Source organism: Neopsephotus bourkii, unplaced genomic scaffold, assembly GCF_033783945.1.
Source record: "Neopsephotus bourkii isolate Nb327-2 ecotype Australia unplaced genomic scaffold, CSIRO-AGI_Nbou_v1 NB_359, whole genome shotgun sequence".
NCBI classification, from domain to species: Eukaryota; Metazoa; Chordata; class Aves; order Psittaciformes; family Psittacidae; genus Neopsephotus; species Neopsephotus bourkii.
In genome coordinates this window covers 6,842-149,676 of record NW_026900865.1, presented here as the reverse complement: position 1 = coordinate 149,676, position 142,835 = coordinate 6,842, and the positions used below count along the sequence as shown (strand labels likewise).

The following is a 142,835-nucleotide window of genomic DNA, read 5'->3' as shown; positions in this document are numbered from 1 at the left end:
CAAATCAGGAGTGTTTAAACCCAAGCAGCTTGTCTCTACAACTCTCCAAAGCACACCCTAAGCAAAATACAGCCTACATCCTTAAAACAGTAAAGAAATACAAACTGACCATTCAATTTCTGGATAAACACTATAGGATAAACCTTAAATAAAACTTTCCTCTGTGTTTATAAATTTTAAAGCAGCACTAATCTAAATGCTAACATATTTGATACCAAAATCTAGACCCATCTATTTAATAAAAAATTGAGACTGGAATCTGGTTTTTAGCAGGTTATTATCAACTTAATGGAAATATCTTTAAAATACAAAGTTATTAATCGTATATAATTTGGTAAACTTTGACCTATGCATCTTACCAAGTGTCATTAACTGTCAACACATACGAGAAAACAGAAGATGCATTGGCATTTCCTCCAACAAACTGTAGTTCTTTACCTGAGGAACAGAATACTTTTCTCCTAACGAAAATAATACTAAAAACCTCACTTTATTTTTCCCCGAAAAACTAGATTTTCTATTCAGGATGAGTTGTTCTTGGTGGATTTTAGCATAGTATAAGCTAATGTGATTACTTTAAAAGCAATATATCCCATTTCATGTGCCCAAGTTACCACAACAGGCACGTATCACAGTTTGTGGTCCATTACAGAGCAGGGATTCCCCCTTGGGTGAAGCTGGACACAGGTTATGCTCTGCACTGACGAATGGTACTTCAACAGGCAACATCCTGCAGGACTGGTACTGTAATTGTTTCCATCCTTGAAATGAGAGGCATTTAAAAAACACAAGCTTTCAGGGCAACTAATTCTTGCATCTGTCATCACATGTTATTGCTGAGTAATATGCAACCAACTGTAGCTAATCACATATAAATGGCATGTGTTACGCCACCATGCAGTATTTCACCCTGTGCCCACGTTGTAAAACATGACAGACAAGTACCATTTTAGGAGGAAAGAAAGGCTACTGAAAATGCATCTGGAAAAGAAAATTCTCATTTATTTTACTAAAACCTGGAAAAGATCTTAAATAAAAACTATTTTATTTCCAATCTGTGCATTTGCATTCCCTCGCATTAATGTTTTTACTTTCAGTTATTTAGTTCCTACAATATTTCAGTTGCAGACAGCAGCAAAATACTTCTTTGTCCCAACAACCTTCTCTTTGCGAGCTGAAGTCAGTAAAAAGACAAAGTGTCAGCTAACAGAAGTTTCACAAACCCTTGGAGTTGGTTTCAGTGCATAATCTCTTTCAAATTACATGTCAAAAGCCCATTTTCATTAAACACCAGATGTTAAAAGCAACACAACTGCACAACAAAAGTGATTTTACAGAAGAATTTAAAGGATATGGCGACTTTACACAATCCTTTGGTTGAATTTGCTAAAAGATAAGTTACATTGACAAAGACCACAGTATAAAAAACATGTACAGCTTTATTATTTTTAGGGTTTCCTTTAGCATTTTCAACACTTACAATATAAAAGATGAAGACCCTTCCCCCTCAACAAAACAGATCACAACAGACAGGCTATTCAAAGGCACTCAGCTTGATTTGTTAGACACCACCAGCAGTTGATACTGCTGCCATCACTTTCTGGCCCAACAGTCTCTTAAAACACTCATGCAACACAATGTATTATATCTGGTGGCCAAGCACAAAAATATAATGTATTTTGGGGGAAAATTATTTTGCAAGTAAAATATCCATGATCTTACAAAACTCCAATTTTACCAGACTAGGCCTTTGGCCAATTTTGACTTTTTTTTCCCCTTAATACGCTGTGCCTTCAGCTTCTTTCTCTGCCTGGAATTCATCCATATTGGGTACTGTCCATGCTGGTCTAGAAGAGTTTTTTTGTTCCGTTTATTATCTACGTCCATTTTGCAGTCACCTGAAAAAAAATAAAAGTTATTTGAGTGAAATGAGTAAAATACATGAATCAGCTTGCTATTTTGTTACCAGATTTCCCAAAACAATGAAAACATATCTCCACACAACAGTATCTGTATGGAAAAAGCTGAAAGCTTTACACTCTGAAAGCAGTTTCCAAACCAGTACAACTGCAACCCAGGAACTTCAACAGCTGATAGGAAATATGCAGGATGTTCCCTCAAGGCCCATGTCTGGAAAAAGCACCTTGTACTTTCAGTCTGCCATCTGCTCCAGTACCATGTATAAAAACACTGTGTGTGGTCTCCATCAAAAGCTGCAACCAAACCGGAAGCTATAGGCTTACTGAAACATATGCACAGTTAAATACTTTTTATGATGTAATGTTAAATTAATTTGAGTGCAAGACAAAGAGACAGGTAACGATAAAATGAAAGGAAAAGCTAAAATACAGTGATGGTATAAAGCACAAGGGAGACAGTGATGCTGTGTTTGCCTCGAGAAGTCAGCACAAGGTCAAGTCTAAGATATTTAGAGACAGAAATAAAGGATTAACTCAACATGCCCCAGCAGTGTGTGCTCACAGACCAGAAAGCCAACCATATCCTGGGCTGCATCAAAAGGAGCGTGACCAGCAGGTCCAAGGAGGTGATCCTGTCCCTTTACTCTGCTCTTGTGAGACCTCACCTGAGAGTATTATGTGCTGCTCTGGGGCCCCCAACATAAGATGACATGGACCTCAAGTGAGTCCAGAGGGCACAAAGATCATCAGAAGGCTGGAGCACCTCTCCTATGAAGACAAGCTGAGAGCTGGGGTTATTCAGCCTGGAGAAGAGAAGGCTCCAGGGAGATCTTAAAGCAGCATTCCAGTTCCTAAAAGGGGCCCACAAGAAACCTGAAGAGGGACTTTTTACATGGGCATCTAGTGATAAGACAAGAAAGAGTGCCTCTAAACTGAAAGAGGGTAGTTAGATTAGATATCAGGAAGAAATTCTTCACCTTGAGGGTGGCGAGACACTGGAACAGGGTTGTCTATAGAGAAGCTGTGGCTGTCCCCATCCCTGGAAGCGTTCAAGGCCAGGCTGGATGGGGCTTTGAGCAACCTGGTCTGGTGGAATGTGTCTCTTCCCATAATAGGGAGGCTGGATCTAGGCGATCTTTAAGGTCCCTTCCAACACAAACCATGCTATGATTAATCTCTAGGACCAGAAGACTGCTGGTGACATGGTCATGCTCAAGAACAGTGCCCCCAGTTAGGTGACACCACATGAATGCCATGTATCATTCCATGTACAACTCTAAAGGCTTTATCACGAGTTTTATAAACAGGACAAAAAAGACTTTATCTTGTGCCTGTCTGAAGTTGGTTAACAAAAAGTCCATGTGCAGCTTCACTAGTTGAAGCATGCCGACAGTCTACCTGATGGGCAGCACAAGTCTGTGCTTAGGGAACCCTGAAGCTGAGATACAAATGCAGTCAGCAAAGAATCAGCACATGGGCCTACTGGTGCAACCGAAGGCTGATCCAGCATGGGACAGGCAGCACAAAAAGCCCTAGCTCCAGAAACCTCCTGAGACATCAGAGAAACACATGAGAGTTTCTTAACAGCAACCATTTCCAAATGTCATAGGAGAGATGGCCTCCAACAACAAAATACAAGAAACCTACCACCCCAATAAAACCAGCTCTACGTAACTAATCTTCTTCGCTGATTCTTGTCCTGTCATAGGACCGAGGCTCAACTGTTAACACAAATCCTGACTGCAAAGAAGCACACCCACAGTAAGTGTCAGCTCCAACACAGACTACATGAAGAAATACCTCTGGACAAAAAGTACCTGCTGCTCACGCAGCACAATGTTTTCATCATACTTTGCAATCTCAAGGATGCTACGGGATTGGCAATAGGAAGAAACCTATTGAACAGAAGTGGTGCAAGAACACGAAGAAAACCTGCCAAAAGGCTTAAAGACAAAGAAAATGGCCAAGAAAAAACCCAAAAGTTGTAGGTTATCCAAGCACACTCAATAGATATCATTATAATGACAAAAATCTGTGCCTGCCCACAAAGTTTGAAAAACCATTTCTGACCAAAGGCCATCCAGATCTTTTTTTTTTTTCTAACAACAAAAAATGGAATTATTTCACAAGACAAGAAAATGTCCCTAATGTACACCTATATATTTTCTTGGGCTGGAAAATTATCTACCTGTCTACGGAAAGTGCATATTCTGAATGACCAGCAGGTTGAAGGAGGTGATCCTGCCCCTTTATTCTGCTCTCATGAGACCTCACTTGGAGTATTGTGTGCAGTTCTGCTGTCCTCAACATAAAAAGGACATGGAACTGTTGGAACAAGTCCAGAGGAGGCCACGAGGATGATCAGGGGCTGGAGCACCTCCTGTATGAAGACAGGCTGGGAAAGTTGGGGCTGTTCATCCTGGAGAAGAGAAGGCTGCGTGGAGACCTCATAGCAGCCTTCCAGTATCTGAAGGGGGCCTATAGGGATGCTGGGGAGGGACTCTTCATTAGGGACTGTAGTGATAGGACAAGGGGTAATGGGTTAAAACTTAAACAGGGGAAGTTTAGATTGGATATAAGGAGGAAATTCTTTCCTGTTAGGGTGGTGAGGCACTGGAATGGGTTGCCCAGGGAGGTTGTGAATGCTCCATCCCTGGCAGTGTTCAAGGCCAGGTTGGACGAGGCCTCGGGTGAGATGGTTTAGAGCGAGGTGTCCCTGCCCATGGCAGGGGGGTTGGAACTGCATGATCTTAAGGTCCTTTCCAACCCTAACTATTCTATGATTCTATGAAGCTATCATCTACTTCAGTCCTTACAACTATGTAAACTCCCCTGCACAGACAGCTGGTGCTGAAAAGTCCTCTCAAAGAAGACACTAATTTTCACAAAACTTGTCGATGCTTTGTGAAATACATGTATTCTTAGGTATGTCTGAGGCTCCTATCTCTCTGCAAAGGGCAAGTGAAATTGGCCACTTGTAGAAAAGTTGCCAGCAGAGTTGGAAGGGGGTGCAGGAATGACAGCCAGCCAGGCATTTGCTTCAGAAGCTACGTTTAAGACAACACTGTTTCCTACAGCTCCAGCATCAGAAGGCTGACGATGTTTCAAAACATTCTGGGAAGTCAATTCTAATAATCCCATAAAGAACAACGTTTACATCTGGCACACAAATCAGAACCATGGATAAAACTACAAATCATACTCCAAGCCACCCTTCACTGGAAGAGTATCTTTATATAGCATTCTATTTCCATTTTCAATGTAGTTCAGAGGGTCTGCTATTCAACCTCACACCACCTGGTTTTCCTAATTCCAGAAGCACTGACAAAACTGGCTGTGTGACTGACAGTGATTACTAGCATTATTCTATATCCCCACTGTGATCTCCCAAGAGCCTTCTGCATGCCACATAAAAAGCTCGTATCTGCAATATCCTAACAGCTTAAGTGGCAAAAACTGGAGAAGCAAAATGTACTATGATTTAGTCTGGATTGTAGTTTTGGAAAGAGAATGTGTCCTTCTGACTCCTGACCAGTACATACCCACTTAAAACCTTTGTTTCCACTTCCTGGGTCACTTCCTTCACAGATTAAATCCTACCCACAGACCATAGAGGAAGGTGGCAGCACCTATAGACAGCTAACAATACTGGTTCCTGCACCATGTACAGTGCAGCATTCATGAGCATACAAAATCAAGGTCCTTGCTACACCTACCTTGAAACAGTACATTTAAAAAAGGGGGAGGAAGGAAATCACCCTATTAATGATAAAATATCCACAAAATTACATTATATTTAGGTCCAACTTTTACAGAATCATAGAATAGTTAGGGTTGGAAAGGAACTTAAGATCACCAAGTTCCAACCCCCCTGCCATGGGCAGGGACACCTTGTTCTAAACCATATAACCCAAGGCCTCATCCAGCCTGGCCTTGAACACTGCCAGGGATGGAGCAGTCACAACTTCCTTGGGCAACCCATTCCAGTGCCTCACCACCCTAACAGGAAAGAATTTCTTCTCTATATCCAATCTCTTATATGTTTAATGTCCTCCTTAAACTAGGAGGGAATTAATACCCTATCTCCACTTTAACAGCAAATACAATGCTGTAATTAGAACAGCTTCTAAGCTGTCTCCACAAAGAAACGACTCTTGATAAGAAACTACATACTTTAAATCACATTAATAAGCTTGTTCCATAAGCGACTGGATGCACACAGAAGCCAGTACCGCAAAGTGACCAGATTCAATGATTTAAACAGCATCTTATGGCCGTAAAAGATAACGATTTGGTCTTCCAACTCAGCAATCTCAACCTGCGCTAACCGCACGCACTATCACGACAGTGACAGTCACAGGAGCAAGGACAAGCAGTAACGCAGGACGCCGCGACACGTGGATGACCGCAACACGAAACACCCCGTGGGACACCGAAAACCACGCGAGAAACGGTGCGGGAAGAGGCGGGGCCGGCCTGGTTCAGCCCCGGGCCCGCTCAGCTCCCGCCGCGGCCTGTTCCGGTTGGCACCGGGGCCCTCCCCGCGGCTGAGAGCCCAACTCACCGCCCGGCGGCTCGAGGGCCTTCTGGGGCGGCACCACAGTCGCCACCTCCTTGACCTCCTCCATGAGGACATCAGCGTTGGTTCCCAGGATCTTTTTCAGCCTCTCCAGCTCCTTGGGCGCGTTCTTCTTCCTCTTCTCCGCCCGCATCTTCCTCCTCCATTTGCTCCTCAGGCTCTTTGCCATGGCCTGAGGGGGGGGAAGAGGGACACGGTGAGGGAGGGCGGTCAGAAGCCGTTAAGGCGGCGCATGCGCCACTCGCTCTGCTCACCGGGCACACGACCCCCGCTCACCCCGGCGCCGCACTAGGCCTGCCCTCCGCGCCCCCGGTACGTTACGCCCCGTGCCCGCGCATGCGCGTTCTCGCCGCATAAGCCCCGCCCACTCAGCGCGGTCCTGCAGGCTCTACCGTAATGCTCCGAGCAAGCGCGCAGCCGCCGCTCCGGCCCCGCTGGGCAGCACTGCGGGGATGGGTGTTAAACACACACGTGCTGCTAAGGGGAATGGTGCGGTTTTGTTCGTAGCTGTTGCCACGCGTTTCTTAATGAAACCCCGGCAGAGGGGAGAAGCCCTCATGCTTGCCCAAAGCAATCTGCAGCTGTGCTTCAGGGGAGCACCTCCCGTATGAAGACAGGCTGAGAAAGTTGGGGCTGTTCAGCCTGGAGAAGAGAAGGCTGCGTGGAGACCTCATAGCAGCCTTCCAGTATCTGAAGGGGGCCTATAGGGATGCTGGGGATGGACTCTTCATTAGGGACTGTAGTGATAGGACAAGGGGTAATGGGTTAAAACTGAAACAGGGGAAGTTTAGATTGGATATAAGGAGGAAATTCTTTCCTGTTAGGGTGGTGAGGCACTGGAATGGGTTGCCCAGGGAGGTTGTGAATGCTCCATCCCTGGCAGTGTTCAAGGCCAGGTTGGATGAGGCCTTGGGTGAGATGGTTTAGAGTGAGGTGTCCCTGCCCATGGCAGGGGGTTGGAACTGGATGATCTTAAGGTCCTTTCCAACCCTAACTGTTCAATGATTCAGAGGAGCCAGAAAAGGGCAACACATTATGGAGAACAGGCCTCATGAGGAACGGCTGAGGGAGCTGGGGTTTATCGTTGGAGGAGGCTCCGTGGGGACCTCATCGCTCTCTACAGCTACCTGAAAGGAGGCCTTAGGGAGGTGGAGGTATGTCTCTCACTTAACAAGTGACAGGACAAGAGGAACCGGCCTCAAGCTGTGCCAGGGGACGTTTAGGCTGGGTATTAGGAAAAATCTCTTCACCGAAGGTGTGCTCAGCTATGGGAACAGGCTGCCCACGGCAGGGGTGGAATCGCCATCCCTGGAAGTGTTCAAAAAACATGTAGATGTGGCCCTTAGTGACATGGTTTAGTGGTGGACTTGGCAGCCCTGAGGTAACGGTTGATGGTCTGAAAAGGTCTTTTCCAACCTGGTTGATTCTCCGATTCCATAATTCAATAGTCAAGTTCCATCATGGAAAGCATCCATAGTCGCTTCCAGTGGCAGGCCACGTGACGTTTACCAAGCCCTGCATTGTCTTCTTGTTAACCTGACAGGACAGGCAAGCAGGAACAAGACCTGGACTTCAATACTGTGAAGCAAGAAAGCCTTTCTAAACTGTTTGTACCCTGCCTGCCATTCCAGGAGCTCAACAGGTTGGAAAGCAGCCACTGTCAGAGCACGATTGCCCTGCCAGCACACACTTGCCTGTCCAGTAGAGAGCCATTGTGCTCTGTCCTTTTCAGCACTCTGAAGTTCTCCAGCCTCAACTGCAAGAACAGACTGAAGTTGTTCCAATTTTTATTGACAGGCCATTAACCTTCATCTACATAAACTGGTAAATGCCAGAATCCATCTCCAAATGATTTTCCAGAACACTAAAATCAGGCAATAAATAACACTTCAACGAAGAACATTCCCTTTAAAACCCTCTGAGCTTCCAGAATGACCTGACAGCCCAGAGCAAGAACAGAGTATCTCTGTTACAGACAGCATTCCATTTTACCAAACAAAAACTAGGGAAAAACAAATTAGCTTAGTAAAACAGTCCAAGATGATAAGCTTGGGCTACTCTTACATGGTACTCATACTTGTAATACCATAGGAAACACTTCTAGCAGCTACAGAATAGCAACCAAGGCCTCCTTCTGGAGCAAACAGAAGCTGGCAAATTCTCAATCGTGAATTCTGTCAAGTGCAAATGAAGTGATTCAAAAAGTGACTGAAACGATGACAGCATGGTAACTCCATAAAATATATAATCTAAAGAAGAACCGTAGCTACATTAAAAAGCCTCTTCTTCTTTTCCTAAGGAGAGAGAAATATTCATGGAATGAAAAAGTAGCAAAGGCTCAGTCTCCAGAAGCCAGAATGACACAGTCTGCAGATCATCCAAACGTGTAACTTTTCATTCACTATAGTCAAACCACATTGCTTTTGACTACTTTTTATTAAATGCCTCCAGTAAGCGTAGTAGGTGCAGGAACAGATTGATGATGTCCAAGTAGAGGTTGATTGCAGCCAGTATGTATTCTTCAGGGGATAATTTGTGCATCAGCAAATGGGTGTCATAAATAATAAATCCACAGAATAGAAGAGCTCCAGCAGCAGCAAACACCAACTCTATTGTCTCGCTGTAGAAAAACAGCTGGAGGCAAATGAAACGTGAACAAAAATTGTAAATGCGATTTTCTTTTTAATATTAAAATCCCTGCGTATTGATATGTCACACTTCAAACAAGGATGCACCCTTTCTTTTTACTGTTATGAACACATAAATATCATATTGTGATGACAACATATTGTGGCATAGGTTGCCCAAGGAGGTTGTGAATGCTCCATCCCTGGCAGTGTTCAAAGCCAGGCTGGACGAGGCCTTGGGTAATATGGTTTAGGGCAAGGTGTCCCTGCCCATGGCAGGGGGGTTGGAACTTGATGATCTTAAGGTCCTTTCCAACCCTAACTATTCTATGATTCTATGATTCTATTCTATTCTATGACATTTCAGTGTTCTTATTTCATATAGTCCTCAGTCCCACAATCCCTTTAACTGAGTAAAAATGTCTCCACTCAAAAGAGAGGAAGCTCTGGTCTCCAGAGTATTAAGAGCAAAAAAATTAGAAGAACAAAACACAAGTAACCCCCCAATGTCCTTTCCATTGTCTCAAGTAGTGGATCTCAACAGATAAATTTTGTCAATTGATGCAAATACCACTTTTTCATTAAGAACAGCATCCCAAAAAAATCTGAACTAGAAATGAATAGTTAAAAGATCACCAGCATGATCTATAATGGATCTGGTTAGGGATTTTCATTCATTAAGCTATATTGCACTGTCTAAAACCTTTTTGTTATACTAGAATAAGAGTTTTATGTTAAAGAATGTTTTTTAACCTTGAAAAAGCATCTTACCCTCAAGAAACCCAACAAGATTAAAATCCACAAGCAAGTGAAGAGGCTGAAAAAAAAAACACATCCAACTGTGAACAAGAATACATTTCCTTTTAAATTTTACTTACAATCTTTCCCCCTTCTTCTAAAACCTCTTCACATTATATTTGGTAAGTAACTGCCCATAATTCTTAGATGCCAGGTTTTCATTGGTATGAGCAGTAAAACTCAGTTTTATAAAGCTGTCAAAAGCTACGTTCTAAATACTTTTTTAAAAACTATGTGGAGCAGCTGCCTTCTGTCTCAGTGAAAAACCCAGATAAACTAGTTTTCTAGTCTAATTATTATAAAGATTCATAATCACAGAAAATAATTTCTTACCAAGAAAGCAGAACCACATAAAATTAATAATTTACTGAGTTAACACCCTCACCCCCTTGAAGCAGGTTCTATTGACCTGCATTTCTTACTATACCTGCAAAGCTTGCTTTGAAAAAGGACAAATCATCTCAAGAAAACAAGAAAAGAACTCATCAATATGACAACATACCCTGCTCCAAATCTGCTGAAGTCTCGCTTTGACTGCAAGGTATACGCAGTCAGTCCAAGAAATACAGCAGTAGTAAGAATAAAGGCTTGCAAGACAATGGAGACATCATAGAAACTCACTATGAACAGAAAAAGTAAAGTGTCATTTAAAGAACACTACACCACGTATTTGTGAAGTTATCTTTTGAGGAAACAGAAGTTTAAACTTTCAGAGACAGGACAAAAGTTCTTAACTGTGAACAAGAAAAGCAAATTACGCCTGCATTTGTCTTTGCACTTCAAAATCATGATCACAGAACTCATGCACCTTGCACTAGCTCAGTTTGACAGTCACCTTATAGCTATAGATTCTTAAATGGAAATAACAGATCTTCCCTAATCACAATTAAAAAAAAAAAGAAAAAAAAGTATTTTAAGCATAGATGTGAGAGATCTTAAGGGAAAAGCTATCCGAATTTTTCATTATAATGAAACAAGGGGAAAAAAAAATCAGTCCTATGCAAAGGCTCATAAAGTTTTGTTTAGATGGGAAAGATAACACAAACGAGTGGAGCCTTTTCTTCCCTCCTTCCTCCTTAATTCTTCCTTCTTTCCTTTCCCCAAACAATTATTTTTTTTCCTCAGGAGATCACAAGCCACAACAAGGAGGCTTCATCTTACGCCAGAAGCTATAGTGGAAGGTGATGACTTGTCTGCACGCTGCTGCACCTCAACCCTAACAAAGTACAGAACTCTCCAAACTCTGGAGGAAACTGAGGGAGAAAATAAGGATATTTCACTTGCCAATCAGCTCTGGTCAGAGCTGCTTTACAGGAAAGAACAGATGACTGGCTCTACAGAAAGAACAGATGACACAGCTCGTTCCTGACTTCAGGTTTGTACAGTTTCAGCTCTGGATCAGAATCCAGCTTCCTCCCTTGAGTCCCTGTTTTTTGCTAAACTCGTACCACTGTCATTAAGATTTTCAAACAAATATTATCATTTTAGTCACAATTAGGAAATCTCAGATGGCAATCAGTACAACATACTGGATTCCTTTTCCAGTTTCTTTATGGAATCAGACAATAGGATGGCTTCCATTTACCTGTAACAGCAACTGTCAGTGCTTCCAGCAGGGTCTACAAAAAGTAAAAAACAAAAAATTACAAGGATAAAAAAACCCAACAAAACAGACCACAAAACACTTACATGGAGACTTCACGCACAATGAGTCCATTCTGCTACATAATCCCAGCATGCATTACCTTAGCTAAATCTTTGTATATGAAAACACGTTTAGTTTTCAACCAGAAAATGGCAATCATAGTGTCCAACTGTGCCAGAACTTGTTGTGTTACATAAAAAGAACACAACATAAACTGAAAATGAATTGAGAGACAGCCCCTATACAAAAATGCTATTTAGATTTTCCACTCAAAGCACACAGCATTCTTATCACACTTCTTACACACTATTCAAGGGGCTATAAAATTAATACACTCAATGTCTTGTTAGCTAAGTGTCTGCATCAGCTTCCTTTTCCCACTTGGCCTTGTTTTGAAACAGCTAACTTTAAAACCATACATACCAATGTCTGGGCTGAAGGCTAGTATGGGCCCTGAGTTTTTCTAAAAACTAATTTCAAATTAAGTTTCATTACAATAAAATGTGACAAAAGTCTCTGTGTTGTGAACCAAGAGCCCAGAAGTAACAGAATATTTAATCTATATTCTGTTTAGATTGATTTATCACGGGTTTGACTCCTACTATTCCTACACAATGTATCACAGTATCACAGTATGTTAGAGATTGGAAGGGACCTCAAAAGATCATCTAGTCCAATCCCCCTGCCGGAGCAGGAACACCTAGATAAGGTTACACAGGAACGTGTCCAGGCGGGTTTTGAATGTCTCCAGAGAAGGAGACTCCACAACCTCCCTGGGCAGCCTGTTCCAGTGTTCCGTCACCCTCACTGACAGGAAGTTTCTTCTCAAGTTTAAGTGGAACCTCTTGTGTTCCCGTTTGCACCCATTGCCCCTTGTCCTATCATTGTTTGCCACTGAGAAGAGCCTGGCTCCATCCTCGTGACACTCCCCCTTTATATATTTATATACACTAATAAGGTCACCCCTCAATCTCCTCTTCTCCAAACTATAGAGCCCCAGCTCCCTCAGTCTTTCCTCATAAGGGAGATGCTCCACTCCCTTAATCATCTTAGTTGCCCTGCGCTGGACTCTCTCCAGCAGGTCCCTGTCCTTCTTAAACTGAGGGGCAATACTTACACTGTCATGCCACACACTCCCACATCACATTTGGCCAAACTATTACATCACTCCTTGCCACAGCTGAACTTGTTGAAAGTTTTTAAACATCTGATTCTCCTGCAAGGGTTCAAAACTCAGGAAGCATACATCTGTGTTACCATTAAAAAGGTCTTATTTACTTACACAGCAAACCCCATCGGATCACAAATGTAATTCAGGCAACTCCTAAAGCATCTAATTCTAATTGTGTTACTGTGACTTCTTTCCAGAAGACTGATTTGCTACATAAGCCAAAATATCCAAGATCAACATTTAGCCCGTATCTAGAAATCTGCAACATCAGGCAGGAGACTGGAATTTGAGGACAGCTCTGCCTGTGTTCAAAACATGCCCAGAATTCAGCATCAAAAAGCCAACTATTAAAGACGTGTGGCTGGTTGTATTTGGATCTTTGCTGGAGGCTGGCCAATAAACGAATAAGGTAACAGAAATGCCTCCTCCTTTCCTACTGAGCAATATAACTTAACAGAACAGTGAGAGCAGATGGACAGATACAATTAAACACACAAAGGGTAGGCAAGGGGAAGCTTGCTCAATCTGATTCCATGTTCTAACACTCTTCCTAAAAAGATACTGGAAGAAAACTGACATAGAGGCTCTCCAGAAACAAGGTGTGAACAGGATCTCCAAGAAGTAACTAAGGCTTTTGGAAGTTTATAAGGCATCTTTTGAGGAATACAAGAAAAACCAACTACCCACCACTAGTTTGCTTCAAGGAGTTCATCACAATGAAAGATATTCTAGGGACTATTAAAACTGAATTTATATAAATACTTACAAATCCAAAAAGCAGGTATAAATTAACAGGATGCTGGTGTCTGTAGAGGGTCAGTGCCACTATTACAGCCAAAGATCCCAAACCAGATATCAAAAGCAAGGCAGGCCTGTAAAGTTCCATACAAAAAGTCATCAAAATTTGAAAGAAGAACTGGAAGACTAAAAGCCAGTTTATATCAAAGTAATCTTTAAGTGATCACCTAGATAAGGTACTGCTCCATATAGCTAAAGGAAATGTAAAGCAAGTTTTACAATAAAACTGATTGAAAACATGCTACTATAATCAGTTAAAAACAGTGCAATCACAAGACATTTTTTCATACAGAAACTGAAGATTGCGCAGGAGTTCATCACCTGGAAATGAACCCGTACGAAGAAGAAAATCCATCTGTACTAAACTAACAGTATTAAAGAACATGTAATATTTTAACCTATTAAGAATGCCACATTCAGGGAACTGGCTTTAGTTAGTTAAACTAACTGCACCAAAAGAATTTAGTACTGAACAGTAAGTATCCCTAGAATTAGGGATCCAAGCATCCAAGCAGCCCTCCAAACAAGAACTGCACCATAATCAATCACAAAACTGCAACACTTCTAAGTGAGCAGGATGATCTGAAATAATCAGATTTCAGTAGAAAATTGTAGTTTTACAACCTCTGTTGCATACAGTACAGATTACACGGAAACATTTATACAGCATTTGATACTCCTTTTCCATCTGGGCTTTGAAATGAAAGCAAAAGCAAAGTCTGAAAATCAGAAACCGTATTCAGTGCTCTCCACCAAGTTGTTCTTTACCCTTGCCCATTCACCACAGTTTGCGTTTTGAGACTTGGTTTTGTCCCAAGAAAATCTGAGAGGCAGAAAGAAGTAAGCCCATGGGAATTTTAGCAGACCAGTTTTCCAGAAATCAAAAGCCAACAACAACCAAAAACCAAGAGAAGATGGGGCAAGGGGAGAAAAAAAGACACGGTTCAGCTTTTTGGAACAGGCACCTAAACAACAGCATTCCAAACAGATGAAAAGTAAGGGTAGATACTTAGAACATAAACCAAAAAATGTCAATAATTGAGATGTTCTCCAATTCATATACAGGTTTTCATAGCATAATTATTATACCAAGGACTATTAATGAAATATTGGTTAAAATAAACTTTAATAATAAAAATAAATTCTAATAATAAACCAAGGGGGAAAATGTCAGAGAAGAAGTTACTTCCTAACCAGGTTACAAAATTTCTATCACGAATCAAAACACAGGGTATAAAATTGATTAGTAATATTGAAGTGTTCCAGAGCAACAAACTACATAAACTACACTTAACACAGGATAACCAGCTCCATTTCATTTTAGTATTTACCTTTCATGAACAAATGCCTGCACTCCAGTATAGTACAGAAAAACTGCTGATGTTACTGTGGTCAGAAGAACTTGAATGGAAAGAATGCTGTAGACCTTTCGCAGAAAAGCTAGAATAAGGAAAATAAAAATGAAATCATTTTTGATTTACACTTACAAAGTTCAAGAGTAAATCAGATAGAAATTTTCTATTTGGTAAGGAATCATTAGAAACTATTCAGTGAAAACACACAGAGCTAAATGGCAAGCTCTTTCTCCTTCAAAAAATTGCAAATTCCAGGAAAATTACATTTATTCCTGGACAACAGTATTTAAACAATAACAATGGTAACAAAACAAATGCAAAACACATTTGCAAGGAACTTCAGACTCTTTTAAAAACTACATATACCTAACCTCACTAAGAAACTGATAACAGTGTAAAATCTCCATCACATGAGTGGTAGCTAATGGATATAAATGAAGAAAGATTAACTAGCAAGTTCCCTGGAAGCCAAAAACTGCCATAAAAGTGAGAAGAACACGTATGGTAGTATCTATCTGATTGACCTTTCACCATGTTAAATGTAATTTATCATAATTTGTAACTTGCATCATACTGAATGGGTACTCACAGATACAGACTTAGAAGAAAAGAATTAAAAATCCCAGAATTAAGCTAACAGGTTTCATAGTTCTGGAATTCTGAAGAGTGCTTCGGCACATACAAATATATCATACAGATATTCCCCATATGGAAGGAGACCAAACCCATTAGGTAAAACGCTCTGAAGAGTAAGCTTATGGAGATAATGGATTCAATCCTTAGTAGCACAGCCTAAACAAGTTTAAAAGCACATACTGTGAGAAGCTGAATGACCCGTGTGCAGCAGGTAAAGTTAAACATGCTTGTATCCAAGAGGGAATGGGGCCTATTTTGTTATAATAAGCTGAACAAACCTGGAAGTAGCCTGCTAGCTATCACAGCCTTCTCCCCACATTACTAAATGCATCAGCAATTCTGCTAAAAGCAAGAGCTCTTTTATGTTGTTTATTTTCCAAACAAGATAAAACTTTATCTTCATAGGACAAGGCCTCCAGTTTATCAGAAATATCTAATGAAAACTTCACAGCACACAGCTGTTTTTATTCCAAGATACACCCAATAACCCTCTAACTATTCCAGCAAGAACCGCTGATTAAACACCTTATACAAGAGCATTTGAGACCTGCGTATTAACAGCAAAGCAATACCTCATGACCACTAGTATGAAAAGGACATGGAACTGTTGGAACAAGTACAGAGGAGGCCACGAGGAGGATCAGGGGGCTGGAGCACCTCCTGATGCGCGGATAGACTTCACAACTTGTTAAAGTTGTAAAGGAGGTATGCTTTATTCAGCACTGAGGTGCATGGGGGGTCACTCCTCCAAAAGCATGTGCACCACAGTGTTGTTTCCCCTTTACATTTATCCTCTAAAGTTATACATATGCATGAGGTTGCGCAACACACCTATACATATTCATGTCCTATCCCTGCTTCGTAGTATAATGAGCTAAGAAGTCCTTTGCGCCTGCGCAGTGCCTCCTGGTGGTTGTGAGCGAGGGTCGCAAGATGAAGTAAATGAGTCTTCCTCAAGCCCAGAGCCAATTTCAGCCGGCCTAGGCGTCCAAGGGACTGGAATCATGTCACGGTCCATACTTAACAATAGCTATGTCCTTATATCTAGTTCTAGCATAAACAGAGGCGTCCAAAGGATGGGAATCAGGACATGGTCCCGACTTCTTGACAATAGCTATGTCCTTATATCTTGTCCTAGCATAATCACGAGTGAGCAATGACATTGTTAAGCAAGCATCCTGATCCTGATGTACAATGTACCCTTGTACATTGCGAGTATGATAAGCATGAGTAACATTGTTAAGTAAGCGGTTTGACCTATCCCCTTGTACACTGCAAATAAATACCATGTACATAAGCATGAGCAAGCAGTAACATTGTTAAGCAAGTGGCTCAACTCTAACCCCCCTGTACATCTGTTAACCCTTTGCATCACTCCTGTATGAAGATCGGATGAGAAAGTTGGGGCTGTTCAGCCTGGAGAAGAGAAGGCTGCATGGAGACCCCATAGCAGCCTTCCAGTATCTGAAGGGGGCCTATAGGGATGCTGGGGAGGGACTCTTCATTAGGGACTGTAGTGATAGGACAAGGGGTAATGGGTTAAAACTTAAACAGGGGAAGTTTAGATTGGATATAAGGAGGAAGTTCTTTACTGTAAGGATTGTGAGGCACTGGAATGGGTTGCCCAGGGAAGTTGTGAATGCTCCATCCCTGGTGGTGTTCAAGGCCAGGTTGGACGAGGCCTTGGGTGATATGGTTTAGAGCGAGGTGTCCCTGCCCATGGCAGTGGGGTTGGAACTGGATGATCTTAAGGTCCTTTCCAACCCTAACTGTTCTATGATTCTATGACCTTATAGCACACAAACACTTCAGTGGAAGCAACAGCATTTCAACCCCTCACAGATAAAAGTCAGCTCTGTCAGTATCCTGCTTAAACTGCTCTACTAGGCACCAATTTTGGCAGGTATGCCCCTCATGTATGATGTTTGGGCTTCAAAACGCATCACTGCGGGGGAAATAAAGTTTATTATATATTGGTTTAATCCCTCTGATAATAAAGACGTGCCCCCTTTACGCTTAACGACAGAATCTATAGCCGGAAACTGATTTTCCTTGCTTTCCCTCCACCTCCATCACTGATCGTTAACCTGGGCTAAGCAAGGCCCTGGCTCCCCCCTCACAGCAGGTTAAAACAGCGCAGAACCCGAGCCCAGCTAACGGCCACGGGCGGCGGGGCCAACAGACAGCGCCTGCGGGAGCGCCGGGCCACGGGCCAGCAAGGCCTCGGCCCAGCCGGGCCTCTCCGCAGGGGCTGGGGGGGGTAGAGGGGGGTACGGTGTATCGGTCTTATCCCCGGTCCCTACCCATGCGGATGTGAACGCTGGCCGAGGCCACGTTGCTGCCGTAATTGAAGTCATCTTCGATGGAGCTCCGCGGGTACAGCTGCTCCGACACCGCCATCTCCGCCGCCTCCCGCACCAACCACCACAACCGCCGCCCCGCTTCCGGGGAGGGCCGGCGCGCACCGCGCAGCCCAGCAGGGCCCTGTGTCGAGCGGCCGAGCTGCTCGATGGCGGCGGCGGTGCCTGCGGGGAGGCGCGGGGTAGCGGGTGCCAACGGGCAGAGCCGGACCCCCCCCCCCCAGAGTCGGGGCTCCCCGCTCTGGGTGCTGCAGCGGGAGGGAGGGTGAGGAGGGCGATGGGTGCGGCGGTGACACCGGCAGGGAAGAGCCACCAGCGCTGTTTGGCCTTTGTGTGCGGTATCCGCGTGGGTAGAGGGGGGTTTCCTGTGGAGAGCTCTGCTGTCTGCTGACATTTGTCTGCGCGACCTGCCCTGCACATGGAATCATAGAATAGTTAGGGTTGGAAAGGACCTGAAGATCATCCAGTTCCAACCCCCCTGCCATGGGCAGGGACACCTCGCTCTAAACCATATCACCCAAGGCTCTGTCCAACCTGGCCTTGAACACTGCCAGGGATGGAGCATTCACAGCCCCCCTGGGCAACCCATTCCAGTGCCTCACCACCCTAACAGGAAAGAATTTCCTCCTTATATCCAATCTAAACTTCCCCTGGTTAAGTTTTAACCCATTACCCCTTGTCCTATCACTACAGTCCCTAATGAAGAGTCCCTCCCCAGCATCCCTATAGGCCCCCTTCAGATACTGGAAGGCTGCTATGAGGTCTCCACGCAGCCTTCTCTTCTCCAGGCTGAACAGCCCCAACTTTCTCAGCTGATCTTCATATGGGAGGTGCTCCAGTCCCCTGATCATCCTCGTGGCCTCCTCTGGACTTGTTCCAACAGATCCATGTCCTTTTTATGTTGAGGACACCAGAACTGCACACAATACTCCAGGTGAGGTCTCACAAGAGCAGAGTAGAGGGGCAGGATCACCTCCTTCGACCTGCTGGGCACATGGTGCACCATGGCTTGAGGAAGCGTGGTTGTGTTTAGCTTGAGACGAGGAGGCAGAAAAGCACACAATGTAATCAGTTCTAAGTAACGTTAAGTTTGATGGCTTTGTAATGGAAAGTAACTGCGATGCTTGAAGGTAGTTGACATCGTTTTAGGTCCTTAGGACCTCAGTACAAAAAGTGTATGAAAAGCAGACTAGAAAAACTGGACCTGGGGATGGGGAGTATTTGGGACTAGCAGATGTCCAGGATGGGAGCAGTTAAACTAACTGATAAGTAGAAGGACAGGATGATTGCTATGTCTGTAATGTTCATTAAGCTGGTTATGAAGATTGCTGGGAGAAGTAAACGACCCTCAAAGATCACCATCACATTTTTGTATGCATGCGGGAAACTCTCTGGAAAATGACGTAATCCATATGTAGCCTCATCACTATGTATGTGTGCCCAGGGGCTATATAAGGATGGCTTGTGTAGCAATATGGGGACACACGTTAGGAGGAGTTATCCCCTGTGTCTCCCGGCGCTGCAATAAAGAATACCTGCTTGTCAGCTTGAAACTCTGTTGGCCAGTTTCTGCCTGGAGATTTCTCTGAATCAACCTCGAGCACCGCTTCCTGTGTCTGTTGTGGGTAGGACAGGTCTGGAAAGGAGGTTCCAGTGATTTCTTACCTTGTGAAAAGTAAGCAGGCAAAGTTCACTTGTGTTCACCTGGGATTCACATCTAGCTACCGTGCAGAACGAGTTCTCCAGCAAGCTGGGGCTGTCCGCAGCTGCAAACACGCAGCTGCAGTCAGGAATATCCACTAAAAGAAGCTTTGGGTGTTAATGCTCTCTCTCCCTCAGTGGATATCCCACTGGAGATGTGTTTCACTTCCATAAACTTACTACTTCTCATTTTGTGCCCTGTCCTTCAAAGTCAACTCAGTTTCATTCAGTAGAACACAAAGATGCTCAATGTTTCTCAGATTACCACGTAGCCCTTTGCACAGTCAGATTTTGTACTCATGGAATTGCTCCCTTTTCCCCTCCCTCCTCCCAGTTGCCCAATATGGTAGCTCGCATTTAGGAATCCATAAAACCTAAGATTTTGGGATGTGGAGTGCAATATGTTATTCTTTAGCTTGTGAATATCACCTAATGACTGCCTGGAAACAGAAGTGATAGAAACTTTAGAAATGTATGCAATGGATTAGACTAAATGTGCTTTTAAAAATTGGAAAAAAAGGTCGAAGGAGGTGATCCTGCCCCTCTACTCTGCTCTTGTGAGACCTCACTTGGAGTATTGTGTGCAGTTCTGGTGTCCTCAACATAAAAAGGACGTGGATCTGTTGGAACAAGTCCAGAGGAGGACCACGAGGATGTTCAGGGGACTGGAGCACCTCCTCTATGAAGATAGGCTGAGAAGTTGGGACTGTTCAGCCTGGAGAAGAGAAGGCTGCAGGGACAAATGCCAGAAAACTCATTATATACTAGATGGGAATAGGTTTTGCATATGTATTAGGCGTGAAGTAATCTCATGTTTAGGTAATCATTATATGTAATATAAACAGAGTGGCAAAGGGAGGGTGCGCATGCTTTTGGAGGAGCAATCCCCCATGCGCCTCATCGCTGAATAAAGCACTTTACATCTTTAATGAGTTGTGGAGTCTATCTGTGTATCAGAGGTATTTATGGTTTTCCTAATGTTTTGCATTTTTAGTTGCTGCAGACCTATATCTTTCAGCTTTAATCCTGAATTTGGAGATTTATGCTTTGCTTTCATTACTGAATAATAACTTTTGAAATAATGATGCTTCCTGCTTCCTTGTGTGTGGCTCTGCAGGAGAACAGCACTGATGTTTTCCCAGAAGAAGCATTCAGAGCTCCGGACAAGCATCCGGGGTTGCCTTCTCCCAAAACATGCAGTGCAGGTTTCTTTAAAATGCCTGGTAGAGGTAGCCTCATTTCTGTGTGAGGAACAGAAAACTTCAGGGCATTGCTGCGGGGTTGACTCCTGCAAATAGCTTGAGCCTGGAGGTGGTTGGAGGAGAGATGTTAATAGGCATCTTCTAATACTTTATAAAAGGCTGTTTCAGTTCTCCTGCTGTGGAGAAAGTAGGACCAGAGAACCACAGAATCCCAAGGGTTGGAAGGGACCTCAAGAGATCATCTGGTCCAACCCCCCTGCAAGAGCAGGGTAACCTAGAGTACATCACACAGGACCTTGTCCAGGCGGGCCTTGAGTATCTCCAATGTGGGAGACTCCACAACCCCCCTGGGCAACCTGTTCCAGTGCTCTGTCACTCTCACAGTAAAGAAGTTCTTCCTGATGTTCACATGGAACCTCCTATGCTCCAGTTTGCACCCATTGCCCCTTGTCCTATCACTGGACATCACTGAAAAAAGCCTAGCTCCATCATCCTGACACTCACCCTTCACATATTTGTAACCATGTAAGAGGTAATGCGGCTTAAACTGCAGTAAGGAAGATTCAGGGTGAAAAAGTGAGAACTTTTTGAGGGTAATGAGGGCAAAGCTATGGAATAGCTAGCTTGGGCTTTAGGCACAGGCTAGGAGATAAGAGATTGCAGGAAACAGGCACGTGCGCCTTTGCTCTTTCACACACCCACCTCCTGCGTGGAAGATGATGTGATGTAAGCCAGTGGGCTTATTTCAGAAAGGCAGGAGACAGAGCAGCAAATGCTTCAGTGACGTTACTCACGAGCACAGTCTGCCAGGGTGGGAATGGAAAACTTATTTGCATCTGCAACACTGATAAAGCCTGCAATTTTCATGCCAAAAGAGAGCATCGTTCTTGTGTTAAGCTATTTTTCTTGTTACTGCAGGCTCACACAGAATGCACTGTGCAGTGAGCAGCTCTATGGAGTCACTGAACTGAACGAAGGTTTAATAACACCGAGCCTGGCTGAGTATTTTTCAATGGCTTTGCAATTTTCCATTCCTCACTTGGGAAAGTATACCTTATAAAATGCTAAATACGCCTTAAAAAAAGCAGAGTATGTTTTACATTGCTTTTCTTTTCTCTATTTGATGTTTCCATAAACATACCTCCATTACACTGTTTTTATTTGAAACCACTGCAGTCCCACAGTGACTTGCTTGGGACTGGCTAGACGCTTCCACTCTGCGTGCGTGCATGCAGGGATGAAAGAGCTTTCTGTTCTCCACGTTCTGGTTTGGACGCCGGTATGGGGAAAGGAAGCTCGCTCTGACTAGAGCCCTGGTTAAGGACCGCAAACTCCTCTATGCCTTTTGTCTGCGTTACACAAAATCGGTGGCTTTGCTGGAAAAAGTCCATCTGGTGCTCGGCGGTACTTGGGAAAGGTACTGGGAGCGTTGCCAGGGTTCTGCTTCTTTCCAGAGGTTTGGTTTTACATCACTGTGCCAGAGCCTCTTTGCTTGCTGCAGCTTCGAGCAGTGCTCCTGGCGTGACCTCTCTCAGCATCCCTTTGATGCACATCTCTGTATCTTCACATCATCGTGACTGTTGTTGAGGCAGGACACAGACTGCAAAGTCCGTGACCTCTGCGTGGCTCCATACAAAATGCACGAGACACGACTGCTGCACTACTGCTGGAGTGCAGGGTGTGCAATTACAGGAGTACGTAGTCACACATGTGGCCCTGTGGCTGCCTGCCAGCCTTTCAACAAGGAGGTAACATCCAGGCAGTTTGTGTTAGGAACAGCACGGTGCACACAGTTCAGATGCAAAGTGAGATGGGAAAACAGAGAAGGTTGATTATATAGGTGCATCTGCATGATCATTAACCATTAATTTATCCCCAGGTGAACTTTGTTCTCTTAATTTTGAAACAGCTGGTTAGTTAAGCTAGAGGGATCAAGGCCAGGTTGGACAGAGCCTTGGGTGCCATGGTTTAGAGCGAGGTGTCCCTGCCCATGGCGGGGGGGTTGGAACTTGATGATCTTAAGGTCCTTTCCAACCCTAACTGTTCAACGATTCTGTGATTCTGTGATCATTTTATTGTGTGGCCCTGAGGAATCTTAATTTGAAGAAACTTTAAGTTTCTTAAATAAGAAGTTTTCCATAAGAAGTGGGGACAATCTTGTAACTGAGAAGTTCTTCCAGATTATATTTCAAAACACGCAGTACACAGCTGCAAAACTGTCATGGTGTTCTTGCAGGGCAGGAGAATAACTGCGAAACTCAGGGGCAGATCACAGAATCACAGAATCCCAAGGGTTGGAAGGGACCTCAAGAGATCATCTGGTCCAACCCCCCTGCAAGAGCAGGGTAACCTAGAGTACATCACACAGGAACTTGGCCAGGCGGGCCTTGAATATCTCCAATGTGGGAGACTCCACAACCCCCCTGGGCAACCTGTTCCAGTGCTCTGGCACTCTCACTGTAAAGTTCTTCCTGATGTTCACGTGGAACCTTCTATGCTCCAGTTTACACCCATTGCCCCTTGTCCTATCACTGGATATCACTGAAAAAAGCCTAGCTCCATCATCCTGACACTCACCCGTTCCATATTTGTAACCATTGATGAGTTCACCCCTCAGTCTCCTCTTCTCCAAGCTGAAGAGACCCAGCTCCCCCAGCCTCTCCTCATAAGGGAGATGCTCCACTCCCTTCATCATCTTTGTGGCTCTGCTCTGGACTCTTTCAAGCAGGTCCCTGTCCTTCTTGAACTGAGGGGCCCAGAACTGGATGCAATATTCCAGATGTGGCCTCCCCAAGGCAGAATAGAGGGGGAGGAGAACAAATCTTGACCTACTAACCACCTCCTTTCTAATGCACCCTAGGATGCCATTGGCCTTCTTGGCCACAAGGGCACATTGCTGGCTCATGGTCGTCGTCCTGTCCACCAGGACCCCCAGGTCCCTTTCCCCTTCGCTACTTTCCAGCAGGTCAGTCCCCAACCTGTGTTGCTCTGAAGTCCCTGTTAGTGGATTTTCAAATCCACTCACCAGGGGAAGAAAGTTTATCTTCTTTAGTGCTTGTAGTTCCGTGAGAAAGGCTCTACCCTTTCACAAGTAGCTCACCAAACCAACCTTTCATTATTCCAGAATGAAAAACATCTCTCAATGTTCTTTCAGTTTGCTGGAGCCCTCCTCTTTGCCTAACGATATGTATAATCTTTTTTCCTATTAAATCCCATCTCCCTTAGGTGTTTTTTCATTATACCTCTCCATACTGTAACTTGGTTAGCTCTGTTATTTTTTTCACTGTGTTTTGTTGATAAAACACACCAGGTTAGGTTTGGGTCTTGGAGTCACTGGAGGATACAAAAGGAATGAGTTGTGGCTAGGAATGGAGCTAGCTGGTAACCCTAGTCCATGCATGTGAGGGTATGAGCTTACCTGCCAGGGAGAACAGTGAGGAGGTTAACTGCCTGGACCTTCATTTTAAGGACTTGTAATGGATGAGGGAGTTGATTCCCTCTCGTGACCGAGTACAATAACAAAGGATGTTGTTTGCCACAGTGTATTCAGCAGGGTTTGGATGTTTGTGTTCATCACGACTGCTTGTTGGGAAGAGGCAGGAAAACAGAGGTGTGCGGGTGGTTTCATGACCTTCATACCTGGCCAACGCTCTGAGAGTGGACAACAGTGGGATCATGAGAAACTGCACTGTCCCATGAGCAACCGATTAGAGATCAGGCATAAAGCTGGGTGTTTTGCTAAGGGTAGAAAAGCAGGACCCTCCTGTGGCCATGAGAAATGCCTCACCTATGGGTGGATGCACCACATACGGATCTTCCCGATTACCTGAGACTCCTGGCATTGCCTGCAGTGGGGCTTCCCAGCTGGAAGTGTGGGCCTGGACTGTGAATCAGTGGTAATTGGTGATGTATTTCTTCTTAATCTCTATTCTCTCTGTACAGTACTGATCTAATGCATTGCTAACTTTCTTTGGTACTTATATACCTATATCTCTGATTTGCCGTATCATACTTATTCACTATATATAGAGAGAGATTTACCTAATTCACATTAGTGTGCTTGCTTTTAGTGTGCTTATTGGCTTTAATGTGCTTGTTCAATAAACTCTGCATGTTATACATCTAGTGTGTGGTCACTTTGTGGCGTGACCTATCTGTCAGCAGAACAGCACTTGGAACAGCTTTTGAACAGAGATGTTGGTGTGACTGATGCAATTTGGCGAGATGTATGTCTCCCTTTGAAAGCAGGACCTCAGGATCAATATATCTCTGCAATTAATAAGGTAGTGCTGGTTGTTGATAAATTAATACTAGCATTAAGCCTTCTTCCAAGGTGTTTGTCCATTTATGCAAGTCTCGTTTTTCAAGGATGCAATCTTATTTTGACAAGGTGAGGTATTGTATATTTTCAGGTCAGGATCCAGCTGAAAGCTGTCCGTGCTTGTAATCCCACCTTTGTTATCTTAGTAACTGCTGAAGCTTAAAGAAGATCAGTATCGTTTTATTCCATGTGTAAGAGTGAATCCTGTGGGAATAGAGTGCTACGCTGATGGCTCAGTTATAGGCAAGAAGGTTTTGTTGTTGCTGTTTTGTTTTCCATGGAGGTACTGTTACAAACTGCCTTTGTGGAAGGGGAAGCAGTCTTTGAGTTTGTTTCTCTGGATGAAACATCAAAACATACCCTGCTTTGAGTTTGCTAATCCTTGTCTTCAGTTTAGGTTTAGTAGTGAGAGCTGCTTGAATTTGGGGAATGTCACATGGAGTCTGTTTATAAAGCACTTAACTACTTTTTCTGTACAAATTCCAATGGACTTCAATTGTCTTCACTGGACAGCCTACATCACCTGCAATGGCTATTCTGTCACCTAAAACCTGGCTGTGTTCATATAAATTAGTTTATCTAAACCTTTGAGCTTATCCTGTCAGAAACACTTTAAATTCTGAACCCGTATTTTCCTGACGTTCTGAAAAGTTGAGGTCATATTTGCTTATTTCTCTTTGAATGTCTGGTAGAATGGGATCCTGATAAGAACCTCCACATGGAGCAACAGTAATAGTCTGTATGATGTTACAGGAAAATAATACTGCCTTTAAAATGCTTTTGAAGCTGTTGTTCAGTTCTGCTCAGCTCCAGATGGTGAGAACTCCACTTGATAACTCCTGATGATGATAACTGCATTTAGGTGTCTAAAATCAGGCATCTACATGTGTACACACACAGGTCAACCCCAATGTGGCTACCTGCAACTCCTGCAATTCCCTGAATAGGGTCTGGGAAAGGTATCTGAGATGTTCAGTCTTTCACTTGCCTTAAGGCAAAGATGACAAGGGCACCAAGAGGACTTCGGGCCATGAGGTGCTGTTACCCATTGAGTAGCCCTTAGCTTTCCCACACTTCTTTTCCACAGCTAATGGGCTTTCAAGGCACTTGCTCGAGCTTCATGGCATTGAAAAAGACAGAGGGAAGGACAGAAGTGGTGTGAGGGGTTAGTTCTGGTGCTGGTGGAACAGAACTGCTGGCAGCCTCATGCAGGCTCCTCAGGAAGCGGGTCAGTGGCAAATCCTTTGCTTATTCCCAAGGTTAATTGTTTAGCTGTGTGAAGCAGGCCAGCATTAAGTCTCAATATACATGTGCCAGATATGTAGTTACTACTCATCTGCATGAGGCAGAAACAAAGATCCTAACGCAGATTACTTCCATGTTGCTTCAAGGTGCCTTTCTGGAAGCCAGAAAAGAACAGCAGAGATCCCTAAATACCACACTTGGTCCAGCAAAAGTGAAAAGAGTTGAAGAGAGGTCTCTCACCTGAGTGGTAATTAATGTTTCAATACCATTTTTAAGCACATTAATGAGTCTTGTGTAATCTTGACCTTCTCAGGTACATTCACTGATGTGTGCTGCCTTCGTAGAGATGATGGGCTGGGCAGTCATCTTTGTTGAATTCAGCATTTTGCCAGCACTCTTGTCAGCATCATCCCCCCTTGCCCTCTGAAGATGTTTGGACAAACCCTGCCTCATGGGAAGAACTTCCCAGATGTTGTTTTGGAAGTGGAATTAGGGTGAGGTCTTTCCAGAGCTTTTAAGGACTGAGATGTGTTAACGCTAAGGGTTGATGCCGTGACTTGAAAAGCAGAAGCATCACTTCTGCAGCAGCAAAGCAGCTCAGCAGCCCCTGTTCATTTAAAAAGAATGTATTATGTATGTCACTCTGTGTCCTGCCTTGCAGGTTCTGCCTCCAAGGATGTGTGTCCAGTTCAGTAAAACAATGGGCTGTGCTGCCTTCTCCAGAAGGATGTCTCCACTAAGAGGTGAGCAGCCTAAAGAGTGGATTTACACTCAAGAGATCCGTGACCCCTGTGGTAGCTGTCAGCCCACTACCCCTTGGGATCAAAATGGGATCATCCCCCTTTAGAATATGTGCTAGTTGAGTGGGCTGGAGCATGTAGGTCCTGCCGTGGTCTTGCCAAAAGGGTCCTGTGCTAAGACAACAGCTGTGCTTGAGCTCTCTCGCTCTTAAAAGTGAGGCATCTCCGTTATCTAAACAGGGGAAGGAGAGATACCCTTTGTGCCTTTTGCTTTTCAGGAAAGCACAACCGTATCAAATGTATAGGTCAGTTTAGTTTAAGGGAAGATATTTTCAACAGTAGTGTTTGATTTTCAACCTGTTTCAGAAAACATTGATGCTAAGCATGCACAAAAGCAGACAGAATTATGTAGTAGTGGTAGTTACATGAAGAAGATGAGTGATCCAGGTAAATTTCTGCTGTAAATCCCTAAACTTTGCCTACTGTAATGAGTGAGATCTTACTGACCATTCTGTAAGCATGCATCATTTGGGGCACATCTGCACTGTATTGCATCCTCATCCAGGTATTCAACACTGCTTTGGGGTTTTACAAATCCTTGCCTGAGAAAAACAGATTTAAAAAGAATTTTAGATGATGGTAGTCTCTGTATCTTAATGAGTCAGCCCTTAAAGTGATTGATTCATTAAATCTAATGCTTGGTGTTAGGCATCTAATCTAATTAGAAATCTAATATCTCTGCTAAACATTAAACACATTCATTAATGCTTGCCAGCAAAATAGTCATACTTGCAAGTGAACCCTTTTAGTGGTGCTTTTGTGGCCAAAATACCTAACTGTTGTGCAGATCCTTTCCTTAAGTACTGTGTCCAAAGTTAGCAGCCATGGTTTAGATGGGACCATTTTTCCTTCAACTGAAAATCACAGCTGGGGCAGGCTTCTGCTTAATCATCTCCGTGAGGCCTCTGAAGGGAAGGACTGATGTGACTGTTAAAGTATTAACGTAACTGTAGTTATTGATGAGTCTTCTGATAACCTTAAGGTTTGGGGGACCTGGCCCTTTACATTCAAACATTAATTTCTCCTCTTCCAAGCATAACTATAACAAGGAGAGAGGGATCTCTCAGATGGCTTCTGAAGCATCACTTTCAAGGTCTGTTATAAGTAGTGGATCTCAGTCTGAAGACTCCCATGCTCTAGCATATAGCAAGACTGAAATACCTGATTTTATGTGACTGTGGTGCAAGTCATTGTAGGCGTGTTTTTAATTGGCAGTGCTGAATTTTGTAGAGGAATTAAGGCACTACACAGGAATTGTAATGGTCCGCTGATGAAAACACACAGAACTCAATGGGGGTCCTCTTTTTTTGTTTAGGAAACAATTGGTATAGTACACATCCCTCAATCTCATCATTAAGGTAGAAAATACTTAAATATGCTTTGATTGACAGTTTCTAGCAGCGCCAATGTGGGAAAAGATGCTTTTTGTCAGCCCCACTTATAATTGTAATTCTCATTGAATTTTGTTCTGTAAATAGGTTGATGCTGGGAATATAGTCTGAGAGGCTCACATGCTTTCCTAAATTTATGCTTCCCATGATGGCAATAAATCACAGAACTCATGTTAAGTGCCGTGGAGTTCTCAGGATACAAACATGGATTTTTCCTGTCGTTCTGCGTATGTGAAGTTTGTTACTTACATAGAGGGCAGAAAGCAAACCCAAAATGCTGCATTTTTGTAATTTTAAATGTTTTAATTCATCAGCAATCTAGCAATGTGTAGATACCATTTATGGTATCACTGATAGTATTTCTAAATACCGACTAACCTTAGCACAGTTTTATTTTGGCTGTGAGACTGTAGCTTCATCTGGCTACATCAGCCTAAGCATTAGATGTGTCCCGTCCCACTGATACCACTGTCCTGAAGTAACAAAGGATAAAGATTCTACTTTAATTAATAAGAATTAACACTGGGACTGAGTTGTTCTGTGATAGAAGTGTGTTTTATGTGAAAAGCTCTTATTAACAAAACGCCAAACAGGTTTCTGACAATAAGAAAGGGGGTTAGTGCATCAGAATGTGTATTGCTTTCAAGTGCATTTTTTAAATTAATATATATAAAAATATGATTTTTAAATAGCAGAAAAAAGTTCTGCTTTCCTGATTAAGTCCATTACCAACTCAGCAGCATCACTCTTGTGACACAGATGGAAAAGCGGGCTGATGTGAAACATCTCTTTGTGATATACTCTGGATACACACCCAAAGGACAACAAAATCACCCACTGTGTCTCTGGCAACATAAAACACTGAACAGCAGTAATGCTGCTTTGTTTACATGGCTTCATTTCTTTGCGTTTGGTACTTTCTAAGCACTCCAAAATGCAAAGAACACAGAAGAGGCTTAAGGTTTCCCATATGTTCCCAGCTGTGTTCCTGCCTTAAGCGCAGGTGTAGGTGGCGAGTCCCTAGTGCCCGCCAGCAGTGCTTGCTCTTGATCGCAGTGCCATTGCTGTGATCCGGGGTATCTGATAGAGGGAAAATCCCCTGTAAGGAAGTCTCACTTTTCTCTCTGTGTCCTAGTCCCAGAGAGCAGCTCCAGCATCCTTGTACCACTCTCTTTTCCATTGCCCTATTTCTAATTCTATGGACACAGCAGTGAAAACAGTATAATAGTGGTGACAAAAACCTTACAGCCCCCCCCAGTATCACCTTTAAACCATCAGAGATACAACAGAAGAATTCAGTGGGGGCTTGCTGGCTGGAGAGGCAAAGTTAAAGCTGAGGCTCAGAATCAAAACTATGCTACTATTTGGAAGCGGGTATAAGGTAGGAATAATGCTGCTGCATGAAAACAAGGTTGTTGCCTTAACAAGATCTTGCTCAGTATTTCTCTATCGTCTTAGCTGAAACAGCCTTAACTTTCTTAGATAACCTATCTTGAACATGGGTAAGTGAGGGCTTCCAAAGAATGGATTGGTGCTGAAGATACTACTCTGTTATTTCTGGCAGTGGTTTTGATCTGCATTAGCTTTAAGGCTATTCCCTGGGCAGTTTCAAAGATTTCACATGGAAATGTTGGGCTGGATCCAACGGTGGGATATGGTAGTCCAAAGTGTGTTAAAAACACAAATATAAATAACAGAAATAAAATAAGGCTGAATTTTGGTTTCATATTGACCGTCGAATGATTTAATACCGTGTGCTCCTTCTTAATGTCCAAAACATTCATTTTTTTGCACAATTCCATTCGGGAATTGTATGTTCTTTCGAGTTTTTCTTTATTTGCCAGTGCTTAGGAGCACAGTAGCCCAGGGACTGACCTTGCTCATAACTCAAAGTATGCTCAGGAGCAGCTTGAAAACATCTTGGAAAGAGTGCATGTGTCAGGCTCAACCTTCCTGGTCGTGTTGAGGTTAGACTTCAGTATGCTTTAAATGATAATAGTTTTCCTGCAAGTCTGGCTAAAAAAGAAACATCACGAGCAGCACAGCATTAAATAATACAGGGTTTGTGCAATTTGGGGTACAGATGGGGGCTGAGATAACTAAGTGGGGCTCAGTGGAGCTGTGCCCTCATAATCCACCATGTGTGTGTGTAGTCTTTGGGTGACAGTAGTGGTAGCCATCCCTTTGAGCTAGCAGGCCAGGCAGGCGGTGCTGTGTGTACTCGGAGTCTTAATTTTATCTCTGTTTATTTTGGTGTGGGTTTTTGGAGGTTCCAAGTGGATTTAATATGAGGAAAATTTTAACTAAACGACTTGAAGTTTCACTCCCTAGGATAAGTGTGTGGAACAGGGCAAAAGAAGAAGGGAAACTTGCCTTTTGCTGTCAAGAATGTTACAAACAACTCAATGGCTAGTGGCATTGGAGGTGATAGAAAATATCTGCACATGGTTTTATTCGATTGATGTACATATGGAAATACTGTAATGATTTCCTTGGGCTTTGTTATGTGGGGTTGTCTTGCAGTTTTTCAGCAATGACTCAGAATCACATAATAGAATCATAGAATAGTTAGGGTTGGAAAGGACCTTGAGATCATCAAGTTCCAACCCCCCTGCCATGGGCAGGGACACCTCACACTAAACCATGGCACCCAAGGCGCTGTCCAACCTGGCCTTGAACACTGCCAGGGATGGAGCATTCACAACCTCCCTGGGCAACCCATTCCAGTGCCTCACCACCCTTACAGTAAAGAACTTCTTCCCTATATCCAATCTAAACTTCCCCTGTTTAAGTTTTAACCCATTACACCTTGTCCTACCACTACAGTCCCTAATGAGGAGTGCCTCCCCAGCATCCCTACAGGCCCCCTTCAGATACTGGAAGGCTGCTATGAGGTCTCCACGCAGCCTTCTCTTCTCCAGGCTGAACAGCCCCAACTTTCTCAGCCTCCCTGAAGAGAATCCTATTGAAGCTTAAGAGCCACAGGCTGTTTGCATGCTGCTTCCTGGGGGGACTTGCTATCAATCTGATTTCTATTAAAGATTGCTTCATTAAAATGTAATTGCAGAAGAAACAGTACTAATCAGCATACATGTGCTCCCATGAACTGTAGTTTATTCCCATTCATTGTGGGTGAAAGTGTGACCTGGAGCTCTTACAGCCGTCCTGGAAACATTCCCAACACGAGCCCTCCTGGGACCTTGTGGCTGCCTGCAAGCAAGGGAAAAGGAAAAGTCTTTGGTATCTTCCCTGGCATATGTTCTTACCTTTTGTTCTGATGACTTTGCATTTTCCCTGTACCATAGAGGAATTGCATCCCACATTAACAAGTCCTAAAGACATCTGTGCACTGTAATTCACATACTGATTATGTATGTTTCCTGGCTAATAGATAGAGAAAACATGAAGAAACAGTGGAAACCCTTTCATTCAGAAACTGAAGCGTTGCCGTTCTGAGTTGATCTTATGTTTCAGCTTTTCCTTCTCACATTAGCTTCTTGCCAAGCTGCATCTAAACCTCCTTTGTCTACAAAATGCAACCTTTCCAAGAGTAAAGTATTCCAGGGGTTAGCTGAAACCAGCCTTAGCAGTGCTATTCTTCTGGCTTCATGCCTATGGAAGTTGTTAATGGTTGGAATTTATGTCACAGAACACATCATAATTTGCTAGAAGAAGCTGGATTCAGTCACGGCACAGGCATTTTTCTCTTCCTGTCATTATATTTTGTGAGGGCTTACTTATTTCCTGCAGTCTCAGCCCATGTGAAGAAGAGAGTGATAGAATTTCTGCGTAATTTCTCTGAGAATACACTTAGACTCCAGATGACCTTTGGAGTAAACTTGAACTATTAGATTTTCCCACATATTTATAGCCCTGGCCGTGCATCTTTGCCAGCAAATCTTACAGGCTTTACCCACCAAACATTTATTTATGGTAAAAAACCAACTTGCACGTGAAACGCTGTAGTAGAAGTTACATTATATTTGAAGTTAAGCTTTCATTTATAGTCTTGTTTTTTCTGTATTGTCATCAGCCAATGTCACATTCACATTCATAAAACATTTACCTAAGATGACTCTATACTTCGTTTAATGCTTTTCTGTGCTGGTGAGTCCATGGGTCCTGATGAAATCCATCCGCGGGTCCTGAAGGAGCTGGCAAATGAAGTTGCTAAGCCACTGGCCATCCTATTTGAAAAATCATGGCAGTCAGGTGAAGTTCCCAACAACTGGAATAAGGGAAATATAACGCCCCTTTTCAAGAATGGGAGAATGGATGACCCGGGGAGTTACAGACCAGTCAGTCTCACCTGTGTGCCTGGCAAAATCTTGGAGCAGATTCTCCTGGAAGGCATGCTAAGGCCCATGTAAAAAAGCAAGGGGCTTGGTGACAGCCAGCAGGGCTGCACTAAGGGAAAATCCTGCGTCACCAATTTGGTGGCCTTCTATGATGGGGCTACGGAACTGATGGACAGGGGTAGAGCAGTTGATGTCATCTACCTGGACTTGTGCAAAGTATTCAACACTGTCCCACACAACATCCTTGTCTCTAAATTGGAGAGACATCAATTTGATGAATGGACCACTCGGTGGATAAAGAACTGGCTGGAGGGCCGCTAGCAAAGACTTGTGGTCAATGGCTCAGTGTCCGGCTGGAGACCAGTAACGAGTGGTGTCCCTCAGGGATGGGTGTTGGGACCGGTCTTGTTCAACATCTTTGTCGCTGACATGGACAGTGGGATTGAGTGCGCCCTCAGCAAGTTTGCCGATGACACCAAGCTGTGTGGTTCAGTTGATACGCTGGAGGGAAGGAATGCCATCCAGAGGGACCTTGACACGCTTGTGAGGTGGGCTGATGCCAACCTCATGAAGTTTAACCATGCCAAGTGCAAGGTCCTACACCTGGGTCGGAGCAATCCCAGGCACAGCTACAGGCTGGGCAGAGAAGAGATTCAGAGCAGCCCAAGGAGAAGGACTTGGGGGTGCTGGTCAATGAGAAAATGAACATGAGCCAGATTCAGTGTGCACTTGCAGCCCAGAAAGCCAACCGTATCCTGGGCTGCATCAAAAGCAGCGTGACCAGCAGGTCGAAGGAGGTGATCCTGCCCCTTTATTCTGCTCTCGTGAGACCTCACCTGGAGTATTGTGTGCAGTTCTGGTGTCCTTAACATAAAAAGGACATGGATCTGTTGGAACAAGTCCAGAGGAGGCTACAAGGATGATCAGGGGACTGGAGCACCTCCTGTATGAAGACAGGCTGAGAAAGTTGGGGCTGTTCGGCCTGGAGAAGAGAAGGCTGCGTGGAGACCTCATAGCAGCCTTCCAGTATCTGAAGGGGCCTATAGGGATGCTGGGGATGGACTCTTCATTAGGGACTGCAGTGATAGGACAAGGGGTAATGGGTTAAAATGTAAACAGGGGAAGTTTAGATTGGATATAGGGAAGAAGTTCTTTGCTGTGAGGGTGGTGAGGCACTGGAATGGGTTGCCCAGGGAGGTTGTGAATGCTCCATCCCTGGCAGTGTTCAAGGCCAGGTTGGACAGAGGCTTGGGTGCCATGGTTTAGTGTGAGGTGTCCCTGCCCGTGGCAGGGGGGTTGGAACTGGATGATCTTAAGGTCCTTTCCAACCCTAACTATTCTGTGATTCTATGATTCTATAACTGTCGTCCGTGATTTTCCTGAGAGCACACTGGCCTATATAAAATACTGGTCTTTTCTACAGAGTGAGCAAGGATTCAAAAGCTTCCCTATGCATAGGTTTCTTCATCCAAGCTCACTTGAGCTAGGTGGCTATTTCTCAGAGCATGGGCTGTTCCGTTTTATATTAAGAAAAAGCAATGTAGAATTTTCAATGTACAAATAAATACTGTCCATTCCATTTTGTGTCAGACTTCCTAAACCTATTTGCTTATACATTACAAGGTATCCTGCTTCTGAAAGAGAAAATGTTTGCTGGAGAGCACTTTTCCTTTGCGAATTTGTTCTGGATTTATGGTTGGGATTTTTGGCTTCCACGTGTGGCTACACGGTGCACTGTACATCTTGCCATGCCGTTGGCATTAGGGTTATTAACGTTCCTTCCACTCTGGACGATGCCCACGTAAGCTGGTTCTTGGTAGGTATCACCAGATGATGCTCCTGAAGAGCCTTGAACATGCAGAAGGAGGAACACTCACACGTGATTGAGCAGAGGCCCCCATGGAGCAATACCTGAGTGTGAATGTACTGCATTGGGCAGTACAGCTGTGTTACAGGCGTGAGGCATGGAGTGAGTCCTGCTCTCCAAAGGCTTACATTAACTCATGGTTGCCTTGAGCAATCAATATGAAAGCCTGTTCAGGCCACAGTCCACCAGTGCCATTAAGCACTGCTTCTTTTTAAGCATACCTTTAAACCTGGTCTCAAAACAGACATTTAAGTGCTTTGCTGACCTGGGGGTTTAGTGTAACACCTGTGATACCTTACAGGCTGGGTTTATGCACCGCAGGCATTGAAGAGGGTCAGATGGGAGATCATTTATCCTAGTTACTGTGATGTAAGGGAAGTAGCAGGGGGTACACAGGCAAAACATTATTTAGTCTTGCCATGTACAGAACAAAAGCATTTTCAGCACCCTTTGGAGACGTGTGATGGCACATAATCTTCCATGTCTGTCAGTCCTTTTATAACTGTGCTAGAAATGGATTTGCCCTGCCAGCATTAGTTGATAAAGCCTTGTTGCCAATAACTGAAACCTGCCATAGCAATAGATTTTTCCTGAGATTAAATGGACTTTGAGGATGTAAAACACTCTGTTAGCACTGGTGTTCATGCTAACCCAGTCTCTTCAATGTCTGTTTCAAGGATTTCTATTTCTGTAAAGGTAAGAAGGTGTTGAGAGTCTTACTATTGCGAATACATCTGTGCTTCTTCACCAGTACTGTCATTATTTTGTCCTGAAAAAGAGCAATATGAACTTCTGCCCCCCTGAAAACGGTGTGAGCTCATTTCTTATTTCCAATGTCAAAACTCAACTGTTGTGGCACGTAATGAAGAAAACAAAACCAAACCATTCAGGTGGAGGGAACGTAGAGCAGAACGTCCATCAAAGCCCTTCAGTGAACACCCAGTCTATATTCAAAACCAGAGGGGTAGCATTTAACATGCTGGGGGGTCTTTTAAGATTGTCATCTCCTGTTGTGCTTTTTGAGGTGGGATGTTTGTATTATAGAGAGTACCTACATCCTTAGTGCCTCTGTTTTTACAGTGAAGGTCCTAGCAAACAAGTCTGAATATATCAATAGGAGTAGCAAAAGCTTCTCAGTGTTTGCATACTATTCATGTCTGCACTGTCTTAAATGTGGCAGAATCATAGAATCATAGAACAGTTTGGGTTGGAAAGAGCCTTAAGATCACCAAGTTCCAACCCCCCTGCCATGGGCAGGGACACCTCGCCCTAAACCATATTACCCAAGGCCTCGTCCAACCTGGCCTTGAACACGGCCAGGGATGGAGCATTCACAACCAAATAGAATAGCAAGGGGTGTCATAGAAATGACATTTTCCTCTATGATATAGAGTATGCATACATGGACAGAGCAGTAGAAACTAGTATGGTATGACATGTATGTAGAAAGCGACCGCTCCATAGAGTACAGTTGTTTAATCCTGTTCAGAATTGTTTGGTTTCAGATGCTTGGGTAACCATTGACTCACTGAGTGTTCCCCAGTTGTGCAGTTTTGTGAAGAGCTCTTAGCAGAAGGAAAGGCATTGAAGTGACCTGGGGCTCCAACAGGGGACCCCAGCTGAGCTCAGCCAGGGGCCATCAGTCCCTCCCCTAGGTAAGATACAGGTGATCCTGTCCCCAGCCCTATCCCTGGCTGTGGACCCTGAACATGCGGGGGTAGGACAAGGGGTAATTATTTAACCTGAAAAAGAGTAGGTTTAGATTAAATACAAGCAATAAGTTCTTCCCTGTGAGGGTGCTGAGGCGCTGGCACAGGGTGCCCAGAGAAGCTGTGGCTGCCCCATCCCTGGCAGTGTTCAAGGCCAGGTTGGACACAGGGGCTTGGAGCAAGCTGCTCCAGTGGAAGGGGTCCCTGTTCATTGCAGGGTGTTGGGACTGGATGATCCCTTCCAACCCAAACCATTCTGTGGTTCCATGACCCAGGCACTGACCTGCAGACTGACTTCCCAGCTTGGCCCCAGACCTGTTGTGTCACCACAAACACTTTTGGCAGTGGTTCTGGGGGATGCTCCTGGCTGTCCCCATCCTGCAGCCTGCCCTGCTCCCTTGCTGGGTTGATGGGATGGGCCTTGACCAGCTCATCCTGAGAGGCATCCCCTATGGGGGCCTTTGCAGTGGCTGTGGGTGCTCAGTCCTTCCCTAAACATCATGCAGGTGAGACCTTGATCCTCGTCAAATTTGTGCTGAGTTCAGGGAGCCTGTGAGAGGGAGCCATGGCACAGCTGCAGGAAATATGCTGTAAAATACGATGCTGAATATTGCAGTTTCAACCATGGGTGAAACTCCACAGCTATTCTCACTTACAGGAATGAAAAAGCTGAGCTCATGGTAACCACTTCTGTCTTCACATAATGGGACTTCAAACGGATGGGGTTTATAGGAACTAAGAGAGAAAGTTGGGGCTGTTCAGCCTGGAGAAGAGAAGGCTGCGTGGAGACCTCATAGCAGCCTTCCAGTATCTGAAGGGGGCCTATAGGGATGCTGGGGATGGACTCTTCATTAGGGACTGTAGTGATAGGACAAGGGGTAATGGGTTCAAACTGAAACAGGGGAAGTTTAGATTGGATATAAGGAGGAAATTCTTTCCTGTTAGGGTGGTGAGGCACTGGAATGGGTTGCCCAGGGAGGTTGTGAATGCTCCATCCCTGGCAGTGTTCAAGGCCAGGTTGGACGAGGCCTTGGGTGACATGGTTTAGTGTGAGGTGTCCCTGCCCATGGCAGGGGGCTTGGAACTTGATGATCTAAGGTCCTTTCCAACCCTAACTATTCTATGGTTCTATGTTTTAGAATCATTCCAGTTAATGTTAAATATTGTGCAATGATTTTACTGTTATAAAGAATTTAAGAAACAAAGGATAAAATAATTTGCTTTAAAAGCTAACTGTTAAAAGATATTTAATAGCTATGGTTGGTTATTCATGGCTTATTAATAGTTTATGATATTTGGTATTTAAGGTCAAAAGGAATTTGGGTTTGGAAGTCAGGAACAGCTGATGAGAGGACTTAGAATGGGAGCAACGATTACATCAGCAACACAATACTACTAATAGACACTGAAGAGTGCGGTTAGGCACTTACTTAAAAGCTATCTTTATGTTATACTATTTTAGGGTATAAGGGGAGTTTTGAGAGGATTTGAAGCAGAGCTAAAGAGTCCAAAACACTGTTGGTGAGTCACAGTTCGGAAAGGCATGAGATTTTCCTAATTTCCATGGGTTTAGATGCTACTAGGTTATACTTTCTCTAGCCAGAAAGATATGATGGTGAACATGATGGAGAAAAGTAGCTTTTATTCATGCCTTGCAGATGCTTGGTCTGGAATGTGCATCTTTGTACATCATGTGCAGAGGTGAGCTCCACCAAGGAAGAAGTTTGTACAAGATGGTAACTTTTATGATTAAAATGGCATTTTACAACAATAAGAGAAAGCCAAGGACAGCATCAAAAGCTAGGCACAAACAGCAGCGTGGCCTCTACCGATCAAAACCAGATACCAACAGTAGGAGATGGAAAGATGATCAAATACATATATGTTTTCAGAAACCCCATTCTTTTTCCCCAACTGCCTCTCTCTGTCACATGCTGTACCAGGACTACATGGATTTGGGCACCAGTATTGCTGCCGTGCTGCTAGACTCACATGTCTCTGTGTGGGGTGGGAAGAGCTCCCATGCCTATGCAAAAGTTGTCCAGTATTCTGGTTTTAAAGGTCACCAGCACGGTAGTGATGGGATGCCTTCACTTCACCTGGTTACTCTGCAGTCCTTAATTCATGTCAAGGCAAAACCAGCTAAAAAGAGTTTTGCGTGTAAAGCTGGGACAGGTCACACAGCTATAAAGATCAGTGAAGACACAACTGGCTTAAGGGACCATAGGATCAAAGGGTCACTCAGGTTGGCAGGGGCCGCAGGAGGTCCCTAGACCTATGTCATAGAATCATAGAATCATAGAATAGTGAGGGTTGGAAAGGACCTCAAGATCATCCAGTTCCAACCCCCCCACCATGGGCAGGGACACCTCACACTAAACCATGGCACCCAAGGCCTCATCCAACCTGGCCTTGAACACTGCCAGGGATGGAGCATTCACAACCTCCCTGGGCAACCCATTCCAGTGCCTCACCACCCTAACAGGAAAGAATTTCCTCCTTATATCCAATCTAAACTTCCCCTGTTTCAGTTTTAACCCATTACCCCTTGTCCTATCACTACAGTCCCTAATGAAGAGTCCCTCCCCAGCATCCCTACAGGCCCCCTTCAGATGCTGGAAGGCTGCTATGAGGTCTCCACGCAGCCTTCTCTTCTCCAGGCTGAACAGCCCCAACTTTCTCAGCCTATGTCCTGTTCATAGCAGCCTCAGCTGTGAGATCGGACCAGGCTGAAAGGGTTTTGTGTGGACTGGTGTTGAACACCTCCAAGGATGGCAATTGCACGATCTTCCTGTGCAGCCTTAGCCCTGTCTGACATCCTGCATGGAGAAAAAGGCTTTCCATATACGAGCAAGTGGTGATAAGACAGGAGGCAATGGCTTCAAACTGAAAGAGGGCAAGCTTAGATTACATATAAGGCAGGAGCTCTTCCCTGTGAGGGTGCTGAGGCGCTGGCACAGGGTGCCCAGAGAAGCTGTGGCTGCCCCATCCCTGGCAGTGCTCAAGGCCAGGTTGGACACAGGGGCTTGGAGCAAGCTGCTCCAGTGGAAGGGGTCCCTGCCTGTGGCAGGGGTTGGAACAGGAGGAGCTTTAAGGTCCCTTCCAACCCAAAACCATTCTACGATTTGATGAATTATATAGCCAGTCTAAGCCTCTTTCTTCAACTCATGCCACTTGTCCCTTGTTCTTTCACTGTGTCTTCGCCTGTCTCCCTGGTAAACTCCTCACACCTACTGGAAAGCTGCTATAAAGTCCCCTGAAGCTGTGTCTTTCCCAGGATGAAGAAGCCCTGACCTCCCAGCTCCTTTTCCCAGTGCAAGCTCTCCATGCCTGACGATGGTGATGGCCCTCTGCTGAATTTCCTGCAGTCCATTGATTTCTTCTTGTACGGGGGACCCAGCTCCAGGTGTGTTATTGTAGATGCACTCTTAAAACGATCTGATTTTACTTGGGCCATTTCTCTGATTTATCTCAGCCAAAGGCTGCAAAAGCACTGGTGCCAGCACAAGTCAAGGAGGAGACCCAGGCTGGTAAGGGCAGTGAGGAGAGCAGAGCTGCCCTTGCTGTGTGCTGAGAACAGCTTATACAGCTCTTGCACAGCGCTGGGAAAGGGCTCAGCTTGGGGTTGCCCATGAGGACAGTCTCTTCTTGCACTGGGGAGGCAATTCAGGCACTAAAGGGCTTTGATTACCCTTTTCCATCGACACCCCAAGCTCTGTGCAACCTGTTCCACGCAGGGGCTGTATTCCCAGAAGTGAACCTCAGGTGGCAGCAGCATCATAGCTTTTGTAGGGGATCCTGGGCTTGGAGCGGTTCTTCCTTGTGCCACCAGGCATTAGAACTTGTTAACGAGGGGTCCGCAATATTAGCGGCTCATCAGCCTATGGAGGAGTGAATCCTGGCTGATTTGGTGATGCGCAGATCCCGTTTGCAAGTCCTGAGTCCACATTTTATACATTAATGCAAACAACGCGTGTTTTTATATAGTCACGTAAGATGAAATTGAGTCCCTTTGTGTTGATAGTGTGCTTGATCTGAGTTAATTCCCTTAGAGCACGCTATGAAACATTTCCTGTCTCCTTTGAGCTAGATAGTGGTCCAGTTCCTGATTTCTTCTATGTGACCATACGTGACCAGAAAGGAAGGAGGAAGGTATTTTTAATCACTAAAAGGGCAGAAGGAAATACAGAAGGGATAAACCCGGGAGCAGAACAAGCAACAGAAAGAAGGCAACAAATTGGGAGATGCAGGGACTCAGATGGAGCACACAAAAGGGAGGAAACAGCTTGAGCTTGGTTGGAGGAAAAGTTGTTTCTCAGAGCTCCGTTTTGGGGACTCTTGAACACCTCCAGTTCCCTTGCAGTGGTTGAAGACAGAGGGTCACAGGGATCAGCCTTCCTTTTACTTGGCTGCAGCATTAGGACAAGATTCTCACAGCCTTATGGCAGTGAATGGACAGCAAATGACATTGGCTCCTTCTGCACTGGAAAATGGAGAAAATGGGGAATTTATAGAGTTTTAATGGACTCTGATGTGGTTTTGGTACCTCTGCTGCGCTTGACAGCGATGACAACAGCGGGTTTGGTGCTGCAGTGTCCATCTGTTTATGTCGCCTTGGCCTGATTTAGGTGCAGGTGAAGCTGGTATTTGAAACCAGCGGGTGTAAGGGGCTTGAAGTCTTAGAAAGGGGCAGTCCCACTCCCTGCTGCTGCGTTAAGCTATGCCTCAGTGCAGCACTAGAGGGTGGAGTAGAGAGCTACAGCTTAGCTGTATCCTCTGCCGAGGACTAGGATGAGAAACAAGGGACCGGTTTGCATCCACACGGACCATCTCTTGCTGTATGGGACTGCTGATGGGAAGGAATGGTAATACACTCCATGCTGTTTTAGACTGCTGACAGGTATGGGTAATGCCGCTGCTCAGCACAGTCTGCAGAACGCATCAGGGAAGCAGAGGATGCAGGATGGAGGGATGTTGTGCAGTGTTAATGTGACGGTGGCATCTCAAAGCTGGTGCTTTTTTGTCACCGGTGGGTGATGTCAGTAACCCTGCATCTTCTCATGCAGCAGGCAGGTAGGAGAGCAAGGCCAGGTGTCTCCGATGGTGCCCTGAAGAGGCAAGGGATGCCTATGGAGAGAAGAGCATCCAGACTGATGTCACACCTGAGCAGTCCCTGTGGACTGGATCTGCAGCACAGCCACAACACTGGGGGGGTTTCCTGGCCCAGGGCACCTGAATCTCAGTGCAGACCAGAGCAGGGGTCTGACTGCAGTGCTGTCTGCTGAACCCATCCATCCTCCTCCGGCACTGCGGCTCCTCGCTCCGGTCCTTCTTGTCCTAAACACCAGTGGTGGGTGCTGGGTACTGAGCATTTCCCCTGGGCAAGATGGTAGGTGATTTTGTGTATATATGGCTCCAGTTGCTTCAATACTGGGAAGAATGGGATGAGGGAGGGGTAAAAGAACCTCACAGGAGTATTTCCTCCCCTAGTAACCGTTTTCTAGGAACTTCAGAGTTATTTCTAAGCAACACACATACAAATAACCCTTTTTAAAAATTAACTATTCACTGGAGATTGTTTTAGGTCATTTCATAAAGGCATGGCCTAATTAAAATACAATTACCTATCCAATAGCTGAAGGGGCCTATAGGGATGCTGGGGATGGACTCTTCATTAGGGACTGTAGTGATAGGACAAGGGGTAATGGGTTAAAACTGAAACAGGGGAAGTTTAGATTGGATATAAGGAGGAAATTCTTTCCTGTTAGGGTGGTGAGGCACTGGAACGGGTTGCCCAGGGAGGTTGTGACTGCTCCATCCCTGGCAGTGTTCAAGGCCAGGCTGGACGAGGCCTTGGGTGATATGGTTTAGTGTGAGGTGACCCTGCCCATGGCAGGGGGGTTGGAACTTGATGATCTTAAGGTCCTTTCCAACCCCAACTATTCTATGATTCTATGAAATACCTGATTTGCCCGTATTTCTTGATGTTTTATTGTTAAGAAGCAGTGTTTTAAGTTGTGACTTGACTTCAGCATGGGTTTTACATTAACGCATCGTTGTTGGGTTTGCTGGTATTTGTGAGAATTGTGAGGTTTCCTTGGCCAGCCTAAGAGATCTGTTGCCCAAACTGCTTGTCTGCCCTATAAACCTTGCGTAGCTCCTTCCAGTTTGGGGAGAAATCATTTAAAAGCGTCCAGATTTGCCTGCATTATTGCATGTGAACGAACACTTGGGGTCTCTTACAAGGTGGTCTGTGCTCCCCCATGCTGTATCTTGTTCTTGGGTATTTGAAGGGGAAGTCTCTATGAAGCGTTGGTTAAGTCACTGTAAAGTATGAGGCAGTTTACACAGGCTTAGGGATCCGGGAAATGGGGAAAGGACTTAACTCCAGTAAGAAAGCTAAACTGGTAGAAGGAAATGTTTGGATGAGTCTGGGGTGTACAAGGTGACTCTAACTGGTTTCCAGCACAGTATTAGGCAAAGCATTAGGCAAGACTGTAGGAAGATGCTAGAAGGAACGTCAACCCCATCCCCAACCTATAGAAAGCAAAGACCTTCCATTGAATGCTGGGACTGGAAACAAGCAGCCTTAAGGTGTGAAACAAGATTCATTCCAGTTGAAGAATGGGACCAAGGAAGATCTGGAGGATATTTTTCCCCTTGTTTTTCTGTTATTTCTTTGGGGTTTGGGGTTGGTTTTTTTTAGTAAAGCTTTCTTGTGGCATTGAAACAAGAATTGACCCAAAGTTTGTGCCAAGGCAGCAGTGAGGTCCATGTAAGTAAGGTAGATATGGAGATCTATGGTGCTAGAGGTGCAGAGCTTGCCCATACAACAAAATCTTCTCTCCCTTTATTCCTCACTGTGCTCCCCTCATCTTTCTTGAACAAGCAACGTCTCTGTTTCAAGGTCTCATCCGATCCGGGGGGACACGGGGACACCGGCAGGGCTGGGGGCACTGGGACGTGGCCATGGGGACAATGGGGACATGGCCATGGGGCAGAGGGAAATGGCTGGGGAGTACTGGGGACATGGGCAAGGGGACACTGGGGACAATGGGGACATGGCCATGAGACAGTTACAGGGACAAGGGGTACCTGGCCATGGGGATGGGGGGGACATTGCCAGGGGGAACAGGGGATATGGACAAGGGGACAGGAGCCACTGGGACACGGTCATGGGGACGGGGGGGGACATGGCCTGGGGGCAGTGGGGACATGCAAGCTGAGGAGCTGTTTCTTCATACATGCACCGGGCTGCACCTCTGCACACACATGTGTGTGTGTGACCCCTCACGTGTGCATGTGCCCTTCACCCCCTCAGTACCCCCCCGCATTGTGTGTCCCTGTCCATCCCCCCCATGACCCATAGTGTGACCCTGCCCCATGTTCCTGTGCCCCACAGTGTGTCCCCATCCATGTCCCTGTGCCCCATAGAATGTCCCCACACGATGTCCCTGTCCCCCCCATGCCCCACTGTTGTCTCCCATCCCCTGCAGCCCCACAGAGCACAGGAGGCCGCCAGCGGTGACAGCTCGTGGGGGGGCCCAGACCCGTTTGGGGACAGGGATGGGGCAGGAGCGGGCATGGAGCAGGCAGGGAACGGGCACGGACCGGCAGGAGGGGATGGGGAGCAGGCAAGGACCAGGCAGGGATGCGCAGGGAGCGGGCAGAGTGCGCCAGGATCACGCAGGACCAGTCGGGATCACCCGGGATCATCCGGGATCAGGCAGGATCACGCAGCCCCGCGGCGGCACTGCCAGCGCTGCTGACCCAGACTCACGGGAGCCTCAACCCCCCCCCCTCCCATCAGCACCACGGTGGGGGGGAGCTTAGGGTCCCCAGTGAGGGATTTTGGGGTCCAAAGAGGGGATTTGGGGGTCTCAAGGGGGGTTTTGAGTCCACTGGGGCGCGTTGAGTTCCCCCGCGGGTGCTGATGACCCCGCAGGTGGGGTTTGGGGTCCCAAGGCGGGTATTTAGGACCTCCGGGGGTGTTTGAGGTTCCGGGGGGCGGTTGGGGTCCCGGAGGAGGGGCTTGGGCTTAGGACACCACACGGGGGTTAGGACCTCAATGGGGAGGAAATCGGGTTTCCCAGGCAGGGCTGAGGTCTCCCGGGGTGGTTCCAAGGGGCCTCCAGGGATGCTCCATGGGGGCTGTTCCGGTGGGGCCCGCTCCTAGCGCAGGTCCTCGGGGGCGAAGAGGCCGGGACCCCCTCATCCCCCCCGGTGTGTGTGTGTGAGTGTCACACCAGGAGGCTGGGCTGGCGGTGCTCGTCCAGCTCCCCGATGCCGCCCAGCAGGAGCCCGGTCACCGCGTCCGCATCGCCCAGCACCGCCATCACCTCCCCAAGCCAGGACACAGCCGCTACCAGCACTAGGACCAGGCCGGGAACCAAGGAAGGCCACGCCCCCTGCCCCTGCGGAGCCACGCCCCCATCGCGATGACCACGCTCCCTGTCGCTTACGTTCCTTGGGTACCGCCCCTCCCACACCCATGGCCCCGCCTCCCTGCCGCTCTGGCCCCGCCCCCGGGGTAGGCGCATGCGGCGCAAGCGGCCCCCTTCAAGGACGGGGGGGTTCCGCCAACCGGGGGCACCCGGCGGGGTCCCGGGGTTATCCGGAGGCCCCAGTGGGTCCTGGCACGGCCTCAGCCCCACCCCAGCGCCCCAGCGCCCCGCCCTGGAGCACCCCGCAGTAGCCGTGGACCCCGTGTCCTGCCCCATCCCACCCCCGACATCGTCATCCTGCGCCGGAGCCTCCCTTCCAAACCAGGACCCCTCTGCCCTGCTCCAGACCACCCCCCCCCCCAGGACCTCCTCTGAACCCCAGGGCTCTACCATGGACACCCCCTTCCTGTCCCAGACACCCCCTGTGCCCTTCCTGGACCCCAGCATCTTACCCTGACACCCCCCATATCCATTCAGGACCACAGCATCCTGCCCCAGACCTCTCAGGATCCCCTGGACTGTGATATCCAATGCTAGGACCCCCCCCAGTATCCTGCCCCAAACACCCCATCACCCTACTATCCCCCCTCAGCACTCCAGTACCCCATCACCAGCATCCCAGAACCCCAGCATCCTGCCCTGAAGCCCCCCATATCCATCCAGGACCACAGTATCCTGTCCCAGACCGCACAGCATCCCCCTGGACTGTGATATCCTAAGGCAGGATCCCCAACCAGGACCCTACTGTCATGCCCCAAACCCTCCATCACCCCAGTATCCCACTCAGGACCCCAGTATCTTGTCCCACATCCCACTAACCCCTTTTAGGACCCCAATATTCCACCCCAGTACCCTACCCTATGATTCCCCTATTCTGCCCTGGATACCCCCAGCACTCCAGTTTCCCCCCTCAGGACCATAATATCCTGCCCCATGCCCCTAGTACCCCCAAATCCCACCCCATTGCCCCAATGACCACAGCCCTCGACTCTCCCAGTGCTTTATTGGTGCCCCCCCAGAGCGCTGGGTGCCGGGGGTCAGGGCACGGTGACGCGGTAGGGGCTGCCGGGGACGTTGTCCTCGCCCCAGCGCAGGATCAGGATGTAGTCCCCCTTCTCCTTCACCGTGTAGGTCACGTTGTAGATGCGGTTGCCCACGTGCTTGACGTACACCTCCTCGCAGGGGGTCTTGGGGCCGTGCACCCCCACCATCAACATGTTGGTACCTGGGGGGGGGGGGGCAGAACCAGGCCCTCAGGATCACCTGGAGGAGCTGGGGACCCCCCCTCATTGGAGAAGGGAGACCCCGACCACAGCACAGTATCTGCTCCTGGGACACCCTGACCAATCACAGCCCATGCCACAGGGCCCCCAAACCCATCATATCCCATCCCAGCATCCTCCTGGTCCTCCTTGGGACCCCCAGGACCCCTTTGGGACCCTTCCTGACCCATCACATCCCCTTCCAGAACCCTCCAGGATACCCTTGGGTCCCTCCCAACCCATCACATCCTATCCCATCACCCCATGGACCCTCCTAACCCATCCCATCCCATGCCAGGATCACCACTGGATCCCTCAGAAACACCCCAAGACCTCATGGGTCCCACCAAAACCCATCCCATCCCCTTCCAGGACCCCCTGGGACCCCAAACCCATCCCATCCCCTTCCAGGACTCCCTGGGACCCCAAACCCATCCCATCCCCTGCCAGGACCCCCTGGCACCGCTCAGAACCCATCCCAACCCCTTCCAGTTCCCCCAAGGACCAATCACACTCCTCCTAAGACCCCCCCCAGGACCCATCACATCCCCCCCTCACCCATTGCATCCCCTTCCAGAAACCCCAAGAACCCCTTTGCCCCCCCTTTGCCCCATCATATCCCCTCCTAAGACCCCCCCCGGACCCATCACATCCCCCCCTCACCCATTGCATCCCCTTACAGAACCCCCAAGGACCCCTTTGCCCCCCCTTGCCCCATCACATCCCCACCTAAGACCCCCCCAGGACCCATTGCATCCCCTTCCAGAACCCCCAAGGACCCCTTTGCCCCCCTTGCCCCATCATACCCCCTCCTAAGACCCCCCCAGCACCCATCACATCCCCCCCTCACCCATTGCATCCCCTTCCAGAAACCCCAAGGACCCCTTTGCCCCCCCCTTGCCCCATCATATCCCCTCCTAAGACCCCCCCAGGACCCATCGCATCCCCTTCCAGAACCCACAAGGACCCCTTTGCCCCCCCCCCTTGCCCCATCATATCCCTTCCTGAGACCCCCCCAGCACCCATCACATCCTCCCCTCACCCATTGCATCCCCTTCCAGAACCCCCAAGGACCCCTTTGTCCCCCCTTGCCCCATCATATCCCCTCCTAAGACCCCCAGGACCCATTGCATCCCCTTCCAGAACCCCAAGGACCCCTTTGGCCCCCCCTTGCCCCATCATATCCCCTCCTAAGACCCCCCCAGGACCCATTGCATCCCCTTCCAGAACCCCCAAGGACCCCTTTGCCCCCCTTGCCCCATCCCATCCCCTCCTAAGACCCCCCCAGGACCCATCACACCCCCCCTCACCCATTGAATCCCCTTCCAGAACCCCCAAGGACCCCTTTACCCCCCCTTGCCCCATCACATCCCCTCCTAAGACTCCCCCCCTCACCCATTGCATCCCCTTCCAGAACCCCCAAGGACCCCTTTACCCCATCCCATCCCCTCCCAGTATCCCCATAGCCCCCCCATCCCCTCCCCACGCACCGGCCTTGCTGCAGTCCACAGTGAAGTGGTTCTTCTGGCCCAGGAAGGCGGTCGCCAGCCCCGGCCCCCTCGCCACCACCTTGCCCGCGTCCGATGAGAACTTGGGGAGCGCCCCGAATGTGGGGGGGCCCCGCGCTGCCCCCCCCCGCGTCACCGTCTCCACCAGCACCGTGGAGGTCTCGTGCAGGCTGTGACCCCCCGAGAGACGCGGGCCTGGGGGGGAGGGGGGGCAGCGTCATCAGACACCCCCAAACCCAATGGGAGCGCCCTCGAATTCCATAGGGACAGCCCTAACACCGTGGGGGCACACCAAACCCCATAGAGACACCCTAAACCCAATGGGGACACCCTCAAGCCTCATGGGAACAACCCCCAGCAGCATGGGGACACCCCAAACCCAATGGGGAGACCCCCAGATTCCATGGGGATACTCCCAAACCCCATGGAGTCACCACCAATTCCATAGGGACAACCCCCAACTCCATGAGGACAACCTCAAACACTATGGGGATACCCAAACCCCATGGGGACATCCCTCAGCTCCATGGGGGCATCCCCAAACCCTATGAGGACACCCTCCAACTCCATGGGGACACCCCTGTCATGTCCATTTGGGGGTTCTCCATCACGTCAGCACAGGGAACCTCGATTATGTCACCGCGGGGACCCCTCCATCATGTCACAATTGGGGAACCCCATCATGTCACCTTGGGGAACCCCCATTGTTTCATCCCAGGGACTCCCCAGTGTCATCCTGTGGGACTCCCCATTATATCACCTCGGAGCCCCCAACGTTGTGTCACAACACCCTTGGGACCCCCCATAACATCACCTTGGGGACCCCCACCGTGTCACCCTTGGGGTCCTGCATCCCATCACCTTTGGAAGGGACCCTCCATCCCACCATGCTGGGGAGCCCCTGTCACAACACCTTTGGTACCCCCCATCCCATCACCTTGGGGTCCTCCACCGCACCACCCTTGGGTCTCCCCCCTCCATCCCACCACCATGGGCACCCTCCATGTGTCCCCCCCATATCCCTACCGGTGACCTTGGCCTTGAAGGGGCTGCCCACGATGTGATGGGGGCCACCATACTTGATGGAGATGAGGTAGTTGCCGGGGGCCATGGGGGTGTAGGTGACGCGGTGCCCCTCGGCGCACTCCACGCAGTCCAGCTTCACCTTGGAGGGGCCATCGATGGTGACGGACAGAGCCCCAGGGCCCGCGTTGGCCGTCTGCACCAGGAACTCGGAGCACACCCCTATGGGGATACCAGCCTTGAGACATGGTCCCATTGACACCACCAATGGCCATGACCACCGGTGCCACCACCCCAAGACGTGGCCCCATTGACACCAGCCATGGTGTCATTGCCGTCACACCAAGCCATGGCCCGACGCCACGTTGTGTCCTCACTGCCACATCCCCATTGCCACCACCCCAGGCTGTATCATCACACCGTGACCACGTCCCTGCTGCCACCACCCTATAGCGACACTCCTACAGCCACATCTCATTGCCACGTCTCTATGACCATGGCCATGTCCCCACGCACATGGCCACATCTCCATCACCACCCTTCATGGCCACAGCATTAACCATGACCATCCCCATAGCTACACCCATACAGCCACATCGCCATGGCCACCACCTCAGAGCCACATTCCTATGACCATAGCTACGTTCCCATGGCCACCACCCCATGCCATAGCCACGGCATTGACCATGACCATGACCACGGCCACCACCCCATAGCTATACCCCTCCAGCCACATCCCTATGGCCACCACCCCATGGCCACAGCCATGTCCCCATCACCACCCTCCATGGCCACAGCATTAACCATGACCATCCCCATAGCTATACTCGTACAGCCACATCTCCATGGCCACGTACCCATTACCACCCCATGCAATGGCTGCAGCATTGACCATAACCATGACCATGACCATGACCATGACCATGACCATCACCCCATAGCTATACCCCTCCAGGCACACCCCTATGGCCACAGCCATATCCCCATCACCACCCTCCATGGCCACAGCATTAACCATGACCATCCCCATAGCTACACCCATACAGCCACATCTCCATGGCCACCACCTCAGAGCCACATTCCTATGACCATAGCTACATTCCCATGGCCACGTACCCATTACCACTCCATGCCATGCCCGCAGCATTGACCATGACCATGACCACGGCCATCACCCCATAGCTATACCCCTCCAGCCACCACCCCATGGCCACAGCCGTGTCCCCACCACCACCCTCCATGGCCACAGCATTAACCATGACCATCCCCATAGCTACACCCATACAGCCACATCTCCATGGCCACCACCTCAGAGCCACATTCCTATGACCATGGGACATTCCCATGGCCACGTACCCATTACCACCCCATGCCATGCCCGCAGCATTGACCATGACCATGACCACGGCCACCACCCCATAGCTATACCCCTCCAGCCACCACCCCATGGCCACAGCTGTGTCCCCATCACTACCCTCCATGGCCACAGCATTAACCATGACCATCCCCATAGCTACACCCATACAGCCACATCTCCATGGTCACCACCTCAGAGCCACATTCCTATGACCATGGGACATTCCCATGGCCACGTACCCATTACCACCCCATGCCATGGCCGCAGCATTGACCATGACCATGACCATGGCCACCACCCCATAGCTATACCCCTCCAGCCACCACCCGATGGCCACGGCTGTGTCCTCATCACCACCCTCCATGGCCACAGCATTAACCATGACCATCCCCATAGCTACACCCATACAGCCACATCTCTGTGCCACCACCTCAGAGCCACATTCCTATGACCATGGGACATTCCCATGGCCACGTACCCATTACCACCCCATGCCATGCCCGCAGCATTGACCATGACCATGACCATGACCATGACCATGACCACGGCCATCACCCCATAGCTATACCCCTCCAGCCACACCCCATGGCCACGGCCATGTCCCCATCACCACCCTCCATGGCCACAGCATTAACCATGACCATCCCCATAGCTACAACCATACAGCCACATCTCCATGGCCACATTCCTATGACCATAGCTACGTTCCCATGGCCACGTACTCATTACCACCCCATGCCATGCCCGCAGCATTGACCATGACCATGACCATCACCCCATAGCTATACCCCTCCAGCCACATCCCTATGGCCACGGCCATGTCCCCATCACCACCCTCCATGGCCACAGCATTAACCATGACCATCCCCATAGCTACACCTGTACAGGCACATCTCCATGGCCACGTACCCATTGCCACCCCATGCCATGCCCGCAGCATTGACCATGACCATGACCATGACCATCACCCCATAGCTATACCCCTCCAGCCACACCCCATGGCCACGGCCATGTCCCCATCACCACCCTCCATGGCATTAACCATGACCATGGCCATGTCCCCAGTGCCACCACTGCCCGCGGGGGTCACCTGTGACGCCGCCCTCGAGGCCGGGCCCGTAGGCGGTGACGAGGCCGGGGTCCCCGGCCTGGCCCTGCTCCCCGACACGGATGTTGAAGGGGCTCCCGGGCACGTGGCGCCCGTTGAAGCGCAGGTCAATGGAGTGCACCCCGTTCTCGCGCGGCAGGAACCCGATCGAGTACTTGTCTGGGGGGACACCGGGTCACACACTGCCCTGGCCCCATGCATCGCCGTCCCCATGGCCCCCACTTGTGTCCTCAGGTCCCACACCCCATGTCCTTGTTTCCTGCGTGCCCAAGCCCCATGTCCCTGTATTCCCATATCCCCACGCCACGTGTCCCTGTGTCCCGATGCCCCCATGTCCCAACACCCCATATTGCATGTCTCCAAGTCCCATAGTGTTCCTGTGTTCCCATTCATATCCCATCTCCCCATGTCCCGTTATCCCCCCCAACGCTGTCCCCATGTCCCATGTCTCATATCCCATATCACCCCTCATGTCCCGTGTCCCCATGTCTCATATCCCATCTCATGTCCCATGTCCCCATGTCTCATATCCCCCCTCATGTCCCATGTCCCCATGTCTCATATCCCATATCCCCATGTCTCATATCCCATATCCCCCCTCATGTCCCATGTCTCATATCCCATATCCCATATCATGTCCCATGTCCCCATGTCTCACATCCCATATCCCATCTCATGTCCTATGTCCCCATGTCTCATATCCCATATCCCCCCTCATGTCCCATATCCCCTATCCCCCCCTCATGTCCCCATGTCCCATGTCTCATACCCCATATCAACCTTCATGTCCCCATGTCCCATATCCCATATCCCCCCTCATGTCCCATATCCCCCCTCATGTCCCCATGTCCCATGTCTCATACCCTGTATCAACCTTCATGTCCCATGTCCCATATCCCCCCTCATGTCCCATGCCCCATATCCCCTATCCCCCCTCATGTCCCATGTCTCATATCCCATATCCCATCTCATGTCCCATGTCCCCATGTCCCATATCCCCTATTCCCCCTCATGTCCCCATGTCCCATATCCCCTATTCCCCCTCATGTCCCATGTCCCCATGTCCCATATCCCCTATCCCCCCTCATGTCCCCATGTCCCATGTCGCATACCCCCTATCCCCCCTCATGTCCCCATGTCCCATGTCCCATATCCCATGTCCCATGTCCCATATCCCATGTCCCATGTCCCATGTCCCATATCCCCCCTCATGTCCCATGTCCCCATGTCTCATATCCCCTATCCCCCCTCATTTCCGCATGTCCCATATCCCATACCCCATATCAACCTTCATGTCCCATATCCCCTATCCCCCCTCATGTCCCCATGTCCCCTATCCCCCCTCATGTCCCCATGTCCCATATCCCCTATGCCCCCTCATGTCCCCCCCCATCCCATACCCCCCCATCCCCACGCCGCCCCCATGCCCCGAGCCCCACCGCTGTCCAGCTCGCACACGCAGCACTCCTGCACCGTGCCCCCCGGGGTGTGCACTTTGGCGTCGATGACCCCGCGCGCCCCATTGAGCTGCACGGCGAAGGACGCCGGCTGGTTCACCGTCACCTCCTCCTGCGGGGACACCGGGCTGGCACCGGCGCTCCAGGGGTCACGGGGAGGGGGTGGAGGGGGCATCAAGGGTGACATGGGGGTGATACGGGGGGCACCCAGAGGGGACACTGAGTGCAGGGATGGAGAGGTCCCAAGGGATACAGGGGACCAAGGGGTGACAGAGGGATGCTAGAGGGTACCACAGGGGTAGCATCAGGGGTGGGATGGGGCACCATCAGGGGCTCATTGGTGGCACCAAGGTTGCCATTAAGGCATCCTAAGTGTCCCATATGGGCACAGGGTCTGACCTGGCTCTGCCTGGGGACCCCATGGGCTCGGTGTGACATGGGACAGAGGGGACACTGGGATGCCTATGGGGGGCGTGATGGTGGGGTACCCATGTACCTGCAGGCTGGTGACAGTGAGGCGCCGGGCATCGTCCGAGTGCGATGCCACCGGCACCACGAAGGGGCTGTCGGGGATGTGCTCCTCATTGAACTTAATGGAGACCTCGTAGTCACCTAGGGGGGGACACACAGGGGTCACCCCAGCACTGGGGGGGATGCTCCAAGCACCCCAGCGGGGGGTGGTGAGGGGGTCCCCATGGCCATACCCGGCTCCTGCACAAGGTAGGAGACGCCGCAGGACCCGTCCTTGCGGTCCTCAAAGGAGATCTCAGCCTTGCTGGGCCCCTCGACGGCGATGGAGAGGCCCCCGGCGCCCGCCTCCCGTGTCCAGATGCTAAACTCGGCTGGGGGACACATGGGGGTGATGGGGGGGGCCCCCGGCACCCTGCACCCCATCCCACCAGTGCACACGTAGCACCCCCATAAGCACCCATATAGATCTCATCGCACCCTCATCCCCCCCATTGCACCCATAACCCCTCCATCGCATCCATATCCACTCACTGCACCCATAACCCCTCCATCGCACGCACATGCTCCCATTGTACCCATCTCTCCCCATTGCATCCATCTCCTCTTATCCCCTCCATACCTGTCTCATCCCATACTCCCCATACCCTCTATCTCCTCTATATCACCCATCTCCCCCACAGCACCCATATTCCCCATTGCCCTCACACCCAGTCTTCCTCCCCGCATCCATATCCTACTTCATACCCCCTATCTCCCCCATACCCACCATATCCCATGTCCCATATGCCTGTGCCCCATGCCTCATATCCCCATCTCTCTCATACCCCCCATTTCCCACCATACCCTCCCATCACCCCTATCCCTCCCCAGCACCCATCCCTCCCCATAGCACCCATATCCCCCCAAGAGCCCATATTCCTTCCACACCTCCCATCTTCCCCCATTCCCCCCATAACTGCTGTATCCCCCAGCACCCATCTCTGCCCATAACCCCATCTCTCCCCATACTCCCCATCTCCCCCCTTGCATCCATACCCCCCAGCACCCATCTCTGCCCATAACCCCATCTCCCCCCTTGCATCCATACCCCCCAGCACCCATCTCTGCCCATAACCCCATCTCTTCCCATACTCCCCATCTGCCCCCCTTGCATCCATACCCCCCAGCACCCATCTCTCCCCATACTCCCCATACCCCCCCATCTCCCCCGTACCCCCATACCCCCCATACCTGGCACCCCGGCGACGCCGCGCTGGAGTCCGGTGCCCCCCGCCCGCACCTTGTGCGCGCCGCCCTCTCCCAGCGGCCCCACGGTGAACTGGAAGGGGCTGCCGGGCACGTGCTGCCCGCGGTACTTGACGCTCACGGTGTGCGGGCCCATCTCCTGCGGCACGAAGCGCACGCTGTAGACCCCGGCGGCGCCCGCCACCACCTCGGCCTCGAAGCGCTGCCCCGAGGGGCTCAGCACGTGCGCACACAGCTCCTGCGGGGAGCCCTCGCCTGCGGGGGGGGACACGGAGCATCACCAGGGCATCAGTGGTACCCCAGCACCCCGGTGACAGGGTGCATCGTCACTGCAGTGCCAGGGCACCTCAGCACCCCATCAACCCATCACCATAGTGCTGGGCTGTCCCAGTGCACAGCAACACCAGTGCCAGGACACCCTGACACTAGGGCATCAGTGGTACCCCAGCACTCCATCACCGTGCCACCCCATCATCGCAGTATTGGGTCAACCCAGCACCCATCACCACAGTACTGGGGCACCCCAGTGCACAGTAACACCAGTGCCAGGACACCCTGACACTACGGCATCAGTGGTACCCCATCATCCCAGTGCCAGGATGCTCCATCACTGCAGTGCCAGGGCACCTCGGCACCCCATCAACCCATCACCATGGTGCTGGGCTGTCCCAGTGCACAGCAACACCAGTGCCAGGACACCCTGACACTAGGGCATCAGTGGTACCCCAGCACCCCGGTGACAGGATGCCCCATCACTGCAGTGCCAGGGCACCTCAGCACCCCATCAACCCATCACCGTGGTGCTGGGCCGTCTCAGTGCACAATAACACCAGTGCCAGGACACCCTGACACTAGGGCATCAGTGGTACCCCAGCACTCCGTCACCATGCCACCCCATCATCCCAGTATTGGGACAACCCAGCACCCATCACCACAGTACTGGGGCACCCCAGTGCACAGCAACACCAGTGCCAGGATACCCTGACACCAGGGCACCAACAACACCCCAAAACCCCATCACCATGCACTCCACCACCCCAGGGTTCGGGCACCCCAGCACATGGCCAACACAGCGCTACGGCACCCTGACACCAGGGCACACATCACCCCATCACCCTGGCACCCCATTTCTCCATCACCACGGTGCCAGGGCACCCTGACATCTCAGCACCGTGTCACCCTGGCACCCCAATACCAGGCACCAGAGGGATGCTGGCCCCTGGTAAGGGCACAGGGTGCCCGTGAGCACACATGGCCCCAGTGCAAGGGTGCTCTGCTGCACCCAGCCCCGGTCCCTTGCACAAGGGTGCCCCCCTGCACCCACCGTCCTGGCTGCGGGCGATGGTGCCGAAGGGGCCGAGGCCGTCGCGGGGCAGGAAGCTCGGGAACGCCGTCGGGAAGGGGTCGGCACCGACGCGCGTGGACTCCTCGACGCGCACCTCCCGCGTGGTCTCCCCGCCGCGGGTCTTGCTGATCTCGGTGCGCTCCGTGCGCGTGTACGTGTGGCTGCTGCGGGTGAAGCTGCGCGAGAGGCGCTCCTGCGCGGACACCATCTGGAACCAGCTCCCTGCCATGGGGACGGCGGTGGGACACAGGGACACGGGGATGGGGATGGAGATGGGGATGGATGATGGAGGGAGGGAGGGATGATGACAAGGATGGAAACAGGGATGGAGATGGGGATGGATGGTGGAGGGATGGAGTCATGGAGAGATGACGACAAGGATGGAAACAGGGATGGACATGGGGATGGAGACATGGAGGAATGGAGATGGGGATGGATGATGGAGGGAGGGAGGGATGGAGAGATGATGACAAGGATGGAAACAGGGATGGACATGGGGATGGAGACATGGAGGAATGGAGATGGGGACGGATGATGGAGGGATGGAGTCATGGAGAGATGATGACAAGGATGGAAACAGGGATGGACATGGGGATGGAGACATGGAGGGATGGAGATGGGGATGGATGATGGAGGGAGGGAGGGATGGAGAGATGATGACAAGGATGGAAACAGGGATGGACATGGGGATGGAGACATGGAGGGATGGAGATGGGATGGATGATGGAGGGAGGGAGTCATGGAGAGATGACGACAAGGATGGAAACAGGGATGGACATGGGGATGGAGGGATGGAGACAAGGATGTAGAAGAGGATGGAGACAGGAAAAGAAACGTGGAGGGATGGAGATATGGAGGGGTGAAGACATGGAGGGACAGAGATGTCAGGGACATCAGGATGGAGACAGGTGAGGGAGACGTGGATGAAGACATGAAGGGATAGAGGCATGGAGGGACATATGGATGGAGACACAAGGATGGACACAGTGATGGATGTGGGGACGGATAAAGGGGTGGAAGGATGCGAGAATGAAGGAAAACAGGGATGGAGAGAGGGTTGAATGCAGGGATGGAAATAGTGGTGGATGCAGGGATGGATAGACACAGGGATGGAGACATGGATGGACACACAATGGACATGGGTATAGATACAGGGGTGGAGAGATGCAGGGGTGAGTGCAGGGATGGACAGACATGGGCATGGATGGGCACAGGGATGGATGTAAGGAGGGATGGCCACATGGATGAACAGATATTGGATGGATGGAGACAGTGATGGATGGACACACAGATGTGTGGACATGTGGATCATCACCAGCACAAGCAACCACCCATGGACAAATCCACCAATGGATGGAGACACGAACGGATGAGGAGAGAAGGAATAAGCAAGTGGAAATCAGCTGGAGTGGCCAGGATGGGTCCCTGTGTCCATCCCTACAGAGGGTGATGATGAGGAGGAGGAGGAGGATGGGGCCATTCCCTACCTGGGATCTTGAGGTTGAGGTCGCAGGTGCTGCCGATGGTGGCAATGGAGGGCGCCTGCCGCCGGCGAGTGATGCTCTCCTTCATGCGGCCCTCACCCGTCACCTTCACCGTGAAGGGGCTCCCTGCAAGTCATGGGCACCTCAGGACATGGTCATCAGGAGGGGCCCCACTTCCCCAGCCCCCAGTGTCCCCCCCATGTCCCCACCTGGGACGTGCTTGTCGGCGAACTTGATGTTGATGATGTAGTTGCCAGGCTCAGTGGGGCAATAGGTGACCTTGCAGGTCCCATCCTCCATGTCCTCGCAGTTGATGTCCACCTTGCTGGGGCCCTCAATGGACAGGCCCAGCCCACCATAGCCTGGGGAACCACGAGGACGTGATCAGTGGTGTCCCACTGATGGTGTCACCATCCTGGCCATGGTCATGCCATGGCCACCATCCTCATCCTATTCTGTCCCATCTCATCCTGACCATGACCATGCCACAGCCATGGTCACCACAGCATCACCCTCTAGGCTATTGTTAAACCATGGCCACCATCCCTTCCTGTCCATAGCCATATCATGGCCACCACCCCATGCTGGCCTTGGTCACCACCTCATCTGGGCCTTGGCCATGCCACCACCATGGCCACCATTCAACTGTCTCAGACACCACCTTACATTGGCCATGGCCAGTACTAGACCCAAGCCGTAACCATGGCCACCATCCCATCCTGGCCTTGGCCAAGTCTCCATCCCATTTCAGCTGTGGCCATGGCCACCATCTCATCCCAGACATGACCATCATCCAATCCTGGCTATGCCCACCGTCTCATCCCAGTCACAACTGAAGCCATCATCCCACCCTAGCCATGGCCATTGGTCACCATCTTATGCCATGACCATAGTCTCCATCCCATCCTCACTGTGGCACACCACAGCCATAACTGTGTGGCCACCACCCCATGCTTATGTTGACCACAGCCAGCACATGACCATGGCCACCAGCCCATCTGGGCCATGACCACGATCACCATTTCACTATAGCCTCCATTCCATCCTGGCCATGGCCACCACCCCATCCCACCACAACCAGCCCATGGCCCCATGGATCATGGTCTCACCAGCACTGCGTGTGTCCACAATGAACTCGGCCACCTCGAAGGTGTGCCCTTCCACCAGCCCCTTGCCCCACACCTTCACCCTGCTGGCGTCCCCGATCTCCGACTGCCCCACCAGGATCTTGAAGGGGCTGTTGGTGACATGCTGCCCGCTCTTCTTCACGCTCACCACGTGCTCACCCACCTCCTTGGGCGTGAAGGAGATACCTGGCCGGGGCGGGGGAAACACCATCAGACACCTCCGTCTGCCCATGGCCTCCACCTCCAGCCTCTGGCCATCTCCAGGCCCTTTTCCACCACCCCCATACCTTGACCCGTGGCCACTGAGCCCTGGGCATCCAATACCCCAGAGCCACCCATCCATGTGACAACAGCCCTGTTGTCCCCTGTCCCACATCCCCATGCCTGTGTACCCACCACCCCACGCTCTGTGTCCCAGTTCTCCTGTCCCCGTATCCTCATGTCCCATATCCCATATGCCATATCCATATGCCCCATGTCCCCATATCCCCCATCCCACGTCGCCCTCACCGATGTGGCGGTTGGGCAGCCTCTTGAGCAGGCAGGGCTCCTCGGTGCCGGATGGGGCTCTGATGCTGGCCGTCAGGAGGCTCAGGTCTGTCTCTGTGATCTTCAGGGACACGTCCGTGGAGGTGCCCACGTTGAGCTGGGACGTCCGCATGGAGTCGTCCCCTGGGGAGCTGCTGTCAGTGGGGCCATCCACACGGCCATGGGATGGGGTCCCCAAGGGCCAACAGGATACCCGTGGCCATGGGATGATGTTCCCATGTCCCTATGGCCATGTCATAAGGTCCTGCTGGCCAGGGATGGCCAGGGACACCATAGCTGTGTGGTGAGTCCCCACAATGCTACAAGTGTCCCCATGGGCACACAGTCATCTCCATGACCACACAGGCATCCCCACGGGCATATGGAGGTGCCAAGGACCTCAGTAGGACCCCGAAGACCCAATGAGGTCCCCATGTCCATGTGATAGTGTCCTGGTGGCCAGAGATGGACAGCGGCACCACAGTGTTTTGATGGGGTCCCAATAGCCATGCAGGGGTCCCCATGACCACGTAATGTCCCCATAACCACACAAGGGACACATAACCATACAAAGTCCCAAGGACCTCGGTAGGACGTCCAAAGCCCCATGAAGTCCTTATGGCCATGTGGCGGTGCTCTGGTGGCCAGGGATGGACAGGGACACCAAATCTATGTGGTAGGTCCCCCCAGCCATACAAAGCTCCCAAAGGACCTTGTTGGAATCCCCAGGACCACGGCTGGTCCTTCCTCACCAATGATCTTGGCAGGGAAGGTTGCCTTTATGGTGGCCACAGGCAACACATGGCCTTGGCCACCATCCCATCCTCACCATGGCCATGGTGGTCACCATCTGATTCCAGCCATGACCACGGTCCCCATGACCCTGCAGGTGTCCCCATGACCACACGTTGCTCCCAAGGACCCCGGTGGGCCCTGGGTCCCATCTCACCGGTGATCTTGGCGGTGAAGGGGCTGCCTGGGATGTGTTTGTCATCGAAGCGCACGATGATGTTGTAGTCCCCGGGCGCGGTGGGCAGGTAGGACACGGTGCACGTCCCGTCCTTGTTGTCCTGGCACGTGATCTCCGCCTTGGATGGACCTTCCACCGCCAGTGAAAGCCCACCTATGGGACACACTCATTGCCGGTTAGGAGCCATTGAGGGCCTCCAACCCCTTCCCAGCTCTTTCTAGTGTCATTGAGGAGATCCCAGGACCCTCTTGGTGCCTCCTTTGGTCACTGCTCACCCTCGCCAGCGTCCTTGGTGACGATGGTGAAGGTACAAGGCTTGTTGACCATCCCATGGCTCAACCCTGGCCCATAGGCGCTCACGTGCCGGGGGTTGATGGCATCCACATAGAACTGGAGGGGACTCCCTGGAGACACAAAGAACATTGGTCAAAGCCCCCCATTGGGGACACCCCACACCATGATGGGCTGCTCAACCCAAGGTGGGATCCACCTTGCTCAGCCATCTCCCAGTGCCCCCAGTTTGATGTCTCACCAGGGATGTGGTTGCCATCGTAGCGGATGTCCATCTCATGCAGACCCTTCTCGGTGGGAGCGTAGCGCACGGTCACCGTCCCGTCCTTGTTGTCGGTGATGTTGGGTCGCGCCGTCTTCCCCGAGGGCATCCGCACCTCCCCTGTGGTCACCAGATCAACCGGGGGTCACCATGGGGTTGGGTCCTGCCCCACCGTGCCCTAAGGCATGGTCAGTGCCCCCCATGTCAAGGTCTCCCCACCCTGTACCTGTGATCTCGCCCTTCTGCACTGTGAAGGGGATGACCAGGTTGAAGGGCCGCAGGTTCTCAGCGGTGGCCGGGGGCTCCTCTGTGGCCTGAGGTGTGGGGCACAGAGGAGGGGTGAGGAACAGGGTACCCATGGGGGCTGCCAACGCTACGGTGGCCATCGTGGACCCAAAGCTCTGCCCCATGGTGTCCACCATGCTCTCCCAACTCTATGGTGATCATCATAGACCCCAACTCCATGGTGACCATTGTGGTCTCCCAACCTCATGGTGACCCTTATAGCCTCAGATCTCTGCCCCCTCATGACCACCATGGTTTAAACTTCACCCCACAGTGCCCACCATGGATCTCCCAAATCTATGATGACCACTGTGGCCCCAACTCTTCCCCAGGATCTCTTCATCATGATCTTCCAACCCTACAATGGCTACCATGGCCCCAGCTCTCGGTCCTATAGCACTTATCATAGACTCCCAACCCCACAGTGCCCACCATGCCCTCCCACCTCCATGAAGACCCCCATGGCTCCAGTTCTCTCCCCCATTGTGCTCCTCATGGTCTCTCAACCTCACGGTGCCCCCTATAGTCTCACAACCCCATGATAAACCCCACCATGGTGTCAGCTTTCTGCCCTATGGCACCCATCATGCTCTCCCTCCTCCATGGTCCCCATCATGGTCTCCTAATTCCTTGGTGCCCATCGTTCTCCCAGCTCCACAACAGCCACTTTGGCCCCAACTCTATGCCCTATAGCACCCATCATAGACTCCCAACCCCTTGGTGCCCACCATACTCTCCCAACTCCATGATGCCCACCATGGCCCCAGTTCTCTGTCCCATGATGCCCACCATGATCTTCCAACTCCATGGTGACCATTACAGTCTCCCTACTCCATCACAGCCTCCCAGCCCAATAACATCCACCATGATGCCACCTCTCTGCCCCATTGCACTCACTGTAGTCTCCAAACCCCACAGTGCCCACCAAGGTCTCCCAGCCCTATGGTGCCCATCATGGTCTCCTTGGTGGCCACTGTAGCCCCAACTCTATGCCCTATAGCACCCACCATAGACTCCCAACCCCTTGGTGCCCACCATACTCTCCCAACTCCATGAAGACCACCATGGCCCCAGTTCTCTGTCCCATGATGCCCACCATGATCTTCCAACTCCATGGTGACCATTACGGTCTCCCTACTCCATCACAGCCTCCCAGCCCAATAACATCCACCATGATGCCACCTCTCTGCCCCATTGCACTCACTGTGGTCTCCAAACCCCATGGTGCCCACCAAGGTCTCCCAGCCCTATGGTGCCCATCACGGTCTCCTTGGTGGCCACTGTAGCCCCAACTCTATACCCTATAGCACCCACCATAGACTCCCAACCCCTTGGTGCCCACCATACTCTCCCAACTCCATGAAGACCACCATGGCCCCAGTTCTCTGTCCCATGATGCCCACCATGATCTCCCTACTCCATCACAGCCTCCCAGCCCAATAACATCCACCATGATGCCAACTCTGCCCCATGGCATTCACCGTGGTCTCCAAACCCAATTGTGCCCACCAAGGTCTCCCAGCCCTATGGTGCCCATCACGGTCTCCCTGGTGGCCACTGTAGCCCCAACTCTATGCCCTATAGCCCCCATCATAGACTCCCAACCCCTTGGTGGCCACTGTAGACCCAACTCTATGCCCTATAGCCCCCATCATAGACTCCCAACCCCTTGGTGGCCACTGTAGCCCCAACCTCATACCCTATAGCACCCACCATAGACTCCCAACCCCTTGGTGGCCACTGTAGCCCCAACTCTATACCCTATAGCACCCATCATAGACTCCCAACCCCTTGGTGGCCACTGTAGCCCCAACTCTATACCCTATAGCACCCATCATAGACTCCCAACCCCTTGGTGGCCACTGTAGCCCCAACTCTATACCCTATAGCACCCACCATAGACTCCCAACCCCTTGGTGGCCACTGTAGCCCCAACTCTATACCCTATAGCACCCACCATAGACTCCCAACCCCTTGGTGGCCACTGTAGCCCCAACTCTATACCCTATAGCACCCATCATAGACTCCCAACCCCTTGGTGGCCACTGTAGCCCCAACTCTATACCCTATAGCACCCACCATAGACTCCCAACCCCACGGTGACCATCACAGCCCCAACTCTCTACCCTGTGATGCCCAACCCCACGTTCTCCACCCGTGGCCCCACCGTCACGCACCAGGACGTGGAAGGGGCTGTTGGGGACGTGCTCGCCCCCGAAGCGGATGGTGATCACGTATTTCCCCGGCTCGGGCGCTGTGTAGTAGATGTCGAAGGTGCCATCGTGGTTCTCCACCACGTCCACGTCCAGCTCGGCCCCATCGGGGGTGGACACCTTGCAGGTCACCTTTCCCTGCCCGGCCGCTTTGGCGTCCACCGTGATCACCGTCTCCTCCCCGATCTGGATGGTGGGGCCCAGGCAGGCACCTGGAAGGGGTTTTGGGGGGGGTCATGGTCATGGGGACACATCTCCAGCCCCACAAGTGAACCCCAACAGCCCAGCCCCGGTGGCACTTACCCAGGCCATGGCCCCCAATGGACACTGCGGAGAGATCAGGGAGAGGCACGTGAGAAGGGGCAAGGGTAGGGAGGGGGCCATAGGGCAGGGCTGGGAGCCATGGGGCAGCAGGATGCAGCATGCAGATGCCATGGGGCAGTAAAGGATGGCATAGGGAAGGATGGAGATGTTATGGGGCAGCCTGGGGATGCTCTGGGTCAGTGAGAGCTGTTATGGGGCAGAGTAAGGGTGCTGTGAGACAATGAGGAGATGCCATAGGGCGTTGTGGAGATGTTGTGGGGCAGCACAGAGATGCTGTAGGGCAGTACAAGGAATGCCATAGGGCAGCAAGGGGATACAATGAATTAGCAGAGGCTGCCATAGGGCAGTGAAGAGATGGTATAGGTCAGCCATGGGGTAGGGTAGAGATGCTGTAGGGCAGCAGGGGGATGATATGGGTCAGTGGGGGTCAGTATTGGCCAGCAGGGGCTGCCATGGGGCAGTGGGGGCATGCCATAGGGCAGGATAGGTCAGTGGGGGTCAGCACAGGGCTGCTATAGGTCAGTGTAACCATGCTATGGGCCAGTGTAGGTCAGGATGGAGATGCTATGGGTGAGCACAGGGATGCTATGGGTCAGTGTGGACACACCATGGGTCAGTGTGGACATGCTGTAGGTCAGCACAGGGATGCTATGGGTCAGTGTGGACATGCTGTAGGTCAGCACAAGGCTGCTATGGGTCAGTATGTGTGCTATGGGATGCTACGGGTCAGTATGTGTGCTATGGGATGCTACGGGTCAGTATGTATGCTATAGGTCACTATGGGTCAGTGTGTGTGCTATGGGATGCTATGGGTGAGTGTGTGTGCTATGGGATGCTATGGGTGAGTGTGTGGTCAGTATGTGTGCTATGGATGGCAATGGATGCAGGACTATGGGTCAGCTATGTAGTGTGTGGCTATGGGATGGTCAGTATGTGTGCTATGGGATGCTATGGGTCAGTATGGATGCTATAGGTCACTATGGGTCAGTGTGTACTATGGGTCAGTGTGTGTGCTATGGGATGCTATGGGTCAGTATGTGTGCTATGGCATGCTACGGGTCAGTATGTGTGCTATAGGATGCTATGGGTCAGTATGTGTGCTATGGGATGCTACGGGTCAGTATGTGTGCTATGGGATGCTATGGGTCAGTATGTGTGCTATGGGATGCTACGGGTCAGTGTGTTTGCTATGGGATGCTACGGGTCAGTGTGTTTGCTATGGGATGCTACGGGTCAGTATGTGTGCTATGGGATGCTACGGGTGAGTGTGTGCTATGGGATGCTACGGGTCAGTATGTGTGCTATGGGATGTTATGGGTGAGTGTGTGTGCTATGGGATGCTATGGGTCAGTATGTGTGCTATGAGATGCTATGGGTCAGTGTGCGTGCTATGGAATGCTACGGGTCAGTGTGTGTCCTATGGGATGCTATGGGTCAGTGTGTGTGCTATGGGATGCTATGGGTCAGTATGTGTGCTATGAGATGCTATGGGTCAGTGTGTGTGCTATGGGATGTTACAGGTCAGTATGTGTGCTATGGGATGCTACGGGTCAGTATGTGTGCTATGGGATGTTACAGGTCAGTATGTGTGCTATAGGATGCTATGGGTGAGTGTGTGCGCTATGGGATGCTATGGGTCAGCGTGTTTGCTATGGGATGCTATGGGTGAGTGTGTGCTGTGGGTCAGTGTGTGTGCTATGGGATGCTACGGGTCAGTATGTGTGCTATGGGATGCTACGGGTCAGTATGTGTGCTATGGGATGCTATGGGTGAGTGTGTGTGCTATGGGATGCTATGGATCAGCGTGTTTGCCATGGGATGCTATGGGTGAGTGTGTGTGCTATGGGATGCTATGGGTCAGCGTGTTTGCTATGGGATGCTATGGGTGAGTGTGTGCTACGGGTCAGTGTGTGTGCTATGGGATGCTATGGGTGAGTGTGTGTGCTATGGGATGCTATGGGTCAGTATGTATGCTATAGGTCACTATGGGTCAGTATGCATGCTATGGGTCACTGTGTATGCTATGGGTCAGCACACATACCTGTGACGAGGCACTTGCTGGCGTCGCCCGCGGGCACGGCGTGGGTGCGGAAGGGCGAGCGCGGGATCTCGTCGCCGCCGTACTTGACGGTGCTGGTGTAGCGCCCGGGCAGCGCTGGCACGTAGGACACCGCGTACGTCCCGTCCCCGTTGTCCCGGATGGACGAGGCCGTCGGCTGCCCCTCGGGGTCCTGCAGCACCCAGCAGGGTCAGGGCACACGGATGGGGCACAACGGCATGGGGAGCAGGGCTACACACAGAGCTCAGGGCACAAAGACAGGTGCCAAGGCACTGTATGGGTCCCAGCACCCATGGGTGCTATAGCATGGGGGCTAGAAGTATATATGGGGCTCAGCATGCAATGAGGTGGGTTCTAGAGATGCATATAGGTCTCAGCACTCAATGGCATGGTTGCCAGGTCAACCTGTGGATCTCAGCACCCAATGGCATGGGTTCTAGAGCTACATATGGGTCTCTCAACACCCATATGGCCAGGTCACCACATGGGTCTCGAGACCTAGTGGCTTGGGTGTCAGAGCTACCTATAAGTCTCAGCACCCAATGGCATGGCTGCCAGGTCAACCTGTGGATCTCAGCACCCAATATGGGTTCTAGAGCTACATATGGGTCTCAGCACCCATCACCACATGGGTCTCAAGACCTAGTGGCTTGGGTGACAGAGGGACCTGTAAGTCTCAGCACCCAATGGCATGGTTGCCAGGTCAACCTGTGGATCCCAGCACCCAATGGGTTCTAGAGCTACATATGGGTCTCAGCACCCATCACCACATGGGTCTCAAGACCTAGTGGCTTGGGTGTCAGGGGAACCTTAAGTCTCAGCACCCAATGGCATGGTTGCCAGGTCAACCTGTGGATCCCAGCACCCAATGGGTTCTAGAGCCCCCCATGGCTCTCAACACCCAATGCCACGGGTGCTGGCGGTGTACATTGGTCTCAAGGGCTCCCATGGGTGCTCACCAGGATCTGGACCGTGAGCAGCCCCTCTCCAGCATCACGCGCGTCGATGGTGAACTCCACGGGCAGGCTGGCGGGGACCCCGGTGGGGCTGAGCCCGGGGCCGCTGGCTCTCACCTTGCTGGCGTCGTGGCCCGGCACCGCCTGCAGCTTGAAGGGGCTGCAGAGGACACGCAGGTCAGGGGGGTGCTGGGCCCCACAGCCCCTGCTGGTGCCACGGTCACCCCATGGCAGGTTCCTCACCTGCGCGGCACCTCTTGGTCAGCGTATTTGACGGTCACGGTGTAGGGGCCGTCGGTGGATGGGGTGTAGTTGACTTTGTGGGTGCCGTCACCGTTGTCACGGACCTCAACCGGCTCTGGTAGACCTGGGGAGAGGGGGTCAGTGGGGCTGGGGTATGCTAAGGAGGGGGTGATCTATAGGGTTGAGCACCCTATGGAGCAAGACAACTTATAGGGAGTGGGATCTATGGAGCTGGACACCCTATGGAACAGGAAACCCTATGGAACATGGGGTCTATGGGGTTAGGTACCCTATTGAGTAGGACACTCCATGGAGAAGGGCATCCATAAGGTTGGACACCATATAGAGTAGAAATCCCTATGGAGCCGGACAGCCTATAAAGGGTGGGATCTATGGGTTTCAACACCATAGATAGAACATAGATGGTGTAGAACATCCTATGGAGGGTGGTTCTGTGGGGCTGGAGACCCTATGGAGAAGGTCATCCATGGGGTTGGACACACTATAGAGCAGGAGACCCTACGGAGCATGGGATCTATGGGATAGGACACCCTGTGGAGGGTACGATCTATGAGGTTGGGCATCCCTATGGAGAAGGGCATCCATGGGATTGGACACCATGGAGTGTGTGCTCTATGGAGTAGGACATCCTATGAAGCAAGACACCCTATAGATGGTGGGATCTATGGGGTAGGACACCCCATGGAGCAGGATAACCCATAGAGCAGGACACCCCAAACACAAATCACCCATAGTGACCCCGCTCCCTCCATCCCCACCAGTCCCCATCCCCATGTACCAGAGGGTCCCAGCAGGGTGACCTCGAGCGGCGCCAGCCCCGCAGCACTGCAGTCCACGGTGAAGGTCTGGGGCACCCGTGCCCTCACGGTGGGGCCCAGCCCGGGCCCCGAGCACTTCACCTTGCTGGGGTCCACCACGTCCTTCACCGGCACCCGGAACGGGCTCCCTGTGGGGTCAGTGTGGGCAGGGGGACAACATGGGCATGGGGTCAGAGTGTCCATGGGATCAGGGTATCCATGGGGTCAACATATCCATAAGGTCAACATGGGTATGTGGTCATTGTGGCCATGGGGAGAACATTGCAGTGTGGTCAACATAGCCATGGGTCAATGTGGCCATGGGGTGAACATATTCACAGGGTCAACATGGCCATGGGGCCACCAAAGCCATGGCCATGAGGCCAGCACAGTAATGGGGTCAACACGGCCATAGAACCAGCCCAGGGTTTTGGGGTCAGCATGGGGTGGACATGGGGCCAGTAAAGCCACATGGTGGTGGCCATGGGGGGTCAGAACACCAATACCCACCCCCAGCACCCAGAGAGCCCTCTCCAAGCCCCAGTCCCATGGAGGGTCCCACAGCCCCACACTCCCTCCCCAGGACCCCAGTGCCCACGCACCAGGGATGGGGTGGCCACCGAAGGTGATGTTGACGTCGTAGTCGCCCGGTGTGAAGGGGATGTACTCCACCATGCAGCTCCCGTCCTTGTTGTCCTTGCAGGACATCTTGGCCTCGGAGGGACCCTCGATGGCCAGGCCCAGACCCCCGGTGCCCGCACCCCTGCAGAGGGGACACACAACAGGGGGTGCCAGGGGTGGGGGGGACATGGACATGGTGGGGAGATGGAGGTGCCACATCCAACATAAAGGATGGAGATGGCACAGCCCCATTGCAAGAGGATGAAGGTGTCAGGTTAGTGGCATGGGTCTGAGGTGGCACATGCATGGGAGGGGATGGAGGTGCCACATCACATGCAAGAGGATGGAGGTGGCACATCCAAAGGCAAGAGATAGAAAAGCCAGGTTGGTGTTGTGGTGGCAGGTCTATGGGAGAGGACAGAAGGGGCACATCCAGTGAAGGAGGATGGAGGTGGCACTTCCATTGGAGGGGATGGAGTTGCCACATCACGTGCCATCACCACCCTCTTGGTGGGGGTGGCACATCCAAAGGCAAGAGATGGAGGTGCCAGGTTGGTGACGCGGGAAGGAGGTGGCACACCAATGACAAGAGAGGAAGGTAGAAGGTTGGTGTCATAGGATGGAGGCACCACATCCAAAGGCAAGAATGGGAGGTGGCACATTCATGGAGTGGGATGGAGGTGGCAAGAGATGGAGGTGATGAGTTTGTTACATGGGATGGAGGTGGTTTCTACTGTGAAGCTCTTGGTTTGTTGGTGAGTCAATGTGTTGGGTTGTTGGTGGTGTGCTGTTGATGTGTTGGGTTACTGTTGGGGTGTAGTTGGTATGTTGGGTTGTTGCCCGGTGGTTATTGGGTTGCCGTTGCATTCACCTGCTCTCCACAGTAAAGTGATTGGGTGTTGGTGTGCCAATGTGTTGGGTGGTTGTTTGGCTGCTGTTGTGTTATTGGTGTGTTGTTGTTGCTGGGCTGCTGTTGGGTTGTTGGCTTGCTGTTGTGCTATTGGTGTGTTGTTGTTGCTGGGCTGCTGTTGGGTTGTTGTTGGCTTGCTGTTGTGTTATTGGTGTGTTGTTGCTGGCTTGCTGTTGTGTTATTGGTGTGGTGTTGCTGTTTGGTGGTTGCTGTGTTATTGTTGCATTGTTGTTGCTGGATTGTTGTTGTTGGCTTGCTGTTGTGTTATTGGTGTGTTGTTGTAGCTGGGTTGTTGTTGGCTTGTTGTTGGCTTGCTGTTGTGTTATTGGTGTGTTGTTGTTGTTTGGTTGGTTGTTGTTGTGTTACTGTTGCATTGTTGTTGTTGTTGAGTGGTTGTTGGGTTGTTGGTGGTGGCTTGCTGTTGTGTTGTTGGGTTGTTGCTGTGGCACTCACCTGGTCTCCACAGTGAAGCGATTGGCTTTGCCCACAAGGCCGCCCTCCAGGCCAGGCCCGTGCGCCCGCACACGAGTGGGGTCACAACCCTCGGCCACGGCCACGCGGAACGGGCTCTTGGGCACCGGCACCTCGTCGTACATCACCTCCACACGGTGCACACCTGGGACACAGGGACAACAGGACACAGCGTCAGAGCAGAGGGACACGTTGGTGGGACCCTGGTTGGGTTCTGGGGTCCCTGGTTGGGTTTTGGTGGGTTTCAGGGAGTTTGAGAGTCACTGGATGGGATCTCTGGGAAGTCTCAGAGGGTTTGGAGGTCCCTAGTTGGGGTTTAAGAAGGATCTTGGTGGTTTGGGAGTTCCCTGGTTGGGTTTTGGGGCATCTCAAGGGCTTTGGAGGTATCTGATTGGGGTTTGGGAGGGTTTCAAAGGGACTTATGGGTCCCTGATTGTTGCTTTGGGCGATCTCAAGGGGTTTACGGGTCCCTGGTTGGGTTTTGAGGGATCTCAAAGGCTTTAAAGGCCCATGGTTGGGTTTTGGGGGGTCTCAAGAGGTTTGGAAGTATCTGGTTGAGTTTTGAAGAAGATCTCAAGTGTTTTGAGTGGTCCCTGGTTGGGTTTTAAGGGATCTCAATGGCTTTGAAAGCCCATGGTTGGGGTCTTAAAGAGTCTTAAGGTGTTTTGGGCATCCCTGACCATGCTGCTGCATGTTCTCTGGGTGCCCATGGGGATGTCTGTGGCCAGGGGGCTCCCCATAGAACATGTCTATGGGGTGCTGGGGTCTCACCGTCCTCATAGGGGGTGTACTCCACGCGGTAGGTGCCATCGCCGAGGTCGGTGACGAAGGTGTCGGTCTTGGCACCCGAGGGGTTGAGCACCCGCGCGGTGACGTGGGCCCCCCCCGTCTTGGTGAGCGCCCGAGCGTCCACGGTGAAGTCGGTGCTCACCTCACGCAGCACCCCTGTAGGATGGGACTCAGCACCCACTCGGCAAGCACAGAGGGTGCTCACACAGGGGTGGTGCCTGTGGGGCTGCCCCAGGAGGCTCTGGGTAATGGGGAGGGCATGGGGGCGAGATGGTCATGCAAGGGTATGGTGGCCATGGGGATGTCCATGAGGAGAAGACATCCATAGGGAAGGCCATGAGGTGGACCTGGCCATGGAGAGGACATGGCCATGGGGAGGACATGGCCATGGGGATATCCATGGGGAGGACATGGCCATGGAGATATCCATGGGGAGGACATGGCCATGGGGATATCCATGGGGAGGACATGGCCATGGAGATATCCATGGGGAGGACATGGCCATGGAGATATCCATGGGAAGGACATGGCCATGGGGATGGCTATGGGGAGTAGATGACAACAGGGATGGCCATGGGAAGAACATGGCCATGGGGATGGCCATGAGGAGGAGATGGCCATTGGGAGGATGTGTCCATAAAGTGGATATGGCCATGGGGAGGACATAGGAAGGAGATGGCCATGCGGAAGACATGACCATGAGAATGTCCATGAAAAGGAAATGGCCATGGGGAAGAAATGGCCAAGGGGAAGATGTATCCATGGGAATATCCATGAGGAGGACACCCCCATGGGAAGGACATGTTCATCGGGAGATGGCCAGGGGTATGGGTAGGACACAGACACGGAGAGGACATGAGGAGATGATCATGGGGAGGAGATGGCCATGGAGAAGACATGTCTACGGGAATGGCCATGGGGAGGACACATCCATGGGGAGGAGATGGCCATAAGCAGAAGACACCCATGGGGAACAGCTACCCATGGGCAGCACCTTCCCCTTGCTCTCACCTCGCGGCTCCACTCCTTTCCCATAGACCTTGACACCACTGGTGTCCACAGCCGGATCCACGGTGACGTGCACTGGGAACTTGGGCACAGCGCGTCCCCCGTACTTGATGGTGATGGTGTAGGCACCGGCGCAGGCCGGGGTGTAGGTGATGGTGTAGGTGCCGTCGCGGTTGTTCTGGATCAGCACCTCCGCCTTCACCCCCGCTTCGGAGATGATCTCAATGGTGAGCTCGGCCTCACCGGCTTTGGAGCAGTCCACCATGAAGGTGGCCACCTCGCCTGCCTTGCCGTGCTCCAGCCCGGGGCCACTGGCCGTCACCTTGTCCGGGTCGAACACCGGTGTCACCACAGCCTTGAAGGGGCTGCCCGGGATGTGCTGGTCGGCGAAGAGGATGTTGATGGTGTAGTCACCGGGCTCGGTGGGCAGGTAGGACACGGCACATGAGCCGTCCCCATTGTCCTGGCACTCGATCTTGGCCTCGCATGGACCCTCCACCGTCAGCCCCAGGCCCCCGGTGCCGGCGCCTTTGGTGTCGATGGTGAATGGGGCCGGGGTGTTCACGCGCCCGCCCTGGAGACCCGGCCCGAAGGCGCTCACCTGCGAGTGTGAGAGACAGGGGTGAGGGTGCAAGGCATGGGGTGACCATGGGGAGGGTGCAAGGGATGGAGGGGATGGAGGAGAAGATGCAAGGGATGGAGGTGAGGGATGAAAGTGATGGAGGGGAGGGTGCAAGGGATGGGGTGACCATGGGGAGCGTGCAAGGGATGGAGGTGATGGAGGAGAAGATGTAAGGGATGGAGGTGAGGTGGGGAGGGTGTGAGGGATGAAAGTGATGGAGGTGAGGATGCAAGGGATGGGATGGCAATGGGAAAGGTGCAAGGGTTGGGAATCTGAGAGGATGGAGTGGTGCAAGGGATGGAGATGGTGGTGGTAAGTGACAAGGGATGGGATGGCAATGGGAAAGGTGCAAGGGTTGGGAATCTGAGAGGATGGAGTGGTGCAAGGGATGGAGATGGTGGTGGTAAGTGACAAGGGATGGGATGGCAATGGGAAAGGTGCAAGGGTTGGGAATCTGAGAGGATGGAGTGGTGCAAAAAGCAGGAGGGATGGCAATGGAGGTGCAAGGTGGAATCTAGAGGATGGAGTGGTCAAGGGATGGAGATGGTGGTGGTAAGTGACAAGGGATGGGATGGCAATGGGAAAGGTGCAAGGGCTGGGAATCTGAGAGGATGGAGTGGTGCAAGGGATGGAGATGGTGGTGGTAAGTGACAAGGGATGGGATGGCAATGGGAAAGGTGCAATGGGAATCTGAGAGGATGGAGTGGTGCAAGGGATGGAGATGGTGGTGGTAAGTGACAAGGGATGGGATGGCAATGGGAAAGGTGCAAGGGTTGGGAATCTGAGAGGATGGAGTGGTGCAAGGGATGGAGATGGTGGTGGTAAGTGACAAGGGATGGGATGGCAATGGGAAAGGTGCAAGGGTTGGGAATCTGAGAGGATGGAGTGGTGCAAGGGATGGAGATGGTGGTGGTAAGCACCAAGGGATGGACATTTTGGCATTAAGTGTGCAAGGCAAGAGCATGGCAGTGATAAGGGTGCAAGGGATGAATGTGCCAACCATAAGTGTGAAAGGGATGGGGGAGATCTGAAAAGGGGGCGTTGCAAGGGATGGAATTGGGCAGGTGACTGCGCAAGAGATGGAGTGCCAATGGGGAGCGTGCAGGGGGTGTTGTGCTGGTGGTACCCATGCAAGGGGTGTTGTGCTGGTGGTACCCGAGCAAGGGGTGTTGTGCTGGTGGTACCCGTGCAAGGGGTGTTGTGCTGGTGGTACCCGTGCAAGGGGTGTTGTGCTGGTGGTACCCGTGCAAGGGGTGTTGTGCTGGTGGTACCCGTGCAAGGGATGGAGTGATGGAGGGGAGGGTGCAAGGGGTGTTGTGCTGGTGGTACCCATGCAAGGGGTGTTGTGCTGGTGGTACCCGTGCAAGGGATGGAGTGATGGAGGGGAGGGTGCAAGGGGTGCTGTGCTGGTGGCACCCATGCAAGGGGTGTTGTGTTGGTGGTACCCGTGCAAGGGATGGAGTGATGGAGGGAAAGGTGCAAGGGTTGGGTGCTAGAAGTGAGTGTGCAATGCAAGAGCATGCCAGCGGTGAGGGTGCAAGGGATGGGGCGACAACGGGGTACAAGGAGCACACACAGGCAGTGCGAGCGTGCAAGGAGCACAAGGGGGTCAGTGGTGCCCATGCTGGGGGTCAGTGGTGCAAAGGGGGTGTCAATGGTGCCCACGGTGGGGTTCAATGGTGCAAAGGGGGTGTCAATGGTGCCCATGCTGGGGTTCAGTGGTGCAAAGGGGGTGTCAATGGTGCCCATGCTGGGGGTCAGTGGTGCAAAGGGGGTGTCAATGGTGCCCTGGGGTCCCTGCGCTCACCTTGTGTGGGTCGGGGGGCAGCAGCGCCTCCACGGGGAAGGGGCTCCCCGGCACTGGGTGCCCATCGTAGGTGACGTGGACGCGGTGGGGCCCCTCCTCGGAGGGGGTGAAGGTGACCGGGTGGGCACCGCCGGGGGGGGCCGGGGCCACCCTGCAGGGCACGGGGCGGCCCGAGGGGCCGGTCACAGACACCTCCACCCGGCCCTGGCCCCCTGCGCCCTGCGCCTGCACCGAGAACTGCTGCGCCTGCCCCACGGACACCTCTGGGGGGGGATACGGGGGTCAGCGGGGGTCCCACCGCCCCACAGCGACCATAGGCAAGAGGGTCCCCCCCCAGGATGCACCCATCCCATAGAACACAGCCATACCCAAGTGATGCACCCATCCCATAGAACACAGCCATACCCAAGTGATGCACCCATCCCATAGAACACAGCCATACCCAAGTGATGCACCCATCCCATAGAACACAGCCATACCCAAGTGATGCACCCATCCCATAGAACACAGCCATACCCAAGTGATGCACCCATCCCATAGAACACAGCCATACCCAAGTGATGCACCCATCCCATAGAGCACAGCCATACCCAAGTGATGCACCCATCCCATAGAACACAGCCATACCCAAGTGATGCACCCATCCCATAGAACACAGCCATACCCAAGTGATGCACCCATCCCATAGAACACAGCCATACCCAAGTGATGCACCCATCCCATAGAACACAGCCATACCCAAGTGATGCACCCATCCCATAGAACACAGCCATACCCAAGTGATGCACCCATCCCATAGAACACAGCCATACCCAAGTGATGCACCCATCCCATAGAACACAGCCATACCCAAGTGATGCACCCATCCCATAGAACACAGCCATACCCAAGTGATGCACCCATCCCATAGAACACAGCCATACCCAAGTGATGCACCCATCCCATAGAACACAGCCATACCCAAGTGATGCACCCATCCCATAGAACACAGCCATACCCAAGTGATGCACCCATCCCATAGAACACAGCCATACCCAAGTGATGCACCCATCCCATAGAACACAGCCATACCCAAGTGATGCACCCATCCCATAGAACACAGCCATACCCAAGTGATGCACCCATCCCATAGAACACAGCCATACCCAAGTGATGCACCCATCCCATAGAACACAGCCATACCCAAGTGGCACCCCATCAAACACAGCCACCCAGTGACACCCATCCCATAGAACACAGCCATACCCAAGTGATGCACCCATCCCATAACACACCACCAACACCCATAGAACACAGCCATACCCAAGTGATGCACCCATCCCATAGAACACAGCCATACCCAAGTGATGCACCCATCCCATAGAACACAGCCATACCCAAGTGATGCGCCCATCCCATAGAACACAGCCAGACCCAAGTGATGCGCCCATCCCGTAGAACACAGCCATACCCAAGTGATGCACCCATCCCATAGAACACAGCCATACCCAAGTGATGCACCCATCCCATAGAACACAGCCATACCCAAGTGATGCACCCATCCCATAGAACACAGCCATACCCAAGTGTCTCCAAACAAAGGGTGCCCCCACCCAAGGGTGCACACCATCCCACCCATGCTGCACCCCATACACAAAGTCCCCCCCACTCCATAGTGCAACTCACACTTAAAGGTGGTCCCCCCCACCCCATGGTGCCCCATAATGAATGGAGCACTCTCCAAGTGTCCCCTCCACCCCATGGGACACCCCCCACCACCACCACCCCAGGGTGCCCCATACCCAAGGGTACCCCTACCCCAGGGTGCCCCCCCCCAACCACAGGGCCCCATTACTCACTGCTGTTGAGCCCCTGCACCTTGACCTTGCTGAGCTGCAGGGGTGGGGCCACGGTGACAGGGAAGGGGCTGCGTGGGATCTGGTCACCCCCATAGGTGACAGCCACAGACAGGGGACCCTGTGGGGGGGATGGACACAATGGGGATGGGGTGTCAGGAATTGGGTCAGTTGTGTGCCCCATGGGGATGGGGGGGGCAATGAGGGTGCCTTTATGTGGGGCACATGGGGATGAGGTGCCCATGGGGTGCCCCACGGTGATGAGCCCACAGTGGTACCTCATAGGGGCAGGGCTGTGGGATACCCCATGGGGATGGGGTGCACATGAGGATGAGGTGTCAATGGGGATAGGGTGCCCCAAGGGGATGAGGCACCCTTGGGTGCCCATGGGGTGTCAATAGGGATGGGATGCCCATGGGGATGGGTTGTCAATGGAGGTACCCATGAGGATGGGGCTCCCCAAGGGGATAGAGTAGCCCATGGGGATGGGGATCCTCACGGTGATGGAGTGTCCTTATGGGGATGGGGGTGCCCATAGGGGTGCCCCAAGGGGATGAGGCACCCTTGGATGCCCATGGGGTGTCAATAGGGATGGGATGCCCATGGGGATGGGTTGTCAATGGAGGTACCCATGAGGATGGGGCTCCCCAAGGGGATAGAGTAGCCCATGGGGATGGGGATCCTCACAGTGATGGAGTGTCCAATGGGGATGGGGTGTCAATGGGGTGCCCATAGTGGTACCCCCTGGGGGCAAGCCCTATGGGTGTGGGGTGTCCATGTGGCACCCATGGGTGCCGGCCCGCACCTGCTGCAGCGCCGTGTACTTGACGGTGTAGGTGTAGTCGTGGTTGTCGATGAGCTCGAAGTCGGTGACAGCAGGGCCGGGCCCCGGGCCCCCAAAGTGCACGTCCAGGGGGGCCTTGCCTGCACCCCGCGTCTGCACCGTGAAGTGGGTCGGCTGCCCCAGCTCCACACCTGCGCACAGGGACATGGTGTGGGGATAGCATCGGCATCATGAGGAGCGCATACATGGACCCACGGCACCCAGACCCATGGCACCCAGCATCCCTGCTCTAGGGCACCAGCACCACAGTACCCAGAGCCACATACAGAACCCACGCACCCCACAGCACCCACACGCATAGCACCCATGTCCTACAGCACCCATGCCCTACAGCACCCATCCCTACAGCACCCATACCCTACAGCACCCATCCCTACAGCACCCATGCCCTACAGCACCCATCCCCACAGCACCCATCCCCACAGCACCCATCCCTACAGCACCCATCCCTACAGCACCCATCCCTACAGCACCCATCCCCCACAGCACCCATCCCTACAGCACCCATCCCTACAGCACCCATCCCTACAGCACCATTTGCCCCACAGCACCATCCAACTCCAGCCCCACAGCACTGAGCCCTATGGTTAGGGTTCTCAGTCCTACAGCACCCATCCCCAGAGCACCCAGGGTCCCTCCCCCATGGCACCCAGCCCCACAACACCAAGGGATCTGCATCCAATAGACCTTGCTTTACAACATCCATCACTACAACACCCATCCCTACAGCACCCATCCCCACAGCACCCATCCCCACAGCACCCAGGGTGCCTCCCCCATGGCACCCAGCCCCACACCACCAAGGGATCTGCATCCAATAGACCTTGCTTTACAACATCCATCCCTACAACACCCATCCCTATAGCACCCATGGTCCCTCCCCCATGGCACCCAGCCCCACACCACCAACGGATCTGCATCCAATAGACCTTGCTTTACAACATCCATCCCTACAACACCCATCCCTATAGCACCCATGGTCCCTGCTCCACAGCACCCACCCCTATAGCACCCCTCCCTGCCCCATGCCCTCACCCGTCCGGCTGAGCCCGGGCCCCTCAGCCTTGACCTTGGATGCATCATGGGATGGGTCCACCTTGATGCGGAAGGGGCTGCTGGGGATCTCCTGCGGGACAGGCAGGGGCTCAGTGGGGACAGGGACACCCCTATAACCCTGTGGGGTGACCCCGCGCCGTGGGGAGGGGGGTACCTGGTTGGCAAACAGCACCATGATGGTGTAGAGCCCCGCGCCCGGCGGCGTGTACTTGACCGTGAACGTGTCGTTGTCGTTCTTGATGATGTCGAAGTCGATGTCGGCCTCCACCGGCCCCACCACACCTGGGGCGCACTTGATCCCGATGCTCACATCGCCTATGGGGTGGGCACGGAGGCCGTCAGGGATGGGTCAGCCCGGGGTGGTGGTGAGAGAGGGGGGGAGAGGGGATGTGGGGTGGGATTGGGACTGGGGATGGAATTGGATGATAGGCCAAGACCAGGGATGATGGACCAGGAGCACAAGTGATGGACCACAGATGATGAATGAAGACCCTGGACGATGGTTCAGGGAAATGGATCAAGACCATGGATGATGGACCAGGAATGATGGATCAGGATCAGGGACATTGGATCAGGACCTTAGACCAAGTCCAGTGACAATGGACCAGAGATGGTGGACCAAGACCAGGGATGTTGTACCAGGAATGATGGACCAGGACCAGGGATGATGGACCAGGACCATGGATGATGGACCAGGAGCGATGGACCAAGACCAGAGTTGCTGGACCAGGACCAGGGACAATGGACCAAAATCAGGGACAGTGAGCTGGAGGTGATGGACTAAGACCACGGATGATGGACCAGGAATGATGGATCATTATCAGGGATATTGGGTCAGGATGTTAGAACAAGTCCAGGGACAATGGACCAGAGATGGTGGAGGAGACCAGGGATGTTGTACCAGGAATGATGGACCAGGACCAGGGATGATGGACCACGACCATGGACAATGGTCCAGGAGCGATGGACCAAGACCAGAGTTGCTGGACCAGGACCAGGGACAATGGACCAAAACCAGGGACAGTGGGCTGGAGGTGATGGACTAAGACCAGGGATGATGGACCAGGAATGATGGATCAGGATCAGGGACACTGGATCAGGACGTTAGACCAAGTCCAGGGACAATGGACCAGAGATGGTGGAGGAGACCAGGGATGTTGTACCAGGAATGATGGACCAGGACCAGGGACGATGGTCCAGGAGCAATGGGCCAGGACCAGGGACAATGGACCATGATCAGGGACAATGGACCAAAACCAGGGACAGTGGGCTGGAGGTGATGGACTAAGACCATGGATGATGGATCAGGGATGATGAATGATGCACCAGGGACACTGAACCATGTCAAGGGGCCAGGCTGCAGTGCAGTGCCCCAGGGGTGCTCACCCTGCCCGGCCTCGCTGCAGTCCACAGTGAAGTAGGTGGGTTCATTGGCCTTGAGCCCCGTCTTCTCCACACCCGGCCCATAGACCTTCACCCGCCCGGGGTGGCTGCCCTCGCCCACTGCCACCTGTGGGAATAGCACTGGGGTCACTGCCTCTGCCAGCACCCCATAGACCACAGCACCCCATAGATCACACATCACCACCCTGCCTGGCACCCCCAACACTCCATGGAACCCCCATCACCCATGGCACCTCCATGTCCACCACATAGGACACCATCCCTCCCCAGCACCACATAGGTCTGGGATCCCCATCTCCATAGGATGCCTACCTCCATCCTTAGCACCCCATCCCTATAGGACCCCCATCTCCATCACCCCCCAGGACTCCTCTGCCCCCCCAGCACCCCATGTCCACCACATAGAACCCCATCCCTCCCCAGCACCACGTAGGTCTGGGATCCCCATCCCCATCTCCATAGGATGCCTACCTCCATCCTTAGCACCCCATCCCTATAGGACCCCCATCTCCATCACCCCCTAGGACTCCTCTGCCCCCCCAGCACCCCATGTCCACCACATAGGACCCCATCCCTCCCCAGCACCACGTAGGTCTGGGATCCCCATCTCCATAGGATGCCTACCTCCATCCTTAGCACCTCATCCCTATAGGACCCCCATCTCCATCACCCCCAGCTCCTCTCCCCCAGCACCCCATGTCCACCACATAGGACCCCATCCCTCCCCAGCACCACGTGGTCTGGGATCCCCATCTCCATAGGATGCCTACCTCCATCCTTAGCACCTCATCCCTATAGGACCCCCATCTCCATCACCCCCCTGGACTCCTCTGCCCCCCCAGCACCCCATGTCCACCACATAGGACCCCATCCCTCCCCAGCACCACGTAGGTCTGGGATCCCCATCCATCTCCATAGGATGCCTACCTCCATCCTTAGCACCTCATCCCTATAGGACCCCCATCTCCACCCCCAGGACTCCTCTGCCCCAGCACCCCATGTCCACCACATAGGACCCCATCCCTCCCCAGCACCGTAGGTCTGGGATCCCCATCTCCATAGGATGCCTACCTCCATCCTTAGCACCTCATCCCTATAGGACCCCCATCTCCATCACCCCCGACTCCTCTGCCCCCCCAGCACCCCATGTCCACCACATAGGACCCCATCCCTCCCCAGCACCACGTAGGTCTGGGATCCCCATCTCCATAGGATGCCTACCTCCATCCTTAGCACCTCATCCCTATAGGACCCCCATCTCCATCACCCCCCCGGACTCCTCTGCCCCCCCAGCACCCCATAGCGCCCCATGGCACGCACCCGGAAGGGGCTGCGGGGGGTGGTGACGCCGCCCCAGGTGATGATGATGGTGTGCTTGATGGCCTTGCTGGGCACGTACACACAGTGGTAGGTGCCGTCACCGTTGTCCTTCACCTTGATGTCAATGGGGAAGCCCTCGGCGTCCTGCGGGCATCAGGAGAGGTGAGGGGACCCATTGGCACCCAATGGTGCCCAATGGGACCTACTGGAACCCGACAGGACCCAATGTCATCCAATGGCTCTCAATGGCTTGCAACAGGACCCAACATCCCCCAGCGGCTCCTAATAGGACCCAATGGCTCCCACCAGGACCCAATGACGCCCAATAGCACCCAATGGGACCCAATGGCATACAATGGGACCCAATGGCATACAATGGGACCAAATGACTCCCAATGGGACCAAATGACTCCCAATGGGACCTAATGGCACCCAACAGCTCCCAACTCCCAACTGGACCCAATGACACTCAATGGCTGCTAACAGGACTCAATGGGACTCAAAGGCTCCCAATGGCTCCCAGTGGTACCCTATATCTCTTAACATGACCCAGCAGACCCAATGGGACCTAAAGGCAGCCAATGGACCTATAAGACCCAATGGCTCCCAACGGCACCCAGTTAGACCCAGTGGGACCCAATAGCTCCTAACAGGACCCAGTTGGACCCAATACAACCCAATGACACTCAATGGCTGCTAACAGGACTCAATGGGACTCAAAGGCTCCCAATGGCTCCCAGTGGTACCCTATACCTCTTAACATGACCCAGCAGACCCAATGGGACCTAAAGGCAGCCAATGGACCTATAAGACCCAATGGCTCCCAACGGCACCCAGTTAGACCCAGTGGGACCCAATAGCTCCTAACAGGACCCAGTTGGACCCAATACCACCCAATGGGACTCAATGGCTGCTAACAGGACTCAATTGGACTCAAAGGCTCCCAATGGCTCCCAGTGGTACCCTATACCTCTTAACATGACCCAGCAGGACCCAATGGGACCTAAAGGCAGCCAATGGACCTATAAGACCCAATGGCTCCCAACGGCACCCAGTTAGACCCAGTGGGACCCAATAGCTCCTAACAGGACCCAGTTGGACCCAATACCACCCAATGGGACTCAATGGGACTCAATGGCTCCCCCATCCCCTTACCTGTGCATAGAGCTTGAGGGGCCCTTTGCCGGCGCCGCGGGTGTCGATGGTGAACTCTGCCGGGCGCTCCACGATGCAACCGCTGGGCTCCAGCCCCGGCCCGAAGGCCTTCACCTATGGGTGGGGATCAGGCTGCCTCCAGCACCCATGGAGGGTGCAATGGGGCGCAGTGGGGTGCTATAGGGTGCAAAGAGGTACACTGGGGTGCAGAAGCGTGCTATGGGGCACAACTGGGTGCAGCGAGGTACATTGGGGCATAGAAAGGTGTTATGGGGTGTAGAATGGGGAATAGTGGGATGCTATTGGGTACCATGGGATGCAGCAGGATGCTATGGGCACAGCAAGGTGCAGCAAGATGCTATGGGGTGTTACACGGAGCAACAGGGTGCAGTGGGGTGGAGTAGAGCACTATGGGGCACAGTGGGGTGCTATAGGGTGCAAAGAGGTACACTGGGGTGCAAAAGTGTGCTATGGGGCACAACTGGGTGCTATGAGGTGGTATGGGGCATCAGGATGCAGTGAGCTACATTGGGGCATAGAATGGTGTTACGGGGTGTAGAATGGTGCTATGGGGAATAGTGGGATGCTATTGGGTACCATGGGATGCAGCAGGGTGCTATGGGGCACAGCAAGGTGCAGCGAGATGCTATGGGGTGTTACACGGAGCAACAGGGTGCAGTGGGGTGCAGTAGGGCACTATAGGGCACAGCGGGGTGCTATAGGGTGCAAAGAGGTACACTGGGGTGCAGAAGTGTGCTATGGGGCACAACGGGGTGCTATGAGGTGGTATGGGGCACATCAGGGTGCAGTGAGGTGCATTGGGGCATAGAAAGATGTTACGGGGTGTAGAATGGTGCTATGGGGAATAGTGGGATGCTATTGGGTACCACGGGATGCAGCAGGATGCTATGGGGCACAGCAAGGTGCAGCGAGATGCTATGGGGTGTTACACGGAACAACAGGGTGCAATGGGGTGCAGTAGAACACTATGGAGCACAGCGGGATGCTATAGGGTGCAAAGAGGTACACTGGGGTGCAGAAGTGTGCTATGGGACACAACTGGGTGCTATGGGGCACATCAGGGTGCAGTGAGGTGCATTGGGGCATAGAATGGTATTAAGGGGTGTAGAATGGTGCTATGGGGAATAGTGGGATGCTATTGGGTACCATGGGTTGCAGCAGGATGCTATGGGGCACAGCAAGGTGCAGCAAGATGCTATGGGGTGTTACACGGAACAACAGGGTGCAATGGGGTGCAGTAGAGCACTATGGGGCACAGCGGGGTGCTATAGGGTGCAAAGAGGTACAGTGCGGTGCAGAAGCGTGCTATGGGGCACAACTGGGTGCTATGAGGTGCTATGGGGCACATCAGGGTGCAGTGAGGTGCATTGGGGCATAGAATGGTGTTACGGGGTGTAGAATGGTGCTATGGGGAATAGTGGGATGCTATTGGGTACCATGGGATGCAGCAGGGTGCTATGGGGACAGCAAGGTGCAGCGAGATGCTATGGGGTGTTACACGGAACAACAGGGTGCAATGGGGTGCAGTAGAGCACTATGGGGCACAGTGGGGTGCTATAGGGTGCAAAGAGGTACACTGGGGTGCAGAAGTGTGCTATGGGGCACATCAGAGTGGTATGGGGCACATCAGGGTGCAGTGAGCTACATTGGGGCATAGAAAGGTGTTATGGGGTGTAGAATGGGGAATAGTGGGATGCTACTGGGTACCATGGGATGCAGCAGGATGCTATGGGGCACAGCAAGGTGCAGCGAGATGCTATGGGGTGTTACCCGGAACAACAGGGTGCAATGGGTTGTAATGAGGTGCAATGAACTGTTACGGCGTGCTATATGGCACAGCAAGGTGCAGTAAAGTGCTATGGGGCACAGCTGGGTGCAGTGAGGTGCATTGGGGCATAGAATGGTGTTAAGGGGTGTAGAATGGTGCTATGGGGAATAGTGGGATGCTATTGGGTACCACGGGATGCAGCAGGATGCTATGGGGCACAGCAAGGTGCAGCGAGATGCTATGGGGTGTTACCCGGAACAACAGGGTGCAATGGGTTGTAATGAGGTGCAATGAACTGTTACGGCGTGCTATATGGCACAGCAAGGTGCAGTAAAGTGCTATGGGGCACAGCTGGGTGCAGTGAGGTGCATTGGGGCATAGAATGGTGTTAAGGGGTGTAGAATGGTGCTATGGGGAATAGTGGGATGCTATTGGGTACCACGGGATGCAGCAGGATGCTATGGGGCACAGCAAGGTGCAGCGAGATGCTATGGGGTGTTACACGGAACAACAGGGTGCAATGGGGTGCAGTAGAGCACTATGGGGCACAGCAGGGTGCTATAGGGTGCAAAGAGGTACACTGGGGTGCAGAAGTGTGCTATGGGGCACATCAGGGTGCAGTGAGGTGCATTGGGGCATAGAATGGTGTTACGGGGTGTAGAATGGTGCTATGGGGAATAGTGGGATGCTATTGGGTACCACGGGATGCAGCAGGGTGCTATGGGGCACAGCAAGGTGCAGCGAGATGCTATGGGGTGTTACACGGAACAACAGGGTGCAATGGGGTGCAGTAGGGCACTATGGGGCACAGCGGGGTGCTATAGGGTGCAAAGAGGTACATTGGGGTGCAGAAGCGTGCTATGGGATACAACTGGGTGCTATGAGGTGGTATGGGGCATCAGGGTGCAGCGAGGTACATTGGGGCATAGAAAGGTGTTATGGGGTGTAGAATGGGGAATAGTGGGATGCTATTGGGTACCACGGGATGCAGCAGGATGCTATGGGGCACAGCAAGGTGCAGCGAGATGCTATGGGGTGTTACACGGAACAACAGGGTGCAATGGGTTGTAATGAGGCACAATGAACTGTTACGGTGTGCTATATGGCACAGCAAAGTGCAGTAAAGTGCTACGGGGCGCTATGGGGCGCTATGGGGCGCTATGGGGCGCTATGGGGCGCTATGGGGCGCTATGGGGCGCTATGGGGTGCTATGGGGCGCTATGGGGCGCTATGGGGTGCTATGGGGCGCTATGGGGCGCTATGGGGCGCTATGGGGTGCTATGGGGCGCTATGGGGCGCTATGGGGCGCTATGGGGCGCTATGGGGCGCTGTACCTTGTCAGGGCAGGAGTCGCTGGGCGCGGGCAGGATGTGCGCGATGAAGGGGCTGTCCTTGATGTCCTCGTCGTCGCACACCACGTGCACGGCGTAGTCCCCGGGCTCCGTGGGCCAGTAGCGCACGTCGCAGGAGCCGTCGCCGCGGTCGTCGCACTCGATGCGCGCCTGCGACGGGCCCTCGATGGAGAACCCTGCGCGGGGCAGCGGGGAGCACGGTGATGCCCATGCCCATGTCACCCACACCATAGTGGTTCTCCAACCCATAGCTATGTCCTCATCATGATGCCACCCACTCTATGGTGTCCTCCAGCTCATGTGCGTGTCCCCATGTTATGGTGTGCTCCAGCCCATGCGAACGTCTTCACCGTCGCATGTCCACCACCCCATATACCCAGCCCACATCCCCATTAAGGTGTCACTGAATAGAGCTCCGTGTCCTCACCGTGGTGCTACCACCCCATAGAACCATAGAATAGTTAGGGTTGGGAAGGACCTTAAGATCATCCAGTTCCAACCATGGGCAGGGACACCTCGCTCTAAACCATCTCACCCAAGGCCTCGTCCAACCTGGCCTTGAACACTGCCAGGGATGGAGCATTCACAACCTCCCTGGGCAACCCATTCCAGTGCCTCACCACCCTAACAGGAAAGAATTTCCTCCTTATATCCAATCTAAACTTCCCCTGTTTCAGTTTTAACCCATTACCCCTTGTCCTATCACTGCAGTCCCTAATGAAGGGTCTGCCTACCTCCCCACCATGACATCCCTATAGACCCCATGTCCGCACCATGGTGTCCCTGCCCATGATGCCACCCACCCCATGCCCATGTCCCCACCCCACACCCGTGTCCCCCCTCATGTCTCACCCAGGGTCCCCACTTCGGTGCCCACAGCCTCCACCACGAAGTCGGCCGAGGTGCCCACGGTGCCGCCCTCCAGTCCCGGCCCCCAGGCCCGCACCTTCTGCCACCCGGGCGCGGGGGACACCTGCACCTCGAATGGGCTGCGCGGCACCGCACGCATGTTATGTGTGTCATACGTGTCACAGGTGTCAAACATGTCACACATCACATGTCACATATGTCATACATGTCACATATAGCATGTCACATGTGTCACATGTGTCGCGCATGTCACACGTGTCGCACATGTCACATATCGCATGTCACATGTGTCATACATGTCACACATGTCATGTGTCATACATCGCATGTCACATGTGTCACACATCACATGTCACATGTGTCATACACATCACACATTGCATGTCACATGTGTCACACATCCCATGTCACATGTGTCATACACATCACACATTGCATGTAACATGTGTCACACATCGCATGTCACATGTGTCATACACATCACACATTGCATGTCATATGTGTCACACATCGCATGTCACATGTGTCATACATGTCACAAATTGCATGTCACACATCGCATGTCACACATCGCATGTCACATGTGCCATACACATCACACATTGCATGTCACATGTGTCACATCGCATGTCACATGTGTCATACACATCACACATTGCATGTCACATGTGTCACACATCGCATGTCACATGTGTCATACACGTCACACATTGCATGTCACACATCGCATGTCACATGTGTCATATATGTCACACATTGCATGTCACGTGTCATACATGTCACGTGTGACATGTGTCACACATCACATGTCATGTGTCACACATGTCACGTGTCACATGTGGCACACATCACATGTCACATGTCATACATGTCACGTATCATGTGTCACACATTGCATGTCACATATGTCATACATGTCACACGTGTTGTATGTGTCACACCTCACATGTGTCATACATGTTACACACCACATCATACGTGTCACACATAGCCTCATGCAGCCCCTGCACACCCCACATGCCCCTTTTGCACCCCACTTGCCCCTTGTGCACCCCTCACCCTGACACATACTGCAACCCCCCTGCGCCTACCCCATGGTCCATGCACACCCTTTACACACCCCTCATGCCCCCCACTTGTTCCTTGTGCACCCCCTCACTCCCCCCTTGCACCATTGCAACCCCTCGCTCCGATCACACCCCCCTTGCTTGTACCTTACCCCCCCAGCACCCTTTGCACCCATCGCACCCCCCCTTTGCCCTTATTGCACCCCTCTTGCACCCATGCGCACCCCCCTCATTGGTGACCCCACGGATGTGGGGTGCTCACTGACCTGCGGGGGATGGCGTAGCCCCCCCAGGTGATGGCCACCTGGTACTTGCCGGGCACCAGGGGCCGATACTCGCACTCGTAGACGCCGTCCCCCACGTCCCGCACCGACACCGGCTCCTCCGTGCCCTCTGTGGCAAAGAGGGGGGATGGGGGGGTGTCAGTGGGGGTACCCCCATGGGCACCCCACAGTGACCTCCCATGGGGGATCCAATCACACAGCCCTAAGGTGTCCACCAACCACCACGTGCATGAGGACCCCACTCTGGGCACCCCTATGAACCCTCCCAACCACGCACCCCGCTATGGGCGCCCCCAAATGCGCACCCATGGGCACCTCTATGGTGATTCCCAACCATGGGCACCCCAATACTGGTCCCAAACCACGCACATCCCTCCATCGGGGCTTCCCAGTGATGGACCCCACCAAACCTGGACACCCCTATGGACCCACCCATGGGACCCCTATACCCCCACAGCCATGGCCACTACCCATGGGATACCCCAACTAGGGGCACCCCCAAGACACCCCCCACCCATGGGCACCCCTATTGCCCCAACCATAGACTATGGATGACTTACCCATCAATCATGGGACCCCCAACCATGCACCCACCCCACAAGCACCTCCAAAGCCCCCCTATTGCCCCCAGCCATAGAGGACCCCATGGGGCACCCACCCAGGAGCACCCCCCACGGGTGCCCCCCATCACTCACTGGGCCCCTTGACGACCACGCGCAGGTCCCCGGTGCCGGCGCCCTTGGTGTAGACCTTGAAGTCGGCCACCTCCTGCACCCGAACCCCCTTGGGCTGCAGCCCCCGGCCCGTGGCGCGGCACGCGGATGGGGTGCACGCTGCGGGGGCACCGCGGGCATGGAACGGCATGGAATGACATAGAACAACATGGAATGACATGGAACGACATGGAATGGCATGGAATGACATGGAATAGCATGGAATAGCATGGAATGACATGGAATGGCATGGAACGACATGGAATGGCACGGAATGACATAGAACAACATGGAATGACATGGAATAGCATGGAATGACACGGAATAGCATGGAATGACATGGAATAGCACGGAATAGCATAGAACAACATGGAATGACATGGAATAGCATAGAACAACATGGAATGACATGGAATAGCACGGAATGACACGGAATAGCATGGAATGACATGGAATAGCACATAATGACATAGAATGACATGGAATAGCAAGGAATGACACGGAACGACATGGAATAGCATAGAACGACATGGAATAGCATGGAATGACATGGAATAGCATGGAATGACATGGAGCGACATGGAGCAGCACGGAATGACATAGAATGACATGGAATAGCATGGAGGGACATGGAGCAACATGGAATAGCACAGAACAATGTGGGACGATGTGGAATGACATGGCACCAAACGATGCAGCATGATGTACGATGCCATGGGGTGACATGGGATAACAGGGCACCGAATGACATAGAATGACATGGAATGCCATAGCACAGAATGACATGGGATGACACGGAATGACACGGGATGACACAGCACCCTCAGCACCCACACCACCCAGGGACACACGGGATCCATGGGGACACCCTGAGGCATAAGGATGCTGTAGGGACACCCTGTGTACAGACAGGTCCTATGGGAACAGCCTGGGCATAGAGGGGTGATAAAGGGAGCCCCTGGGGGCTCCAGGGCCATAAGGGACCCACAGATACACCCAGGGCCACCTTGGAACCATGAGGACAAGCTGAGGACACCCTAGGGCATAAGGTACCCATGGGGACACCCTAGGGATAGGAGGGTGCTATGGGGTCTCCAGTGGCTTTATGGGGACACTATGGGGCTTTAGAGACCCACAGGGACACTGTAGGGACAGGAAGGTGCCATGGGATCTTTAGCAGCAGGAGACCCATGGGGACATAAAGATGCTATAGGGATGCCCAATGGGTACCAAGGGGCACTCTGTGGACATAAAGATGCTACGAGGTCCCCAAGGACATAAGGGTGCCATGGGCGCACCCTGGGGACATGAAGGTGCTATAGGGATGCCCAATGGGTACCAAGGGGCACTCTGCAGACATAAAGGTGCTACGAGGTCCCCAAGGACATAAGGGTGGCATGGGCGCACCCTGGGGACATGAAGGTGCTATAGGGATGCCCAATGGGTACCAAGGGGCACTCTGCGGACATAAAGGTGCTAGGGATGCCCAATGGGTACCAAGGACCTGTGACATAAAGGTGCTACGAGGTCCCCAAGGACATAAGGGTGGCATGGGCGCACCCTGGGGACATGAAGGTGCTATAGGGATGCCCAATGGGTACCAAGGGGCACTCTGCGGACATAAAGGTGCTATAGGGATGCCCAATGGGTACCAAGGGGCACTCTGTGGACATAAAGGTGCTACGAGGTCCCCAAGGACATAAGGGTGCCATGGGCGCACCCTGGGGACATAAAGGTGCTATAGGGATGCCCAATGGGTACCTCTGTGGACATAAAGATGCTACGAGGTCCCCAAGGACATAAGGGTGGCATGGGCGCACCCTGGGGACATGAAGGTGCTATAGGGATGCCCAATGGGTACCTCTGTGGACATAAAGGTGCTGCGAGGTCCCCAAGGACATAAGGGTGCCATGGGCGCACCCTGGGGACATGAAGGTGCTATAGGGATGCCCAATGGGTACCAAGGGGCACTCTGTGGACATGAAGGTGCTATAGGGATGCCCAATGGGTACCAAGGGGCACTCTGCGGACATGAAGGTTCTATAGGGTCCCCAAAGGCATAAGGGCACCCTGTGGACCCCCTGCACCCATGGGGACCCGGGGTCAGGTCTCACCTTCAGCCACGTGGACGCTGAAGGGGCTCTTGGGGATGTTGGCACCAGCAAAGGTGACGCAGACGGTGTGGGTGCCCTCCAGCACGGGCCGGTACGTGCAGCGGAAGATGCTGTCCCCCTTGTCCTCCAGCATCACCTCCACCGTGTCCCGACGGCCCTGGGGGTCCACGATCACCACCCCGACGTCCCCCGGGCCAGCGCCTGCATCACAGGGATGTGGGTCAGGTATCGGCATGGCACCAGTGCCACCAGGAGAGTAGGGGTTCAGAGGCACTGGGATGTGCAGTGGGCACGGCACCATAAGGACAGGGTCACAAGTGGCGCTTAAGATCATCCAGTTCCAACCCCCTGCCATGGGCAGGGACACCTCGCTCTAAACCATGGCACCCAAGGCTGTGTCCAACCAGGGTACACCATGGCCATGCCACCGTGAGAAACAGAGCCATCAGCCATCCTATGGCCATGGCACCAGGAGGACACAGGCTCAATGCCACCAGGCCATGCCATGGCCACAGCACCATGAGGACATGGGCTTGATGCCACCCAGCACCACCATGTCCACACCACCATGAGGACATTGCTTTGGTGCCACCCAGCCCCACCATGCCCATAGCACCATGAGGACACGGGCTTGATGCCACCAGCCCCACCATGAGGACACGAGCTCAGTGCCACCAGCCCCACCATGCCCATAGCACCATGAGGACACGGGCTCAGTGCCACCAGCCCCACCATGCCCATAGCACCATGAGGGCACGAGCTCAATGCAACCAGCCCCACCATGAGGACACGGGCTCGATGCCACCAGCCCCACCATGAGGACACGGGCTCGATGCCACCAGCCCCACCATGCCCATAGCACCATGAGGACACGGGCTCAGTGCCACCAGCCCCACCATGCCCATAGCACCATGAAGACACAAGCTCAATGCCACCATGCCCATAGCACCATGAGGACACAAGCTCGGTGCCACCGGCCCCACCATGCCCATAGCACCATGAGGACATGGGCTCGATGCCACCAGCCCCGTCATGCCCATAGCACCATGAGGGCACGAGCTCAATGCAACCAGCCCCACCATGAGGACACGGGCTCAGTGCCACCAGCCCCACCATGCCCATAGCACCATGAAGACACAAGCTCAATGCCACCAGCCCCACTATGAGGACACGGGCTCGATGCCACCAGCCCCACCATGCCCATAGCACCATGAAGACACAAGCTCAATGCCACCATGCCCATAGCACCATGAGGACACGAGCTCAATGCAACCAGCCCCACCATGCCCATAGCACAATGAGGACACAAGCTCGATGCCACCAGCCCCACCATGCCCATAGCACCATGAGGACACGGGCTCGATGCCACCAGCCCCATAGCACCATGAGGACACGGGCTCAGTGCCACCAGCCCCATAGCACCATGAGGACACGGGCTCGGTGCCACCAGCCCCACCATGCCCATAGCACCATGAGGACACGGGCTCGATGCCACCAGCCCCATAGCACCCTGAGGACAGGGGCTCAGTGCCACCAGCCCCACAGCACCCTGAGGACAGGGGCTCAGCACCCACCCGCGGTGTAGATGTCGAAGTAGGTGGGTTTGTTGGCCACGTTGCCGGTGGGCTCCAGGCCGGGCCCGCGCGCCGTCACCTTGCCCGCGTCGCCCAGCGCCATGGCCACGGAGACCCCAAAGGGGCTCCTGTCGATGTTCTGCCCCGCAAACAGCACCGTCACCTGCAGGATGGGGGGCACGGAGCTCAGGGGGGCCTCGAATGGCACCAGGGCCACCGGCACCGTGGGGGGACACAACGGGAACCAGCACTGACCCAAAGGCACCTTCATGGACACTAATGGGAACCCCAAGGGACACCCCTATTGCATTGGCCCCTCATGGACCCCCAAGAAACCACCCAGGACCCTTCAATATGGCCCACAGGGAGCCCCAAAAGTCCCCTCAGGGTTCCCCTATTGCAATACACCCCCCCCCGTGAAACCACCAAAGGCTCTCCACTGGACCTTAATGGGACCCTAAAGGTCCCCCTATTGCAGTGTCCTCCCCCAGCAACCCCCAAAGACCCCTCAATGGAACCTAATGGGACCCCCAAGGGTCTCCCCAAGGATCCCCCCAAGGCCCCCAGAGGACACCCAGAGACCCTAATGGGACCCCAGAGGAATCCCCAGTGCAATACCCAAGGGGAACCCTAATAGGGTCCTTATGCCCCCCACCCAGAGACCCCCTAAGACCCCCCCAGTGGACCCTAATGGGACCCTCTAGTGGTCGCCCCAAGGTCTCCCTATTGCAATATCCCCCCCCAGCAATCCCCAAAGACCCCTCAATGGACCCTAATGGGACCCCCAAGGGTCTCCCCAAGGTTCCCCTATTGCAATGTCTCCCCAAGGATCCCTCCCCAAGGCCCCCAGTGGACACCCAGAGACCCTAATGGGACCCCAGTGCAACACCCAAGGGGAACCCTAATAGGGCCCTTATGCCCCCCACCCAGAGACCCCCAAAGACCCCCCAGTGGACCCTAATGGGACCCTCTAGTGGTCTCCCTATTGCAATGTCCCCCCCCAGCAACCCCCAAAGACCCCTCAATGGACCCTAATGGGACCCCCAAGGGTCTCCCCAAGGATCCCCCCAAGGCCCCCAGTGGACACCCAGAGACCCTAATGGGACCCCAGCGCAATACCCAAGGGGAACCCTAATAGGGTCCTTATGCCCCCCACCCAGAGACCCCCTAAGACCCCCCATTGGACCCTAATGGGACCCTCTAGTGGTCTCCCTATTGCAATGTCCCCGCCCAGCAACCCCCAAAGACCCCCCAATAGACCCTAATATGACCCCAAAGGAACCAGTGCAATACCCAACACAGACCCTAACTGGATCCTTATGCCCCCAGCACCCATGGGTGCCCCTCACCTTGTGCATCCCGGCCACCTTGGGCACATACGTGACGCTGTACGTCCTCTTCTTGTCATTGTTGGGCACCACCTTGGCCTGGAACCCAGAACAGGGGTGATGAGACCGGGGTACCCCAAAAGAGGAGAGGGGGGGGGGTGCTCAGGGCACCCCATGGGGACCCCTCACCTCCTCGGTGTGGCCTTCGGGGTCCTCCACATAGACCAGGACCTCCCCGACCCCAGCATCCAGGGTCTCCACCGTGAACTGGGCCGGCTGCAGGACCACGTTCCCCTGCGGCTCGATGCCTGTGGGGCCAAGGGGGTGTCAGGGGGGACCCCAGCACCAAGGGCACCCATGGGCATCAATGGCTTGGGGTGGCCACAGGATGGGGGAGCTTGGGGGTGCAAGGGGGGGGACCCTGGTTACCAAAAGGGGGGGTCTCTGGGTATGGATGGCACTTTGGGGTGTCCCTGGGCATAGATAGGACCTTAGAGTACCTTGGGGTGTCCCTGGGAGGGTCTAAGGGTGTCCCAGGGTATGGGTGGCACTTTGGGGTGTCCCTGGGCATAGATAGGACCTTAGAGTACCTTGGGGTGTCCCTGGGAGGGTCTAAGGGTGTCCCAGGGTATGGGTGGCACTTTGGGGGATGCTGGGGTGTCCCCACACGTGGGTGGCATCCTAAGGGGTCCAAGAGTGTCATTGGAGGACCTTGGGGTACCCCTTGGTATAGACGGCACTTTGGGGTGTCCCTCATGATGGGGGGGACCCCGGGCATAGGTGGCACCTTTGTGACCCTGGGGTGTCAATGGGCACACAGGACCCTGGGGTGTCCCTTGGGTACAGGTGATGCTTAGGGGTGTCCCTGGGTGTGGGTGGCCCCATGGGGGACCCTGGGGTGCCCCTGGCATGGGGGACACCTTGGGTGTCAAGGAAAGGGTCCCTATTCTCGGGGGTCCCCATCCCACATCTCCAACCCCCCATCACCCCACAGCCCCTCTTCATGGCCCCACCAGTGTCTCTATGTCCCCCCCTGCATTCCCTTGTGTCCCCCATTGTGTCCCCAGTGTCCCCAGTGTCCCCATTCCCATACCGGGCCCGTATGCGCGGGCGCGCGCGGGCTGGGGCTGCCGCGGCCTCAGGGGTGCCCCCGGTTTGAGCTTGGCCTTGGGGAACTGGGACAGGTAGGTCATGACCGAGTGCTCGTCCACGTTGGGGTCCACGATCTCCTCGGGGGCGATCACCTGCGGGCACCCAACAGCACCCATCAGAGCTGTCCCCCTATGGGGGCACCCAGCAGCACCCATCAGAGCTGTCCCCCTATGGGGGCACCCAACAGCACCCATCAGAGCTGTCCCCCTATGGGGGCACCCAACAGCACCCATCAGAGCTGTCCCCCTATGGGGGCACCCAACAGCACCCATCAGAGCTGTCCCCCTATGGGGACACCCAACAGCACCCATCAGAGCTGTCCCCTATGGGGGCGCCCACACACCCATCAGAGCTGTCCCCCTATGGGGGCACCCAACAGCACCCATCAGAGCTGTCCCCCTATGGGGGCACCCAACAGCACCCATCAGAGCTGTCCCCCTATGGGGGCGCCCAGCAGCACCCATCAGAGCTGTCCCCCTATGGGGGCACCCAGCAGCACCCATCAGAGCTGTCCCCCTATGGGGGCGCCCAACAGCACCCATCAGAGCTGTCCCCCTATGGGGGCGCCCAGCAGCACCCATCAGAGCTGTCCCCCTATGGGGGCGCCCAACAGCACCCATCAGAGCTGTCCCCCTATGGGGGCGCCCAACAGCACCCATCAGAGCTGTCCCCCTATGGGGGCTCCCAACAGCACCCATCAGAGCTGTCCCCCTATGGGGACGCCCAACAGCACCCATCAGAGCTGTCCCCCTATGGGGGCACCCAACAGCACCCATCAGAGCTCACCCAACAGCACCCATCAGAGCTGTCCCCCTATGGGGACACCCAGCAGCACCCATCAGAGCTGTCCCCCTATGGGGACACCCAACAGCACCCATCAGAGCTGTCCCCCTATGGGGGCACCCAACAGCACCCATCAGAGCTGTCCCCCTATGGGGACACCCAGCAGCACCCATCAGAGCTGTCCCCCTATGGGGACACCCAACAGCACCCATCAGAGCTGTCCCCCTATGGGGGCACCCAGCAGCACCCATCAGAGCTGTCCCCCTATGGGGGCACCCAGCAGCACCCATCAGAGCTGTCCCCCTATGGGGGCACCCAGCAGCACCCATCAGAGCTGTCCCCCTATGGGGGCACCCAACAGCACCCATCAGAGCTGTCCCCCTATGGGGGCACCCAACAGCACCCATCAGAGCTGTCCCCCTATGGGGGCACCCAACAGCACCCATCAGAGCTGTCCCCCTATGGGGGCCCAGCAGCACCCATCAGAGCTGTCCCCCTATGGGGGCACCCAACAGCACCCTGTGTTGGGGGATCAGAGCTGTCCCCTATGGGGGCCCCAGCAGCACCCATCAGAGCTGTCCCCCTATGGGGGCACCCAACAGCACCCATCAGAGCTGTCCCCCTATGGGGGCACCCAACAGCACCCATCAGAGCTGTCCCCCTATGGGGGCACCCAACAGCACCCATCAGAGCTGTCCCCCTATGGGGGCACCCAACAGCACCCATCAGAGCTGTCCCCCTATGGGGGCACCCAACAGCACCCATCAGAGCTGTCCCCCTATGGGGGCACCCAACAGCACCCATCAGAGCTGTCCCCCTATGGGGGCACCCAACAGCACCCATCAGAGCTGTCCCCCTATGGGGGCACCCAGCAGCACCCATCAGAGCTGTCCCCCTATGGGGGCACCCAGCAGCACCCATCAGAGCTGTCCCCCTATGGGGGCACCCAGCAGCACCCATCAGAGCTGTCCCCCTATGGGGATGCCCAGCAGCACCCATCAGAGCTGTCCCCCTATGGGGGCACCCAACAGCACCCATCAGAGCTGTCCCCCTATGGGGATGCCCAGCAGCACCCATCAGAGCTGTCCCCCTATGGGGGCACCCAACAGCACCCATCAGAGCTGTCCCCCTATGGGGGCACCCAACAGCACCCATCAGAGCTGTCCCCCTATGGGGACACCCAACAGCACCCATCAGAGCTGTCCCCCTATGGGGGCACCCAACAGCACCCATCAGAGCTCACCCAGCAGCACCCATCAGAGCTGTCCCCCTATGGGGACACCCAACAGCACCCACGCAGGGGTGGTTTGTGCCATGGGGCACCCACAGGGACCCTCCATGCCCATACATCCCCCCCATGGAACCCCAATGACTGGGGACACCCCCAATTCCCGATGACAGCACTCCCCAGCACCCCCTGCCCCATGCCATAGGGACACCAGTACTCCCAGTACCCCCAGTACCCCCCGCACCTGGGGCACCCCGAGCCAATCATCCGCCTGCTGCATGGCCTCGCGCGCGTTCTGCACCGGCTGGTTCGGGTCCCAGCTCTCCCAGTCCGGACACAGCCCTGTCAAAATGGGATGGGATCAGCACCACAGGGACCCCCAGTGTCCTCTTAAGGTGCCCAAGACCCCTTTACACACCCCCAGACCCATCTGCCCCCAATCAGACCCCCCAAGACGCATCTAACCCCCCGATACACCCCAAGACGCATCTAAGACACCCCCAAACCCCCCATCACCCCTCAACCCACCCCAAGACCCTTCTAAGCCCCCTCTGCCACCCTTTAAAGACCCCCACCTCAGACCCATCTATCCCCAGTACCCCCCCCCATTCCCACTCACCCGGTGCGCAGTTATCCACCAGTGCTCCCAGTGCCTTCCCGTCCTGCCAGTCCCGGTGGAAGTTGGTGATGGGCAACTGGGGGACCTTGTGCTGGATCCAGCCCAGCAGGCGCTGCTTTGGGGTCTGCCGCCGCGCCTCCTCCTCCTCCTCATCCTCCCACATGGGCATGGAGATGGAGTAGTGCAGGATCAGGGTCCACACCAGCCCCAGGATCAGCTTCAGGTTCCCGTCCACGATCGCTTTGCTGTCTGCAGAACAAGGGGGGGGCAATGGGGGACATCACCGACCGGACACCCCCATAGCCAGCATTGGGGTGCTCCACATCATGGGGACACCCCAAAACACTGGGACAGGGGGGTATCGTCACCCCATTGCGATGGGGGCGCCCCGGAGCATAGGGGCACCCCAAAAGCATAGGGATACCCTGAGTCCATGGGGCAGGGAGCTGACACCATGGGGGCACCCCAAAAACCATAGGGGCTGATGGACCATTGCCAGCATGGGGACACCCCAAAACACCGGGGTAGGGGGGTACCGTCACCCCATTGCGGCAGGGGAACCCCAAAAGCATGGGGATATCCTGAGTCCATGGGGCAGGGAGCTGATACCATGGGGGCACCCCGAAAACCATAGGGGCTGATGGACCATTGCCAGCATGGGGACACCCCCAAAGCAAAGGGTAGGGACTTGACACCCCATCATCAGCATTGGGGCACTCGAAACCATGGGGAAGGCACCTGCCACCATGGGGACACCCCAAAACACTGGGGTAGGGGGGTATCGTCACCCCATTGTGATGGGGGCACCCGGGAGCATAGGGGCACCCCAAAAGCATGGGGATACCCTGAGTCCATGGGGCAGGGAGCTGACACCATGGGGGCACCCCGAAAACCATAGGGGCTGATGGACCATTGCCAGCATGGGGACACCCCCAAAGCAAAGGGTAGGGACTTGACACCCCATCATCAGCATTGGGGTACTCGAAACCATGGGGAAGGCACCTGCCACCATGGGGACACCCCAAAACACCGGGGCAGGGGGGTACCGTCACCCCATTGCGGCGGGGGAACCCCAAAAGCATGGGGATACCCTGAGTCCATGGGGCAGGGAGCAGACACCATGGCGGCACCCCGAAAACCATAGGGGCTGATGGACCATTGCCAGCATGGGGACACCCCCAAAGCAAAAGGTAGGGACTTGACATCCCATCATCAGCATTGGGGTACTCGAAACCATGGGGAAGGCACCTGCCACCATGGGGACACCCCAAAACACCGGGGCAGGGGGGTACCGTCACCCCATTGCGGCGGGGGCACCCCAAAAGCATGGGGATACCCTGAGTCCATGGGGCAGGGAGCTGACACCAAGGGGACACCCCGAAAACCATAGGGGCTGACGGACCATTGCCAGCATGGGGACACCCCAAAAGCAAAGGGTAGGGACCTGACACCCCATCATCAGCATTGGGGCACTTGAAACCATGGGGAAGGCACCTGCCACCATGGGGACACCCCAAAACACTGGGGTAGGGGGGTATCGTCACCCCATTGCGATGGGGGCACCCCGGAGCATAGGGGCACCCCAAAAGCATGGGGATACCCTGAGTCCATGGGGCAGGGAGCTGACACCATGGGGGCACCCCGAAAACCATAGGGGCTGATGGACCATTGCCACCATGGGGACACCCCGAAACACCGGGGTAGGGGGGTATCGTCACCCCATTGCGGCAGGGGAACCCCAAAAGCATGGGGATACCCTGAGTCCATGGGGCAGGGAGCTGACACCAAGGGGGCACCCCAAAAACCATAGGGGCTGATGGACCATTGCCAGCATGGGGACACCCCAAAAGCAAAAGGTAGGGACTTGACACCCCATCATCAGCATTGGGGTACTCGAAACCATGGGGAAGGCACCTGCCACCATGGGGACACCCCAAAACACCGGGGCAGGGGGGTACCGTCACCCCATTGCGGCGGGGGCACCCCAAAAGCATGGGGATACCCTGAGTCCATGGGGCAGGGAGCTGACACCAAGGGGACACCCCGAAAACCATAGGGGCTGACGGACCATTGCCAGCATGGGGACACCCCAAAAGCAAAGGGTAGGGACCTGACACCCCATCATCAGCATTGGGGCACTTGAAACCATGGGGAAGGTACCTGCCACCATGGGGACACCCCAAAACACCAGGGCAGGGGGGTACCGTCACCCCATTGCGGCGAGGGAACCCCAAAAGCATGGGGATACCCTGAGTCCATGGGGCAGGGAGCTGACACCATGGGGGCACCCCGAAAACCATAGGGGCTGATGGACCATTGCCAGCATGGGGACACCCCAAAAGCAAAGGGTAGGGACCTGACACCCCATCATCAGCATTGGGGCACTCGAAACCACGGGGAAGGCACCTGCCACCATGGGGACACCCCAAAACTATGGGAACAGCCCAAATCGCTGGGGAAAGGGACCCTGAACCCTTTGGGACACCCCAAACCCATGGGACAGGGGATCTGACACTATGAGGATACCCCAATACCATGGGACAAGGATGAGGGGTCCCTGTGACACCCCAAAACCATGACGGGGCCATCCCAAAACCCTGGGATAAGAATATGGGGTCCCAACACCCTGGGGCACCCCAGAACATGGGAAGAGGTCCCTGTCACCCTCGAATCAGGCTGCGGACACCCCAAAACCCCCAAGGCAAGTATAGGGGTCCCTGCCACCTTGGGGACACCCCTACAACATGGGAAGGGGTCCCTGCCACCCCAATACAAAGAGGGGGACACCCCAATACCTCCACACACACAGAGCACCCCACAGCACCCAGACCCCCAAAATCCCACCGGACAATGCTAGGGGGGGGGTCCCCACAAATCACCATCACAACAGCTTGGGGGACCCCCCAGCACCATGGGGATCACCATCAGAGCACCGTGGGGGCCCCTTGGACAACCCTCCCAGCACCTTAGTGTTCCCCCCCATAGCACTATGGGGGTCCCATGACCTCCCATAGACTCGGGGGTCCCCACACAAGGGGGGGGCACCTTGGGGACCCCTTGGGGGGGGGTCCCTGTATGGGGAAACTGAGGCATTGGGGGGGAGGGGGGGGTGAACAGAGGGTGGGGGAGGGGAACCCCAGGCATTCCGCCCCTCCCCCCCTCCTCCAGCCCTGCGCGCGGACCCCATGTGCCGGCCCCTCCCCCTCCGCCCCTCCCCCTCCGCGATCGCGTTCCGGGCACGAACCCGCTGCAGATGCGCGCCCCCCCCCTCCCCCCCCAACATCTGGGCACGGGGGGGGGGGGAGTGTGCAAGGGGGGAGCTCACCAGCACGGGCCCCCCTTTTGCACGCTCACCCCCCGGCTCCCGTTGTGCTTGCTCGTGGCTCTTGCACACGCAGCATCACCCCTGCCCTTGCACACTCACTGCACCCCCAACCCCTCACCTTTGCACGCTCACCCCCTCTGAACCCCTCCATCACTTGTGTCCTTGCACACTCACCCCCTCCATCACTTGTGTCCTTGCACACTCACCCCCTCTTAACCCCTCCATCACTTGTGTCCTTGCACACTCACCCCCTCTTAACCCCTCCATCACTTGTGTCCTTGCACACTCACCCCCTCTGAACCCCTCCATCACTTGTGTCCTTGCACGCTCACCCCCCTTAACCCCTCCATCACTTGTGTCCTTGCACACTCACCCCCTCTGAACCCCTCCATCACTTGTGTCCTTACACTCACCCCTCTCTTAACCCCTCCATCACTTGTGTCCTTGCACACTCACCCCCTCTTTACCCCTCCATCACTTGTGTCCTTGCACACTCACCCCCTCTTAACCCCTCCATCACTTGTGTCCTTGCACACTCACCCCCTCTTAACCCCTCCATCACTTGTGTCCTTGCACACTCACCCCCTCTTAACCCCTCCATCACTTGTGTCCTTGCACACTCACCCCCTCTTAACCCCTCCATCACTTGTGTCCTTGCACACTCACCCCCTCTTAACCCCTCCATCACTTGTGTCCTTGCACACTCACCCCCCTCTTAACCCCTCCATCACTTGTGTCCTTGCACACTCACCCCCTCTCTTAACCCCTCCATCACTTGTGTCCTTGCACACTCACCCCCTCTTAACCCCTCCATCACTTGTGTCCTTGCACACTCACCCCCTCTTAACCCCTCCATCACTTGTGTCCTTGCACACTCACCCCCTCTTAACCCCTCCATCACTTGTGTCCTTGCACACTCACCCCCCTCTTAACCCCTCCATCACTTGTGTCCTTGCACACTCACCCCCTCTTAACCCCTCCATCACTTGTGTCCTTGCACACTCACCCCCTCTAACCCCTCCATCACTTGTGTCCTTGCACACTCACCCCCTCTCTTAACCCCTCCATCACTTGTGTCCTTGCACACTCACCCCCTCTTAACCCCTCCATCACTTGTGTCCTTGCACACTCACCCCCTCTTAACCCCTCCATCACTTGTGTCCTTGCACGCTCACCCCCTCTTAACCCCTCCATCACTTGTGTCCTTGCACGCTCACCCCCTCTTAACCCCTCCATCACTTGTGTCCTTGCACACTCACCCCCTCTCTTAACCCCTCCATCACTTGTGTCCTTGCACACTCACCCCCTCTCTTAACCCCTCCATCACTTGTGTCCTTGCACACTCACCCCCTCTCTTAACCCCTCCATCACTTGTGTCCTTGCACACTCACCCCCTCTTAACCCCTCCATCACTTGTGTCCTTGCACACTCACCCCCTCTCTTAACCCCTCCATCACTTGTGTCCTTGCACACTCACCCCCTCTCTTAACCCCTCCATCACTTGTGTCCTTGCACACTCACCCCCTCTTAACCCCTCCATCACTTGTGTCCTTGCACACTCACCCCCTCTACCCCTCCATCCTTGTGTCCTTGCACACTCACCCCCTCTTACCCCTCCATCACTTGTGTCCTTGCACCACCCTCTTAACCCCTCCATCACTTGTGTCCTTGCACCTCACCCCCTCTTACCCTCCATCCTTGTGTCCTTGCACACTCACCCCCTCTTACCCCTCCATCCTTGTGTCCTTGCACCTCACCCCCTCTTAACCCCTCCATCACTTGTGTCCTTGCACACTCACCCCCTCTGAACCCCTCCATCACTTGTGTCCTTGCACCTCACCCCCTTTTGTGTTTGTCTCTTAACCCCTCCATCACTTGTGTCCTTGCACACTCACCCCCTCTTAACCCCTCCATCACTTGTGTCCTTGCACACTCACCCCCTCTTAACCCCTCCATCACTTGTGTCCTTGCACGCTCACCCCCTCTTAACCCCTCCATCACTTGTGTCCTTGCACGCTCACCCCCTCTTAACCCCTCCATCACTTGTGTCCTTGCACGCTCACCCCTCTCTTAACCCCTCCATCACTTGTGTCCTTGCACACTCACCCCCACTCACCCTCCATTCCCAACCCTTGCACACTCACCCCTCACTCCCCTCCCAACACCTCACTCTCCTCTACCCTTACACAATGACCCCTTCCCTTGCACACTTAACCCCTCACACTCCACCCCATCACCTTCACACACTCACCCATCACTCCCACTTGTCCATCAGCCCTGGCCTTGCACACTCACCCTTTACTCCCACTGTTTCATCACCCTTACACTTGCACGCTCACCCCCACATCACCCCAACCCTCACACACTCACCATTACCCCCCCTTGCACACTCACTCTTGTCCATCACCCCAACCTTTGAGCGCTCAACCTTTACTCCCTTATCCCTTATCCCTTCACTCCCAAATCACCTCTTCCCTCGCACACTCACCCTTTACTCCCTTATCCACTATCCCAAATCACCCCTTCCCTTGCACACTCACCCCTCATTCCACCCCATCACCCTCACACACTCACCCTTCACTCCCTCTTATCCACTATCCCAAATCACCCCAACCCATGCACACTCACCCCTCATTCCACCCCATCACCCTTTCACACTCACCCTTTACTCCCTTATCCACTATCCCAAATCACCCCATCACCCTCACGCACTCACCCTTCACTCCCTCTTATCACTATCCCAAATCACCCCTTCCCTTGCACACTCACCCCTCATTCCACCCCATCACCCTCACACACTCACCCTTCACTCCCTCTTACTCCACTATCCCATCACCCCAACCTTTGAGCACTCACCCTTAACCTTCTATCACCCCATCACCCTCACCCACTCACCCTTCACTCCCTCTTATCCACTATCCCAAATCACCCCTTCCCTTGCACACTCACCCTTCACTCCCTCTTATCCGTCACCCCAACCCTCACACACTCACCCTTCATTCCCACTCCCCATTACCCCCCCTTGCACACTCACTCTTGTCCATCACCCCAACCTTTGAGCACTCACCCTTAACCTTCTATCACCACTCCCCTTTCACACTCACCCTTTGCTCCCTCTTATCCACTATCCCAAATCACCCCTTCCCTTGCACACTCACCCTTTCCCCCATCCCTCGCATCACCCTTCACTCCCTTATCCACTATCCCAAATCACCCCTTCCCTTGCACACTCACCCCTCATTCCACCCCATCACCCTCACACACTCACCCTTCACTCCCTCTTATCACTATCCCAAATCACCCCTTCCCTTGCACACTCACCCCTCATTCCACCCCATCACCCTCACCCACTCCCCCTTCACTCCCCCTTACCCATCACCCCAACCCCTGCACACCCCCCCTTCTATCATCACCCCCCTTTCCCCTCCCTCCCCATCCCACACTCACCGATGGACACGAGTTTGATGTTCTCCCTCTCGAGGAAGTCGAGCGCCACGGACACGTTCTCGAGCTGCATCTGCCTGAACGTGGGCCGCGCATTGTAGCGGCGCCCCAGCTTCTTGTGGCTGAGGACCTCGAGGAGCGCGATGAGGCGCAGCCCATCCCCCAGGTCCGTCTGCAGGTTCCCCACGCGCTTCTGCACCGCCTTGAGGTGCTCGTTGCACCAGCGCGTGAACGTGTTCTGCTGGATCCGCTTCCAGGCCGCGTCCTCCGCCAGCTCCTTCTCGGTGGCCGGCAGCTCCTCGGCTTCCTCGCCCGCCTGCGTCTCCAGCGTTGAGTTCATGATGCTGGGGGTGATGGGGTGCTGCTGAGGACCAAATTGGGGGGGGCTGGGTTGGTATTGGGGTCCTTATGGGGGTGCTGAGGGAGGGTGAGTGGCCCAGGAGAGGGTCTTGTATGGGTAACAAGGTCCTGGGTGATGCGCTTGAGTTGATATTGGGGTCCTTATGGAGGTCCTGGGTGTGTATCAGGGTCCTTATGGTAGCTTAGGGTTGGTATCGGTGTCCTTACAGTGGTCCTGGGTGGGTATTGGGGTCCTTATGGGGGTGCTGAGGGAGGGTCAGTGTCCCAGGAGAGGGTCTTGTGTGGGTAACAAGGTCCTGGGTGATGGGCTCGAGTTGATATTGGGGTCCTTATGGAGGTCCTGGGTGTGTATCAGGGTCCTTATGGTAGCTTAGGGTTGGTATCGGTGCCCTTACAGTGGTCCTGGGTGGATATCAGGGTCCTTATGGGGGTGCTGAGGGAGGGTCAGTGTCCCAGGAGAGGGTCCTGTATGGGTAACAAGGTCCTGGGTGATGGGCTCGAGTTGATATTGGGGTCTTTATGGAGGTCCTGGGTGTGTATCAGGGTCCTTATGGTAGCTTAGGGTTGGTATCCGTGTCCTTACAGTGGTCCTGGGTGGGTATTGGGGTCCTTATGGGGGTGCTGAGGGAGGGTCAGTGTCCCAGAGAGGGTCTTGTATGGGTAACAAGGTCCCGGGTGATGGGTCTGAGTTGATATTGGGGTCTTTATGGAGGTCCTGGGTGTGTATCAGGGTCCTTATGGTAGCTTAGGGTTGGTATCGATGTCCTTACAGTGGTCCTGGGTGGGTATTGGGGTCTTTATGGGGGTGCTGAGGGAGGGTCAGTGTCCCAGGAGAGGGTCCTGTATGGGTAACAAGGTCCTGGGTGATGGGCTCGAGTTGATATTGGGGTCTTTATGGAGGTCCTGGGTGTGTATCAGGGTCCTTATGGTAGCTTAGGGTTGGTATCGGTGCCCTTACAGTGGTCCTGGGTGGGTATTGGGGTCCTTATGGGGGTGCTGAGGGAGGGTCAGTGTCCCAGGAGAGGGTCTTGTATGGGTAACAAGGTCCTGGGTGATGGGCTCGAGTTGATATTGGGGTCCTTATGGAGGTCCTGGATGTGTATGAGGGTCCTTATAGTAGCTTTGGGTTGGTATTGGTGTCCTTACAGGGGTCCTGCGTGGGTATTGGGGTCCTTATGGGGGTGCTGAGGGAGGGTCAGTGTCCCAGGAGAGGGTCCTGTATGGGTAACAAGGTCCTGGGTGATGGGTTCGAGTTGATATTGGGGTCCTTATGGAGGTCCTGGGTGTGTATCAGGGTCCTTATGGTAGCTTTGGGTTGGTATTGGTGTCCTTACAGTGGTCCTGGGTGGGTATTGGGGTCCTTATGGGGGTGCTGAGGGAGGGTGAGTGTCCCAGGAGAGGGTCTTGTGTGGGTAACAAGGTCCTGGGTGATGGGCTCGAGTTGATATTGGGGTCTTTATGGAGGTCCTGGGTGTGTATCAGGGTCCTTATGGTAGCTTAGGGTTGGTATCGGTGTCCTTACAGGGGTCCTGGGTGGGTATTGGGGTCCTTATGGGGGTGCTGAGGGAGGGTCAGTGTCCCAGAGAGGGTCTTGTATGGGTAACAAGGTCCCGGGTGATGGGTCTGAGTTGATATTGGGGTCTTTATGGAGGTCCTGGGTGTGTATCAGGGTCCTTATGGTAGCTTAGGGTTGGTATTGGTGTCCTTACAGTGGTCCTGGGTGGGTACTGGGGTCCTTATGGGGGTGCTGAGGGAGGGTCAGTGTCCCAGGAGAGGGTCCTGTATGGGTAACAAGGTCCTGGGTGATGGGTCTGAGTTGATATTGGGGTCCTTATGGAGGTCCTGGGTGTGTATCAGGGTCCTTATGGTAGCTTAGGGTTGGTATCGGTGCCCTTACAGGGGTCCTGGGTGGGTATTGGGGTCCTTATGGGGGTGCTGAGGGAGGGTCAGTGTCCCAGGAGAGGGTCTTGTGTGGGTAACAAGGTCCTGGGTGATGGGCTCGAGTTGATATTGGGGTCCTTATGGAGGTCCTGGGTGTGTATGAGGGTCCTTATAGTAGCTTTGTGTTGGTATCGGTGCCCTTACAAGGATCCTGGGTGGGTATCGGGGTCCTTATGGGGACCCTTATGGGTATCAGGGTCTTTATGAGGGCCCTGGTTGGGTATCAAGATCCTTATGGAGGTCCTGGATGGGTATCAGGGTCTTTATGGGGACCCTGGGGTGGTATCAAGATCCCTATGGAGGTCCTGGATAGGTATTGGGGTCCTTATGGAAACCCTTGTGGGTATCAGGGTCTTTGTGGGGGCCCTGGGGTGGTATCAAGATCCTTATGGAGGTCCTGGATGGGTATCGGGGTCCTTATGGAAACCCTTGTGGGTATCAGGGTCCTTATGGGGGCCCTGGGGTGGTATCAAGATCCTTATGGAGGTCCTGGGTGTGTATCAGGGTCCTTATAGTAGCTTTGGGTTGGTATCAGTGTCCTTACAGTGGTCCTGGGTGGGTATCGGGGTCCTTATGGGGACCCTTGTGGGTATCAGGGTCCTTATGGGGGCCCTGGGTGGGTATCAAGATCCTTATGGAGGTCCTGGATGGGTATTGGGGTCCTTATGGGGACCCTTATGGGTATCAGGGTCTTTATGGGGGCCCTGGGGTGGTATCAAGATCCTTATGGAAACCCTTATGGGTATCAGGGCCTTTATGGGGGCCCTGGGTGGGTATCAAGATCCTTATGGAGGTCCTGGATGGGTATCGGGGTCCTTATGGGGACCCTTATGGGTATCAGGGTCTTTATGGGGGCCCTGGGTGGGTATCAAGATCCTTATGGAGGTCCTGGATGGGTATCGGGGTCCTTATGGGGACCCTTATGGGTATCAGGGTCTTTATGGGGGCCCTGGGTGGGTATCAAGATCCTTATGGAGGTCCTGGATGGGTATCGGGGGTCCTTATGGAAACCCTTGTGGGTATCAGGGTTTTTAGGGGGGCCTTATGGAGGTCCTGGGTGGGTATTGGGATCCTTATAGGGGTACTGGGTGGGTATCGGGGTCCTTATGGGGGTGCTAGGAGAGAATCAGTGTCTGGGGGGAGGGCCAAATGGGGCCCTGGGTCAGTACCTGTGTCCTGGGTTGGTATCGGTGTCCTGGATGGGAGGCCCAAACAGGGGTCCGGAATCAGTATTGGGGTCCCGGGTTGGGGGTCAGTGTCCTGGATGGGGGTTCCAAGCTGGTGCCCCAAACGAGGGTCCTGGGTGAGAGGCCCAAGCAGGGATCCCGGATCAGTATCAGGGTCCGGGGTCGGTACCAGTGTCCTTGGGGGGGTCCCAAGTCAGTGCCGGTGTCCCCGGTGGAGGTCCCGGATCAGTGCCAGTATCCTGGATCAGGGCCCTGGGTCTGTATCGGTGTTCCCAGTCAGTCCCAGTGCCGGGAGGGGGGTCCCGGATCAACGCCGGTGTCCTGGGTCAGTCAATCCCAGTATCCCAGCTGGGGGCTCCCGCCTCAATCCCGATGAAGGTCCCGGCTCGATCCCGATATCCCGATCCCGGTTCCCGGCGCAGTCCCAGTGCGATCCCGGTAGCGGAGCTGGTTCCCAGCCGGAGCAGGCTCCGGTCTGAGCCCGATCTGTTCGCGGTCGGTTCCCGGCGCTCAATCCGGTCGGGTCGCAGCCGGAGCGGGGTCCGGGGTCCGGGTCCGATCCCGGCCGCAGCAGGAGCGGGGTCCGCTCGGTTCCCGGTGCGCTCCCGGCCGGAGCAGGGTCCGTGTGTCCGGTGGGTCCCGGGGGGCGGCGGCTTTAAGCGCTGCCCTGGCCCGCCCCGCATGGGCCGGCCGGGGGGGGGGGCGGGGGGGGGGAGTGACCGCACCCGCTATTTATAGCCCTGCCGCACCCCCCGGGGCCCGCACCCTCAAACCGGCACCAACCGGTACCGGTACCCCCAAACCCGGCACCCACCGGTACCCCCAAACCCCAGCACCTCCAAAATCTTTCAAGCTGAAACACTGCTACCCCCAAACTTTGGCAGCCCCGTACCCTGAAACCCCGGAACCCCAAACTCCAGCACCCCGTTATCCCGATCCACCCGTACCCCAAAACCCAGCACCCTGATACACGGGTACCACTCTGGGCACCCCAAAACCCCAGCACCCAGGGAACCCCAATAACTGGCACCCCCGATACCTGGCACCCCAATATCGTATTACCCCAGCTATTAAGCACCAGGGCACCCCAATATCTGGCACCCTGAGCACCCCAATACATGGCACCCAGCACCCCAATACCCCAGCACCCTGACACCTGTGGAACCAGGGCACCCCAATACATGGCACCCAGCACCCCAATACCCCAGCACCCTGACACCTCTGGAACCAGGGCACCCCAATACCTGGCACCCTGAGCACCCCAATACATGGCACCCAGCACCCCAATACCCCAGCACCCTGACACCTCTGGAAGCAGGGCACCCCAATACCTGGCACCAAATACCCCTGGGCCCCTGAGCACCCCATTACCATGAGCACCCCAATACCATGCGCACCCCAATACACCCCAGCACCATTCGCACTCCAAACCTCCCCCCAGGAAGCTCATTCATTCGGGACCCCCTAAAGCCCCCCCAGTGCCCCCCAACATCTTGGTGCCCCCCACTTTGGTGCTTGTTTAAGGGGGACACACTGGGGGGGGTCCACATCCGGGTCTTTCATTAGTGGGGTGACCGGGGGGGGGGGGGGGATATGAGCTTCCCCCCAGTTCCGGTGTGTCACTGGCCCTGGAAGCTTCCAGTGGGTGCAGGGGGAGCACCCATGGGTGGTGATGTGGGGGGGGGGGCAGGAGTTGGGGTCCTCCCCATCGCACCCCCCCACTTTGTGACTCAGTTTCCCTTGGGGGGGCACCCTGTGGGGATGGGGGGTGACAAAGAGGGTGACAAAGGGGGGTGACAAAGCAGGGGGTGACTGGGGGGGGGGCACGGTCCCAGGCGCCTGCGCCAGCACCTATAAATAACCCATGGAGTCAGAGCCACGCACCCGGCACCCAAAATACCCGGGGACGGGGGGGGGGACAAGTCCTGGGTGGGGGGGGGGGGGGGTCACAGACACATAGGGGTGCACCCATGGGTGACACCCCAACCCCGTGGACAGGGAATGGTGTATGGGGTTCAGGGTGCCCCATTGGGGGGCTCAAAGGGGCTCAGATGCTCCAGTGCTTGAGGAAGAGGAAGATGATGGTGAAGGCCATGATGAAGAGGATGGAGGGCTTGAGGCTGATGGTGCTGTCCTGAGGAGGGACAGGGTCCATGATACCGCACGCGGTGGCTCCCCCAAACCCCTCTGTGCCCCCCCCATACCTGGCCCAGGGTCCCCTCATGGTTGGGGTCAGTGAAGTCAATGGAGTCATCGAAGCAGGGGGAGAGGCTGAAGGGGCTCTGGTGGTGGGGGACAGATGCAGGCACGTGGGGACATGGGGACACCATCAGGGCTGGGGGCACTGGGACGTGGCCATGGGGACAATGGGGACATGGCCATGGGGCAGAGGAAAATGGCTGGGGAGAACTGGGGACATGGGCAAGGGGACACTGGGGACAATGGGGACATGGCCATGAGACAATTACAGGGACAAGGGGTACCTGGCCATGGGGACAGGGGGGACATTGCCAGGGGGAACAGGGGATATGGACAAGGGGACAGGAGCCACTGGGACACGGTCATGGGGACAGGGGGGACATGGCCTGGGGGCAGTGGGGATGTGAATGGGGCCATCTCCAGGACCATGTAAGTGCTGGGGGGTCCCATGGGGTCTGTGGGTCCACATCAGCCCCACAGCACCCACATCAGTTCCATAGAACCAACAGCAGCCCCACAGCAGCCCCACAGCACCCACCCCATGGCATCAGCCCCACCATGGCAAACACCCCCTGTACCACAGCATCCACCACCCCATGTCCACCACTGCCCCATGCCATGCCCACCACCCCATGAGCACCATCCCACCACAGCTACCACTCACCACACCATACCCAGCACCCATCCCACTGTTCAATGACCATGGACATCACCCACCACACCATGCCCAGCACCCATCCCACTGTTCAATGACCATGGACATCACCCAGGACACCATGCCCAGCACCCATCCCACTGTTCAATGACCATGGACATCACTCACCACACCATACCCAGCACCCATCCCACTGTTCAATGACCATGGACATCACCCACCACACCATACCCAGCACCCATCCCACTGTTCAATGACCATGGACATCACCCACCACACCATGCCCAGCACCCATCCCACTGTTCAATGACCATGGACATCACCCACCACACCATGCCCAGCACCCATCCCACTGTTCAATGACCATGGACATCACCCACCACACCATGCCCAGCACCCATCCCACTGTTCAATGACCATGGCCACCATCCCACCACACCATACCCAGCACCCATCCCACTGCTCAATGACCATGGACATCACCCACCACACCATACCCAGCACCCATCCCACTGTTCAATGACCATGGACATCACCCACCACACCATGCCCAGCACCCATCCCACTGTTCAATGACCATGGACATCACCCACCACACCATACCCAGCACCCATCCCACTGTTCAATGACCATGGACATCACCCACCACACCATACCCAGCACCCATCCCACTGCTCAATGACCATGGACATCACCCACCACACCATACCCAGCACCCATCCCACTGTTCAATGACCATGGACATCACCCACCACACCATGCCCAGCACCCATCCCACTGTTCAATGACCATGGACATCACCCACCACACCATACCCAGCACCCATCCCACTGTTCAATGACCATGGACATCACCCACCACACCATACCCAGCACCCATCCCACTGCTCAATGACCATGGACATCACCCACCACACCATGCCCAGCACCCATCCCACTGTTCAATGACCATGGACATCACCCACCACACCATACCCAGCACCCATCCCACTGTTCAGTGACCATGGACATCACCCACCACACCATACCCAGCATCCATCCCACTGCTCAATGACCATGGCCACCATCCCACCACACCATGCCCAGCACCCATCCCACTGTTCAATGACCATGAACATCACCCACCACACCATGCCCAGCACCCATCCCACTGTTCAATGACCATGAACATCACCCACCACACCATGCCCAGCACCCATCCCACTGTTCAATGACCATGGACATCACCCACCACACCATGCCCAGCACCCATCCCACTGTTCAATGACCATGGACATCACCCACCACACCATGCCCAGCACCCATCCCACTGTTCAGTGACCATGGACATCACCCACCACACCATACCCAGCACCCATCCCACTGTTCAATGACCATGGACATCACCCACCACACCATGCCCAGCACCCATCCCACTGTTCAATGACCATGGACATCACCCACCACACCATGCCCAGCACCCATCCCACTGTTCAATGACCATGGCCACCATCCCACCACACCATACCCAGCACCCATCCCAGTATGGCAACCTCCACACCCCCCCGTGCCCCCCATTGCCCCCCATGCCATGCACTGCTCTCTGGCACAGCTTGGCCAGGAGCTTGGAGACCTCATCCCACAGGCTCTATGGGAGCAGTGCTATTGACACTGCATGGGCTCTGCATGGCACCCATGGGTGCTGAACTCAGCATCACCGCCACCAGCACTGATACCAGCCTATGGGTGCCCCTCTTTGGGGTGCCCATCCTTATCAGGTGCTCCTGCTTAGGATGCCCATCGTGGAGTGTGCCTGTGCCCATGGGTGCCTGTTTTAGGGGGTACCCATTTGGGGGTGCCCGTGCTGGGTGGGTGTCCCCCTGCAGCACCTACTGCCCATGGATGGGGACTCTTTGGGCTCCATGCCCCACCAGTCACACACCCCTCCCAGTATCCCTGTCCTCTCCCAGTATCCCTGTCCCAGTATCCCTGTCCCCTCCCAGTATCCCTGTCCCAGTATCCCTGTCCCCTCCCAGTATCCCTGTCCCCTCCCAGTGTCCCTGTCCCCTCCCAGTATCCCTGTCCCCTCCCAGTGTCCCTTTCCCCTACCAGTATCCCTGTCCCAGTATCCCTGTCCCAGTGTCCCTGTCCCCTCCCAGTATCCCCCCAGCTCCGGGCTGTGTTTTGACGAGCGTTCACTCTGGACCCTACCGGTGACTCCTGCCTGCAGACCGGGTGTTCCTAAGCCATGGGGGGGGGGCTCCTGACCCAGTGCAGCCCAGTATGACTCATTACAGCTCTATATGACCCAGTACAGACCAGTATGACCCAGTGCAACCCATATGACCCACTCCAACCTAATATAGCCCAACCCAGCCCAATGCAGTATGGTACAACCTGGTGCAGTCCAGTCCAGTATAACCAAGTACAGCCCAGTACAGTGTGTTTTGGTACAGTACAACCAGACCTGACCCAGTACAGCCCAGTACAGTACGGAACAGCCCAGTATGTCCCAGTAAAGCCCAGTAAAGCCTGGTATTCTCTAGTACAGCTCTGTACAGTATGGTTTGGTACAGTACAGTACAACCAGACCTGACCCAGTACAGCCCACTATGAACCAGTCCAGCCTAGTGCAGTATGGTACAGAACAGTAAAGCCCAGTATGACCCAGTCCAGCCCAATCAGACCAGTACAGTATGGTACAACCCAGCACAGGACGGTTTGGTACAGTACAACCAGAGCTGACCCAGTACAGCCCAGTATGGTCCAGTATAGCCCAATCCTGTATAGTACACTCCAGTAAAGCCTGGTATTCTCTAGTACAGCTCTGTACAGTATGGTTTGGTACAGTACAGTACAACCAGGCCTCACCCAGTACAGCCCACTATGAACCAGTCCAGCCTAGTACAGTATGGTACAGAACAGTAAAGCCCAGTATGACCCCGTCCAGCTCAATCAGACCAGTACAGTATGGTACAACCCAGCACAGGATGGTTTGGTACAGTACAACCAGAGCTGACCCAGTACAGCCCAGTATGGTCCAGTACAGCCCAGTCCAGTCCAGTACACTCCAGTACAGCATGGTACATCCCAGTAGACTCCAGTACAGCCCAATACAGCATGGTTTGGTACAGCGCAGCGCAACCACCACCCCACTGCTCTCCACCAGCCTTTATATGAACCCCCAAGCCCAGGGGGAGGGGAGCCCGAACGCCCTTAATCCCCCCGCTAAGAGGCTTGCGCTCATGCTTCCTGCCCCACTGAGGCCCCACGGCGCGGGAGGGGCAGGAAGTGGGGTGCAGGAAGGGGGGGCAGGAAGTGGGGTGCAGGAAGGGGGGGCAGAGAGAGGGGAAAAGGAGAGGGAAAAGGTTTGGGCTCGTCCGGGATTTGAACCCGGGACCTCTCGCACCCTAAGCGAGAATCATACCCCTAGACCAACGAGCCGCTATGTGGGAGTGCGGCGCCGCTGCGTGCTGGGGGGGGGGCGGACGAGAAACACCCGCATCGGGAGGGATGGATACCCCTGAATATGAGCCCCAAATGAGCACACACCCCCGCAGGGAACCCCAAAGTGACCCCAAAATGAACACCCAGACCCAGCAGTGCAGCCCTAAACTGACCCCCCCAAAATTGCACCCCAAAGTCGTCCCCTCGTCAATGTATCCCCCCCCGTAATGCATCCCCGATAGTTCACTCCTCAGCACTGCGCCCCCAAAGTGAATAAACAGCCTCGTGATGCCCCCTGAAGTGCACCCCCAATCGTGCACACCCAGCAGTGCACCCCCAAAGTGATCCCCAACCATGAACCCCTCAGCAACGCACCCCCTAGAAGTGCACCCCCAAAGTGAATGCTCCCCTGCAGTGCCGTAACCCCCAACTATGCACCCCCAAAGTGAATGCTCACCTGCAGTGCCGTAACACCCAACTATGCACCCCCAAAGTGAATGCTCCCCTGCAGTGCCGTAACCCCCAACTATGCACCCCCAAAGTGAATGCTCCCCTGCAGTGCCGTAACCCCCAACTATGCACCCCCAAAGTGAATGCTCCCCTGCAGTGCCGTAACCCCCAACTATGCACCCCCAAAGTGAATGCTCCCCTGCAGTGCCGTAACCCCCAACTATGCACCCCCAAAGTGAATGCTCCCCTGCAGTGCCGTAACCCCCAACTATGCACCCCCAAAGTGAATGCTCCCCTGCAGTGCCGTAACCCCCAACTATGCACCCCCAAAGTGAATGCTCCCCTGCAGTGCCGTAACCCCCAACTATGCACCCCCAAAGTGAATGCTCCCCTGCAGTGCCGTAACCCCCAACTATGCACCCCCAAAGTGCCCCCTCATTAATCCCTCCACCAGGGTCCTCTCGACCTCGCTCCATCCCCTTGGAGCACTGGGAACACCCTGAGGGTGCCCATGGTCCCATTGGGGTCCCCCCATCACCCCTTGTGTCCCCCCCCAGGCCACCCCTGACCAACATCACCCACCTTGGGGTCCCTGCTGTGTCTGGGGGTGTGAGTGTCCCAGACCCCTCCTTTACTCCCCAAATCCCCTTTACCCTCCCAAACCCTTTTTTACTCCGCCTTTACCCCCCCCCCCCCCCAAAATCCCTCTGGAGCCCCACAATCGCCTCAACCCGGGTTAAGGAGCGGGATTAGGACCTGAGCCGGGCTTAGCCCCTTTTAATCCCCAAGTTTGCCCCTGATCCCCCCCTCAGCCCATAAGCGGCTTTGGGACAAGGGTATATGAGAAGGGGAGGGCTGGGACCCCCCAAACCCCCCCCCCGGAGCACGATGTCGGGTGAGGAGGAGTTCTACCTATTCAAGAACGGGTCCATCGGTGGCCCTTGGGACGGGCCCCAGTACCACATCGCCCCTCCATGGGCCTTCTACCTACAGACGGCCTTCATGGGCATCGCGTTCCTGGTGGGCACCCCCCTGAACGCCATCGTGCTGGTGGTCACCGTCAAGTACAAGAAGCTGAGGCAGCCGCTCAACTACATCCTGGTGAACATCTCCTTCTGCGGGTTCCTCGCCTGCATCTTCTGCATCTTCACCGTCTTCGTGTCCAGCTCGCAGGGTTATTTCGTCTTCGGCAAGCACGTCTGTGCCTTTGAGGGCTTCATGGGGGCCACCGCAGGTAGGTGGTGGTGGTGGGGTGGTGGCCATGGTCATAGAGAGGGCTGGAAGAGTTCCGTTGGACACCATCAACTTGTAGGGTTGGAGGAGGTGGGGTGACCACCAAGGTCTGGGAGACAGGTTGACCATCATCAACTTGTAGGGTTGGAGGAGGTGGGATGACCACCATCAACTTGTAGGGTTGGAGGAGGTGGGGTGACCACCAGGGTCTGGAAGACAGGTTGACCACCATCAACTTGTAGGGTTGGAGGAGGTGGGGTGACCACCAAGGTCTGGAAGACAGGTTGACCACCATCAACTTGTAGGGTTGGAGGAGGTGGGGTGACCACCAGGGTCTGGAAGACAGGTTGACCACCATCAACTTGTAGGGTTGGAGGAGGTGAGGTGAGCATCAGGGTCTGGAAAACAGGTTGACCACCATCAACTTGTAGGGTTGGAGGAGGTGGGGTGACCACCAGGGTCTGGAAGACAGGTTGACCACCATCAACTTGTAGGGTTGGAGGAGGTGGGGTGACCACCAGGGTCTGGAAGACAGGTTGACCACCATCAACTTGTAGGGTTGGAGGAGGTGGGGTGACCACCAGGGTCTGGAAGACAGGTTGACCACCATCAACTTGTAGGGTTGGAGGAGGTGGGGTGACCACCAGGGTCTGGAAGACAGGTTGACCACCATCAACTTGTAGGGTTGGAGAAGGTGAGGTGACCACCAGGGTCTGGAAGACAGGTTGACCACCATCAACTTGTAGGGTTGGAGGAGGTGGGGTGACCACCATCAACTTGTAGGGTTGGAGGAGGTGGGGTGACCACCAGGGTCTGGAAGACAGGTTGACCACCATCAACTTGTAGGGTTGGAGGAGGTGGGGTGACCACCATCAACTTGTAGGGTTGGAGGAGGTGGGGTGACCACCAGGGTCTGGAAGACAGGTTGACCACCATCAACTTGTAGGGTTGGAGGAGGTGGGGTGACCACCATCAACTTGTAGGGTTGGAGGAGGTGGGGTGACCACCAGGGTCTGGAAGACAGGTTGACCACCATCAACTTGTAGGGTTGGAGGAGGTGGGGTGACCACCAGGGTCTGGAAGACAGGTTGACCACCATCAACTTGTAGGGTTGGAGAAGGTGGGGTGACCACCATCAACTTGTAGGGTTGGAGAAGGTGAGGTGACCACCAAGGTCTGGAAGACAGGTTGACCACCATCAACTTGTAGGGTTGGAGGAGGTGGGGTGACCACCATGGTCTGATTGGGCTCGAGGTCAGGTTGACCTATAGGAGTTGGGGTGACCACTATAATCTGGTAGAGTTGGAGGAGCTGAGGTGACCACCATGGTCTGATTGGGCTAGAGGTCAGGTTGACCACCATGGTCTACTGGACCTATAGGAGTTGAAGTGACCACCCTGGTCTGATTGGGCTCGAGGTCAGGTTGACCACCATGGTCTACTGGACCTATAGGAGTTGAAGTGACCACCCTGGTCTGATTGGGCTCGAGGTCAGGTTGACCACCATGGTCTACTGGACCTATAGGAGTTGAAGTGACCACCATGGTCTGATTGGGCTCAAGGTAGGGTTGACCACTGGGGTCTGCTGGACCTGTAGGAGTTGAAGTGACCATGATCAGCTGGTGGGTAGTTGATCATGCCTGTAGGTAGGGGTGACCACCATCATCTGATGTCGCTCAGAGGCATTGGGTTGGTCTGACTGGGATCAAGGCAAGCTTGACCACCAGGGTCTACTGGACCCATAGGAGTTGATTTGAACCCCATGGTCTGCTGGGGCTCCCCGAGCCGGGTGAGCTGGCACTGGCTGTGGTGCTGGTCTGAGCCCCCTCTTTGGTGTCCCCAGGGCTGGTCACGGGCTGGTCCTTGGCCTTCCTGGCCTTCGAGCGCTACATCGTCATCTGCAAGCCCCTGGGCAACTTCCGCTTCACCTCCAAGCACGCGCTCATGGTCGTGGTGGCCACGTGGGTCATCGGCGTCGGCGTCGCCATCCCCCCCTTCTTCGGGTGGAGCAGGTGGGACATGGGGGTGATGCCGTGGGGGGACACTGGGGGATAGAGAGGGGTATGGGGTGACATTAGGGTGCCATAGGATGACGTAGGGGTGCCATGGAGTGCCCCTGGGGTAGCATGGAGGTGACACAGGGTGACAGAGGGTGACATGGGGTGACACAGAGGGGTATGAGGTGACAGGGGGTAGCATGGGGTGAAACGGGTAGCACTAGGGTGACATAGGAGTGACACAGGGGAGTCATAAGGTGACATTAGAGTGACACATACATGCCATGGAGTGCCATAGGGGTGCCATGGGGTTCCATGGGAATGCCATAGGGGTGCCATAGGAATACCATAGGGTGCCATGGGGATGCCATAGGGATTCCATAGGGTATCATGGGATCCCACAGGGGTGCCATAGGAATACCATAGGGTTCCATAGGTTATCATGGGATCCCACAGGAGTGCCATAGGGATGCCATAGGGATTCCATAGGGTATCATGGGATCCCACAGGAGTGCCATAGGGATGCCATAGGGATTCCATAGGGTATCATGGGATCCCAGGGTGTGGGTGTGGGTTTGGGTTTGGGTGGGGGTGTGGGTTTGCCATGGGGATTCCATAGGGTATCATGGGATCCCACAGGAGTGCCATAGGCATGCCATAGGGATTCCATAGGGTATCATGGGATCCCAGAGGGGTGCCATGGGGATGCCATAGGGATTCCATGGGGTATCATGGGATCCCAGAGGGGTGCCATAGGGATGCCATAGGGATTCCATAGGGTATCATGGGATCCCAGAGGGGTGCCATAGGGATACCATAGTGTGCCATGGGGATGCCATAGGGATACCATAGGGTGCCACGGGGATGCCGTAGGGGTACCATGGGGTGCTGTGGGGTGCCAGGTGCGGTGCTGAGTGCGGTGCCCACAGGTACGTGCCCGAGGGGCTGCAGTGCTCCTGCGGGCCTGACTGGTACACGGTGGGCACCAAGTACCGCAGCGAGTACTACACATGGTTCCTCTTCATCTTCTGCTTCATCGTGCCCCTGTCCCTCATCATCTTCTCCTACTCCCAGCTGCTCAGCGCCCTGCGTGCCGTGAGTGCTGCACCGGGATGGGACAGGAGGGGAGGGAGGGGTGGACTGGGAGGGATGGAGATGGAGGGATGGGGATGGAGGTGGAGATGGAGGAATGAAGGGAAGTAGGGATGGCCAAAGGAGGAGAGAGGGGAGGAGTGATGGAGAAATGATGGAGGTGGAAAGGGAGGGAAGGAGAGATGGAAAGAGAGATGGAGAGATGAAGGGAAGGAAGGAGGAAGGGAAGAATGGGGGGTGGGAGGAGAGATGGTCAAAGGAAGGGAGGGATGGAGGGAGGGATGGGAAGCAGCAGAGATGCAGGGATGGAGATGCAGGGAGAGAGGCGGAGGAAGGGAGGTGGGATGGAGATGGAGATGTGGGGAAGGAGAGATGGAGATGGAGGCAGGATGGGGCAGGAAGGAGGCGGAATGGATGTGGGATGGATGCAGGTGCCCATGGGTGTCCATGCCTGGGTGGAGGTAGGATGGATGGAGGTGGGATGGATAAATACAGGATGGATGGATGCGGGATGGATGCGGGTGTCGGTGCCTGGTTACAAGTGGGATGGATGGATACGAGATGAATACGGGATGGGTGGATATGGGATAGATATGGCATGGATGGGTGCAGGATAGACACAGGTGTTGGTGCCAGGGTGCAGGTGGATGGATGGAGGTGGGATAGATGCAGGATGGATGGATATGGGATCGATGGAGGTAGGATGGATGCAGGATGGACATGGGATGAATGGGGGTGGTCCCCATGGGTGTCAGTGTCTGAATATAGGATGGACGGATACTGGATGGATGGATGTGGGATGGGTATGGGATGGATGGATGTGGGATGGGTATGGGATGGATGGATGTGGGATGGGTACGGGATGGATGGATGTGGGATGGGTACGGGATGGATGGATGTGGGATGGGTACGGGATGGATGGATGGATGGGTACGGGATGGATGGATGGATGTAGGATGGGTACGGGATGGATGGATGTGGGATGGGTACGGGATGGATGTGGGATGGATGGATGTGGGATGGGTACGGGATGGATACGGGATGGATGGATGTGGGATGGGTACAGGATGGATGGATGTGGGATGGGTACAGGATGGATGGATGTGGGATGGATGGATGTAGGATGGGCATGGGATGGACGGATGGATGCGGGATGGGTACGGGATGGATGGATGGATGCAGGATGGATGGATGGATGTGGGATGGATGGATGCAGGATGGGTACGGGATGGATGGATGCGGGATGGGTACAGGATGGATGGATGCAGGATGGGTACAGGATGGATGGATGGATGCGGGATGGGTACAGGATGGATGGATGGATGCAGGATGGATGGATGCGGGATGGGTACAGGATGGATGGATGCAGGATGGGTACAGGATGGATGGATGGATGCGGGATGGGCACGGGATGGACGGACGGATGCGGGATGGGGTTGGTCCCCGTGCCTGGTACAGGTGGCAGCACAGCAGCAGGAGTCGGCCACGACGCAGAAGGCGGAGCGGGAAGTGTCGCGCATGGTGGTGGTGATGGTGGGGTCCTTCTGCGTGTGCTACGTGCCCTACGCGGCCCTGGCCATGTACATGGTGAACAACCGCGAGCACGGCATCGACCTGCGCCTCGTCACCATCCCCGCCTTCTTCTCCAAGAGCTCCTGCATCTACAACCCCATCATCTACTGCTTCATGAACAAACAGGTGACACCCGGGGACATGGGCACCAAGGGACACAGCAGGGACCTCCAGGGACAGGCAGGGAAACGCGGGTGCTGGGGACAGCACCAGACACGGGGAAAATGGGGGCACCATGGGGCACAAGGGCAATGGGGACACCCCAGGGCACCAAGGACATCTGGTGCCCAGAGACACCGCAGGACATGCAGATGATGGGGACATCGTGGGGTACACAGGTGATGGGGACACTTGGATAGTGGGGACATCATGGGGTACACAGGTGATGGGGACACCGGGATAGTGGGGACATCATGGGGTACACAGGTGATGGGGACACTTGGATAATGGGGACATCATGGGATACACAGGTGATGGGGACACCTGGATAATGGGGACGTCATGGGGTACACAGACGATGGGGACACCTGGATAATGGGGACATCATGGGGTACACAGGTGATGGGGACACTTGGATAATGGGGACATCATGGGGTACACAGGTGATGGGGACACCTGGATAATGGGGACATCATGGGATACACAGGTGATGGGGACACCTGGATAATGGGGACATCATGGGGTACACAGACGATGGGGACACCTGGATAATGGGGACATCATGGGGTACACAGGTGATGGGGACACTTGGATAATGGGGACATCATGGGGTACACAGGTGATGGGGACACCTGGATAATGGGGACATCATGGGGTACACAGGTGATGGGGACACCTGGATAATGGGGACATCATGGGGTACACAGACGATGGGGACACCTGGATAATGGGGACATCATGGGGTACACAGACGATGGGGACACCTGGATAATGGGGACATCATGGGGTACACAGGTGATGGGGACACTTGGATAATGGGGACATCATGGGGTACACAGGTGATGGGGACACCTGATAATGGGGACATCATGGGTACACAGGTGATGGGTGTGGGGTGGGGTACACAGGTGATGGGGACACTTGGATAATGGGGACATCATGGGGTACACAGGTGATGGGGACACCTGGATAATGGGGACATCATGGGGTACACAGGTGATGGGGACACTTGGATAATGGGGACATCATGGGGTACACAGGTGATGGGGACACTTGGATAATGGGGACATCATGGGGTACACAGGTGATGGGGACACTTGGATAATGGGGACATCATGGGGTACACAGGTGATGGGGACACCTGGATAATGGGGACATCATGGGGTACACAGGTGATGGGGACACCTGGATAATGGGGACATCATGGGGTACACAGGTGATGGGGACACCTGGATAATGGGGACATCATGGGGTACACAGGTGATGGGGACACCTGGATAATGGGGACATCATGGGGTACACAGGTGATGGGGACACCTGGATAATGGGGACATCATGGGGTACACAGGTGATGGGGACACCTGGATAATGGGGACATCATGGGGTACACAGGTGATGGGGACACCTGGATAATGGGGACATCATGGGGTACACAGGTGATGGGGACACCTGGATAATGGGGACATCATGGGGTACACAGACAATGGGGACACCTGGATAATGGGGACATCATGGGGTACACAGACGATGGGGACACTTGGATAATGGGGACATCATGGGGTACACAGACGATGGGGACACTTGGATAATGGGGACATCATGGGGTACACAGGTGATGGGGACACTTGGATAATGGGGACATCATGGGGTACACAGGTGATGGGGACACTTGGATAATGGGGACATCGTGGGATACACAGGTGATGGGGACACCTGGATAATGGGGACATCATGGGGTACACAGGTGATGGGGACACTTGGATAATGGGGACATCATGGGGTACACAGGTGATGGGGATACTTGGATAATGGGGACATCATGGGGTACACAGGTGATGGGGACACCTGGATAGTGGGGACATCATGGGGTACACGGACAATGGGGACACCTGGATAATGGGGACATCATGGGGTACACAGACAATGGGGACATCTGCTCGAGAATATCTGGGGACCAGGGACATCATGGGATATAAGGATGATGGGAACATCTAAGGAAAGCTGGGCTATGGGGGCACCACAGGACACAGACACTGGGCACATCCAGGGACACATGGACAATGGGGACATCCAGGGGTTTGGGACATTCCTGGATGAATGGGCAATGGAACATTATGGGACACAAGCATGATGTCCCCAAGGAAACCTGGGTGATGGGGTAACCATGACAATGGGGACACCCCGAAGTGCTCAAGGACATCTGGGGACCTGGGACATGTGGATGATGGGGACATCATGGGACACATGGACAGTGGGGACATCCAGGGGTTCAAGGACATCAGGGGACATAAGGATGATGGGGACACCCAGGGACACACAGACAGTGGGCACATCCAGGGACACCAGGGTAATGGGGACACATTGGGGTGCTTGAGGACATCTGGGGACCAGGGACACTCCAGGACAGCAGGGTAATGGGGACACCATGGGTTTGATGGAGACATCCAATAGCTCAAGAACATCTGGGGACCAGAGAACATCATGGGACATAATGATGATGGGGACACCCCTGGGTGCCCAAGTATATCCAAAGACACCAGGGCAACGGAGACACCCCAGGACACGTGGATGATGGGGACATCCCAGGACACCAGGGCAATGGGGACACACTGGGGTACTCAAAGACACCCATGGACCAGGATCACCCAGGGACACACAGGGATTGAGGACATGAAGGAGCACCCAGACACCGGGGACACCCTGGGTTGGTTGCCCATAGGGACAAGGATGACCCAAGGATGCCCATGGAGCGGGAACCATGAACACCTTGGGATGGGCATGAGGGACACTTGGGCATCTCCACATCCTCAGAGGCAGGAGATGGGACCAAGGTGCCACCGAAGGGGTGGAAGATGGTGCCAGGGATGGGGACCATGGGGCTGATCCCCTCCATTCCCCCCCCCAGTTCCGTGGCTGCATCATGGAGACGGTCTGTGGGAAGCCCATGACGGATGACTCGGATGTGTCCAGCTCTGCCCAGAGGACAGAGGTCTCCTCCGTGTCCTCCAGCCAGGTCAGCCCCAGTTGAGGAGTCCCCCCTTGCTATGGGGCTGGGGCCACCCCAGGATGTAGGTGCTGGTGGAACAATAAAGCACCACCCTGGTCCCAGTTCAATGAGGAGCTTCTGTGGACTCACAATGGGGGGACCATGTGTGGGGCTCAGCCCAACAGTGCTGTGCCCCATGGAGGTGTCACTGGTGCACCGCTGGCCTGCCCAGGATACACAGGCAGGGATGTGGGATGGTGTCCATTACCAATCCATGCGGCTGAGCTGCTTCTGGACCCCCCATCCATGGGGCTGGAATGCTTCTGGAGCTCATCTATGAGACTGGGGTGCTGCTGAGCCCCCCACACATGGGGCTGGGCTGGATCCCAGCATGAGACTGGGGCAAGGATGGATCCCATCCATAGGGTTGGGGTGAAGCTGGGGCCTCATCCATGGGGCTGGGGCGGTTCTGAGCCCCATATCCATGGGGCTGGGGCAGTTCTTAGCCCCACATCCATGGCGCTGGGGCAAGACTGGATCCCATCCATAGGGCTGGTGAGAGGTTGAATCACATCCATGGGGCTGGGGTGGTGCTGGGAGCTCATCTATGGGGCTGGAGCAGGGCTGGATCCCATCCACAGTGGGCAGGACCCTCCCAGCCCCACACATTCCCCCATGGTCTTGGGATCCCCATATCCCAACTCATGGTGAGGGTGGGAAGCGATGCCATTGGAGCCCATCCCGCTCCAGGCGAGCCGTGGGGGGGGCACCCCTCCAGGGCCTGATTTTGGGATAAAGCCAAAGGAATTCCATCGGGAGGCAGCGTGGGGTGGATGGAACCGGGATTTATTGAGCCACAGTTGGACACAACTGAACCCATCCCAACAAACACCCAGGGAATAAACACGGTGGGATTTGGGGATAGGAATTTGGGAAGGATATTAGTGTTTGGAGTCGTTAATGCTGCTCCCAGTTTCAAATCCGTTTGGGAAGAGGAAGTTGGAGCCAAATCCCAGACTGGGATCACTGCATCCACCAGTGAGCTCTGTCCAAATCCAACTGGGAAGAGCACCTATCCCTGTGGTTGGTGGTTTAACCCCTGGAGTGGGATTGAGGGCAGAATCCGGGTGGATTTTCCATCCATCCCCTCAACCAGTGACCGGCACCAACCTCTGAACCAGAGTCAGATCCATGTTGATGCCAGGATGGAATCATGACATTCCCGGATCCACGTGGTTTAAAAACAAGGGGATTATGGATAATATTAACACTATTCATCATCATCATCCTGCCCTGGCTGGGCCGTTTCTCCTCGGAATGGGGGTGTTTGGCTGGATTAAAGGCACTTGGAGCGACATTCCGGGGTGGAAAAGAGGGAAAACACTTGGATGGGCAACAAGAAGCCACCACCACATTGGTGGTTCATTAACAGGCCCATTAATGACTGGAGGACACGATGGTGGCCAACTGAGGCCAATGGAGAGGGGGTTTGGTGGCTCCAGCTCTTCCAGCAGGACAAGAGCGGTTGGGTTGGCCAAGCTGGGTCCATCCCAATCCCGGCTCTACTCCAGCTCTGGTTTAGGGTTTCCACCAGGTTCAATGGATTTTGGGGCTTAGTAAAGTCAATTATTTGGGTCTTGATTGGTTGAGTTTGTTGGAGTCCACCCCAAGGAGGAAAGGCCAAGAGCGAGGGTGGGTGAAGGGGAAGCCAGGAGGTGGCTTCTTGGAAGGAGGAGGAGGAGGAGAAGTTCCTTCACATCACACGGAACCCTCCGAGTATAAAACCCAGGCGACGTGGCTCAAACCACCAGAGAATGAGTCAATCTAAAAACACACCACCCCCCAAAAGCCCCCAACTGAACCCCAAAAGCGCCGTTCAGAAGCGTTGGGTCTCCCAACGGCATCTCCCCATCCCTCCGGGAAGGAAGGAGGAGATGGAAAGAGGACGGGAAGGGAGGGTTTCGTTGGCGACATTGCACCTCAGTGCCTGACCCCACCGGGCTCGGGAGCCCCCAAATGTTTCCGACCATCAGATCCCAGGAATTGGAAGCAATAAATTACGTGGGAATGGCTCCAGGCTCAGAACTCGTCGTGTCTCACCAAGGCCTCCCCGAAGTCCGTGGCCTGGCTCCCCACGAACAGGTCGTACTTCTCCACGATCTCCTCCTTGGTCAGTTTGCCATCCTGTAGGGGAAGAGGGACATTCCCATCCTCAGCCCTCCATCTCATGCCATTTTCCCATGGTTTTCCCTTCTTTTGGTCTACCAAACCCAACTCAACCCCTCCATGGATGCTCAGCGCAACCCTAGTGGGACACCCACGTGTCCTCCTCGCACCACGGTGCCATTCCCACCTTGTTCTGGTCGGATTCGTAGACCAGGTGCCGCGCTTCCGCCTCGGCGTGGTCGTAATCGGAAGGGAGGATCCAGTCTTTGGTTTCCTCCTTGTCCATTTTGCCGTCGTGGTTCTTATCCCGGAATTCCACAAACTGCTCCCGCTCCGTTTTCACCCACTCGGGTTCGTCGGCGTCACCGTCGTGGCTGTACATGTCACCTATAGGACACGGTATCTGCTTGGACACCATTCCAACACCTCTTCCCAGAGGAAGAACCACCGCTGAGATGCCTCCGTTGATGGACACGTTGACAAGATGCCCCTTTCCACCTCCAGGGATTCACTTTATATCCCTAAATCCCTCTCCAAATCCACATGGAAAGGAAAGCAGCGTTTCTCCTGATGCAGTTTGGAGTTAGCAGCCCCCCACCACAGATAAATCCCAAGTTTTGGGCAGATATACCCATCCCTCTGGGATCTGGGAGCTGCTTTTCCCACCCTGAGCCCCCCGTACCAGGATATAACACAGGAATCCCACCATGAGGTCAAAGCAAGGTCTAAAGTCAGGAGGTCAAGAGAGATAAAATTCCAAGGGGGGAAGGGATGGGACAGCACATTCCAGCAGCAAGTTTCGGGCTGGATGAAGGAAGGAAAGGACACAGTGCTATCTCACCTATGTACTCCTCCAGGTCAATGAAACCATCTCCGTTCTTGTCTATGTCCTCCATGGTTTCCTGCAAGGAGATGATGGTGGGTCCCATAGAATCCCCCTCCTTTCCCAACACTGCTCCAGCCTCAGGATGTCCAAAACCCCCCAGTACCCAGGATCTTACCACAGGCCAGTTCCTGGTGCCCACCCAACCTTCTCCATGTGCTCGCTCAGCACCAGCAGGACAAGGCCACCCACCTGCACGACGATGTCCTTCATGTAGTCGTACTCCTCGGGGTGCAGGAAGGCCGTGAACTCCTCCTTGGTGGCCGTCAGGTCCCCATCCTTGTCGGCCAGCTTGAAGCGCCGCTCATCCCGCACCATCATCTGCTTGTAGTTGAAGCCATCATCGGGGTCCGGGTCATCTGAGGGGAAGAAAGGAGCCAGGGGTCAGCTTGGGCACAGGGAGGTGGCTCATGGGCATCAGAAGCACAACGCAGTATCAGCAGCGTGACCTGAGGCTCCTCAATGCAACTTCAACATCCTCAATGCTCCTCAACCCAACCTCAACCTCTTCAATGCAACCTCAATTCAACTCCGTCAACCTCAACTCAATCCCAATGTCTCAGTGTCCTCCACTGAACCCCAACCTCAACATCCTCAACTGTCTCAACCCAACCCCAACCTCAACCCCAACATCTCCAACTCAACCATCTCTACCTCACTCCAATATCCTCAATTCAACCTCAACCCCAACATCCTCAATGTCCTCCACTGAGCCCCAACCTCAGCATCTTCAAGTCAACCTTCTCAGCCCAGCCCCAACCTCAACCTCCACAACTCGACCCCATCTCCAACCCAACCCAAACATCCTCAATGTCCTCCACTGAGCCCCAACCTCAACCCCACCATCTCCAACTCAAGCTTCTCAACCCAACCCCATCATCCTCAATATCCCCCTCTGAACCCCAACCTCAACCCCAACATCTCCAACTCAACCATGTCAACCTAACTCCAACATCCTCAATTCAACCTCAACTCCAACATCCTCAATGTCCTCCTCTGAACCCCAACCCCAACATCTCCAACTCAACCTCCTCAACCCAAACCCAACATCCTCAATATCCCCCTCTGAACCCCAACCTCAACCCCAACATCTCCAACTCAACCATGTCAACCTAACTCCAACATCCTCAATCCAACCTCAACCCCAACATCCTCAATGTCCTCCACTGAGCCGCAACCTCAACCCCACCATCTCCAACTCAACCTCCTCAACGTCCTCCACTGAGCCCCAACCTCAACCCCAACATCTCCAACCCAACCTCCTCAACCCAACCCCAACATCCTCAATGTCCCCCTCTGAACCCCAACCTCAACCCCAACATCTCCAACCCAACCCCAACATCCTCAACGTCCCCCTCTGAACCCCAACCCCACCATCTCCAACTCAACCTCCTGAACCCAACCCCAGCATCCTCCGCTCAGTTCCAACCCCAACACCCCCACCTCAACCCCCTCAACCCAACCCCACCCTCCTAACCCTTGTCCACAGCAGCCTCACTGTTCTCTACCAGCAGCTACCGCATCCCTCCTGCACCAGCCCCAGCAGGAGCTGCCGGAGCAGCATTCCCAGGTGCCCGCTGGACCCAGGGAGCCGGGGTTGGGGGGGGTTATTTTGGCTGCCACGGGCCCAGCGGCTCAGCCTGGGCTATTTCTGGAGCAGAATGTGTAAGGGGATATTGCTCCAAAGCCCGGGATCCATCACCCACAGCGGGAATAGCTGGGCACATATGGACACCCGATATAGCCACAGCGACAGCGGGATACCGGCAGCAGCTTTGTTTGGGAAGCCTATAGGGAAAAGAGGGATGGAAGAGGCTGGAGCCGAAGGTGAAGTCAAGCAAGAGCCAAGGCCTGGACTAAGATAAGGCTCAGTCCCTTCCCTGTTTGCATCCAGGACAAAAGGGGGGGGATTCAGCTGCTCTAAAGCACAATTAAAGCTCATGTTTCCTATTGTATTCCCGAGGTTTCACCCCCAAAACAAAGGAAAACCATAGGATTGGATTGAGTTTTAACTGGGAAGCTGGTTTAACTGGATTTGGGGTTTAAGCTGCCCCCAAATACTTGGAAGTTTAGTCGCTCTGACCCTGGTGGCACAAGGGAAATGTCTTCCAGGGCAGGTGGAGGGATTGAGAGCCAGGGAATGACTCTGGAGCAATTCCACAAGCTCCACTTTTATAGGACAATTTATAGGGATATTTGGGGTTTAGCAGCCAGTGAGAGTCTGGGGGGGCCTGAAAGAGGGAAAAAAAATATGTGTTATTATTAGAATTCCTATTTTCAGGAAGTTTTAAAGGGAGTTTCACTCCCAGATGAAGCTTTGGGGCTCTTTTCATTTGAGCATCACATTTTACCCACCGAAAGGCTCTGCATGCTCGGGAACGGATTGAAACCTGGCACCAGCTTGCTCTGAGCTGCTTCACCCCGACAGCGGGTGACTAAAACCATCCCCAAACCCACCCAAAAGCATTGCTCCGGGATGACACAAGGCCGGCATTCCTGCAAGCCTCAGCAGAGCAGCAGAGAGGGAGGTGCCTCGGCTCCCACGCGCCGGGATTGGGATGTGCTCGCTCCAGGCCGGGATCAGAGGCCTCTTGGCCGCCTCTCAACTCTCCCGAGGTATTTCCAGAGGCATTTCCAACGCTGCTCCGGGCGGAGAGGGGGAGCAGGGAGGGGAGAGCTCTGTGCTCTGCTCCAGCAGAGAGGAGAGGTGGAAAAGCGATTCCAGCTGATACAAGGAGCGTGGAAGCGCGGCGTTAGGCAGGAGAATGGGGGGGATCGGGGTGCCCCCCGTGTTCCATGTGGATAAAGTATGTGGGAGCAGCTCGATGAGCACGTGCCAAGGGCACTTGGCAGCAGACACCAGGCCCTGGGGGCACCTTTAGGACATGCTGTCCATGGCAGGGCTGAGGCACTCCCCTCTCTTGCTATTGAAGCTTAAGAACTGCTTTCCTCATTGAGGTTCTCCTCACTAAGGGGGTTTAACCCATTAAGGTGGGGTTTATGAAGGATTCTACACCCCCAGCTCATAAATCCCACCGCATGGACCCCAAAAAGCACAATGAACACATCCTAGGCCCTTTTCTCCTGCTTGAAGCCTGGATTTAGAGGAGGAGATAGGCCAGACCTCCTCTTGAGCTTCATAACACCCAACTAATGGATAATAGAAGCTGTCCCAGCCCTGAAGAACTCAATGAGACCTGATGGGGTTTTGAGGGGCTCGTTTCTCCAGACAAACCTCAACCTTCCCCCCAGTTCCTTCCAAAGAAGCCCAGAAACAAGGATGATGGATGAGGCAAGAGCCTCCACAGGTCCTGCAGAGCATTTGACCATCTTTGGCAATATTTAGTCAATGAAAACCTTATCTCATGCTCTCAAGCTGGAGCTCATCACACCATATATGTCAGCGTTCCAAGAGGCAGGAACAACTGGCAGAGGAGCTGGGAGAGCTTCTTAATGTCTTAACCCTCGAAGAGCTTCTTCTTACTTCACTCCTTGGGGTGGTTTAAGTCCTCATGGGAGCTCCTGACCTGACTGGGGTGGCAAAACCTACAAGCTCTGTGGATAAGGGGAAGAGATAGGGGGATATCCCCTCGATAAGGGGAAAGAGGGAGATGTGCACAAGGAGAAGACTCTTTGCTAAAGATCTTCCAACGATTTAGGTGGAGACACCCCAAAAGAGGCTCCTACAGCCAGGGGTTAGCTGGTGCCTCTCTGCAGGAGGTAAATGCCACCAGGAGCTTGACATTCAGAAGCAAGAAGGTGGAATTTAGATGGGATCTTAGGGAGTTCTTCACTATGAGGATGGTGGGACACAGAATGGTTTGAACTCCAGCTGCCCCATCCCTGGCAGTGTTGAAGGCCAGGTTGGACACAGGGGCTTGGAGCAAGCTGCTCCAGTGGAAGGGGTCCCTGTTTGTGGCAGGGGTTGGGACTGGAGGAGCTTTAAGGTCCCTTCCAACCCAAACCATTCCCTGACTACATAATTCCATGCCAAGAAGCACTCCACAAGGGCCTTGCCCCCAACTGAGCGTCGAGCTCCATTCAATAGTGAAGCACATCAATAAAGCAGAGTTAAAGCCATGTAACGATGCCCAATGATGCTCTGGGGGTGATTTCTCCCCCATTTTTACTTTTCCTTTGGTTAATGCCACCAGAAGGTCAATTTGGAGTTTGGGGGATGGGACCTGGAGCTCCTCATACCTCTGCTTTATTGATTCGAGCCCACCACCAGCCGGGGCCACCTCGTCCCTTACCGAGGTACGTGCCATACGTCACGTTCCTGTACTCATCCCAGGAGATAAATCCATCTTGGTTCATGTCAAACTCCTGCCACTGCCGTTCCACACTGTCATACACGTATTTCTTCTGGGCCTTCTTAATCCAGGCTTTGAGCTCCCCCTCGGTCACAAACCCATCCTTATCCGTGTCTATTTTAGCTACAATCACTCTACAAAAACAAAACAGCAAGTTTCAAGCGCCGGCTCCGTGCAGGTTGCATCCCATGAGTAGGAACCTACCTAAGATGTAGCCGTAGGTGGCATTTTTATACTCCTCCCATGAAATAAGGCCGTCCTCATTGAGGTCGTGCCCCTTCCACTGCCGCTCTACGTCCTCGTAGATCCACCGTTTTTGGGCAAACTTAATCCAGGCTTTGAGCTCCTCCACCGTTACAAACCCGTCCTTGTCTTCATCTATCTTACTTACAATCTTTCTGTGGGGAACGCAGAGAAAAACCCAGCACAAGTTAAAGGGAATGAAGGGGTTGGGTCTATACGGACAGGCCGAGGTGGTTCGTCCCAGTGACCACATGGACAGCTTGTCTGTGTCACTAAAAGGTGGCTGAGGTGGTGGAACCTCCTTTGCTCACTGCTGAGGACGTCAGGGGTTGTGCTCTTTGGGAATGAGGTGGTTTAGGGGGGAGTGTTTGCTCCTTAGACCTTGGGAAATGAATCTGTTTATACCTGGGGGTGTTAGTGCATGAGAAGCTCAACAGAACCCATCGTGTGCTGCACGCCCGGGGCACGAGCAGCAGCTCAGGGAGGGGATCCTGCTCCTCTGCTGTGCTCTGGGGAGACCCCCCCTGCAGTCCTGATCCAGCTCTGGGGCAGCAGCACAAGAGGGACGTGGAGCTGTTGGAGCGAGTGCAGAGGAGGCCATGGAGATGCTGCGAGGGCTGGAGCAGCTCTGCTCTGGAGCCAGGCTGAGAGAGCTGGGCTGGGGCAGCCTGGAGAAGAGAAGGCTCCTGAAGGGGAGACCTTAGAGCAGCTCCAGTGCCTAAAGGGGCTGCAGGAAAGCTGGAGAGGGGCTTGGGACAAGGGCCTGTAGGGACAGGCCAAGGGGAATGGCTTGAACCTGCCCGAGGGGAGACTGAGATGAGCTCTTAGGCAGAAGCTCTTCCCTGTGAGGGTGCTGAGGCGCTGGCACAGGGTGCCCAGAGAAGCTGTGGCTGCCCCATCCCTGGCAGTGCTCAAGGCCAGGTTGGACACAGGGGCTTGGAGCAAGCTGCTCCAGTGGAAGGGGTCCCTGCCCGTGGCAGGGGTTGGAGCTGGAGGAGCTTTAAGGTCCCTTCCAACCCAAACCAGTCTGTGAGTCTAAACTGGGAAGGAACACAAAGGCTGTCTCTGGGGCTGAGCACACCCTCCCGGGGCACTGGTGGGACACATCCAGGTCCAATCCCACCCGTTTATCCCGAGGCAGAAACCGGAGCTGCTGGCACGGGGCCGCTGTTATTTATAGCAGCAGCTGTGAGGGAGGAATGTGAATCCATAGGCAGATGCACACGGGCCAGGAGGGGGGAGAGGGGCTGCTTCAGCCTCACCATTCCTCATGGTTTACTCCTAGGAGCAGCCGTGGGGTCTGTAGGGTGCGGGGCTGGCACAAGACATCACAGTGCTGGATGCTGAAGCCCAGGGATGAGAGCTCCGAAGCGTCCTTATCCCACAAAGCAAAGCCCACAGGTGGCCCAAAGGGCATTCCCAAAAGGTGGATAACTGGGATAAAACCATTAAAGATGTTTGTGCTGCTTAGAGAAGTGTCTTTACACTCAATTTAACCAGTTTGATGACCGTGCACCGTGTTTTGGATGCCAGAAGCACTTTAATACACATTATTCCTGGCTGGTGGGCATCATCCTTCCCTGGATTATCCCACAATGGGCTCCGAGGACTGGAATCCCTGGGGAATTTCCCCCAGCTGCTTCTCAGCGTTAAATCAGAGCCATTGTGGTTTCTGTGATAGCAAAGCCATGGTGGCAGCAGCAGGAGGTGACAGAGCAGAGGCTGCACCAGGAGGTTGGGACAGGGTTATACCAAATAAACCCACTTTCAGTGGGAATTCTGGCCAGGAATGATGGGAGCACGGCCCCCAGCTGCAACACAAAGGGTGCTGGGCACTGGGACAAAGACACACTGGAGCAGAACCAGCCTTCGAGCTGGTCTAGCGGCTCCGTGCCCAAGCCCAGCGTTCCCAGGCCGGTTTCCCAGGGCAGGAGGCACCAAATCCATGAGTTTTGAGGCAAAATAATCCCATATTCTGGCACTTTGGTCACGGAGGGAGGGGGCGGCAGCAGCTGCTCTGCGGGGCAGGCAGCTGGAAGGAAGGAAGGAAGAGGATCCGTGTGCTCTGCGTTAGCACTGGGAAACTCAGAGCATTGCCTTGATCCCGAAGCTTTTAAGGAACAACCAAGCACGGGAACGCTGTTCTGAAACCCCAATGAGCTCAAGAAACAGGGAAAAGAGCCCCAGTGAAAGGAGCCTGGAAAAGCAGGCCCTTCCCACAGCCTTAAAGCCACGGCGCCATCAGAACATTCCAAGTGGAAAGTCTGAGGCAGCCCCGCTCCCAACTCCCAGCTTGTTCCAGGAGATAACTCAGCAGAACAATGGGATTACAGAGCGTGGAGCCCTGAACACAGCCTCAGGGGCAGGGGGGAATTCCCAGTGTATCCCTATATCCCTGGTGCCCTTTTGCATCCGCTCTGGCTTTAGGGGGAGGAAGAGCTTCTTGCCAAGCTGTTTTCCTTGTTAAAAACCACCTGGATTGTCAATTTTTGTGGCTGATATGGATGGATCCAAAGGGGTTTTCCATGGGGGGGGTGGGGGAATTCACATCCCAGCCTCTGGAAAAGCCTCTTTTATAGGAGGCGGCATTGGCTTTGCCTCACCTTTATCATGGGCTGGCAGCCTGGATGGTCCATATGGGTGTTAAAAGCCCATGGGAACGCTCAGATTTGGGTTGGAATTAGATGAGCTTTAAGGCCACTTCCAAGCCAAACCATGGGAAAAACCAGGGAAAACAGAGGGAAACCAGGCAAAGCTGGAGGGTTAATGGGCAGTCTGGATGGTGACAGATCCAGACCTTCAGCCTGACACCACAAAGCCAAGCCTTTTCCAAAGGTTTAAGCTTTCCTAAGCCCACTGGGAACAACTGGGAGAGCAGCTGCTGTCGGGAGCACAAAGGAGGAGGTTGTAGTGCTGTGGATCCAGGGATTTGCCAGGGCTGGAGCTGGGAGTCTCCAATAACCCTCGCTGCTGATGGCTGCAGGTGGGAAAGGGGGGGAAAACACTGGAGGAGAAGTCAGTGTTCAAGGGATTGCCTGTTTTCCCTCACTTGTGGCTCTCCAGCTGCTTCCCAAATGGGAATAACAACACACAGGAATCCCACGGGCCTTCCAGTGGTAACTGGAGCCCTGTGAGGTCATTTGGAGGACGGCAAAGTGGGAGACGTGGAATTCCTAAGGGTTGGGGGGTTAGGAGCAAGTGGGGATGGTTGGGATGACTCAAACTGACCTTGAAGGCCAAGCCCAACATCTCACCACCACGCGTGATAAAACGATGCTTTCATGGGTCTACCTGAGACAGCTCAAGGTGCAAAAGACAGAGGTGAAGGCCCAGGTGATCCATGCTGGATCGGTTCCTTACCCCAGCCTCTCCTTGCTCTCCTCTGGCGTGAGCTGGTCGAAGGTCTTGGCCTCATCAGCACCCAGGAAGGCGTCGTGGTCGTAGTCGAAGCTCTGGGCATCATCGTGGACCTTGTCACTGAGCTGGGGCTCGTGGTGGACTCGGTCCTTCTTCTCCGTGGGCTTGGAGGAGATGCAGAGCATGAAGAGAGACAGGCACAGCAGGAGCTGAGGGATGCTCATGGTGGCTCCGAGGCACCTGCGGGACAGGGGACATCCAGGAGGTCACTAAGGGAGGATAAAGGAGGGGATCCTGGCATCAGAATGGGCAGAGATGAGGGGGAAAAGTAGAGTTCATCCAGGTTTTCCATGCAAAGTGAGGTGTTACTGTGGGATATGCCATGAAAATGATGGATTAATCCAGGTTATCTGCAGAATGATGGATTAATCCAGGTGATGTGGGAAAATGATGACTTCACCAAGGTTAAAAGGGAAAAAATAGGAATTAGTCCATAATTATCTCAGTAAAATGAGTTAATCCAGGTTATGTGGGCATAGTGATGGATTAATATGGATTATCCAGGTAAAATCATTAATTAATGTGGATTATCCTGACAAAGTGATAAATCAGTGCAGATTATCAGGGAAAAATGATGGATTAATGGAGATTCTCTGGGCAAAATGATTAATCCAGGTTATCCAGGCAAAGTGATGGATCAGTCCAGTTTATGCAGGCAGAATGAGGAATTATCTATGGAAAAATGATGACTAGATCCAGATTATGGGAGCACAATGATTCACTAATATTGATTATCCCAGGAAAATGATGAATCCAGGTTAGCCAGGCAGAATGATGGATTAATCCAGGGCATGTGGGCAAAATTCCTACTGATTTGCCAGGCAAATTTATATACAGATTGTATGGGGAAAGGATGATTTAATATAGGATATCTGGGCAAAATGCTTATTTAAATCAGGTTATGGGGACAAAGTGATGAATTAATAGGGATTATCCAGGTAGAGTGATACATCAGGACAGATTATCCAGGGAAAGTGATGAGCTAACACAGATTATGTATGGAAAACACTGAATTAATCCAGGTTATCCAGCCAAAGTGATGCATTCATTAATGTTATGTGGGCAAAGTGTGAATTAACACAGGTTAACTGGGAAGAATAGTGAATTGATGCAGTTATGTGGACATAGTGATGAATGAATCCAGGGTATCCAGGCAAAGTGATGAGTTAATCCATGTTATATGCTCAGAACAATAAGATTAATCCAGTTATATGGGGAAAAGGATGAATTAATCCAGATGACTGGTGCCTGGTCTCAGAGCATCCCGGTGCCCACAGAACCCCTCTGAAGTGCCCCATCCCACCTCATTCTCCACATACAATTCTATTGGTGTGATCCTGCCCCAAAACTGCCTAAAATGACATTTTCCCCTGTGGAAATGAGAAGTTTCAGTGTCCAAGCAGCTCAAATCACTCACAGAGGTCAGAAAGGAGAAGCAGGAGAGGGGGGAAAAGTGTTCCTAATGGAATAAAAGGAGTTTCCTGCCTCGAGGGGTTCCTCTCGGTGTGAGGGCAAAGGAATTCCTTTTATTTAAGTCATTCCCATTACTCTGTGCTTGGGATGAGGCGGAGGAGTCCATTGAATCCCCAGGGATTCATCCAGATGTATTTATCTGCACAGGCTGAGGCAGTGAAGGAGAGAAGCCAAACGCTGGGGAGGCCGGAGCATTGCCAGGTTTCCTGTTGGGAAAGCTGGAAACCAGGAGGAGAACCCAAAAGCAAGAGGAATCCCACTGCCACGACAGCATCCAGCAGTGTGGGGATGCTGAGGGGAGAGGGATGGGATTAGGATGGAGAGCTGAGAGGATATGTGGAGCCAAGCAGGGAGACACCAAAGGGGGAATTATGACATTGGATGTAGGGATAGGGCACAGTGAATGGGTTTAAACGGGACAGCAGGGAGAAGATCTTCACTATGAGGGTGGTGGGACACAGAGAAGCTGTGGCTGCCCCATCCCTGGCAGTGTCCAAGGCCAGGTTGGACACAGGGGCTTGTAGGACTGCAAAGGAAAGGGGATGAGGAACAACCCTCTTTGCAATCCAAGCCCAATCCACATGGAAAACCCACAATTCCCATCCACCTCTGATGCAATCCAGCGTGGCCATGACCTCGGGAACGCCACCAGGGTCTGTATTTACACACAGCTCAGGCTCTGGCTCACTCTGAGCACATCCCAGTGCTGAAACCTGCTCATCCCAAGAGCAGCCTGGCCTGGAGCATGGGCTGAGCTGGAATACTGGAGCCAGCATGGTTTCTATCTCCATTGTCCACAGGGAGCAGGCTGAAAGGGGCAAGCTGACCTCAGAGCCACATCCTGGCCTGGTACCAGGCGCCTTATCTCTGCAGGTGGAAGATGCAGGTTTAGTGCTTGGAATGATGAAACCCCCCCATATGAGCCCTAAGCATCAGCAATTCACAGTTGTGCTGCTCCACCAATGGGATCGAGTCCTAAAGTCCCAAATTTCCCTTGGAGCTCTGAAGAAATGAGGTATTGAGGTGGATACCAAGGATAAGGTGGCAACGCTTCTCCCTGTTCCCAGATAAAAGGGTCTTGGCATTAAACCACAGGGAAGTGGGAAGCAGCAATCAGCAGTGGGAAGTGTTCCCTTGGAGCAGGGTCTCCTGAGGAACTGGGGCTGGTTTGGCTGCGATGCTGCTGGAGAAAATGGGATTCCATGCTGGGCTTGGGGTTGATGTGGTATTGCAAGTGGATTCACAGGTGGAAATCCCTTTGGAAGCCTGGATCCAAACCTGGAAGCTCAGCTAACTTCATGGAATAAAGCCCTACAGAGAGAATTGGCTGAAATTTGGGAATGAGCCTCTAGTTTGGCTTGGAAGAGGTTCAGGCTGTCAGGTGAACCTGGAGCACCAGATAACGGGCTGAACTGGGGAATCCCAACCCCCTGCTTTGGCTTGGAAAGGGTTTGGGCTGTCAGGTAAACCTGGACCACAGCAAACTGCCTGGAATGGGGGAATTATCCCCTCTTTTGGCTTGGAAAGGATCCCGGCTGCCAGGTAAACCCAGGTCACCTCTGCACAGCCCTATTGCAACCAGCCACAGCACTGAATGGCCAGGGGGACACAATGGGGAGCACGGGGGGGTCCCCAGAGCCCTGCACCGGTCACAGCTCCTTCGGAAGTCCCGTTGATAAGCTATCACCAGCGGCACCGACTGAGGCCTTATCTCCACCCACGGGGCTTATCAGGCGCTAAAAGATAACAGGGAACGGGGAAAACCCCGTTTGCACCCCAAAACAACCGCTCGCAGAGGAACCGGTTGGTCCCTGAGGGTGATGGACTGCGGGGGTCAGGCCCCCTCTGCAGCCCGTTATCCCGGTGCTGGATGGGGACACCGGGATCAGGCACCTGGGCCGAGGGTGCAAGATGAGGCCGGACCCCCTCGCTCCCCCGGGGATGCTGCAGGGATCCGCGAGCGGGAGCAACCGGTTGCTCCACTCCGATCCCTATGGGAACAACACTGGAAATGGGGTGGGGGGGGTCCCACAGCGATGCCCCCCCTGGTTCCCATAGCGACGAGCCCCGGCGGCGCTCCGAGGCCCAGCGCGGCCGGTCCCGAGGCACCGCTCGCACACAGCGGTCCCAGCCGCTACCTGCCCCCGAGGGCCGCGTCCTTCCCACCCGCCCCGGCCCAGCCCTCACCGTGACCGGAGCCGCCGCCGCCCGCTCTGCCTCAGCCGCTCACCGCCGACCGGAAGCAGGCGCCGCGCCACGCCGCACGGAACCCCCCGACTCCGCGCGCTGACCAATCAGAGCGTCGCTCCGCCTCTCCCGCGGCTACGATCGGCGTTCTCATTGGTGGACTCAGCTGTCCATCCTCCCTTCCGCCCGCCCACACTCCTCTCTCCCCCCCGCCCCTTCGCTCCGGTTCACTGCCACCCCTCCCTGCGCCGTAGCCCCGCCCCTCCCGGAGGGAGACGCGGACGTTGATTGGCTGGAAAGCGCCACGTCCTCACTCGCGCGCCGGCAGGCGGCCACGCCCACAGCTCGGGCGCGCTCCTCACCGCGCATGCGCCGCGGGAAAGTTGGCGCGGGGGGCGCGGGTTGCAGTGGCGGGAAAGGGGGCGAGGCGCCACGTTGTGCGGGGCGGACGGCGGTGGAGACTGTTGAGTCCAGCCGTTAACGTTGGCCAGCCCATCACCACACCATGGCCATAAGCACCGCATCCCTGCCCTATGGACCCCTGGATGGTGGTGACCCCAGCACAGCCTGTCCCAGTGCTTCCCATCCCATTCCATGAAGAAACGTTCCATCATCTCCAGTCTAAATCTCCCCTGGTGCAGGTTGAGGCGGTTTTCTCCCATCCTGTGTATAGAGTCACCTAACGCTGCTTTGTGTCTGTTCTGTCTCTAGCATGTATGTGTCCCATGTGCCATAGCAATAGACTCTGGGCTGCCTCTTGGGATCTCTAGGGAATGGGGATGCTCTCCTTTGTATCCCATTCCCTGCGCAGAGAAGCCTCCAGACCCATGGAACCTACTACCTCCTTCATCCTCCCGCCTCTCCCATGTCCCTCCCTATCCCCATTCCAAAGCCCTTCCCTGATGGAACCCAACACAAACTCAACCCCAGCACTTTCCTTCATTTTAGTTGGGAAAACCCCTGGAATTCAGGGTCAGTTTAACTGTGTACCTGCCCTAAAACCCTGTTCAATGTGGGTCTGTGCTGTCCCATCCCTGGCAGTGTTCAAGGCCAGGCTGGACGGGGCTCGGAGCAACCTGCTCTAGTGGAAGGTGTCCCTTCCAACCCCAGCCATTCCCTGATGCTTTGTGTGTGCCTTCAGCCCGTTCCCTGGCGCCGCTCCATGTCATTCCCAGAGCGCGGGTCCATGGCACGGAGCCCATCACAAGCGTGTGGTGACTGCACCGAGCCCAAAAATAGCTCGTGAGAGTGCGCAGGGATCCAATGCCGGGAGCCGGGAGCCACGGCCCCATCACTGCTGCGTGACCCCATCAGGAGGGAATGTCTCAGTCTAGCACATCCCCTAAGCAGCATCACATCACCGTTTCACTCCATGACACATCCCGGCTCCCAGTCCAAATATCAGCGTGGATGAGGTCAAGCCTTAATCCCGTTGGATGCGGTTCAGGCGATGAGACGCGCGTGTCCGCATCAGCACTGGCTCCTCTTGGAGTCACTGGGAAGAAATAGGCGCTTTCCAGGGCATGATTCATCTCACCCCGCAGCAAATGCCTAAATTAGGGCAGAGGAATGATCCCAGAAGAGCTCGTTTCTCCGGAGGGAGCTGATCCGCACCATCCCTGGCAGATCCTCACACCAGATAGTGCAGGACGCTGAGATAATTCCCACCAGGATCAAGCTGACACGTTAAATCCCATCCCAACCATTAGGTCATGGGCTCAAAGGGCTGCTGTGGATGTTCCTTAAAGCACTCAACGCTTCGTCCTACTTTGGTACCTCTGGGTGTCGGAAGATGTCAAGGAGATAATGGGGTGTGTAAGGATACATCCGTGTCCCACTGGGGGTTAATGGTGTGCGGTGGGGCGGGTATGGGATCAGGAGATAATGGGTTAAAACTGGTTTACGTTGGATATAGGGAGGAGTTATCCCTGTGAGGGTGCTGGGACACGGGAATGGGATGATGGACTCCAGCTGCCCCATCCCTGGCAGTGTTCAAGGCCAGGTTGGACACAGGGGCTTGGAGCAAGCTGCTCCAATGGAAGGTGTCCCTGCCCATGGCAGGGGTTGGGACCGGAGGAGCTTTAAGGTCCCTTCCAACACAAACCATCCCATGATCCATTCTGTATAAGAATCCTGGTTTTCCAAGGACTGATCACGCATCTCTTCCAGGACCATGGAATCAAGAGCACATGTTACTGATTAACTGGCTTTTCATTTCTCACCGTGTTCACCTCTGCTCCGGGCAGCAGAGGGTTTGGATGCATTGACCTTGGTGCCTGGGCAAAGCAGAGGGAATTCCATCATCCCATTGGCGTATCCATCACCGTGACCCCGTGATGGAGAGGGACCAGGAGCCTCCTGCGGGCTGCCCCAGCCCAGCTCTCTCAGCCTGGCTCCAGAGCAGAGCTGCTCCAGCCCTCGCAGCATCTCCATGGCCTCCTCTGCACTCGCTCCAACAGCTCCACGTCCCTCTTGTGCTGCTGCCCCAGAGCGCTGAGCCCCTCACCCCCCAGCCCCTAAAGTCAAACCTGATTCATTCCCAAGGTCTATGGAGCAAACGCTGCCCCTAAAGCACCTCAATCCCAAAGAACACAGTGAGCAAAGGGGGTGCCACCACCTCAAGCATCCCTTGGTTGTACTTGTCCATGCGGTTGCATTCCCATCACTGGGATTAAACTGCCTCAGTTCGCCCCAACAAGAAACCAACACATGAAGGCTGCCCACATGCAATCCAGTGGCTCATCCCTGGTTTATTTGGGAATAAGGCTCCTGAAGGGGAGACCTTAGAGCAGCTCCAGTGCCTAAAGGGGCTGCAGGAAAGCTGGAGAGGGGCTTGGGACAAGGGCCTGTAGGGACAGGCCAAGGGGAATGGCTTGAACCTGCCCGAGGGGAGACTGAGATGAGCTCTTAGGCAGAAGCTCTTCCCTGTGAGGGTGCTGAGGCGCTGGCACAGGGTGCCCAGAGGAGCTGTGGCTTGTTCCCATGACGCCTGTGTGACAAAGCCTGAACCCAGCGCCAGGCCCTTGGCTCCTCCCGGGATCCACGTGGATAAATCCCTGCTGGGATCGGCCCCGTCACCGTGCTGGCACTGGGGGGGGTTATAAATACCCTGCAGGAGCCGTGCCAGGAGGTGCTGAGAGGGGACAAGCGCAAGCTTGGGAACGGGCGCACAACAGCCCATGGGATCACGGCATGGGATGATGGGATGTTAAAGCTCATCCAGATCCAACCCCTTGCACGGGCAGGGACCCCTTCCATTGGAGCAGCTTGCTCCAAGCCCCTGTGTCCAACCTGGCCTTGAACACTGCCAGGGATGGGGCAGCTCCTCCATCACCGATCCCAGTGTCCCAGCACCCTCACAGGGATAACTCCCCTCTGGTTTCCCATCTCAACCTCCCCTCTTTCAGCTCGAACCCATTCCCTGCTGTGCTCCAGAGCTTGGGGGTATCAGAAGAGCCAAAACCCCACTGCGGGGCGCCGGGATGAGTGCAGGCTTTAATATAGCCATGAGCAGCACATCCCGGGGTCAGCGCCCGGGGGCATAGGAATGCCCCAGCTAATCCCGACGGCTATTTAGGGAAGCGGAGCAGAAGGAGGCCCTTTGCACAGCGCCCTGGCATTCCTCCATGTCCCGCCTGGCTGCATTCCCACCCCGGGCCCAAACCCGCACGGATGCGGGATGGAGGGGAGCGGGCAGAGCATTGCCCTCACCCCACAGGCACTCACATCCATAGGGAAGGGTGAGGAGCGAGGCCCCGGCGCTGGGATGATCCGTCGGGAAGGCATTCGGAGCCGGTGATCTCAGGGAGCAGCAATGCGAGGGAGCTGCCAACGCGCTGCTGGAGCCCCCGGAGCGCCGCTTCCACAGGGAGAAATGTCCTTGTCCATGCACCAGGAGTGGGGCTCCGGGCAGGGGATGAGGGTGGGAATGATGCTTCCAGCTCATCCCTGCTCCCATTGGGAATGAAGGGGTGCTGAACCCCCCATCCCAAACAGCTTGCCGCAGGCACAGCGGAGGGAAGCACGGAATGAGTGCGAAATGCCTGAAACTTGGATTAGGATTGGTTTTCCTGAGTGTTTCTTAAGGAATAAAGGGGTTTTGTGCTCTTGACCTTGTCCCCTCCGCTGGGACGCGTCCTCTTCCCGATGCTGTTGGATGAAGCTGCCTTCCCGTGCTCCGGGGTGTTGGATTTTCCCATCCCCTGGCTCTCTGCTGAATCAGGGATCTTAAGCCAAAACCAATAGAGGAAAACAGGGAATTCCTGTTTCCGGAGCAGATTGATTGAATTAAAGCCATTTAAATCATTCCAGTGAATCTCCAGCTAAATCCTCCAGTATATCCCAGCCCTTAACCGTGCTGTTTGCTTGTTTTAATCTATTCCTTATGGATATTGCCATGGAGCAGCCACCGGCATGTGCCCACATCCCGATGCAAGGGATGGGAATCCCCTGAGGCCAGCCCGAGGGGCCATCCCAATGCTGCAGGATACCCTGGATTCAATCCATGCATCCCTCCCTCCACCTCTGGTGCTGAGGAGCCGAAGCAAAGCCGATCCCGTCTCCCTCTCCTGGAAAACCGGGATATTTCTGCATCGTTTCAGCCTCTCAAGCACACAGCGCCCTTATGGAGCTCTTTGAGGGGTGCTTCCACGTTATCCCTCCAAAGGGAGCACAGCAGCACCCCAATGGCACAGGGGGGGTCGGGTGCTGGTGCCTGCCACATGGGGACCCCCTTTTGGTGCTTCCTGACTGAGCTCATCCCTTCAATCAGCGCCGGGATGCGGCCTTTGGATGGATTCAGCGCCGGGAGTTAAACACGAGCAGCTCCTGCCCATAAAAAGGAAAGGGCTTTGGGCTTGGAAGCACGGAGCCGCGCACGCAAGCGGTGGGGAATGCTCCCGAAGGATGGGTGCTGGGAAAAGGGACCTGGCACCGGCTCCATCCCTGCCCTCCGAGGGGGAACCACGCTCAGAGCTTCACCCTGTGTGATTCCGCTCCTTGGGAACACGGTCCCGCTGCCCCACACGCACCCCGGAGCTGGGGTTAGCACTGTGGAAGTGCTGGTGTCCATCTGCTCAAGTGGGGCACAGATTCCTGCCTGTCTCATGGCACTGGGGCAGAGCTGCTCCAGATAAGGCATAGCCCGAACTGAGGGTCACTGGGAGCTGACTGGACATTCCCTCCTGGAATGGGGTGAGGAAAGCACGATCAGGACACTGAATCGCCTCCAGAGTCAGCATTGAGACCCACCGGAGGAGCCTGAATGAGGGGAAGGACAAAAGGGATGTCATTCCCATTGGAAAGCTGCATGTTCCAGGCAGGAAGAGGAACATCACCTCGCTGGAGACATGGCCTGGGAGATCAAATCCTCACTTAATGGGGTGGGGAAGGAGGTGTTTGCATGAGGAGAACAAAGCCAATCCCACCGGTGGCCATGTAACTACTGCACAGGAACACGAGGTGCTGAGGTTCTCATGGACCTCCTCATTGTCCTTGTCATCAGCACTGGGTGCAGTTCTGGTGTCCTCAGCATCAGAAGGACATGGAGCTGTTGGAGCAGGTCCAGAGGAGGCCATGAGGATGCTCAGCGGCTGGAGCACCTCCTCTATGGAGACAGGCTGAGAACACTGGGGCTGTTGAGCTGGGAGAAGAGAAGCTGCATGGAGACCTCAGAGCAGCTTCCAGTGTCTGAAGGGGGCTCCAAGGATGCTGGAGAGGGGCTCTTCATCAGGGACTGGAGTGATAGGACAAGGGGTGATGGGTTCACACTGAAACAGGGGAAGTTCAGGTTGGAGATAAGGCAGAAGCTCTTCCCTGTGAGGGTGCTGAGGCGCTGGCACAGGGTGCCCAGAGAAGCTGTGGCTGCCCCATCCCTGGCAGTGCTCAAGGCCAGGTTGGACACAGGGGCTTGGAGCAAGCTGCTCCAGTGGAAGGGGTCCCTGCCTGTGGCACTGGTTTGGAACTGGAGGAGCTTTAAGGTCCCTTCCAACCCAAACCATTCCATGATGCTCCCCTTCCTCTTCTCCTTCATTCACCACCCACAACGCCCTCAACCACTTGCGATGTCCCCAGGATCCATCCTTCTCTCCACCCTTAGGTTGATCTCCACCAGCCTGACGGCACGGAGCAGGACAGCGACCTGGGAGCAGGCCCGGGCCAGGATGTCCATGAGGGGATCCCCCAGGTCCCGGAGGCCGCGGAGGAGCCGGAGC

At 54.1% G+C, this 142,835-nt stretch overlaps 6 protein-coding genes, 1 long non-coding RNA gene and 1 other non-coding gene across 11 annotated transcripts in view; 1 reads left to right on the top strand and 7 right to left on the bottom strand.

The window, feature by feature from the left end:
- Positions 1-1,683: 1,683 nt before the first annotated feature.
- On the bottom strand, positions 1,684-6,701 carry LLPH (LLP homolog, long-term synaptic facilitation factor). The gene is made up of 2 exons (XM_061348485.1): positions 6,484-6,701; positions 1,684-1,898 (listed from the first exon to the last, which is right to left on the bottom strand). Exons 1-2 carry the CDS (start codon positions 6,665-6,667, stop codon positions 1,735-1,737), a joined length of 348 nt encoding a protein of 115 aa, XP_061204469.1. The 5' UTR covers positions 6,668-6,701; the 3' UTR covers positions 1,684-1,734.
- A 1,567-nt stretch (positions 6,702-8,268) lies between these two features.
- Positions 8,269-17,964, bottom strand: TMBIM4 (transmembrane BAX inhibitor motif containing 4). 2 transcript variants are annotated; one of them, XM_061348483.1, is made up of 7 exons: positions 17,832-17,964; positions 14,869-14,977; positions 13,506-13,611; positions 11,509-11,542; positions 10,426-10,543; positions 9,897-9,942; positions 8,269-9,132 (listed from the first exon to the last, which is right to left on the bottom strand). In XM_061348483.1, exons 1-7 carry the CDS (start codon positions 17,926-17,928, stop codon positions 8,926-8,928), a joined length of 717 nt encoding a protein of 238 aa, XP_061204467.1. In that variant the 5' UTR covers positions 17,929-17,964; the 3' UTR covers positions 8,269-8,925. The 2 variants fall into 2 exon arrangements, with proteins under 2 accessions (XP_061204467.1, XP_061204468.1); XM_061348484.1 differs by lacking the exon at positions 9,897-9,942 and having other exon boundaries at positions 8,918-9,132.
- A 27,888-nt stretch (positions 17,965-45,852) lies between these two features.
- FLNC (filamin C) lies at positions 45,853-108,104 on the bottom strand. 2 transcript variants are annotated; one of them, XM_061348481.1, is made up of 48 exons: positions 108,095-108,104; positions 102,690-103,047; positions 95,918-96,166; positions 95,543-95,640; positions 93,229-93,379; positions 92,325-92,443; positions 92,157-92,234; positions 90,808-90,970; positions 89,234-89,434; positions 87,102-87,239; positions 86,389-86,515; positions 85,038-85,174; positions 84,168-84,361; positions 81,045-81,158; positions 79,890-80,033; positions 78,552-78,675; positions 77,320-77,480; positions 77,145-77,235; positions 76,071-76,240; positions 75,269-75,386; positions 73,431-73,693; positions 71,005-71,602; positions 69,976-70,149; positions 69,187-69,349; positions 67,805-67,965; positions 67,184-67,351; positions 66,385-66,508; positions 66,145-66,301; positions 65,168-65,357; positions 63,106-63,129; positions 62,767-63,014; positions 60,531-60,618; positions 60,284-60,424; positions 60,027-60,155; positions 59,731-59,904; positions 58,764-58,925; positions 58,236-58,439; positions 57,336-57,488; positions 57,130-57,252; positions 55,622-55,864; positions 54,283-54,552; positions 53,286-53,423; positions 53,078-53,193; positions 52,564-52,693; positions 51,107-51,283; positions 48,663-48,881; positions 47,619-47,831; positions 45,853-46,091 (listed from the first exon to the last, which is right to left on the bottom strand). In XM_061348481.1, the coding sequence occupies exons 2-48, from the start codon at positions 103,024-103,026 to the stop codon at positions 45,904-45,906; spliced, it is 8,052 nt and encodes a 2,683-aa protein (XP_061204465.1). In that variant the 5' UTR covers positions 103,027-103,047; positions 108,095-108,104; the 3' UTR covers positions 45,853-45,903. The 2 variants fall into 2 exon arrangements, with proteins under 2 accessions (XP_061204465.1, XP_061204466.1); XM_061348482.1 differs by lacking the exon at positions 63,106-63,129.
- A 4,274-nt stretch (positions 108,105-112,378) lies between these two features.
- On the bottom strand, positions 112,379-112,450 carry TRNAP-AGG (transfer RNA proline (anticodon AGG)). The gene has a single exon. It is a non-coding gene; the product is annotated as a tRNA-Pro (tRNA).
- Positions 112,451-113,791: 1,341 nt separating this feature from the next.
- On the top strand, positions 113,792-122,013 carry OPN1SW (opsin 1, short wave sensitive). The gene is made up of 5 exons (XM_061348478.1): positions 113,792-114,137; positions 115,979-116,147; positions 117,062-117,227; positions 118,683-118,922; positions 121,861-122,013. Exons 1-5 carry the CDS (start codon positions 113,792-113,794, stop codon positions 121,981-121,983), a joined length of 1,044 nt encoding a protein of 347 aa, XP_061204462.1. The 3' UTR covers positions 121,984-122,013.
- Positions 122,014-122,766: 753 nt separating this feature from the next.
- On the bottom strand, positions 122,767-133,167 carry CALU (calumenin). 2 transcript variants are annotated; one of them, XM_061348479.1, is made up of 6 exons: positions 132,907-133,167; positions 129,508-129,701; positions 125,183-125,349; positions 124,949-125,009; positions 124,295-124,494; positions 122,767-124,125 (listed from the first exon to the last, which is right to left on the bottom strand). In XM_061348479.1, exons 1-6 carry the CDS (start codon positions 133,125-133,127, stop codon positions 124,021-124,023), a joined length of 948 nt encoding a protein of 315 aa, XP_061204463.1. In that variant the 5' UTR covers positions 133,128-133,167; the 3' UTR covers positions 122,767-124,020. The 2 variants fall into 2 exon arrangements, with proteins under 2 accessions (XP_061204463.1, XP_061204464.1); XM_061348480.1 differs by lacking the exon at positions 129,508-129,701 and adding an exon at positions 129,244-129,437.
- LOC133209731 (uncharacterized) lies at positions 125,515-126,174 on the bottom strand. The gene is made up of 3 exons (XR_009724743.1): positions 126,074-126,174; positions 125,892-125,936; positions 125,515-125,730 (listed from the first exon to the last, which is right to left on the bottom strand). It is a non-coding gene; the product is annotated as an uncharacterized LOC133209731 (long non-coding RNA).
- Positions 133,168-142,670: 9,503 nt separating the features above from the next.
- The window catches only part of LOC133209728 (uncharacterized), a 2,797-nt gene continuing 2,632 nt past the window's right edge, over positions 142,671-142,835 (bottom strand). The window contains exon 4 of the mRNA XM_061348477.1: positions 142,671-142,835. This exon is cut by the window's right edge and continues 101 nt beyond it. Within this exon, the coding sequence (XP_061204461.1) occupies positions 142,673-142,835 (163 nt within the window). The 3' untranslated portion in view covers positions 142,671-142,672.

Excerpts from the sequence above, each read along its gene's own strand:
- TMBIM4 (XM_061348483.1), bottom strand. The coding sequence starts at position 17,928 with ATGGCGGTGTCGGAGCAGCTGTACCCGCGGAGCTCCATCGAAGATGAC. Across the intron at positions 13,612-14,868 it reads CAGGCATTTGTTCATGAAAG|GCCTGCCTTGCTTTTGATAT; the intron begins GTAAATACTAAA and ends GGAACTTTACAG. Across the intron at positions 9,133-9,896 it reads TCTTGTTGGGTTTCTTGAGG|CTGTTTTTCTACAGCGAGAC; the intron begins GTAAGATGCTTT and ends ATTTGCCTCCAG.
- LLPH (XM_061348485.1), bottom strand. The coding sequence starts at position 6,667 with ATGGCAAAGAGCCTGAGGAGCAAATGGAGGAGGAAGATGCGGGCGGAG. Across the intron at positions 1,899-6,483 it reads GGCCCTCGAGCCGCCGGGCG|GTGACTGCAAAATGGACGTA; the intron begins GTGAGTTGGGCT and ends ATTTTTTTTCAG.
- FLNC (XM_061348481.1), bottom strand. The coding sequence starts at position 103,026 with ATGAACTCAACGCTGGAGACGCAGGCGGGCGAGGAAGCCGAGGAGCTG. Across the intron at positions 58,440-58,763 it reads GCTGCCCAACCGCCACATCG|GTATCTCCTTCACGCCCAAG; the intron begins GTGAGGGCGACG and ends CGCCCCGGCCAG. Across the intron at positions 46,092-47,618 it reads TGTGGACTGCAGCAAGGCCG|GTACCAACATGTTGATGGTG; the intron begins GTGCGTGGGGAG and ends CCCCCCCCCCAG.
- OPN1SW (XM_061348478.1), top strand. The coding sequence starts at position 113,792 with ATGTCGGGTGAGGAGGAGTTCTACCTATTCAAGAACGGGTCCATCGGT. Across the intron at positions 117,228-118,682 it reads TGCTCAGCGCCCTGCGTGCC|GTGGCAGCACAGCAGCAGGA; the intron begins GTGAGTGCTGCA and ends TGCCTGGTACAG. Across the intron at positions 118,923-121,860 it reads ACTGCTTCATGAACAAACAG|TTCCGTGGCTGCATCATGGA; the intron begins GTGACACCCGGG and ends TCCCCCCCCCAG.
- CALU (XM_061348479.1), bottom strand. The coding sequence starts at position 133,127 with ATGAGCATCCCTCAGCTCCTGCTGTGCCTGTCTCTCTTCATGCTCTGC. Across the intron at positions 129,702-132,906 it reads GAGAGCAAGGAGAGGCTGGG|AAAGATTGTAAGTAAGATAG; the intron begins GTAAGGAACCGA and ends CGTTCCCCACAG. Across the intron at positions 124,126-124,294 it reads ACGAATCCGACCAGAACAAG|GATGGCAAACTGACCAAGGA; the intron begins GTGGGAATGGCA and ends CTTCCCCTACAG.